Source organism: Lithobates pipiens, unplaced genomic scaffold (assembly GCF_037356315.1).
Source record: "Lithobates pipiens isolate NorthernLeopardFrog02 unplaced genomic scaffold, aLitPip1_a1.2 Scaffold_8, whole genome shotgun sequence".
In the NCBI taxonomy this organism is placed as follows: domain Eukaryota; kingdom Metazoa; phylum Chordata; class Amphibia; order Anura; family Ranidae; genus Lithobates; species Lithobates pipiens.
In genome coordinates, this window is record NW_027507903.1 from 141,474,618 (window position 1) to 141,618,796 (window position 144,179).

Consider the following 144,179-nt stretch of genomic DNA (forward strand, 5'->3'; position numbering starts at 1 on the left):
AAATATACCAAAACAAATCATTATTCAACCAAAAAATGTAATAAAATCCTCATGCATGTGTCCTGCTTCTTAATATAGGGGGGTCAACAATGCCAAGGGTTGGTGAAAGCAGGGGTCTGTCATCCGGAAATAATTCTGAAAATCATCTGTATTATTCTCCTGGAGCTCCCATAGCAAAGGCATATGCCATAATTGGTCACGATTAATAAAGCAACCAATTTTTGGTCCAAGATATCCTCCTCCTTCTGTTCCTTAACTGGACTTGGGTCAAAGCAATAACTCGAAGGTCAATAATAAATAACACCGGACACTGGAAACCGGAAGTGACGTTTGTATCTAAGGAAACCGTCCACCGATCTGTTAAGCTGTGTGTGCCTGTTCATTCGCTCCTGTTTGTGAGTAGTTTTAATCATTACAAATAAATCGCTTGTTTTAAAATACTACACTATGGAGGATACCTTTTACTTGTTATTTTGAGCACTGTTTCGTTGGCCATAACTGCAAGGAAGAACGACACTGTCAGAAGTCCCATTCACAGCCCACTTGACCCCCCGGAATTCCCCCTGCAAATTTGCTGTTCTGCTGCATACCTTGCAGCTGTAAGGTAATTATTTAGGATAACCAGCACTGGCACGGAACACCGTTGGAGGAGAGTTATCCTGGCACATTGCACTTTATTTACGGTTGTGAAATCACATTTCAAAGTTGCACGATTGGACTGTGTATGGGACACTTTATTGAGATCCTTGTTTTTGCTGCTATTACGCTCCCTTTATATCAAGGAATATACTAGTACTTCTCTCTGTTTTTTCGCACGTCTTAGATCACTGTTTTTTAAAGCATTTATAGAATCTTTTTTTAGATTATTCTACCACATAGTACTTTTCTGTATATATAGTATAAATATGCTTGCAGTTTTATCACAGATGTTTTACCTTTTTTTATACACACTGCAATATTAATTTATTACATGCACTTTATGGTTTTAAGCACATTTTTGCCTATTTCCAGACACTGGAGTGACGCACAAGCACGTTATATATTACATGCTCCTTTAAATGCACCTTTATAAGTTGTAAGTGCTACATATTAAGCACTACTGCACCTATTTTATATGATTATTCACACTTTGTTGAGTATCATTAGTTCTTATTTACTTTATGAGTTTTTATTTCTATTTCTTGGTATTTAGGAAGCGCAACACATCCCCCCCTTTTTTCTGTTTTCTATTGAGAGTTCACTCAAAAAGTGTTTGCTGCTCCGATTAGAACATATTCTTTGCTTCTTTCCCAAAGCCCTTCTATATACAATAAATAACACGTTGTCCCCTCCGATTCCGCAACATGGCTGGTTGACGAATGGGCGTTCAGAAACTAAGTGAAGAGCGAAATGAAAAGTGCAAATCAACACTCACCAAACTTCTACTAAACACAAAATTAGCAGAAGGATCCCAAAGAGTGGCGCTAAAGAGCTGAAAAACCACATAGTACGTCACTTTGTTCGTGTTTGTTGGCCGCCATTTGTATGCAAGACAAGTTCCTGGCCAACGCCCTTCGGACAAAAGTCAGAGGTTTTGTCTGTGGAAAATCTAATCTTGTGTACGAGGCTTAAACCTTCATAAGTATGGATTTTGTTTCATTTAGACTTATTTTTATATTATTTATGCTAATGTAGCGTCGACTCCTGAAGACCACGTGCTATGTATTTTGTCATTTAACTTTTCCCTTGAACCGCAGTTTGGTTTTGGGTTTAATTATGTTAAATTTTGACCTCAGTACCAGTCTGGCTGGACTGCATGGTGTTCTGCCTGACCATACGTGGCGCTGTCATCCCTGGCAGGGTCAAGAACACAGTCTAGTTGGGTGCATTAAGTGTTTAATCTCTCTCGGAACAAGCCCAGTGGGAGTGTCACTCTTGCTGTGCCTTCTGGGAGAGGGTATTTAAGGTGCGCATGTCACGGGGGTTCCAGTCCAGAAGTGCTTTCTGACTGTTGGTCTTGGTCCTCCTGACCAGCCCCCAGGGCTCTCATGGCCTGGGGTGCAGATCCACCTGACTACAAGTCTCGGGTTGGCTAGCCTGAGGCAAAGAAACTGAAAGAAGGATTCAGAGGTGGTCTGGTGCCGTCTCGGTTTGTGGAGAGGCCCGGCAGCTGTGAAGGTATCCAGGGGAGGACTCTTCGGGAGAGGGCCATGCAAAAACACTGGTACCATACAAGGGTTCTCCAAGTTGTCTACACCTTTCAGTTTTATTCAAGTGTTCTACGAAAAGCCTGAGGCAGAGACTGTAGTTGACTTAAGCACCCTGTTGGTTGCTAGGACTGGTGAGAGAAGGACTATCCGATAAGGGTGAGGATCCAGCTGTGAATGGCTATTCTCTGGATTTCCTAGTGTGAGAGACTTTTTCTTTTTGACTTAGCACTAAGGCCGCGTACACACGCGGGGACTGTTCGCCCAACTTTGTCCGTCAAACAGTTTCGGCAAACAGTCCGCTCAAAATTAGCATGGACGGACATGGCCACACACGACGAACGAACAGTTTGCTGAAACCGTGCTCGATGACGTGAACGGCACGTACGACGGGACGAAAAATACGACGTCCTATACACTGCATTATAACTTTCGGCGTGTAAATCCTTTCTGAGCATGCGCGGAACTTAGTTTGACGAACAAGCCTACACACGAGGGGACTGTTCGCTGAAACAAAGTTTCAGCGGACAGTTTTTCGGAATTTCCGAAAAACCTTGTTCAGCGGACTGTTCGCTGAAACTGTCCGCTGAAAGCCCACACACGAGCGGACTGTTTGCCGAAACACTGTTCAGCGGACAAAGTTGGGCGAACAGTCCCCGCGTGTGTACGCGGCCTTAGAGTACCTGGACTTTCCTACCTAAACCCTCTAACCCTATGTTGAGAGACTGTGGGGGTTATTTACGAAAGGCAAAACCACTTTGCACTGCCAGTGCCCTTGGAAGCGCAGTCGTTCTAAATCTAAGGGGTAGATCTGAAATAAGTGGAATCTCTGCTGATTTTATCATACAATCATGTGAAAGCTAAAATGCTGTTTTTTATTTTCCTTGCATATCCCCCTCAGATCTACAGTGACTTTATTTCCAAGTGCACTTTTTTAGTGCACTTTCAAGTGGATTTTCCTTTATTAAATAACCCCCTGTGCTCGTTAACTATTTTTGCAAATAAAAATCCCTCTAATGCCCCGTACACACGAGAGGACTTATGTCCGACAGACTTCCAAAGGAGTTCCGCCGGAGTTCCGCCGGAGTTCCGACGGAGTTCTGACAGACTTTTCGGCCGAACGGACTTGGCCACACACGATCACACTAAACTCCGACGGATTCGAACGTGATGACGTACGACCCGACTCGAATAAGGAAGTTCATAGCCAGTAGCCAATAGCTGCCCTAGCGTCGGTTTTAGTCCGTCGGAGTAGCATACACACGAGCGGAGTTTTCGAAGGGGACCGGGTCCGGCGGAGTTCCTTCGGGAAAATTTGAAGCATGCTTCATTTCTAAAGTCCGTCAGACTTTGGCGAATCAAAAGTCCGTTGCAGCCCACACACGATCGGATAGTCTGACGGACTCGGTCCTTCGGACTTTGGATGTTGAAAAGTCCGCTCGTGTGTACGGGGCATAAGTGGATCTGGCGTCAGTCTCTACAGTTCTTAGGCCATCTACCTAGAGAAACCCCTAGACACGCACAAGGTCAAGAAGGTAACGGTAAGCCCAATTAAATCAGCTCCTTCAGGTGTCAGTGCTACACTAAAATAAGTTTTTGTTTTTTTGTGTGTGAAGGGGAGCATCACTATTATATATATTTGTAGATTTGCAGGTCAGAAAGAATATTTATTTCCTAATCTCAGTGTAGGGTTGCCACCTGTCCAGGATTCACCCGGACAGTTTGAGTTTGGAATCATGTGTCTGGGTTTCGGACTATCTTAGACCTGGACACATTATTTAGACTGGGCTATGGCTTCCCAGCCGGGTTTCTGGCTGCAGTTGTCTAAGCTGAGATTGTCTTTTACACTCTTCCACACTGCCCAAAGCAAGCACTAACAACCCCCCCCCAAAAAAAACACACACACAAACGGGAGGAGCGAGGGGTCAATCTGCACCTCTTCCTCCCTCCCCTACCCCTCTGTGTCTGCCCACACTCCGATCCCCAGGGCTGTGCCTCAGAAAAGGAAAGTGCGGGCTAGAACTTTGAAGTCCAGCAGCCTCAGATACATCTGGATGAGAGGTGCAGACTGCCAAAGGGTGAGTGAGCTCACCATCCATCTCTGCCTGTGACTGAAGTCTCCCCCTTCTCTCTCCTGCCTCTGAGTAAGTACACTAAGGCAAATCAGGGTTCTCAGAACACCCCTTACATCTGAGTTCCCCTTTACACTAGATGCCACCGTGTTTCCCCTTATATCAGAGTCTTCTTCGTACATCAGTGTCCCCCCCTTAAATCAGAGTTTCCAGAGCATCCCTTATGTTAGAGTCCCCAGAGTTCTCCCTTACATCTGAGTCTACAGTCTCCCCTTACAGTTAATGGGAACTCTGTGAGCTCAGATGTAAAAGGGAAACTCTGTGGACTCTGATGTAAAGGGGGACTCTTGTGATTAACTTCATATGATTAGAAATGTTATTTAATAGCAAAATATATGTATAGTTTATACTATAAAAAGAAATTGCTGTGCGCTGCTAAAGTGTTCGGGTTTGACTTGAAAAAAGGTGGCAACCCTACCTCAGTGTGTGCTTTTGCAGGAAAAATAGCAGGAAATTATAATGCGGCAGAAGGAAATTACATCATTCAAAGAGGAATATACGCAGATAAAAACATGCAGTTAAAAACAGTGACCACAGGGTGGCAGCTTAAGAATGAACAATGGAAAAACATAGAAAATAAACAATTCAATGCAATTACATTGCCCATATAACTGCTGGAGGCAGCACAGGTCCATAAGTATATATCAATTAAGCTTGAAAGGGTTAGTATTACTGACGTTTATTTAATTGTTACTTTTATTATGTGCATAATTGAACAGGTGTTACAAAATTTGCAACTATCCAAGATATTTTTATTAGATATCAGATTTAGTAAAGACCTAGAGGGTATATATCCAGTGCAGATATAGTAGATGTAATGGCTTGCCTAGGTTGGACTCCATGGTGCAGAGATGTATGCTCACCCTTGCAAATACACACAGCCCACGGTAACAAGGTAATAAGCTACCTGGGCTGTGAATCTGTGCACGAGGGCTTGACAGGAATTTGCCAAAGGATAGTGAAGGTAAAGCCGTAGTCAGGGATTCCAGAAGTCAGAATAAACGATAAGCAGCGCCAGGGTCAGAAGCCGGAGTCAGTCTTGGAACACTGGAACTGAGGTGTGCCTAAGAGGCAAAGTAACAGGAGCACTAAATAGACAGTCATAGGTTCAATACCTCCTTGAGCCACTTGGGGTGTGACCACGCCTGGTCGTCTGCATGGTACAGTAGAGACCGTGACAGTTCCTCCCCTTAGAAACACCTTCTGGGCGTGAACAGGTGGTTCCACATAGGCATAGTCCTCTAGGTCAAAAGCATATATACAGGGCTGATCCTAGGGTCACAGGCACCTGGGTGCAGAAATATTTCTGGGGCACCCACATGGGCGTGGTCATCTTACTAACTCCTCCCCTTTAATAATGTTTCTATGGCAACAACTCCACCTCTCCATCTGTAAGCCCCACCACTTTGATGGCACAGTGGCAGTGTTTGAAGGGCACAGTGTCAGCGTTTGAGGGACACAGTGGCAGCTTTTGATGGTCACAGTGGCTGTGTTTGATGGGCACAGTGGGCATTTTATGGGCACAGTGGCACTGCGTTTAATGGGCACAGTGGCAGCTTTTGATGGGCACAGTGAGTGTTTGCTGGGCACAGTGGCAGAGTATGATGGCACAGTGGCTGCGTTTTATGGCACAGTGGCAGCGTTTGATTGGCACAGTGACTGTGTTTGATGGCACAGTGGATGCGTTTGATGGGCACAGTGGCAGCTTTTGATGGACACAGTGGCTGTGTTTGATGGGCACAGTGGCAGCATTTGATGCGCACAGTGGCTGTGTTTGATGGGCACAGTGGCAGCTTCTGATGGGCAGAATGGCTGTGTTTGATTGGCCCAGTGACTGTGTTTGATGGGCACAGTGGCAGCGTTTGATGGGCACAGTGGCAGTTTTTGATGGACACAGTGGCTGTGTTTGATGGGCACAGTGGCAGAATTTGATGTGCACAGTGGGTGTGTTTGATGGGCACAGCGGCAGCTTTTGATGGGCAGAATGGCTGTGTTTGATGGGCACAGTGACTGTGTTTGATGGGCACAGTGGCTGCATTTGATGGGCACAGTGGCAGCGTTTGATGGGCACAGTGGCTGTGTTTGATGGGCACAGGGGCAGCTTTTGATGAGCACAGTGGGCATTTGATGGGCAGAGTGGCAGCTTTTTATGGGCACAGTGGCACTGCATTTGATGGGCAGCCTTCATGGAAGTTCAGATGAAACACGATCCGAGTCAAGTCCGCTCCGCTCCCTCTGAGCCACGCTGTCTGAAGAACATGGCAGAGGTGGACGGAGCTTGGTCACCAGCCCACGGAGGCGGCGAGCAAATAATGCTGGAGCGGCCATGGCCTCTCTGACTGACGTCACTGGATGCTAGCCGATTCTAGCAAGAGAAGCGAGCAACCAGTGCAGTCAACTTCTCGGTGCCCCTCTTCTGTAGGCAGTTTGCACCCATGTCCCCGCCAAGGATCGGCCCTGAATATGTACCAACAGAAGAGACAGAAAACTTTTCCTTCTTCCCTTTGAACTTTTTTGCTTTAGACGTTCTTGCCGGGGAGACTTTCATCGCTTGCAAAGCTTTTTCAAATGTCTCCAGATCTTGCTTACGGACCATGGTGCCATTCGAGGCATATGTACAGTTAGGTGGTAGAACTTCAAGCAGGGATACAGACACCTGAACTTCGAGCGGGGCACAAGCACCGGAATTTCAATTGGGGACACAGGCACCGGAGCTTCAAGCGGAGACACAGGCACCAGAACTTCAATTGGGGACACAGGCACAGGAACTTCAAGCGGGGACACAGGCACCAGAACTTCAATTAGGGATGCAGGCAAAGGAACTTCATGCAGGACACAAGCACAGGAACTTCAAGCGGGGACACAAGCACAGGAACCTCAAATGGGAACACAGGCACACGAATTTCAACTGGGGACACAGGCACCAGAACTCCAATTGGGGACACAGGGACCAGAACTTCAGCCCTTTGGACTTTTTTGCTTCTATATACGTTCTTGCTGGGGAGACTTTCGTCGCATGCAAAGCTTTTTCAAATATCTCCAGATCTTGCTTACGGACCATGGTGCCATTCAAGGCATATGTACAGTCAGGTGGTAGAACTTCAAGCGGGAATACAGACACCGGAACTTCAAGCGGGGACACAAGCACCGGGACACAGACGCCGGAATTTCAATTGGGGATACAGGCAAAGGAACTTCAAGCGGAGACACAACCAAAGGAACTTCCAGCTGGGACACAAGCACCGGAACTTCAATTGGGACACAGGCACAGGAATTTCAAGCAGGGACATAGGCACCGGAACTTCAATTGGGGATACAGGCAAAGGAACTTCAAGTGGGGACACAAGCAAAGGAACTTTCAGCGAGGACACAAGCACCGGAACTTCAATTGGGAAGCTCTTAAGCCTAGGATCTATACAGGAATACTGGAACCTTTGTCAAAACAGGAAACGATGAACTGACAAAACCCTCAGCGTGAGGCAGTGTTTTATACCCGGCTGATTGGATAAACTGCCTCAGTTGAACCAGGAGAGACAGGTACAAATTGCAACAAGATCCAGAGAATGGCCCCAGTATTTCATACAAAACTAGGCAAAGCTGGAAAGAAGGCTGAAAGGAACTAAGGTGTGGCTCAGAGGCAACGTAACAGGAGCACTAAACAGGCAACTACCTCCTTAAACCGCTTGGGGCATGACCACGCCTGGCCATCTGCATGGCACGATAGGGACCGTAACAGTAGATAAAAAAATAACTGTTTGATTTTTATTCTAAATAAACATCCAGAGACTAAGTTTCATATATTTTTGTGAGTGGTTGAATGACACAGAAACAGGAAAACATAATACAAACTAAATTATTGTTAAATATTCTGCCAAAGACAAAATTTATGTGGCAGACAGCTGGAGATAACAGATTTTGCCCTTTCAATCCTCAAAAAATGAACTGCAAAATGGATTTGTGGAAATAGTAAGGAACGTTTGACAAGATATTTAAAAGTTATGAAATCCGAATGAGGTCTTTTTAATCATTTTCATATCTTACGCCTTGCAAAAGATGAATTGCAAAGTATGCCAGGGTCTCAATTATTTCCTTTTCCCACTGTCCACAGAGAACAGATAATTCAGTTTATGCCACCTGGAAAGAAATGGCCCGGACATTAGAATAAGGGGAGGGCCGACATGACGAGGGTGGGGGCGGTGAGGCTCGGCTGGGCGAAATAGGAAGTGAGGAGGAGGCGGGCCCTCGAGCGGGGGGATGACGAGGAAAGGGGGCGGAGTCGGCGCGCAGAGTTTCAGTGCGCGCCGAGGGAATAGGAAGCAGGAGGAGAGTTTTTTCCCACCCTCCCTCCCTACTTGTGTTTTTAGTGGTCACGGTGTGGTGGTATGCGGTGTGGGTTTTTTCCATGTTTCAGGGTGGCGGTTTGCTTCAGTTTTTGTTATTTGGGTAAGTTAGGGGGAATTTGTTGTCGTAGCAGCGTTAGGTCTATGGGGTCTTTGAAGGTGGTGCTGGAAAAAATAATGGAGGTTAAAGGGGGTTGGGCACAGATGGAGGTATGGGTGTCCTTTTTTCTCCCTTAAAAGGTTAATAATGGAATGGAGGAGGTTGTATCTGGAAGGAAGTTGCTGGTTTGTCCCTGAGCTTGCGTAATTACACGGCGGGGGGCCTGTTTATGGTTTACCGATACAACTGGTGGGTTAAAATTCTAATTTACCTTCAAAGACCTCTAGATCAAAAAATGGGTTAATGCTGGATGTATATATATTTGGTTTATAATGTTTTTTGTTGAAAATGTATTTATATGCATTTAAGTTATGTTTCAGAGTATTTTTGTATTTTTCATGTTTGTAATAAAGAAAATATGGGCTGCTATGGCCATTCGACTCCAAAGAGGACAGTGTGTCGTCTGGTCATTTGTTAGATAAGTAATTTAGAGTATAAGTGGTTATAGAAGAGCCTCACAAATGAGCACATCCCCTAGTCATGCTAACTATGCCATCACTTCTTGCAGGAATGCAAGAAATGCAAGAAGAATGCAATGGCGGGACCACTGCACTTTATTTCTAAAACCTCTTACACACGGTAAAAAAATCAGAAGGGGATTGTCCTTTGACAGGCTGTGGTCCGAAGTTCTTACCGTTAGTACGCTCCTTTCAACAATGTTTTTCAAATGCTTTCAAATGTTGAATGACAGGCTAGTAAATTTTTGTCAAACGACAGCTCCACATCAGATTTTTGGATGGTCAGTACACAAATCCATCACACAAAAGTCGAAAGTACAAACACGTATGCTTGGAATCAATGCTCTCCAAACAAGAAATTAGCAGAAGGGGCCCAAAGGGGGGCGATCAAGAATTGAAACTCCTTGTAGTACATATGTTTGTGTTTGTGGGGCGACAATTTCTGTAACGTTAGTATGCAAGACAAGATCCTGGCCCTTTTGACAAAAATCAGACACTCGGTTGTCCAACAAACGTACCGTGTGTACGAGGCTTTAGGCCTATGCACCTGTCATGGCCCATAACCAGGGTTCCAACTCTCTTTGCTGGAGAAGCACTCAATATGGGAGGAAACACATAAAAGGCCAAGGCAGATGGGACTAGAATCAGGAAACCTTGCTGTCTACAGATATCAACAACCACTTAAAATTAAAATATCCCACTTCAGTGGACTACTATGTATTGTAACTGCTGAGCCAAAACAAAAATCTAAATGTCACGCCATAACTCTAGATCAGGGGTGTCAAACTCAATTTCCTTGCAGGCCACCTCAGCAGTATGGTTGTGCTCAAAGGGCTGGTTGTATCTGGGGTGTGCTAAGTACAGGGTGCAAAGTTCATGAGTGCACTTTGTACAGATTGCAGGGTTCAGAATCACGCTGTGATACCAAAAAAACTTGCCACCACCCTCATCTATAGGTGGCTATTGCAGTAAGCATTTGGAGGGCTAAAACGGGTAACAACAAAAGCATGGGGAATGCCCAGGAAAAAAACAAAGTCTACTTACCACCAGCTCGCAGACAACCAAATAAACCTGTCTAACAGTATACATTAAAAACAGGGGCTTAATCTGCATGCATTTTCAAACGCATGCGTGAGCCACAGAGCCACGTCACGGCACCCTGGTATCTGTGGTCCTAACCCTAAAATATGAGTGTCCCCACAGTGGAGGCACATGCATTCTGATGAATAAATGAGGGCAGGTGGACTGAAGGGTAGCCCACCCCTTCTTAAAGGTACAGCAGCACACCAAACACCTAGAAAATAGCACAATGGCTGCAAAGATGTTGGTGCATTGCTGGACCAATACAAACACCAATGTGATACCAAAAAGCTTGCCAACACCCTCATCTATAGCTGGCTATCGCAGTAAGCGGCATTTGGAGGGCTAAAAGAGGTAACAGATTTCAGGATCATGTTATGTTCAGGGTTCAGGAGTGTGCTACATAAGAGTGCAGGGTTTAAGGGTGTGCTATGCACATTATACAACCTGAGGGTTGCAAACCTGGATGTAAGGTAAAACAGCTTTCCAATATATATTGCATCTGTGTATTTTAATGTCTATAAATGCTGTGCTCAAACACAAACATAACTGTGATATAGGTATATGCAAATTAATCACATAAATAACATTCTTAAAGGGTATTAGTGAATCAGTGTGGTATCACCAACACTAAGCCCTTGTACACACAGTCAGAGAATCCGTCGGAATGTGTCCTATTGGACCGTGTTGACGGATAATACAACTGTGTGATGCATCGGACTGATTCCGTCGGAATATCCGTCGGACCAAGTTTTCCAACATGTTGGAAATATTTTCCGACCAACTGGTCCGATCGGACATACTCCGATCATGTGTAGCCTACTCGGACGGACAAGGTGCCATGCATGCTCACATTCCACTTCCGACACGGAAGCGCTCGTTCAGGTAAAACTACTGCTCGTAAGCGATATAGCACATTCGTCACGCTGCAATTTTAAAAATTCTTTCATCAAGCGCATTCTCTTGTTCTTTACAATGCTGCAAGAACGAACTTCTTTTGATGCTCATAGTCACACACACACACACTTCTCCCGAACGTATTTCATTACTCTTTTTTAACCATTTCAACAATACAATTTTAGTTTGCGTCACATCTACACAAGTTTAGATTTGGTTTATTCTTTTTTGGATGCTTTTTTATTTTTAATTCCTAAAAATCTCCTTTAAAGACAGTTTGCTCATTTCTCCTTTTTTGGGGTGTTTTTTGTGTGTAAACTTACCACAACAACATTATTTTATTTTTTATCTTTGGTTTTTCTTTTTTAATCTACAGGAGTTTGTTTAGTGTTGGTACCCCTTGTTATTCATTTCACTTTGTATTTTTGAAATGTACCTGTCTGCTCACAAATAAACTGGCCTTTTGGAAGGAAAACACATTACACAAGAATTTCATCAAACAAAAAAAACCTTTATTTTGGTCGCTATAAAATAAAAATAGGAACGCAGCACTGGAGAAACTTCTTACTTTGGTGCAGCCTTTGGCCCCCAGGGCAGACATGAACAAATTAGAATAGAAAAAATTGGTGGCCTGAGGAGTAGATATCTCAGGGAGAGAAGTCTGGTCCCTTAGTCCTAGAAAACAGGAAATTCAGATGCCATTTCTGTCCCCAGGATGTGGATCTTCAAGAGGCTGCATCTTCTGGCAGACCAGACTGAACCCAGGCCATCACTCTCTCGTCTTCCTTGGGCACTTCCCACCAGACATCCTTCCAGGCTGTGGTTCGGCTCCTGTAGTTGGGGCAGGAGGAGAAGGAGGGCATTGGTCGACCTCCTGGCTGCCACTTGCCACAGCCTCCCCCCGACTGAGGTCTTCCTGTGTATGAAAAGGGGACATAGTTTTAGTTTTTGATCATCACACCATTTTGTGCTCCTGGCTTTTGCTAATTGAATGTTACCAAATAGAACAGACTATCATTCTGACACCAGCATTTTTCTTTCCCGTCCCAATCATTTTTGGTCACTACTGTCTCTTGAGATGTAAACCACTTTGAGAAATCACAACTTACTGATCAATAAGAACATCTAGTTAACATCATTAAATGTAACACAAGAAATATGTTCAACAATGCAATACCTATCTCAAGCTGGGCCCCACCACATGTTGCTGCCTGGAAGGCCCAGGTTGGACATCAGAAGCCTCAGCTGGGGGTGAAGGATGCCTTGAAGGAAGACTGGAGAGTGGTAGCCTGGGTACCCCTTGGTCTACCAGAAAATGCAGCCTGTCAGAGTGAACCATCCTGGGGGAATAAACGGAATCTTGATCTCCTTCTCTCAAGGATTCCAGGTGCTTCTTTCTCTCCCTGAAATATGTAATCTGCATGGCCCCAATTTTCCTATTCAGATAGTCCATGTCTGCCGTGGGGACCATGATCCGCACCAAAGAAAGCAGTTTCTCCAGTGCTGCGTTCCTCTTTGTTCTGTCGGGATAAAACTTGTTGTAGAACTGCCACAGGCAGGGCATCTCCATGTAGAGTTCTAGGAATAGCCCCATAAAATTTTCATTTTGGAAAGGATCCATATTGTCTGCAAGACACAACACAAAACAAACCCTCAAATACTAATAATGCCATTAAAAACCCTCCTAATATTGTCCCAACATCGGCCTAGATAGAAGCAGTCTAGTCTAGTGAAGCACCAAGTTAAAAATTGTACCTTCGTTTCCACATTTGTCACGTCCGCGCCTCACTCTCTTCCCAGATCGTATGGACGATACACGCGTGTTTCGTTTTATATACAGTGCGCATGCGTGAAACTCCGCCCGCCCCTGACGTTCTTTCCAGACTATTCCCCTCCCCTTCACTTCTGGCGCAGTGGGGAGAGCACATGGCGGAGAGAACACAGGTGCGCACTAATAATAGTTCCACTAACGAGGAGGAGGGTGAGGAAAGCCCGGAGCCTGAAACGTCCCGATCCAGGAAGACAAGATTTAAGATTTAAATCCCCCATCATGGGGGATCAATGTACATGTTTTGTGGAAAGTGTCTGAGATGAAGGAGTTGCAGCCCCAAAGCATGTACATTGATCCCCCATGATGGGAGATAGCACATGTTGACACACTGTGTGCATCTTCCAAATTTGGATTTTTCAGGGGTCACACCCCATGTGATGAAGGCAATATCAGCCCAGTTTGTACATACTCATGTCTGATATTGTCTTCACTTTTCAAAGTTGAACTTTGTAAGTTCCTGTGTTCTGTATTTTATGGTTTAATACATGCCAGTTTACACAAAAACAACAAGGAATCAAAATTCTGATTAAACTGTTTTGGATACACAAAATCTCTTGGTTTGTTGTAAAAACCTTTTTGAACCGCACATGTGAATGTGCTTGTATTAAAAAGTTGAATTCTCAACAATGTGTGGCTTCCTTTTTCATTGCGCATAAAATGTATTTGTAGTAAAATTTTAGTTTGTGTTGAGAAGGAGTGTGATTTACTAAAGGTAACTCCACTTTGCACTCCAAGTGCAGTTTCAGGTGTACTTTTGCAGTGCACTTGTAGTGCATAGTGGATGTGCCTTTAGTAAAAAAACACCCACAGCGAGGTGTAAATTTGGACAATCATGCCATTTTCCTGCCATGGTGCTGAAAATGAGCACGATTTTGGTCAGTAATTCACTAGAAACATTAGTTACAAAAAGAAGGTGTGTGTGTAGCAGACCCACAACATAATAAGATTATCTGAAGAAGAGACTGTCCCCTCATCTCGCTCTGAACTTGGGTTTGCACTGTTGGTGCAAAAGGCACAACTTAAAAAAAACTGGCAAAGTGGGAGGCCACAGTCTGCCATTCCTGTGGCGTTGAAGGACACTGTGTAGTAAAACAAGAACAAAAATTTGTAATTTGACAAATCAACATTGCAAGCAGATTAGACACCCACATTTTTGGTCAAAATTCGTATAACATTTTGGGAACTGAGTATTTAAAGTCTAAAGTTGAAGGTCCCCTTATGAGAGTCATCACCCTCCCACCCCCCCCCCCCCCCCATATGATGGGCCCTTGCTGAAAAATGAGGGGGAATGTTTAGGACAGGTAAACCTCTCCACTTGATTGAGAGCTGAATGCCTAAATAATGTGTGATACTTTGTGAAGCCCCTCCTTACTTACACTATTGGCAGCCCACTGGACAGGTAAGAAGTGTCATCATAACAAGATGGAAGCACATTTTGACATTCTGCTATTACATAGCAAGAAAATTAATGTGTTTAAAAAGTAAAAATAGCATTTGAAAGTATTGAGGCAGGCCCTTACACTACATGCTTTGGTGAATTCGTCCATAAATGTGATCATGAAAAAGGTAGGTATAGTGTGTATTGGGTTTGGCCAAGTCATCAGATAGAAGATTGCTATCAGCTGAGTTAGCAGTTGGGGAGAGGGGGGTTACTAATGAGTTTGGCACAACCCCAAAAATAAAAAAAAGGTCACTTTGCATGAATTGAAGCACACACATCACATTTGTAGACCTTTTAGGGGGTGTTTAGGGGAAAGCAATACTATAGAGCTGACAAAAAACATTGTTAAGTGACTAGACTATAGTTTTAAGGGCCAAGAAGAGCATGGTGGGGAAGTTAGTGAGGCAAATCTGCATGAGGACAAAGGGGCAGAGCATATGAATTAGAGCATATTGCAATGATGGTAATTAGGGAATGAGGAAAGAAATGCAAGACATTAGCAATCATGAAATACATAGAATGTGATGTTTAAGGATAAAACTTAGCTTCATATAGTCCTTCTGTAGGACCTGAATGATGGCAGAACAGGTCTCTGGAATAATGATCCCCAGAGCCTGGGGGGAGATGCCTGTAGAGAACTTGAGGTCCTGAAGACTTCTCCCTGTCGCCAAGTAGCGCAACGTGGCGATGAGCCTCTGCTCCGGAGTGATGGCTTGCCACATGCAGGTATCCTGCCTGGTGATATAAGGGGTCAGCAAAGCCAGCAGACGGTGAAAAACAGGGTCCGACATCCGGAGATAATTCCTGAAATGATCAGGATTATTCTCGCGGATCTCACGGAGCAAAGGCATGTGCGAGAACTGGTGACGCTGGCGCAACCAATTCTTGGTCCACAAACGCCTCCCCTCCCTGTTCATGGACCGGGCTTGTGTCAAAGTAAGAACCCCAACACAAAGCCCCTGCACAACACAAACTCTACGACGAGTACATAGAGGAAACATGGTTTGAAAACGGTCGGCTGGTCAGAACGGACACCAGAAAGCACCGATAAACAGCAAGGCCTGAAAGAACGACCTGAATAGCAGAAGCAAGCAGACACTAAAAAATGCCTTTCAAAGCGTACTATACCTACATATAGTCCACAATGAGAAACAAATACTTAATGACTGCACGCACTGATTATCAGATACGCAAAGACAAGCAGAAACCGAAGAGCAGTAGCGATCTGAATCACTAATGTGAAAAGCGCAAATCCTCTCTCCCCAAACTTCTACTAACACGAGATCAGCAGAAGGAGCCCAAAGGGTGCCGGACGTGGTGCTGAACTTCCCTTTTCTAGTCCCGCTGTACGCGGCTTACGTCACCGCGTTCTTGAAAACCGCTAAATCCGACAACTGGGTCCGACCGTGTGTATGCAACAGTTTCGGACACAATCCGTCGGACAAAATCTGTCGGACAAAATCCGACGGATTTGGTTGGCAGAATGTCCGACCGTGTGTACGGGGGCTAAGAGTGAAAATAATCCAAAATAAAACTGTATAGTAAAGTGTCCTTCCAGTGACATTAGTATCCAACATTACGATTGAAGTGCAAGCTCCACCTCAAAAGATGTACGCATAGCAGCTTAAGTGGACCTCCTATCACGGGAGGTCTCAATCGCTTGTGGCTGAAAAGTGCTTCGGAAATGCCACAACGCAGGCGGCTTTGACCCCTTCTTCGGCCGCTAGTGGGGGGCTACCCCCATAACTGCTTATGCCCTTGTACACACAGTCGGACATTCTGACAACAAAATCCATCGTATTTTGTCCGATGGATTTTGTCCGAAACTGGTGTTGCTTACACACGCGGTTGGACAAAGTTGATGGAAAATCCAATCATTTGTAACGAGATAGCTTTGGTTTTGGAATTTGATCTGAGCATGCGTGACACTTTGTCTGATCGGAATTCTCTACAAACGATCGGACAAAGTCCGATTGGATCATGTTGTGGGCAAATTTTTATATCCAGCTCTCAAACTTTGTTGGTCGGACATTCCAACTGAAAAAGTCTGATGGAGCCCACACACGGTCAGATTATCCGACAACACGGTCCAATCGGGCATTTTCCATCGGAATGTCCGATCGTGTGTACAAGGGCTAAGAGTCGAGCGCTATCTCGTCCCAGTGTTTCTCCCAGCTCATCCAGTGGTTGCCTCTTTGGGGGGTTTCAAGGGCTTGGCTGCTTATTGACTGCTTACACATTGAAGAGTTATCTTAATATTATTAACTTATGTGGGCCTTGGAGATTAAGAGACCACTGATTTCGTTCATTCTGTTTCATTGGTTTTAATACATATCATGAAATACATGTGCAGCACTAAGCCCTTGTACACACGGTCGGACATTTTGCCAACCAAATCCGTTGGATTTTGTCTGACGGATTGTGTCCGAAACTGTTGCATACACACGGTCGGACCAAGTTGTCGAAAAATCAGATCGTTCAGAACGTGATGACGTTATTTCGTTACGACGGGACTACGTTCAGGCTAGTAGCCAATAGCTTTGGTGTAGGAATTTGATCTGAGCATGCGTCCCACTTTGTCCGATCGGAATTCTCTACACATGATCGGAGTATGTCCGATCGTATCAGTTTGTCGGAAAATATTTCCAACAAGTGGAAAAATTGGGTCCGACGGATATTCCGACAGAATCAGTCCGATGCATACCACACACAGTCGGATTATCCGACAACACGGTCCGATAGGACACATTCCGACTGATTTTCCTACCGTTTGTACAAGGGCTTACACTTACTTTGTTGTACGTGCCTTAAAAGTCCACCACCAGGGGGTCCCCTTTTTGTGAAAATAAAATTGATGTCCATTTTTTCCCCACAAATAGAGCTTTCTTCTGGTGGTATTTGATCACCTCTGCAGCAGCAATTTTGAATACAAAACAATACCCCCTACTTTCTGCTATAAAACATTCCCAATAAAAACATTTCATAAATTTAATTTCTTCAACAGTTTAGGTCAATATGTATTCTGCAACATATTTTTGGTATTGATTGGTTTGTGCAAAAGTTATCGTGCCTACAAACTATGGGTTAGATTTATGGTATTTTTATTTATTTACTTTTTTACTAGTAATGGCGGCGATTTATGGTTTTTAGTGGGACTGCAACATTGTGGCAGACAAATCTGACCCTATGTGATACTTTTTGGGGACCAGTGACGCCAATACAGTGATCAGTGCTAAAAAAATGCACTGATCCCTCTATAAAGGACACTGGTAGGGAAGGGCTTAACACTGGGGGGCGATCAAGGGGTTAAGTGTGTCCTAGGGAGGTGTTTCTAACTATGGGGGGAGTGTTACATTGGAGGAAAAGAAAGAGATTATATTTCAGCTTAGCTGAAACAGAAGATCTCTCTTTTCCTCACTGACAGAACAGCGGTGTGCCTTGTTTACATAGGCACACTGCTGCTCCTTGTCTCCTGTGTCATTGCAGCTGCTGGCCCACTGTTTGCCTCTCGCTGTGTCCAATCACAGTGGGAGCGGCGCTGCGCCGGTACGCACCCCCTACACAAAATCAGCTACAGGTATGTGATTTTGCGAATGCGGGCCGCCCTGCCACAGTATGTATGGCAGGGCGGTCAGGATGTGTAAGTTCACCTTTTCACAAAAATCAAAAATGAAAGAGGTAAACTAACACACAACACCCCCCTAGTTCCTGCTCCATTTACTTCCATGGATGAATAGCTTTAACTGGCCATGCAGCTGGTGCAATTGGTCCAGGGATTTAAAAGCTGCAATCTTTTTCACCATCTCTCCTTAGGGATGCACGGATGGATCCGTGTGATTCTGACCAATCAGAATTACTCTGATCCATTCCAGTATCCATACAGAAAGAAGAGGAAGAAAATTGCCACTCCACTGGCTACATGGGCAGTGAAAGATAATCATCTGTGTGTGTGCAAGGTGCAGCATGGTGTTGGGGGCAGTAAACACAGAGTTAGGCAACACAATACAACTAGGCCCGACAGGTAGGAACAGCCATCCAAAGCCACTTACGAACTGTAACAGCTGTCTGTAGACTTGAAAGATTCTGACAACATCTGCCACAAGAAACAGAATGCAGCCTGGCTTGTTCCACACCTAAAGGGGAGGCTTCCTGAAGAGAGGTAGATGTAGTCTCTGCACTGTCCCTACTCCTCTGGAACCTTTGCCTACCTCTAAGTACTGTTCCTGTCAGACGGAGAACCTGTTCCTACACTAGCTACTTGCATAAAGCATGCCACACCCTGGAGCCGGAGTCTTAAGTAGACTCTACCTAAGCCAAGATGGCCACTGAAGTCATATGGGGCCCCAGTGTCAAATTGGACAGCTGCCTCCTTGTAATCACAGGAAGTCAGAGAGGAACCAAGTTCCTTCTCCTTCTGCATTGTGGCTTTGGTTGAGCGCCACCTGCAGTGGCGAGTACAGACTGCACCTGCCTTCATGTGGAGATAAAAACAACAAGGTCTGGGGAAGGGGGTGGGGTGGTACTGAGGGTTTAGTGTGTTAGTTCACCTTTTCTTCTTTTTTGAAAAAAGGTAAATGTATGATTAAACTCCGCCTTTCTCAACCCTTTTACCCCAGAGGAATCCTTAAAATAATTTTCAGGTCCTAGGGAACCCCTGCTAAAAAAATTGATGGTCAGCGGGAAAAATACAGCTTACATTAATAACTAGTGGGAAGAAAATCCCCCCCCCCCCCTTAGAGTCATGTTCAGAATGCCCCTCTTACAGATAGCTTTAAAGATTATTTGTTTCGTGCAGTTAGCTCTGTCAAGTGGTGTTGGCCTTGGGACTATGTAGGCACCATAGAACAGGAGGCCAAAAAGCCACAGCCCATGGAACCCCTAGCAACCTCTGGAGGAACCCTAAGGTTATACAAAAACCATGATTAAGTCAAGTGAATGACGAAACCTGTCGGGCATGGCTACTAGGTGACTGAGAGTGAGAGGAACCATCGGACGGCTCACGTCTATCTTCACTAAGGTGCTGGTGAGGCCAAGGAGCGGTGAGAGATTTAAGGAGTGTGTCTCGCATGCCCTGGGTCCACTGAGATCACCAATGCTTCGGTAATCAGCTCTGTTAAAGTGTGCTGTGGCTTGACTTATTTGGCGTGGTTACAAGTTTTTAAATGTGAGTGTAACTTAAGAGGATCTTCTTGTGTGTGATTAAAAGTTTTTTAACAGAGAGCACTGTTTATGAAATTGTCAATGGAGTCAGCTCTTCTCCCGCTGAAGTGAAGGATCGTATGCCTGCCATCCACATCCCTGTAAAAAGGGTTTGGAAAGTGCTTTTTTGCCAAACATGTTGAGTGTGAGGCTGATTTAGTCGATGAGTTAATTCACATAAGGGGGAGAGGAATCACATTTCACAGCGGTGTGGTGAAGGAAAGGCGTGTTGAGAAAAAAACACTGATCAATATTGTTTGCTAAAGTGAAGCATGTTTTGAAGACTCACAGACTTTTGCAACATTGTATGAACACTGTATATGTTTTGCAATACTCCTTGAGGAGTGTTTGAATGTATAGTGTGAACTATCACTTATTCACTGGGTTATTTATTGTTATTTAATGTTTATTTATCATTATTATTTATTTCACGGAAATGTATTTATTTATGTATTAATTTTTTTTTTATTTATATCTGATGCACTTTGTAGCATAGTATTTAGTGGTGCAATATTCACTTGGTTTTAGCGGCACGTGTTTCAATTATTTACAATAGAAACAAAAACACAAAAATTATATTTTTTAAGTGGCTGCTTAGTGGGGAAGGGTTTTTTGCTGGAGCTCAGTGGTAAATACACAGGTGAAAGGGCATTAGTGAGTGTATTAGTGATTTGCATATACAAAACCCATGCTAAGAATGCCTGCTTTAACTTATTAAACACATTATAAGAGTACAAAATACTGTCAAATATTAAATCATAGTATAAAGCAGCATAAAAAGAAAAAAAAATGGTTTTGGAGACTATATTCACATATTTGAAGAGTTACAAACAATAAATATGAAAGAGATATATTACACAAGTCAAATCACACTAGGTGAACATTTGAGAAGTATTGACTTTTATAAGGGGGTACATAGTTCATTGAAGTTAAGATTCACTGACCTACATTTTACCTTTCACTGCGGGCTGCCCTCCTCTGTATAGAAAGTCAGAAAAGGGCAGAGGCGAAGAAGAAACTGCCTTTATTTCAACTAGTCGGTAGTTCAGTATATTTTCTAACCAATGTACAGGAATAAGTGATATTTAAGCATTTGATAAAAAAAGTCCATTAACACTTAAGTATTTTGAAATGACAGCATTTAACTTCGCCTTTTTTTTCTCTATGCATTTCATGTATGTATATAGTGCAATGTGTACATGGTATTGCAGAGTTAATGACCAATAAGGGTAGACTTGATGAGCATACACAAAATGTGTGCCTAAAATGCAATGTATGTGCGTATTATGTTCCCTAGTGTTCACTTCTATAAGACTTGGGCTTAAGGGAAGAAGGCCTGCAGCACATAGGTTTTATTTTAATGCACAACAACTATAATAATAGGGAATAACATGAACAGTACCAAAAACTATAAATTATAAATGCAATTTAGATGCATTTTGTAGGCACAGTGAAAACATGCCAAAGCAAAACAATTTGAATGCACCACAACGTTAAGATAATTTATGGTGAAATTTTTTTTGCAAATAATTTCTTAAAGCTGAAATTTAGCGATTTAAAACAAAAAACAAGAAAAAAAAAAACCTGCATCGGGGACGGTCAATGAATTTACATTGCCCTGTGTGTTGGTGGCTGATATGCACCTGGATACCATGGCAGCTGTGATTTTCCAATGTTGCAGGAGTTACTATGAGCAGCTGCAGCTGTGACAGACCCCCATCAAAAGTGCAGAGATTGCCCACCCTTTCCAGCCCCCTGCTTCATTTATGGAAGCCATACTATTGGTTCCTACAATGAAAAGCACTCCATGAATGGAGGAGGGGCAAACAATTGCAAAGTCCTCCTCCTCCATTTTATGAGTCATTTTCATTGTGGGAACCAATAGCAAAGCTTTCATGAATGGAGCAGGGGGGTGGAGGGGGGGGCAACCTCAGCACTTTTGATGGGGGTCTTTCACAGCTGCAGCTGCTCATAGTAACTTCTGCAACACCGGAAAATCTCAGCTGCCATGGTATGCAGGGGCAGAGGGCTGAAGACTTCAACCTAACATATCAGCCACCAGCACACAGGGCAATGCTCATTCATTGACCGTCCATGGTGCTATTATTTTCTTTTAAATCACTAAATTTCAGCTTTAAGAAATTATGTGCAAAAACATTTTCACCTTAAATAATTTTAACATTTGTGGTGCATTCTACTTGTTGTGCTTTGGCATGCTTTCACTGCGCCTACAAAATGCATGCTAAATTGCTTTGGTACTGTTCATGATATTTCCTATTATTATAGTTGTGGTGCATTAAAAATAAACCAATGAAAAGCACTCCATGAATGAAGGACAGGCGGATAAATGCAAGGACCTCCTCCTCCATTCTATGAGTGCTTTTCATTGTGGGAACCAATTGCACAACTTTCATGAATGGAGCAGGGAGGTGGAAAAGGCGGGCAGTCTAGGCACTTTTGATGATTGCCTGTCATGGCCTCAGCTGCTCATATCAACCCCTGCAGCACAGAAAAATCACAGGTGTGGGGTATCTGAGGGCAGAAAAATTAAGATTTTAACCTAACACACAGCAGCCATCAGCACATGGGACACTGTTCATGCATTGAAATAATGGTTCCTGATGCTGTTTAAAAAAATAAATTAATCACTAAACTTCAGTTATAAAAACTAGTATCCCTTATATTCACAACAGAGTTTGCTTAATATTTAAAATAGCCTCTACCATCTAATGCTTATTTTTTATAGGAAATTATATAAAACAGGGTATTAGATACCTTAATGCAGGGTCCCGTGGTCTTCCTCCCAGTTGGCTCTGATTGTAATGACCCCACCTTCGAATCTTGTTGCTGCACCCCTTACTGTCATTATGTACAATACAAAACCCAGTACCTCCCCTGTTTCCTGCTTTGTAAGTAGTAAAGTAGGTGTGCTCTCCCCATCTTGGCACCAGGAGTGAAAGAGACAGGTTCATTGGATGCAGTGCCATCTTAATAACATCATGGACCCCCAGGCAAAGTAATGCACTAGGGCCCCTACCAGGGAGATGCAACCTGTGGTGTGTGTAGCAGCAAAAAGTGGATGTGACTAAATTATGCTACCCATTGTGTTTTTTTACCTGAAATTGATCCTAAATTAAATTCACCCCCTGTGATCACTGTCCTGCCCTCTCTACACACTGCCCCCCCCCCCCCTAAAAACTCCCTGTATACACTGAGTCTTTTTCTCTTTTTCTCCCTGAAAAAACTGTTCTCACAAATGTTTTACTCTATGCCTCTCCCAGCCCAAAAGCGGCCTGTATTTACAGTAGAATCTCAGTACACAGCACTGGGTGGGCAGGAGGGCACAGTACAGGGGGGATTAGAGGACACTGAACAGGGGAGGTCTGGAGGGTACAGTATAGGGTGCAGTAATGTATAGTGTCATGTAGGGCAGCATAGAGGTGGTACAGTGGCAGGTTAGGGTAGTAAAGGGTGGTATAGTACAGGTTAGGGTAGTAAAGGGTAGTATAGTGGCAAGTTAGTGTAGTATAGGGCAGCATAGTGTCAGGTTTGGGTAGTATAGTGTGAGGTTTGGGTAGTATAGTGGCAGGTTTGGGTAGTATAGGGTGATATAGTGGCAGGTTAGGGTAGTATAGGGTGGTATCGTGACAAGCAGCCACCCTGACCACCCCAGGGTAGTATAGTGACAGGTTAGGGTAGTATAGGGTAGCATAGGGTACCATAATGGCAGGTTATGGTATGTAGCATCCTGGGATTTAGTCAGGGAGCTCCTCACCAAATTCCTTGTCAGGAGTAGCTACTGTAGATAGTTGTAAGGGATCCATTGATTTCTCACTAAGTTTGGCCTTGTTGCACTTTTCTCTTCTACCACTAGGTGGCCGGGCACTTGGTGGCACTAGATACGAGAAGGGCAACCCAAGGTCAGGTTATGGGTATATGCCAATGGGCAGGAGTTTTCTTGAATCCCTTGACCTGCTGGGAAAGCCAATATATTCGGGTGAGGTCAGGTGATCTATGTTCTGTGTCACCTGGACCGCTGTCTGGGTGGACGTGTGTTGTATGCCCCAAGCTGCTAGGCTGGAGATTGGCCCTATCCCAGGGGCATCTGGCAGCCAGGCTGTCTGAGGGCCTATCCAGAAGTAAGAGGTCAGCGCAGGGCAGGGGCGTACCTAGAGCATTTGACACCCAGGGCCCATCCTATATCTGATAACCCCCCCAACTGTAAAAACACCCACAAAAAAACACCCTCCTCTGCCAAGATCAGTGTTTTTTAATTCTGCTTTCTTTTTTAAAAGGCGTTTTTGGACACCGGAAGTGACACTGTGCTGTCGCTTCCAGTTTTCTACATTGGAGACCTGATCAAAGGCAAATTCGGCTTTGTTCGAGTCTCTGGCCAGCTGGCTGGTGGCTCAGGTCTGTGGGGGGATGGGGACGTCCCCTCCCGCTCCTTGTAATAACAGCCGATGCTGTTCATCCATGGTAGCCAGTGACAATAGACGGGACAGGATAGAGGTGTCAGTCACTCAGGTGTGAGCAGATGCCACATTTTTCGACATATCATGCCACGGTCAGGAAAGTGGAGAGCTGGACTGGAGCTGCTTTGAGGGAGACATCAGAGTGAGACAGGGAGACAGCTGACAATACAAAGTATGGCCCATACTTTGCATTATCTATTGTTCTTAGGGACAGATCTGATCCAGAGATTCCACTGTATGGCGATCTCTGGATTGGATCTGTCCCTGGGGACAGCATTGGCATTGATGATTTGATTCAGATTTGGGAACTGACCTGCTGACAAGGCGTGTTGCTTGCTGGACCGTGGATGGGATCTGATGGCCGCAGGGAAGATGGCAAGATGCTGCTGTGACCTGCTGCTTGCTGGATGGATCTGATGGCTGCAAGATGTGGATGTAATTCTCCCCTTTATCAGATCAGCTCATCTACTCTATACCTGGTTTGTGAACACAGCAACTCCACCCCCCTCCCCTTACCAGGTAAGCTCACAGCTCAGCTACTATAGGTGGGTTGTGGTCACACAGCAATATACAGCACACACCTGCATTCTGCAACCTGTATACAGTATACGCCTGGATTCTGCAACCTGTATACAGCACACGCCTGGATTCTGCAACCTGGACATAGCACACACCTGCATTCTGCAACCTGTACATAGCACACAACTGGATTCTGCAACCTGTACATAGCACACAACTGGATTCTGCAACCTGTACATAGCACACGCCTGGATTCTTCAACTTGTATACAGCACACGCCTGGATTCTGCAACCTGTATACAGCACATGCCTGGATTCTGCAACCTGTACATAGCACACTTCTGCATTCTGCAACCTGTACATAGCACACTCCTGCATTCTGCAACCTGTACATAGCACACATCTGGAGTCTGCAACCTGTACATAGCACATGCCTGCATTCTGCAACCTGTACATAGCACACATCTGGAGTCTGCAACCTGTATATAGCAAAAGTCTGCATTCTGCAACCTGTACATAGCACACGTCTGTATTCTGCAACCTGTATATAGCAAACGCCTGCATTCTGCAACCTGTATATAGAAAACACCTGCATTCTGCAACCTGTACATAGCACACATCGTTAGTCTGCAAACTGTACATAGCACACGCCTGTATTCTGCAACCTGTATATAGAAAACGCCTGCATTCTGCAACCTGTACATAGCACACATCTGGAGTCTGCAACCTGTACATAGCACACGCCTGCCTTCTGCAACCTGTATATAGCAAACGCCTGCATTCTGCAACCTGTACATAACACACATCTGGAGTCTACAACCTGTGCATAGCACATGACTGCATTCTGCAACCTGTACATAGCACACGCCTGCATTCTGCAACCTGTATACAGCACACATCTGGAGTCTGCAACCTGTACATAGCACACGCCTGCATTCTGCAACCTGTACATAGCACACGCCTGCATTCTGCAACCTGTATATAGCAAACGCCTGCATTCTGCAACCTGTACATAGCACACATCTGGAGTCTACAACCTGTACATAGCACATGACTGCATTCTGCAACCTGTACATAGCACACGCCTGCATTCTGCAACCTGTATATAGCAAACGCCTGTATTCTGCAACCTGTACATAGCACACATCTGGAGTCTGCAACCTGTACATAGCACACGCCTGCATTCTGCAACCTGTACATAACACACGCCTGCATTCTGCAACCTGTATATAGCAAACGCCTGCATTCTGCAACCTGTACATAGCACACATCTGGAGTCTACAACCTGTACATAGCACATGCCGGCATTCTGCAACCTGTACATAGCACACACCTGTATTCTGCAACCCACCCCCATCAGGTCCGCTACATTATACCCGGCTGGTGGTGGACACAGAAACCCCACCCACTTCCCCTTCTATGACAGAACAGCACAGTAAGGATGGCAGGACAGACACGCTCCTCCTTCACCCACACACCCACTATCACCAGCTTACCTCGGCTCTCAGCTTCAGCTGGGGAGGTTTAGACTCCAGAAGATGGTGTGGACACAGTGTGTAACAGCAGCCACCCCCGCGCTGAATGATGACACACTCAGCTCGGCTGCTCAGCAGTGGTGGGTGGAGCTAGTAGATGAAAACAGAAACTAGACCATACTATTTCGGTCGCAGTGCTGGGGGTATTCCAGCTCACAAAAAACTCACAAAAAACAGAGCAGCCAGAGCCAGGGATTCCCTTCAGGATTCTGTCAGACAGTGTCTGAGTGCAGAGTGAACCTCCATAGCAATGCCACCCAGCCACTTACACCCCCTTCAATGTGTTGCACCTGGGGCAGAACGCCCCCACCCGCCCCCCGCTTGGTACGCCCCTGGCGTAGGGATGGGACTGCGGCTCGCAGTCCAACCAACTGTGATGGTTCTGCCGGCAGGAGAACCTGTCGTGGTCAGAGGTAGAAGGGAAGCTGTTGCCAGTAAGGGACCAACCCCCTTATTACCAGGGACCACAGTGAGTAACTGAAGCAAGTGCCGGAGTAGTATTTTCACCGAACGAGCACGGTAGATAATCGGGAAACTTCAGGCAGTGATCAAGTCAAGGACCCAACCAGTGGAGGTGACGCATGCAGAGCAGCCTTGTGTGTCAAGCCAGGGACCAAGCCGGTCAGCAAGGGTGAAGCTTGAAAGGTATCTGAAGTGCCAAGATAGGGACCCAGCAGGGAAGCGTGGGTGACGCTTGAGGCAGATACCACCGCAAAAGCCTTGAGGAGCTTACGGGATTCAGATTCAGTGGATCAGAGAGTCCAGTGAGAGACTGCTGTTGCTTCAGTTTGCTTAAGTGTGCATGTGCCGGTGACATTGGCACATGCAAATTATTATTATCATAAAGGATTTATATAACGCCAACAGTTCACCTAGCGCTTTACAACTTGAGGGTAGACAGTACAAATACAATACACTAATACAGTAGGAATCAGAGAGCCCTGCTCCTTAGAGCTTAAAATCTTATGCCCCATACACACTATCAGATTTCCTGCTGATTTTTTCCTTCAGGTTTACCAAAACCATGTAGTGCAAGGGCCTGCCTGATTGCATACAATTTGAAACTCCTAAGGTTTGACCTCATATTATATGGTTTCGGTAAATCTGAAGGAAAAACTCAGCAGAAAAACTGATAGCGTGTATGGGGCTTAAGAGGGAAGGTCAAGAGATACAAGAGGTAGCAAATACAGGGATATCTCCTAAACCGTGCAGGTTTAGGACATATCCAGTGTAGCTACAGGTAAGCCTAATTATAGGCTTGCCTGTAGTATAAAGTGGCTGTAAAGGTTTTACAATCACTTTAACAATTTTTATGAATTTTTAATGGGCATTATGAATACTTATTATGGATCAGCTCATATATCTTCTTTTTGTTGATATTTTATCATGTCTATTAAATTGTCAACATTAGAGGGGGCGTGGCCGGCGCGTGACTAAGATGGCAGCTTGAGGAGAGAGCTCTCCACACCGACGGCATCCGAAGCGACTCTCGACAAACCCATTCCGCCTTTCAAGCCTCTGACATCCCGGGAGAACTCCCGATCCGCCTCACAGCGATGTCGCTGAAGCGCAAAGACGATCGGCTTCCCCGAAAATTAATGGCGTTCATGTATCAGCCGTCCGCGCGGAAGACCCAAAATGGCGCCGGCGCGAACCTACGGAGCATACAGACAGAGGCCGCAACTCTCGTGAACGGAGGGGGTGAAACGTACGTATCGACACATCCTCCGGTAAGCAGGGGAGACCCTTCCCTCTCACCTCCAGGGACACCCACAGCCCAAAGCCCAGCTAAGGCTAAGATGCGCCTGGACAACACAGGCACAGCTCAGTGCAGGGACCTCACTAATGGGACGCCTCAGGCCTTCCCTCAGCAGAGCCAGCAACCTGATGCCATAGCAGCATTCCCTACCATCGGGCAGGCTGTCATAGACACCACCTTAAAGGACATGCTCATGTCTCTAAGGAGCTCGCTGCAGTCAGATATGTTCTCTCTCATGCACAGTTTTGGTAGTAAAATAGGAGCAATGGATGACAGGATAACACAAATGGAGGTTACAGTAGGGGACATCACAGGCACAGTAAATGACATTATTGATACTCAGGAGGCGCAAGCTCAGGATATTACATGGATAAAGGACAAAATGGCGGATTTAGAGGACAGAGCCAGACGTAACAACTTTAAAATCAGAGGAGTCCCGGAATCTGTCCAAAACACTGAATTGCCTGCCTATGCAAAAGGCCTTATTAAAGCTGTGCTCCCTGAGGCAAAAAATATAGAACTTGTCATTGACCGCATTCACAGGCTGCCAAAACCCGCGTTTTTACCTGACGCTGTGCCCAGAGATGTCATCCTTAGAGTGCATTTCTACCACATTAAGGACAGTTCATGCACAGGATGAGGGGATTAGAAAATTTACCAGACCCATACAATCGTCTCCAAATCTATGCTGACCTCTCACAGCATACTCTGAGCAGAAGGAGGCAGCTTAATACGATCACCAAAGCCCTCCGCAACCACCAGCTCCAATACCAGTGGATAGCACCAGCCAAGTTGTCCGTCCTCCGAGACGGGAGGAAATTTGTTGTGACGTCCCTGCAGCAAGGCTTGCATCTCTTACAGAAATGGGGCATCGTCCCTGCCTCCCCTGGCGAGGCACCTATAGATCAAAGTAACACAGGCTCTATAATAGCCCAACCTCTGCCTCCCAGGAGCCAAAACAACGATTCCCTTTAAAACTCAGGAACGGGCTCATACGTTCTCTTTGCCGTTTGGTGATGCCATCTGCTCATGCCAGGTCTTAAGACTCGTTACCCCAGTTTTTGTGTTTCTAGGCGCTGTAGCGCTGAGGTTTATCCTCAACAGAAACACCTTTTACAGTTCACGGTTTTCAGCACCTTAAAGCTTTCTAAGCTACAACTACCCGCAAATCTCTTTGCTTTTTGGTCTACCTAGATACAACTGTGTGCCTTTTTTTTACCTTTTTTTTTTTTTTTGTTTTTGTTTTTTGTTTTTGTTTTTTGTGTCTCTCCCCTTTCCCACTTCTCTTCCTTCCCTGCTTGTCTCTCCACCCTACACAGCACCCCGGAAGCCTCCACCCATTGGACTGGACGTGCCTATTCTTGATCTATTCCGGTTTCCAGCACAGCTAACTGAACTTTCGGACCCCTCTAGCCCACCGCCTTCCAAGGTAACAACCTTATCAGTTCCTTTTTGTTCTTTTTTGGCAATTAAGCACTCCACATGCCAATCACCATTGTCACAATCAATGCGAAGGGGCTTAACCACCCTGCCAAGAGACGGTCTTTGTGGTCGTTAACCAAACACACTAAGTGTGACGTTCTATGCGTACAAGAAACGCACTTCCAAGCAAGCAACCCACCGGTATGCACTAACAGAGAATTCAGCAATATTTTCACCGCTAATGCGGAAAAGAAACGGAAAGGGGTACTTATAGCCTTCAAAAACACTCTAGCATTTCATCTTGTCCAGTGCACAACGGACCCTGATGGTCGCTATATAATATTGTCTTGCACCATCAATGGTGCTCCTTATACTTTTGTCACCGTGTATGCGCCTAATACACACCAATCTCGCATTTTACGTAAGCTACATAAGAAAGTTGAAGCCCAAAAGCAGGGAGCTACAATCTGGTGTGGAGATTTCAACAGTACTCCTGATCCGGAACTAGATTCGACCTTTCAGCCTAAGAGACGCAGACTAGCGCTCAACCCTTTGCTGAGCAATCTACGCCTTCTAGACATCTGGAGATGTCAGCTTGCAGATGAGAGAGACTACACATACTTTTCCCCAGGACATAATTCTTACTCCCGAATCGACCTTTTTTTAACAGACCCCTGGACTCTTCAAAATGTATCCTCTTCTACTATACATCTAACTACATGGTCAGACCACTCCCCTGTGAGTATAACCTTGGAAGACAAAATCAAGCACTCACCAGCATATCTTTGGAGAATGAATTCCAGAATTTTACAAGCGGAACCCTATGCTCAAATATTGAAAAACGAATTGGAGGACTATTTCATTCGTAACAAAGACTCTAATCCGCAAGACATCGCTAATGCCTTCAGCGTTTATTATGGCAAACTATATAATCTAACTGCTGATCCCAACCAAACCCAACCCACTCATACGCAGATACAGGATTTCTTAGACTTAGTGAATCTCCCCCGTCTGACTACACATCAACTGGAGGTACTCAATGCCCCTTTCACACAACTAGAAATTCAATCCACTATCCAAACTCTACCTAATGGCAAAGCGCCCGGTCCAGACGGTTTTGTAGGAGAGTACTACAAACAATTTAGTACAATCCTCACTCCACATATGATACCCCTATTTAATTCTGCTGCCTCCTCTGCTTCCTTTCCGCAAGAGATGTTAAAAGCGTTAATTGTAACAATACCAAAGCCAGGGAAGGAACCTAATCTCACTCAGAATTTTCGTCCCATCTCACTACTGAACCATGATATAAAATTGCACGCTAAAGTTATTGCAAAGAGATTAGATGACATATTGCCACTGTTGATACACCCTGATCAATCGGGCTTTGTCAAAGGTCGTCAGACCTCAGATGCCACCCGGCGCATGATTAATCTTGTCCATCATGCAGTGACCCATCGAGTGCCTTCTTTGCTTCTCTCATTGGATGCGGAGAAGGCATTCGATAGGGTTCACTGGCATTACTTAAAATTAACCTTAGAGAAATTTGGATTTCAAAACCACATCCTCTCATCTATTTTAGCCCTTTACTCCAACCCTTCGGCCCAAGTTTACTGTTCTTCAATGCTATCGACTTCGTTTCATATTACAAACGGCACCCGACAAGGATGCCCCCTCTCACCTTTAATATTTGACCTAATGATCGAACCCCTGGCAGCTAAAATCAGATCCCATCCCAACATTTATGGTATTAACATTGGCAATACAAACCACAAGATCAGCCTTTTTGCTGACGATGTCATCTTTTCCTTGACTCGTCCCACCTCTTCCCTGGCTTCGGTACAACAAGTACTTGATGAATTTAGTCTCGTCTCATATTACAAAGTGAATGTTTCTAAATCTTATGCACTTCCCTTAGTCCTGCCAGAACAACAATGTCTGTCCCTGAAAGACTATTACCATTATGCGTGGGCCGCTGATTCTTTGACCTACCTAGGTATCACCCTCACCTCACGTCCTAACGACTTGTTTAAGGCCAATTTCACCCCCTTTCTCAACCAACTCCCACTGGAACTCGACAAATTATCTAAATTGATGCTCACAAGCTCAGGTAGACTAGCAGCATTCAAAATGATCCACCTTCCACGGTTACTGTACCTGTTTAGGGCAATACCAATCCCCATACCTGCACCCTTCTTCACACAAACCCAAACATTACTCAGGAAATTTGTATGGCAAGGGAAAAAAGCTAGAATAGCATACACTACCCTACTGAAGCACAAAACGGTGGGAGGTATGGGTTATATCAATATTAAGGACTACTACCACGCAGCCATACTGGCACAACTCAAAGAATGGTTTACTCCTGACCTTAACAACCACTGGAGCTCCATAGAAACCTCCCAAATACCTGGTAAAAATTTACAAACATGGCTCCTCTCTGCACCTAAATTGAGGGTGAGGGATACACTCCTCTCTCCCCCCATAAGAGCATCAGTGAAGGCATTCGCCTATCTGGTCAAACACACACACACGAATACCAACAACTGCACTGTTCCTCTCCCGATAGATATCATTGGTCTACTGATCTCTGAAATGCATATGCATTCTTGGAAAGCCACTGGGATCACACACATAGCGGATCTCTATAAAGATGGCCTCCTAAAATCCTTTTCCTCCTTGAAACAGGAATTTAATCTACCTCCCCGCGACTATTTCAAATATTTCCAAATAACTCATTGCCTAATACGGAATCCCCATCTCCACGTACATATTCCACGACCAACCTGGCAATATCTCACAGGTGATAATTCATCAATCAAAGGTATTTCTCTGTTTTACGCCACACTTAATGAAAAGACGTCCTTTGCCAAACTGCCCCCCATGATACAATGGGAACAAGATATGGACAACACATTTTCATCGCATCAATGGTCACTTGCCATAAAAGCTGTTAATTCGGCGACTAAATCTGCTAACCTCTGGGAACTCACATACAAAATTAATCTCAGGTGGTACCTCACCCCAACCCATCTTCACACCTACTATAAAAATACAGATCCAACCTGTTGGAGAAACTGTGGTCTCCCAGGAACCCTTTATCATACCCTCTGGTCCTGCCCCAAAATGTATTCAATCTCATATCAGAAGTCTCACACATTGCTACCCCTCCAAACCCCGCTCTGGCTTTACTCACCATTGGCATTGAACAATACCCTTACAGGCTAAGATGCATAGTAACGCACATTTGCCTAGCCGCTAGATTAACAGTGACCCGAAATTGGAAATCCTCTGCCCCAATTTCCTGTGCTGACGTTATACGAACCACTCATTTGCATGGGATGTATGAACGTATGTATGCCACTGCAGAGGGACATCTACCCAAAATTGCAACACTTTGGGAGGCGTGGACGGAGTGGTTCAACAATTCCCAACCCTTACTTATCTGAAAACTATAACATGTTAAGGCTTCCCTACCCGTTCTTTCTCCCCTTGCTCTACCATCTCCTTGGACCTCTCCCCCCCCCTCGATGGAGGGGGGGGGGGAGAGGAACAGGGAGTGTGGAGGGAAGACAAGTCCCCCCCCCTTTTTCTTTTTTTTTTTCCCTCCACTTCGTGTGTTTTGTTTTACCTTTTTCTTTACTTATCTTGGTATTCTCCTTCTTTACAAAGCCCATAGCTTCCTATGTTTTATGCTTACCTGCATCCGGGCGTACTTATGATAATTGATATGTGATGTTATGTTTGCTTCATTCTGGAAGATTGGATATATTATTTGTTTCTTCTTAAAGTCAGTTTTATGTGATTTGACCGGTTTAGTTACAACCTCAGGGATAACTCTTACTACTATTTTCCTACATACATGTTGATAGGAGATTGTCCTCAACCCTGGACACAGTGAGATCCCATTTGGGGTGTCTGGATTGAGGCTAGTCCCTGAGGCCTGATATTTTCTATATCTATTGTTATATCTTAGTGTTATATTCAATCCTACAATTTGTTGGTTATTGAATGCATCTAATGTGGACTAGAAGGCTACTACATGCAATGTCAGCGCTGTATTTCTCTTTTGCTTTACTTATTTTTGTTTTTTGTTTCCTGTATTACTTCTAACTTCAATAAAAATTATTGAAATATAAATTGTCAACATTAATTCTGCTATTATGCAACAAAAAAATTGTAATCGTGTATGTTTTTCTGTTTGAAAGTGATTTGCCTCAGTCCCGTGACCAATGTTCTTGTTTTTGTAGTTATAAGCCTCTCTTACTCTATCCGAATATAAAAAAAAAGGTTTTGCCTTTAGTTCTAATATAAAGAAAGCCTGGAGTTCAGCTTTAAAGTAAAAAAAGTACAGAAATATAGTTACAAAGCATCCAACGTCATCTGTCTTCCTCAGTGTTACTGTCCATATGCTTAAGGCTGCTTTCACACTGGGGCGGTATTCAGGCGTTACAGCGCTATAAATAGCGCCTGTGTAACGCCTGAAAAAAACCGGCCCCTTTAACTCCAGTGTGAAAGCCGGAGGGCTTTCACACTGGAGCGATGCGCTGGCAGGACGGTGAAAAAAGTCCTGCCAGCCGCATCTTTGCAGCGGTGAAGGAGCGGTGTATTCACCGCTCCTATACCGCTGCTACCCATTGAAATCAATGGGACACCGCGGCAATACCGCCGGCAAAGCGCCGCTGCAGCGGCGCTTTGCGGGCGGGTTTAACCCCTTTTCGGCCGCTAGCGGGGGTTAAAACCACCCCGCTAGCGCCCGCACACCGCCGCTAAAACGACGGTAAAGCGCCGCTAAAAATAGCGGCGCTTTACCGCCGACGCTGCTCTCGCCCCAGTGTGAAAGCAGCCTAACTCTCAGTTGCCTCTGCAGTGTATTATACTGCAGTAATTTAAAATGACTGATAATCTGCTTATGTTTCCTAAATCTGATGCTTCAAATGAATATACAGAAGATCACATCTGGGGGAAAAAAACTTCCCCAACTAAAATCTCCAGAAACTATGGATGAAAAGATGATAAAAAAGGAAAGGTCTGTGCAACTGCATTATGCTGGCATTGAGGTGTTTGCTAAATTACCTCCGGCATTGCCTGCTGAACACACTGATAATTACAGCAATTACCTCTCTGCCTTAGCAGACTGCTTTAGCCCCAAACAAAATATTATGTATAAGAAGCAGCAGTTTAAAATGGCATAAAAATGACTACCTCGTGGATGCATGTGCACAGCACTTATGTTCATGCGAATAGGAATACATTCTTTGTATTTTATTTTATTAAAACCGAACAGTACAGAGGTAAGCAGCTGCACCCTGTAGCATTTTCTTTCACTAGAACACGGGTGCTTTTTTAACCACTTGAGACCTGCGCTATAGCCAAATGACGGCTACAGCGCGGACCTCCTTTGCCGGGACTACGTCTATTGACGTCGTCCAATGCACGAGCGGCCTGCGTGCCCCCTGAGGGGCGCGCGTGGCGCGCTCTGTGATCGGCGAGTCTATGAGACACGCCTGATCACTGATCCGAGCAAGGGGTCGATCCCAACCCCTTATCACATGATCAGCTGTCAGCCAATGACAGCTGATCATGTGATACAACGGAGCCGGTAATCGGCTATTATTCCTCCTCGCGCTGACAGCGCGAGGAGAAAAAAAAAGAGCCGATCACCGGCGGCCATGATCGGGACATCAGTCCCGATCACGGCCAGCCCTGCCAGTGCCCACCTTCCCCCTGCCAGTGCCACCTCAATAAAAAATAAGTACCCCCCGTCAGTGCCACCCAGCAGTGCCCATAGTGCCACCCAGCAGTGCCACGCAGCATTGCCCACAGTGCCACCCAGCAGTGCCACCCAGCAGTGCCCACAGTGCCACCCAGCATGGCCCACAATCTGCCTCAACAAAGGTGCTGCACCCCAGTGCCACATATCCATGCCCATCAGTGTCATCTACCAGTGCCCATCAGTGCCCATCAGTGCCCATCAGTGCCGCCCATCAGTGCCCAGCAGTGCCACCTATCAGACCCACCTATCAGTGCCCATCAGTCCCATCTATCAGTGGTACCTATCAGTGCCCCTTAGTGCCACCCATCTGTGCCACCCATCCGTGCCATCTTATCTGTGCCCATCTTTGCCCATCAGTGCCGCTTTATCTGTGCCCATCGGTGCCGCCTTATCTGTGCCTATTAGTGCCGCCTTAACTATGCCTATCAGTGCCCACCAGTGCAGCCTATCATTGCCCACCAGTGCAGCCTATCAGTGCCCACCAATGCAGCCTATCAGTGCCCACCAGTGCAGCCTATCAGTGCCGCCTCATCAGCGCACTTCAATGAAGGAGAAAAATGACCTGTTTGCAAAATTTTATAACAAACTATTAAACATGATTTATTTTTTTTTGCATCTTTTTTTGTTTGTTTAGCAAAAAATAAAACTCCGAGCTGTAATTAAATACCACCAAAAGAAAGCTCTATTTGTGGGAAAAAAATGATAAAAAATTCATTTGGGTACAGTGTTGTATGCCCGCGCAATTGTCATTCAAAGTGCATCAGTGCTGAAAGCTGAAAATTGGTCTGGGCATGAGGGGGGTTTAAGTGCCCAGTAAGCAAGTGGTTAAAGCTACATGCTGGCTAGTTCTGGGTTTCAGCAATGTAACTACAAAATATTTGCTACAGTTCCTAGTCACCTTTTCACTGTGCATAGAGCTCAAACACCATGCAATCTGCAGAGGAAAGCGGAGGAAGAAGGAAAGGCAAAATACCAAGTGACATCTCTCATAGGACTTTATCTCATCAATTTGGTCTTTTCTGTTCTTCTCTTAGTGAAAGTAAAAGTCGCTGTCACACTTCACACTCATTTAGAGGGAGACAATACATGGGCGCCCGCAGGTAGGGGCAAGGGGGGTCAAGTGCCCCCCCTGGAATTGAGGATCAGATTTTAAATTTAACACAGTTGCGTTACTATCGGGGCTTCCTGCCCGCTCCATTCCTTCCCTATTGGCCATAACTGAGGGCCAATCAAAAGAGACTAGGAGAGGAGAGCATCATGGGACATGTAGTCGCAAAGATTGACAGCCCCATTTTCCACAGGGAGTAGGCTACAGCTCGATCAAGAGAGAGATTGAAAGACTGCAGCCTGGAAAAAAAGCTGAGGGAGAGAGTGCTACAGGACAAAGAATGAGGAATGTGGCAGGCGGAAGCCAGAGTGACCAGGGTACAGACATGCTACACTACTGACCAGAGTCACCCCGGGGGACCCAGAGTGATCGATCATCCAGCCGGAGGGATCACTGCTGTAGTTTCACTGGGTCTGGTAAGAGGGCCGGTTGGTCATTATCCATTACTTAAACTCGGGACTGTACTACGTCTGCAATCTCTGACCATGATAATGTGATAATGACATTGTCGAAAAGGGGCGGCTCATGGGTGACCCTAAAATGATGCCCCCCCCCTGTAAAAAGTTCTGCGGATGCCCATGAGACAATAATAACTTTGGATCAAATCGAGTACTATTAAACTAATATTTAATACTTTTCATATTTCTTCTTTTCAGGAAAACAAGGGCGCACCCATTGCAATGACATCAGAGCATTATACATACAGTATCTCACAAATGAGTACAAATTATTGTAAAAATGTTATTATATCTTTTCATGTGACAACACTGACGAAATTACACTTTTCTACATGTAGTAAAAAAAGTAGTGAGTGTACAGATTGTATAGCAGTGTAAATTTTCTGCCCCCCCAAAATAACTCAAAACACAGCCATTAGGCCCCTTTCACACTAGGGCGCTTTGCAGGCGCTACATTGCTAAAAATATCGCCTGCAAAGCACCCTGAAACAGCCGCCGCTGTCTCTTCAGCGGGAAAGCCTGAGGGCTTTCACATTGGAGCGGTGCGCTTGCAGGATCTTTGGAGCTCCTAAAGGGCCCCTTCGCATAGAAAACAATGGGGCAGCGCTGCAAACCCACTGGCAAAACGCCGCTGCAGAGGCATTTTGCAGGTGGTTTTAACCCTTTTTCCGCTGCTAGCGGGGGTTAAAACTGCCCCACTAGTGGCCGAATAGCGCTGCTAAAATGAAGGTAAAGTGCCGCTAAATATAACGCCGCTTTACCGGCAGCGCCCGCTACGCCCCAGTGTGAAAGTAGCCTTAATGTCTAAACCGCTGGCAACAAAGTGGAAATGTCCAAATGTCCAAAAGCAACTGCACAGAGCAGGTAAGTATAACGTTTTTTATTTAAAGCAAAAAAAAACTTGACTTCACTTTAAGTGACTTTGAATGCGGCACGGTTGTTGGTACCCCGATGGGCTGATCTGAGTATTTCAAAAACTGCTGATCTACTGTGATTTTTTTCATGCACAACCATCTCTAGGGTTCACAGAGAATGGTCCAAAAAAGAGAAGATATTCAGTGAGCGGTAGTTGTGTGGAGGAAAATGCCTCATTGATGTCAGAGGAGAATAGGTAGAATGGCAGAATGGTTGCAGATAGAAAGGCAACATTAACTCAAATAATCACTTGTTACAACCAAGGTATGCAGAAAATACCATCTCTGAACGCACAATGCATCCAACCTTGAAGCAGATGGGCTACAGCAACAGAAGACCATACTGGGTGCCACTCCTGTCAGCTAAAAACAGGCAACTGAGGCTACAATTCCCACAGGCTCACCAAGCTTGGACAAAAGAAGATTGGAAAAACGTTGCTTAGTCTGATGAGGCTCGATTTCAGCTGCGACATTTAGATGGTAGGGTCAGAATTTGGTGTAAATAACTTGAAAGCATGGATCCATCCTGCCATGTATCAACGGTTCAGGATGGTGATGTGGTGTAATGGTGTGGGGGATATTTTTCTTGGCGCATTTCGTGCCCCTTTTACCAACTGAGCATTGTTTAAACATCACAGCCTACCTGAGTATTGTTGCTGACCATGTCCATCCATTTATGACTACAGTTTACCCATCTTCTGATGGCTCCCTCCAGCTGGATAATGCACCATGTCACAAAGCTCAAATCATCTCACCACTGGTTTATTGACTTCTTGGATATTCTGGAACCTTCTAGAAGAATGGGAGGGGAAGTAAGGTGGAGTTGCCTGGAGTATTCTGAGGGCCCTGACCAGTTCCTAACTTGGATTGTCAGTGCGCAGGCCCTCTCAAATACTCAGGGTCAGTCCAGCTGGGGAGGAGACTTCGGGTGGAACCTAGAGATAGAGTGTTAGGCTGTCGTGGCCTTTGAGGGAGCTCCCCAGTCTGATGGGAGGGGGTGAACTTGGGTCTGGGCTCGGGTGCGCATGGGACCTGCCCTGGCCAGGAGACACTGGGAGAAAGCAGGACAGCGGCAGAACACTGCCGGGCAAGGCTCCAGGAGCAACAAGAACAGCCAAAAGGGCTGGTGAGTGACACACAGTCAGAAGGACTGGGAGGCACGCCTAAGAGGACTGGGATGGAGCAGTCTGTGATGGGTGCAGAACCAGTCAGGAGGACTGTGGTGGCACGGGCAGTGGAAGGAGGCAGCTGCAGACACGAGGGCTAGCAGTGCCTGAAGAGATGGTACTGGGATCAGTAGCCACATGACGGACAGCTATCACCAAGGATTACCATATTTTTGTTACACCATAGGGGCCCGCAGTCCCTGCCTGCAAAGGGCATTTGCTTTGGGCCTGACAGAGTCAGTGACAGGTCACCACATCAGTGCTAGCTGGTCCTGGGCGTGATAGTCTGCAAGCAAGTGTATGTGCTGGAGGTGAAAGGGAAGATGGCTGTGCAGGGTGGGAAATGAACCACATTCACCAGTGGCCCCTACGGGTGTATCGCTACATATTTTTCCCCTTTTACCTTTTTGCCAGTGTTATACACAATTATTATTATTATTATACACGATTTATATAGCGCTTTACAATGTATAGGGTGGACAACACAATTACAGTACAATACAAAATGTACAGGAGGGCCCTATCCAGCATTGTCCTGGTTTGATACCACAAGTACTGTGTCACCATCTTTGTTGCTGTTGTGGAGAAGTTTGCTGCCACAAGTACTGTGTCACCATCTTTGTTGCTGTTGTGGAGAAGGAGATGCCCTCTTCCTCCTCTTTGCTACACCTTGACTAAGAAAGAGCGCATCTAGCAGGTGAAGGTCCCCTTTAACCACTTTAACCACAGACCGCCCCATGTAAATATACAGTGGTGGGATGCCCACGCTGTGCTAGATCACATACATGTACATGATCCGGCATTTATGGGTAGGGCATGCGCAGCACCCCATCTGTGCTGTGATTGGGTACAGCACAAGTTGGTTAGCAGGTCCCGGCCAAAGATTCATGGCTGGGGCCTGCTGATCAGCTTACCGACTCACAGTATAGAGCCCTGTGTTTACTAATAACACAGGGCTCTGTAGCGGAAATGTAAAAGTGACTCTGGTCCATAAGAAGTCTGCAGGTATGTGATCTGAAATGGCTAAAGTATAATCCGACAAAAATGACTTTGAGAACTGGCAAAGCTGCTATATTATGTTATACTATTATTATGCTGTTATTTCATTTAATACATTTGCTTTTCAAACTGATAGCTATAATTGCTCAGAATCCTTATGTCATGTTCCTTTAATTAGCTTACTTCTGCTCTTACAATACTTTGCAGAAAGGCAAACTGATTTTTTTACAGCCTTCTGTATGAAAATGATATTCCCAGAATCATCTTTGATGATAACAAAGTAGAAAATTCCAGTGCAGAACAATTCTTTAATGATCAAAGTCTAAGGGTTAACCCTTTTATCTCTAACTTAAGAGGATGAGTTCTTTAGAAGATTGAACCTATTCACTAAGCTTAGTGAACATTCACTTTACTAAGTGATCAATCTCTACTCCTTTAGTAAATCAGGCTTAAGGTGAACATCGCTGACCCCATATTTCCAGGATTTATTACTTCACCATCTTACATTACATTTTCTATCACACATTCTAATTTTATGCAGTTTAGCTCCTGCTTTAATCTTAAATCATTCATTTTGGAAGATAGACAGCTGACTCAGAGTGTTGAATTCAGTAGTGTTGCTCAGTATGATATATATTAATGGATAATATTAAATATATTTCAAATAATATGTAGTTAATTCTATGAAAATTAAGTGTTTATCTTTTTAAATAATTTAAAAAGAGTATTTTATTAAGTAAAGTTTAGGTATTGTAAATGTGTGCTGTGTACATCATTAAAGCTGAACAAACATAAAAAAAAAAGATTAACACGGTTCTGTATTCATTACCACTTGACCTCCGGAAGATTTACTCCCCTTCATGACCAGGCCATTTTTTGAGATACGACACTGCGCTACTTTAACTCGCATAATCCTTTTTTTCCCCACAAATAGAGCTTTCTTTTGGTGGTATGTGATCACCATGGCAGTGTATTTTTTGTGCTATAAATAAAAATGACCGACAATTTTGAAAAAATATATATTTTTTTTACTTTCTACAAAAAAATCCAATAAAAAAAAAAAAAAATCAAATTTCTTAAAAAGTATAGTTCAATATGTTGTTTTGTGCTAATGATAGACCATCTACAAGCTATGGGATATTTTTATTTATTTATTATATCATTTTTACTTTTTTTTTTTTTTTTAAATAATGATGGCGATTAGTGGCTTATAACTGGACTGTGACATTGCAGCAGAGATTTTGACAATAACTGACCACTTTTCAGTGCTAAAAATATGCACTGTCATTGTACTAATGACTAATGCTTTTACTAGGGGAAGAGATGGAATTTATTCCCTTTGCAGGGACACAAACTCCATCCTTTCCCCCTGTCAGAACAATGATCTGCCTTTTATTACATAGGCATATCGCAGTTCTGTCTCTCTGCCTGATGATCAGCGGGTGCCGGCGGACATCAAATACCCTATACCCTCAGATAGGCTTCCACTACTCCTACCCAAATGTATAAATACATGATCTGGCATGCATCTGCCACCCTGTAGCAGTAAAACTGCTATAGGGCAGACTTAAAGTGGTTAGTACATTCTTAGGGCTTGTTCACACTCCCAATACTCTCTGAACGGAGATTGATCTTCAGAGAGAATTTTACAAGCAGTGAGGAGATGTTGTATCACCTCCTTTCTGCCTGCTTTAATCCATTGAAACCTGCATTAGCACACCGGAAACCTTGAGCATTGCACGTAATTGTGGGGCGGGTGCAGTGTGGCTCCATTCACTTAAATGGGTCGTGTTCAGAGGGTCGTAGCACACGCCAAGAATGACAAGTACAGTAGTACACATCCTGCTGTGGCTCTGAAGCATAACATTGTGGCCACAGCATATGCACACCCCTGGCTCCTGTCTCTGCAGCTAAATGGGAAGTGGACGAGGACAGTAAAAATGAGGTTCAACTATTGGGTTTTACCACCTCCAACTGCTAATGTGAATGAACCCTAAAAGTATTTGTTTAAATGCAGTCAGTGTACCTAAATTTGACCTGGCATCAGCCTCTTGCAGTCTGTATACAGCAGAGCTCAGATTGGGGAAGGGAGAAACAGCACAAGGCGAAATGAATTGTATTACTATGCAAGGATCATGCTGCTTGGGGAGGAGACTGGAGTAAAAAAAAAGCATGAGCTCATTGTTCTGCTTCTACTTTTTTTTTACTGTCCAGTCACAGGCTGAGAGTGGGGAGGAGACCTGTATTACCAAGCTACTGTAGTAAAAAATCTATCTACTGTAATCTCCTTCCATGGCAAACAGGGCTGTGTGGTGTCTTCAAACTGAATGGACAGAAAGCAGAACTGTAAAACCCTTGTATGTATTCAGTTAACAGGGTACAAGGCTTTTTGTGAATGGACACTGGGAAAGCAAGAGGAGAGTAAAGAATATGATCCCCGCACTGTACTCCAAAATTAATATTTTAGTTGTACAGTACAAGATACAGGCCTTGTATTCATAGATCATGGGTTATATGCAGGCTGCCTTCAGGTGATTGGGCACTGGCAAAAATCATTGCTAGGGCTTGTGCTACTGTGTTTTCATATACCCCCATCCACATAATAAGACTCCAGTTTTTTGCTATTGTACTTAGGTCATGGATAGTATTCCTTTTAACCATCCTTTTTTTTCTACTGAAACTTCTGTCAAGATCTAACTACTTATTGCCCTGGGCCATCTAGTAGTTTTCAGAACAGCACCCCTTGATGTTGTACCTTGGGGACTGTACTGTGTGGGCCTGGGCTATAATGCTTGCTTTAGGCACTACAGTAGATCATGCATTAGATGCTCACCTTGGCACTAAGTACAATATGAGTATTTAGCTACTGAGTGCTATACATGTCTAAGGCCCTGGTCCATCTCCATAGTTCTAAGGCCCTGAAGAACCCTTCAAGTGTATGCCCACAGTCATGGTCAAAGTTTGGACTCCTAACAGGCTTCAATGATGTTGAAAAGGTAAGACAGGTTTCCCTATACATGCGGTCCCCTAGTTACAAACATATGACTTACAAACAAGTCCTACTTACAAACGGATGGAGACAACAGGAAGTGAGAGGAAATCTACCCCTGGGAAGGGTAATTCTCTCCTGTAAGGCCGCGTACACACGGGCGGACTGTCCGCCCAACTAGGTTCGTCAAACAGTTTGACAAACAGTCCGTTCAAAATTAGCATGAACGGACTTGACCACACACGACGAACGAACAGTCCGCTGAAAACTTGCGCGATGACGTGAACGGCACTTACGACGGGACGAGAAATTCGGCGTCCGATACACTGCAATGCAACCTTCGCCGTGTAAATTCTTTCTGAGCATGCGCGAGACTTAGTTTGCCGAACAAGCCTACACACGAGCGGACTGTCCGCTCAAACCAAGTTTCAGCGGACAGTCTTACGGAAATTCCGAAAAACTTTGTTCGTCAGACTGTCCGCTGAAACTGTCCGCTGAAGCCCACACACGAGCGGACTGTCCGCTGAAACACTGTTCAGCGGACAAAGTTGGACGAACAGTCCGCCCGTGTGTACGCGGCCTAAGAGTTATTATGGGAAAAAGGTACCTCCACTGATGCTTTATCACCAAAGCTTGTTTCCACAACAACCCAACATTTTCAAAATCCAATTGTGATAGGGACAGAAAGTGAGGTGAAATCTTCTGAACTGGCCACAGGCAGCAAAAAAAAATGTTACAGGGGTGTTAACCTTTCCCTGTGCTATCCAAAAAGCTTAAAAATAGTTTTTTTTGGTTGGAGCTACATTTAAAAAAATGTACCTGTTCCGACTTATGAACAGATTCAACGTAAAAACAAACCGAAAACAAACAAAACAATCTGAGACTGGTTCCTGGCTATAAATGGACAACCTGCAGTGTTTAGCACACAATGCATATGCATAGCAGTGAACTCAGGAGTAGTTCACTTAAAGTGGAAGTAAACTCCCCTATCGTTTTCAGCCAAGGAAGCTGCCATCTTTGCCTCTGTTTAATCTTCAACTGCTATGGTGCTGCACATGTGATTCGTTATGACACCAGCCATTGGATGGTTTGATAGTTTGGCTGAGAGCACAGCCAATGTGCAGTTAGCATTCCCAGCATGCCTTTTTTTTTTAACTGTTTAAATCCATGGGTTTACTTCCACTTTAATTGTGTTATTTCCTGTTATAGTTATCTCTAATGTTTTGCCACCATAAGTAATTATCACTTTGGTATTTTTTTTACCATCCAGGTTAAAATTATGACATAGTCGCTATATGCTAAATGCCTTAGTTCCCAACTGTCCCTGATTTGGACCAATGTCCCTCCATCCCACTTCACCCTCATTTGGTCCTCATTTTGGTCTGATCTATATAGTTGTATATAAAATTCACTTTTTTTTCTTTTAAAAAGTGTTCCCCAGTGCTAAATCTTTCATCCAATTTCTAAATTGCTGCATTTGTACATTTCAAAAGCTAATGTAAAGGAATAGTGGTATTAAAAAAAAAGCCTTGTGGATTTAATCAACCACTTTTTTGGATAACTCCCCTTTAAGGGGCAGGAGGCGTATCCTATGCCTACATACATTTGCTAGTAGATGCCCTTCATTACGATCTCAAAATGTTGGTAGGTATGTAAATGCTATACATGCTGTCTGTGTTGAGCAAGCAACTTCCTGTATTCACTATGCAACAGGGCAGTCAGTAAGCACAGGGCCCAGGAGACAGCGGTAATCACTGTAGTAGCGGTGACAGTGATTATCCCCTTTCACATGGTTCCTAAAGGTATGGACCAATGTAACAATGCAAAAAAAGCCATGCCTGGAATTCAGTTTTTATTTTTGCCTTGACAATTCGTAAGAATTTCTGTAAATTCGTACGTTTGGGAGGATCCGAAATACGAATTGCTATGCTTCCGAATTTTGTATGAAATATGAAATTTTGTTTACAAATTTCGGATCCAAATTCCATTACAACGGAAACATGACTGGTGTTTTGTTAACCAATCAGGGGTTTTCTTCTGCTGCTGAGTGAAGGTTGGAAAAATGACTTTTTTTTATATGGGAGTGGGAGACTGGTACTGGTAGTCGATGGGAGATTCAGAATTGGACAAAATAAGAATTTTTGTTAATTCTGATTATTCATTATGATGAAGATAAAAACACAGGAAGTCAGCAATTGATGGTGGGAGCCTCTCATAATGAGCACAGCACATGGATGGTGGGAGCCCCTCATAATGATAAATTCTTCATAACAAACATTCATAATTGTTACAAAAAGTTAACGAACCTAAGGAAAATTCGTATTTCATACAAATCCAAATGGAATTTCGGACACTAATTACTAAATACGAATTAACGGCTAATATGAAAGGGAACGGAACAAAACGAAACTAATTTATTGACGGTGCACATGTCTATGGAATATTAGACCCGGTTCACACTGCTGCAGCTTCAAAGTCATGCGACTTTGAAGAGGACATCCCAGCGCAACTTCAGCGGCACTTGCATGTGGCTTCTTTAACAGAAGTCAATCCAAGTCATGCCAAAGTCACACCAAAAGTAGTGCATGAACCTTTTTCTAAGTCGCTCATATTGGAATGGTTCCATTGCACTTAATGGGGCGCAATTTGTCATGTGATTTCTGCTCTCAAAGTCAGAGCGCATGTCGCATCATTGTGATCTGGGCCTTAGGAATTGCCTGTACATAATCTTGCAATTATTACCTTTTACCTAAAGTCTGCATAAAGACTTCCCTTGAAAGGAAATTATGCTGTCTCAATTAAATGATGCCGGTATTGTGTTGGATATCATGGGTAGACCATGTCGAGATCCCACTGTACACCGAGTAGCACAAAATAAAGAGCTTGATTTTCCATAGCCAATGCAACCTCCTTTATATACAATAATAAGTTACTGGTGGCCTTGCTATTATGTAAACTGGCCAACAAATTGGGCTTATTGCATTTCTCCTTAGTTACAGTATTTGCATTTATACATTTGCTTCTTTAACCACTTCAGCCCCGGACCAATTGTCAGCCTGACCGGGCCACCGCCTGTAAAAGAGCTATAAGAAGGCGCGGTGGCCCGGCAGAAGAACTGAAGAGGGGGACAAGACCCCCGAAGTCGGAAGAAGAGGCCGGCGGCGAGGAAGAAAGCCGGACTCCTCCGCTAGCAAAAGAGCTACAAGAAGATAGCGGAGGAGTCCGGCGAGAAGACCCCCGAAGACGGAAGACCCCCGGAGCTGTGCAATAAAGTATTTTATCTCGTGTGTTGTGTTTTTTTTGTACTTTTATTTTACAGGTGAATGGGTAGGGGTACATTGTACCCCATACTCATTCACATAGGGTGGGGGGGCGGTATCCGGGGGCCCACTTATTAAAGGGGGCTCCCGGATTCCGATAAGCCCCCCGCCCGCAGACCCCGACAACCAACGGCCAGGGTTGTCGGGAAGAGGCCCTTGTCCTCATCAACATGGGGACAAGGTGCTTTGGGGTGGGGGGGCCACGCGGCCCCCCTTCCCCAAGGAACCCCCCATGTTGAGGGCCTGGTACGGCTCAGGAGGGGGCGCTCACTTGCCCCCCCTTTCCTGGCCGGCCGGGTAGCGTGCTCGGACAAGGGTCTGTTGTGGACTTGGGGGGGACCCCCACGCCAATTTTTTTCGGCGTTGGGGTTCCCCTTTAAGTCCATACCAGGTGGCGGGGCCGGCGGCATCTCCTTCGCGGGCCCCGCCTACCTGGAGACCCGCTCGAAATGAGCGGACTTTTCTCCGGGCGGGAAAAGTCCGCTCATTTCAAAAGTACGGCGGACTGGCATACACACGGCCGGATTGTCTGCCGAAATGCGAGTCTGGCGGGAAGATTGGAGCGCAACACGGCATTCTAAGTCCGCCGTACTTTTTTAATTTTTATTAGGTAGTATATGGGGGTCCCTGGCGCTATATAAAAACCTGACGGGGAACCTAAATAACTAACTGGCTAACCAGCATCACCAGTGACACTTATACGGGGATCGCTGGTGAAAGGGTTAACTAGGGGCAATCAGGGGTTTAAAACCATTATTGGGTAGTATATGGGGGTACCTAGCGCTATAAAAACCTGGCGGTGAACCTAAAAAAATAACTAGCTAGCTAGCGACACTAGTGACACTAATGCAGCAATCAGAAAAATGATTGCTTAGTGACACTGGCAAAAGGTGGTGAAAGGGTTAACTAGGGCAATCAGGGGGTTAAAACCATTATTGGGTAGTATATCGGGGTACCTAGCGCTATAAAAACCTGGCGGTGAACCTAAAAAAATAACTAGCTACTTAGCGGCACCAGTGACACTAATGCAGCGATCAGAAAAATGGTCGCTAAAGCCCCATACACACTATCAGATTGTCTGCTGATTTTTTCCTTCAGATTTACCAAAACCATGTAGTACAAGGGCCTGCCTGATTGCATACACATTGAAACCCCTAAGGTTTGACCTCATATTATATGGTTTTGGTAAATCTGATGGAAAAATCAGCAGACAATCTGATAGTGTGTATGGGGCTTTAGTGACACTGGCAAAAGGGGGTGAAAGGGTTAACTAGGGGCAATCAGGGGGTTAAAACCATTATTGGGTAGTATATCGGGGTACCTAGCGCTATAAAAACCTGGCGGTGAACCTAAAAAAATAACTAGCTACTTAGCGGAACCAGTGACACTAATGCAGCGATCAGAAAAACGATCGCTTAGTGACACTGGCAAAAGGGGGTGAAAGGGTTAACTAGGGGCAATCAGGGGGTTAAAACCATTATTGGGTAGTATATCGGGGTACCTAGCGCTATAAAAACCTGGCGGTGAACCTAAAAAAATAACTAGCTACTTAGTGGCACCAGTGACACTAACGCAGCGATCAGAAAAACGATCGCTTAGTGACACTGGCAAAAGGGGGTGAAAGGGTTAACTCTAGGGGCAATCAGGGGGTTAAACCTTTATTGGGGGGGTAGGGGGCTACCCTGGACCTAACACTAACTGCCCTGACAGTTTTTACTGTCACAACTGACACTAAATGCAGTGATCAGAAAATAAATGATTACTGCAATCAGTGACACTGTGACTGGGAGGGGGAGGGGGGGCGATGGGGGGGGGGGGGGGGGTGATCGGGGGGTTTGCGTGCCTATGTGTGCCTACATGTCAGTGTAGTGTTTGGTGCACTTACTTTCAGTGTTCTCCTCGTAGTCCGGTCAAAAAGACCGCCCAGAGGAGAATGACATCACTTCCTCCCTGCCTGTGTTTACTATACGCAGCAGGGGGAAGCTTCTCATTTGCCAGGAGCGATCGAGAGGGGATGGCCAGAAACCAACGGCCATCCCCTCATCCCGAATCGCTCCTGCAGCGAAACGGACCACCGCATCCAGCGGGAGGGGGTCCGATCGGACCCCCCACCCGCTGGAAGGCGAGCACGTACATGTACGTGCTTGTGCCTGTCGGTGCCATTGCACCGACGTACATTGCCATGCGGCGGTCCTTAAGTGGTTAAAGCAAGTTCCAAATACACATCTTCCAACAATATCTTATTTAAGGGTGGATGTTCAGTAATTTTTGGAAAAACTAAATGATTTTGTAGCTGCTGACTTTTAAGAAAAACACTCACTGGTAGACATCCCGTCAGACAAAACGTGAGTAGTGCAGAGTGTAGCTGTAACGTTATCACAGCCATCCGTAGAGTTGGCGGTAATGTGCGATATGCTTGTCATACTTTCTATTTTATGAGTATCCACTTGGTCTATTAATAAAGTTTTTTTAAACGGTACTTCACTATGTTGGGATCACTTTATGAGAACAGATACAGTAAGGCCGCGTACACACGCGCGGACTGTTCGCCCAACTTTGTCCGTCAAACAGTTTCGGCAAACAGTCCGCTCAAACTTAGCATGGACGGACATGGCCACACACGACGGACGAACAGTTTGCTGAAACCGTGCGCGAAGACGTGAACGGCACGTACGACGGGACGAAAAATACGACGTCCTATACACTGCATTATAGCTTTCGGCGTGAAAATCCTTTCTGAGCATGCGCGCAACTTTGTTTGACGAACAAGCCTACACACGAGCGGGCTGTTCGCTGAAACAAGGTTTCAGCGGACAGTTTTTCGGAAATTCCGAAAAACCTTGTCCGTCCAACTGTCCGCTGAAACTGTCCGCTGAAAGCCCACACACGAGCGGACTGTCCGCCCAAACACTGTTCAGCGGACAAAGTTGGGCGAACAGTCCGCCCGTGTGTACGCGGCCTAACCAGTTTTGGACATGCCATTCATGAGGGAGTGAGGCTTGAGGCTTGCTAAAGTTTGAGAATAAGAGAGGTGGAGCCATTCATCCATCAATGTGGGATCTCTCATCTTTTAAATGCTGATTTGGATCCCTTGTGTTGTAGGGTCTAAGGATTTGGTAAGCAGCATTATAATAATTTGGTGGTTGGTGCACAGCAGTTGCATGAAAAGTTTAAACACTTTTGGTGGACTTTGATATTTCATTTATAGGACTTTTTTTTTCATTTGTTTGTTATACACTATATTGAATTAGAAGTTTTTCTGATAGCACAATACCATTTTTTTGAGTTGTCATGCAATATTCCTGTGTGACTATCAGTACTGCAGTCAGCTTTTTTACTTTCTCACCTTCATTTAATTTGATTGGTTAATTTGCCAAGCATGGGTTTTGCACAAAATTGAACAACAGGACACTCACATGTCCCAGGATCCAGTGATGTCCCCGGTGCAGGCATATTAACTATGGGATTCACAGCCAGCTGCTCACTGCATTTTCGTGAGCCACACTGTGCTATCTGAATGGTCCCGCAGCTTTCTGGGACCTGTGACCTGTCTGCTGCGGAGGAAGGAGGGGTGCCACCACAGCAATCCGACTAAAACTAGGGGAGTGGGTACCTGTCAAAACCAGGTACTCTCCCCCCCAAAAAAAGCAGGAGGGGGAGTAGGAGAAAGAATTGAACTTCCCCTTTTGGGTGCAGTTCCCCTTTAAGATGTATTAGCAAGCAGCTTCCTGAGCACATCAATCAACAAAATGTGTAGAGGCAGGACTTTGTATCTCATAGCTGATTACATTGGGTACCGATTCTCGCACAGATAGCTTATACTTAGACTACCTTATGCTTTTAAGTTAATGTGACTTATACATTAACCGGTTCCCGACCAGCGCACTCCGATGTACGTCGACAGAATGGCACGGGCAGGCATATTGGCGTACAGGTAGTCCAATCTCCAATGCGCTGGTCGGGACCCCCGTGAGTCCGGTCGCGGGACCCGTGGACTCAATCGCCGCGGGCATACCCGCGATCGTCTCACGGGACGGCTGAATGGAGGAAATGCCGTGTAAACAGCATTTCTCCATTCTGCCTTGCAACTAGTGACGCTGATCTCTGCTCCATGTGATTGGAGCAGAGATCAGTGTTCCCTAAATGAAAGCCCAACCCCCCCACAGTTAGTAACACACCCCTAGGAACACTTAACCCCTACACTGCCACCCCTGGTTAACCCCTTCACTGCCAGTGTCATTTACACAGGAATCACTGCATTTATATAGCAGTGATTACTGTATAAATGACAATGGTCCCAAAAATGTGTCAAAAATGTCCGATGGGTCCCCCACAATGTCGCAGTCACAATAAAAATCGCTGATCGCCGCCATTACTAGTAAAAAAAAAAATAATAAAAAATTATTAATAAAAATGCTATAAAATTATCCCTATTTTGTAAATGCTATAACTTTTGCGCAAACCAATCAATAATCGCTTATTGTGATTTTTTTTACCAAAAATATGTAGAAGATTACATATCGGCCTAAACTGAGGGAAAAAAAGGTTTTTTTATATATTTTGGGGGATATTTATTATAACAAAAAGTAAAAAATAATGCGTTTTTTTCAAAATTGTCGCTCTATTTTTGTTTATAGCGCAAAAAATAAAAACCGCAGGGGTGATCAAATACCACCAAAAGAAAGCTCTATTTGTGGGAAAAAAAGGACGCCAATTTTGTTTGGAAGCCACGTCACACGACCGCGCAATTGTCAGTTAAAGTAAAATAGTGCCGAATCGCAAAAATATACCCGCGATCGTCTCACGGGACGGCTGAATGGAGGAAATGCCGTGTAAACAGCATTTCTCCATTCTGCCTTGCAACTAGTGACGCTGATCTCTGCTCCATGTGATTGGAGCAGAGATCAGTGTTCCCTAAATGAAAGCCCAACCCCCCCACAGTTAGTAACACACCCCTAGGAACACTTAACCCCTAAACTGCCACCCCTGGTTAACCCCTTCACTGCCAGTGTCATTTACACAGGAATCACTGCATTTATATAGCAGTGATTACTGTATAAATGACAATGGTCCCAAAAATGTGTCAAAAATGTCCGATGGGTCCCCCACAATGTCGCAGTCACAATAAAAATCGCTGATCGCCGCCATTACTAGTAAAAAAAAAAATAATAAAAAATTATTAATAAAAATGCTATAAAATTATCCCTATTTTGTAAATGCTATAACTTTTGCGCAAACCAATCAATAATCGCTTATTGTGATTTTTTTTACCAAAAATATGTAGAAGATTACGTATCGGCCTAAACTGAGGGAAAAAAAGGTTTTTTTTATATATTTTGGGGGATATTTATTATAACAAAAAGTAAAAAATAATGCGTTTTTTTCAAAATTGTCGCTCTATTTTTGTTTATAGCGCAAAAAATAAAAACCGCAGGGGTGATCAAATACCACCAAAAGAAAGCTCTATTTGTGGGAAAAAAAGGACGCCAATTTTGTTTGGAAGCCACGTCACACGACCGCGCAATTGTCAGTTAAAGTAAAATAGTGCCGAATCGCAAAAAGTGGTCTGGTCTTTGACCAGCAAAATGGTCCGGTCTGTAAGTGGTTAATAAAGCTCTGTGCAATGAAGTTTTCTCCACTGGTCTCTGCTGTTTAAATGGAGTACTGGTGAGGAGAACAGAACTATGCCAGATATTATGGAAGGAGGCTGAGTAGGAGGGGAGTTTTTTCCTAATATAGAAAGCATACTGTGACCTTCTTATTTACAATTAGGGGTCATGGTCATCTGGTCAGTAAACACCTGTCATAAGTACCATGGGTGATACCACTAAGGGATTGATTATTAAAAGTGTAACTTTGGTGAAATGATAAGAAAAATGAAATGACAAGAGCCCTTTATAAGAATTGTGGACACCTGATTTTGGCACAATATTTGGGACATTTATTATTACATGAACAAATGGTTAATGTGTTATATTTGTTTGAATTTAGATTTTTTTTAAGATTTACATAACACCACCTTTTTTTTAATATCTTATTTTGCTATAATATGCATTGCTGTATGTTGTGTTGGCTATGTCCCCTCAGCTGTGCCGGATTTGGAGACTAAAAGGACCCTAATCCGGGAGTACTTGCAGCGAGCTAATTTACCCAGACTGGACTCAGAGGTCCTCGATACCTTAGATGGGGAGTTCTCTGTCCAGGAATTTAGTGTGCCACTGAGGGCTATGGCGAGTGGCAAGGCCCCCGGACCGGATGGCTTTACGGCCTTGTATTATAAAACCTTTGCGGGGACATTGCTGCCACGCCTCGCCTCCTATGCTAATACGATTTCGCGGGGAGGAACTTTTCGCCCAGAAACCTTGCATGCACATATCTCAGTGATCCCTATGCCGGAGAAAGACCCTAGCCTCTGCGGGAGTTATCGTCCAATATCCCTCCTGAACTTGGATGCCAAACTATACGCCAAAGTTATCGCAAATAGGTTACTCCCTCTTCTTCCGCGCTGGGTTTCTAATGATCAGACTGGGTTTATTCCGGGCAGGGAGGCACGCGACAATGCCCTTCGCACTCTTTCCTTGATGGACTACGTGCGGAAGACCTCCCAGTCCACCCTGTTACTTTCCACGGATGCTGAAAAAGCGTTTGACAGGGTGGACTGGGAGTATCTGATGGCCACCCTATCCCATTTGGGAATTGGCCGCACTCTCTTATCTCACATCTCAGCATTATACCAATCCCCAACGGCCCAAATCCGTGTCAATGGTTCCCTAAGTGACTCTTTTACGCTCCATAATGGCACGCGTCAGGGATGCCCCCTCTCTCCGATTCTTTTCGCCCTCTCCCTAGAACCCTTCCTCTCCACAATTAGAAACAACCCGAACATCCATGGTGTCCCCGTTGCTACCACCGAACATAAATACGCGGCATATGCAGATGACATTCTGTTTTACATCCAACAACCCCTGATTATCCTCCCTAATTTGATGTCTGCCTTCTCACAATTCGGCCTTATATCTAATTTTAAAATTAACATGTCCAAATCGGAAATTTTAAATGTCACCGTCCCCGTGGAAATTGTTCATCTTCTCAAAGCCTCCTTCCCATTTAACTGGCAAGCCCACAAAATGAAGTATTTAGGCATATATCTCACATCCAAGCCCCAGGCCCTTTTTAGTGCTAATTACCTTCCCCTTATTAACGCCATTAGATCAGATCTACGACGCTGGTCCCAGGTTGCTCATTCGTGGCTAGGTAAGATCGGGGTGATTAAGATGAATGTCCTGCCCAGGGTGTTGTTCCTCCTCCAGATGGTCCCAGTGGGTATCCCGGCGAGTTTTTTCGCGCTTATGGAGTCCCTGATTGGCAAATACGTTTGGAACAGAAAGCGTCCGAGATTGTCCAGAGCCCTCTTATTTAGGCCCAAACGGCTGGGGGGTTTGGCTCTACCGAACATTAAACTGTATTTTTTGGCAGCTGTCCTATGCAGGATATCGGATTGGAAATACCACAAACACTCAAAACTTTGGGTTGCCCTTGACCAGGCGCTCAGCGGCACAGATCTATACACCCAAATTTGGATCCCTCGGAAATATAGGTCGCTGGCACCCAACACCTCCCTCCTCACCCACTCTACCCTACAGAACTGGGACTTGATATGTAAAAAACACAAGTGGCTTTCCAACTCCCCCATCATGCCTTTGACCGGCCATAATTACTTCCCTCCGGGAAACATTGACCCTAGAATATATTCTTGGAAACTGGACAATTCACCCCTGTTACACCATGTCGCCAATCAAGCTGGCATTTCACCCTTGTCTCACCTTATACCCCCTTCGCAGGTGACTCCCATGGATCACTGGACTTACCGGCAACTGGTGGACTTTGTACACTCCCTCCCGAAGCCTCTTCGCTCCCTAGCTGACCTAACACCAATTGAATCTGCTTTCCTAGAAGACCAACCGATGGAGCGGCCCTTGTCCTTTTTTTATAACACCCTACAGCTTCTTTTGATTAAAGGCAACCCCACCTTTTTGTCCAATTGGGAGCAAGATCTGCACAGCACGGTTTCGGAGGCACAAAAATCTACTATATTGTCCATGGCTCACTTATCTTCTACGGCTTTTAGGACGGCAGAAGTGAACTATAAGTTGTTGACGAGATGGCATTATACCCCGGTTATCCTACATAAACTCTTCCCGCAAACATCACCTCTCTGTTGGAGAGGATGTGGGGAATGTGCCTCACACGCCCATATTTGGTGGTACTGCCCCTTTATCAGGCCTTACTGGTTAACAATTTTATATTGGTTGAAAATTATTCTGGGTTATGAGATTCCAAATGATCCATGGGTCATACTGTTTAACTGCACAGGCTCCCCAGCAGGACCCTATAAAAAGTCTGTGACCCCACACTTGCTTAACGCTGCAAAAGCGCTTATTCCACGTCATTGGAAGCAACCCACGATCCCATCTCTACGTCAATGGCTTGTGGAGGTTGACCGCACATATCAACTGGAGGACCTTACGTACTCCCTCTGGAGAAAGGCAGACTTGAGGAAACGGATTTGGTCCTGCTGGGTAGCCTTTAAATATACCTCAGATTATGCGGAAATTATGGCACAAACTGGTTTAAGTTCATGTGATTTTCTGTGTGTTATTTATTTTTTGGTCGGAGACAGGACCGGGCAGATCCCTATCTTTTCTCCTCCTTCCTCCCTCCCCTTCTCCCTTTTCTCTCTTTGACTTCCCCCTCTCTACCCTCTTTTACTGTAGTCTTTTTCTTTTTCCTTTTCCTTCTCTCTTCTTTTTCTTAGTGACTTGGTTTACTGCGCTTTGGATGGTACATCAGGGGTTGCATGGTTATGCATTTGCTATCCCAATCTTTGGTTGGGGAATATTTCTGCCGTACAGCATGGGCGGGCTTCACTTATCCTCAGAAGTTTCCTCTTAGTATTGCGTTGTTAGTGACTTACTGTTACAAGTCCCGTCCTATGTCTTCTGTAACTCTGGTGTCACTATGTATGGTATATTGTATGCAATACGCTGTCTGTCACTATCTCCTTATACTTCATTCTTTAATAAACACAAATTAAACAATGTTGTGTTGGCTAGTGTGCAATAGATCTTGGTCCGATTTTTTATAGAATGCAGTATTTAATGCCACCAAAACATACTTTTAATACCGGATTTTTTTTTTAGCAATAAATATAATTTTGGAGGGACTGACATTTCCATTTTGTTTCTCAATGTGCTGCCAAAATGAGTGGGAGACAAAAATGATAAATCCTTTTGTATTTCTGTTGAATAATATTCACATTATTGCTTTCATTTTGTTCACTATATTGTTTCATAACACCTGCTGAAATCTAATGGGCTAACTTAGTCAAGAGTGCATATGTTTTACTTACAGCCATAACATTCTAGGCCTTTATGATCATCACTTATTTTAACATTACAAATATCGCCATTGCTCTAACATCTGTTGGCTTGGCAAATAATGAAAGTGGACTCTAGAGGGATAGCACAAAATCCTGTAATATTCACTGAGACAGGGATAGTAAGGAAGTGATGAGTCTTCACTAAACATAAAAAAGATATTACATATTTAAGGATCAGATACAACTGGATAAAAATGCTAACAATGATGTGCCATACACATGTTACATTGGATGCCTGGTTATAATTTCTTAAAGTCATGGCTCATAATGCTAAACCTCATTTTTTATTCAGCATATATTGTAGAGTCACAAACAGCGTGTAACACAGGAGTTGATTGACTAAAGCCAGATAATGCAAAATTTAGTGCAGTTTTCCATAGAAACCCATCAGCTTCCAGGTCTTTTTGTCAAAGCTTAATTAAACAAGCTGAGGTTAGAAGCTTTTTTGGTTACCATGCACAGCTGCACAAGCTTTTGCACTCTCCAGTTTTAGTAAATCAACCCAACAATATGATAAAACTCACACATTCTTTTTATGCTACCTAGTTCATAAAGAAAAATAACATTCTTTAAAATATATTTTTGCAGCTCGTAAACTTAAACTTGCAAAGGGTGAACCTATATTCAGTCAAAATAGAAATAGGTAGTCTTAGTCAACCCAGTGGTCTTAAAGGTAATCTCAGCTAGAAATTAAGATTTGAACCATATGAAGGTAGCCTTGTCTACCCGGCACTTAATTTTCTTATGCAAACATAGTTGTAGTGCACCAAAGCACCTCTACTACTTTTAACAAACCCTTTGCTTTATCACAGCAGTGTAAAGTAGTAACTATAAAAAATGAAAATGCAGGTATTCCTTGAACCCAGGGAAACACTGGGGACTTTCACTGTAGGGACATTTTCTTGTGGGCTAAAATGCACCATGGAAAGTAAGCTATGGTACCACACTGATTGATGGGTATGGTGAAAAGGCTGGGGTGTTTTCTTGAAGGACATGGTTTCTTGTGATACATCTTTTTTCCGTATGGATGCTGCATATGCTTTAAAAATAAATTGTAAATGGTGAATTGTAAATTAAGTACTTTGGCATATACTAATCTAAATAAAACATCATGCCATAATCACAAGAAATCCCTATCATTCAGCTAATTTTAATAGTTTTCTCAGTTGTTCAATGAAAAAAAAAATACTACTGATATTTTCTTTTATGTAAGTGAACACTTATACACTTATACTGAACAATAAAAAGACATACGCACCTTAAAATAAAATTCTTAAAAGAATGAGTATAACTTATTCTTTCAATATACTATATCAGGGTCAGGGATTTTTTTTTCTTTTTTTATACCACTTCAGTGAAATTTTTCCGAGAGACTGTTTTCAACTTTGCAGTTCAATTTTGTCCCATCTCGTTCTCACATCATAGTGGCCTTTCCTTCTCTTTTTTCTTTTTAACAATCTCTATTAATTATTTAAATATTTTAAATTGCTTTTACAAAACTAAAGCTGCTCCAATTACTTTACCTATTCCTATATTCTCTCTTTCCCTTTTTCTACTATTCCCCCATCCCCATCCCCACCCCCTTTAATATCTGGCTCACTGCCCTTCTCCTTCTTTCATTTTCTCCATATATTGATCCGAGGCTTTAAAGTTTTTCCAACCTTCCCAGGTACTGCCAGTGCCAGATTAAGAGCATCATGGGCCTGGTGCTAAGGATTTTGGTGGACCTTTTTATGAAAATAAATAATATGAAAATGCAAACAATTTTTTTGTTAAATTAAATTAAAGAGGGGGGGGGTGATACAGAGATAGGGGGCTGAAAGAGAGGGGATGAGAGGGAGGGGAAAAGAGAGAGAAAGGGGTTGAAAGAGAGAGAGGGGTTGAAAGAGAGAGGATAAGAGAGAAGGGGTGATAAAAAGGGGAATAGAGAGAGGGTGAAAGAGAGAAAGGTGGAAAAGAGGGTTTGAAGGGGGCGAGAGAGAGAGAATGGGGGGTGAAGGTGGTGAGAGAGAGAGAACATGGTGAAAGAGAGGGGATGAGAGGTAGAGGGGGTGAGGGGGTAAAAGAGTGAAAGAGAGGGGGGTGAGAGTGAGGGGTGGGTCTGTGGGGGGGGCAGCACAGCATAGTACATTACACGGGGGGGGGGGGTAGCACAGTACATTACATGGTTGTCACAACACATTACATGGTGGATACATGGATACAGCACATTTAATGGTGGGCAAAGCACTAGCAAATGACATAGTGGGCACAGCACATTACATGCTTGGCACTGCCCAATACAGCACATTACAAGGTAGGCACAGCACATGACATGGTTGGCACAACACTTGACATGGTTGGTACTGCACAACACAGAAAATGCACAAAGTGGGCATAGGACCTAATATGACATGACATGGCGGGCACAGCTAAGCACATTACATGGTGGGCACTGCACATTAAAAGTGAGCACTGCACAGCGCATTATATGGTGGGCTCAGCATATTATATGTTGGGTACTGCACATGGCATAGTGGGCACTGCACAGCACATGACAAGGTGGGCACTGCATGACACCACATGACATGGTGAGCCCTGCACAACACAGCACATTGCATGGTGGTCACAACACAGCACATGCACAAGGTGGGCACAGGACCTTATATGGTGGGCACAGCACATGGCATGGCGGGCACAGCTGAGCACATTACATAGTGAGCACTGCACATTTCAAGTGGGCACTGCACAGCAATTTACATGGTGGGCACTGTACATAACATGTTGGGCACTGCATGACACATCACATTACATTGTGGGCACTGCACGGCACAGCACATTACATGGTGGGCACAACACATTACATGGTGGGCACTGCATGGCATAGCACATTTCATGGTGGGCAATGCAACTGCACATTACATGTTAGGAATGGCATATTACATGGTGGGCACTGCTGAACAGCACAGCACATTACACAATGGGCACAACACACTACATTCTGAGCACAACACATGGCAGGGTGGGCACAGAACAGCACATGACATGGTGGGAACTGCACATGATGTGGTGGGCACTGCATGGAACAGCACATTACATGGTGGGATCACTGCATGGCACAGCACATGACATGGTGGACACGGCAAATTATATATCGGGCAGTGCAAGGCACAGCATATGACATGGTGGGCACTGCATATTACATGGCAGGCACTGCATGGCACAGTACATGACATGGCGGGCACTGCATGGTACATCTCATGACATGGTGGGCACAGCACAATACATGGTGGGAACAGCACATGACATGGTGGGCACTTCAAGGCACAGCATGACATAGTGGGTACTGCAAGGCACAGCACGACATAGTGGGCACTGCACATCACATGAAGAGCAATGCAATGCACAGCACATTACATGGAGGGCACTGCAATGTACAGCACATGACATGGTGGGCACTGCACATTACATTATGAGCACTGCAATGCACAGCAAATTACATACTGGGCACAGCACATTACATGGGGGCACTGCAATGCACATGACATGACATGGTTGGCACAGCATGACATGGTGGGCACTGCACATGACATGGTGGGCACTGCACTGCACAGCACATGACATGGTGGGCATAGCACATTGCATGGTGGGCACTGCAATGCACAGCACATGACATGGTGGGCATTGCAGTACCCACCATGGGCACAAGAGAGCACATTACATGGGGGGCACTGGGCACAAGAGAGCACATGACATGGTGGGAACTGGGTACAAGAGAGCACATGACATGGGGGGGAATCAGCAGTGTGTCCCCTAGCACAATAATTACACAACACCTCCCTAACAAATTTACTAACCTTATGTCAATAGCATGGGAGATGTCCTTCCTCCCGGGCTCCTGCTGGTTAGGACAACATTAGCGCCCCTCCCCCAGACAGCTACCAGACACTGAGGATCTGTGTGAGGGGAACAAATCCTGTGATAGCAGTCAGACATCTGCAGAGACAAGCCTTGGCTGCAGTGACTAACACTTGTCTCCTCCATGTGTGCAGGGCACAGAGGGCTCCTCTTCCTTCGAGAAGGCACACAGATATTGATTAGCCACTGGCATGGGCCTACATTGAGGGAGGGGCCTGGAGCTGCAGCTCCACAAGCCCCTATGTTAATCCGGCCCTGGGTACTGCTGTATTTCCTCTCATGTCCTATATCCCTACTGCTTAATAGGTCCATTTTACTATAATGGTCTATTTGTTCAAACCACTCGTTTATGCCTGGTTTTTCACTGTTTAACCATTTTTTTGGGATCAAACCCTTTGCAGCATTCAAAAGTTTGGGGATCATTGTTTTTATATATTGTTTCTTTGGGATTTTTGAATCGTGGAATAGGCAAGTCCATATATTTTTTTCTATTATCTCACCAGTTATCTCTATATTATCCACTATTTCTTGCCAATATCTTTTTATTTCTGGACACTCCCACCTTATGTGGATCATCGTTGCCCTTTGTTTGCAGTTTCTCGAGCACAATGGTGATCTCTCTGGGGGATATCTGTGAATTCTCTCTGGTGTTAAATACCATCTTGTTAAGGATTTATAATTCATTTCAATGGTTTTCATATCCCATGCATTATTATATCCCATTCCTATCATTTTTTTCACTTGATGATCTAACTTTATATCCAATTCTTTTTCCCATTGTTTTATATAGGCAGGTCTTCCTGGTCCTTCTAAGTCTGATATTCCATATATTTTTGATATTCCATTTTTCAGTGACATTTGGGTGAAAAAAAGTTTTTCCAGAGGGCTTAATTCCCCTTCATCTTTGATTGGACGTGGGTGGAAGTGTATTTACCAAGTGTCGTAATTGATTGAGTTTCAATTCACTTATCTTCCACTTATTGCATTCTTCTAGTTCTATTCGTGTTTTCATCCTTCCTTTAATCGTTATATCTTTCAATTATGGGTTTCTTATCTTGTGATCTACAAATATCTCATTCCCCGGTGTAAAAAAATGTGTTCCAGTGAGAGCCATTAATGGGGAATTGTTTTTCCAATATACTGTGTCCCAGATTTTAAAAACATTTTTAGTCAGGTCGTGAGTTTCTAAATCCATTACTTTATACTTTCGGGGTATCCATATATTTTTGTGCAATGTGGTCCTACTTATTGTGTATTCCATATCTACCCATTTTTTTTCACTATTTCCATTCTCATACTCTTTCTATTCATTCTCAACTTTTTGTTTTGCCAGATATATTTTATCAACATTGTTTTTATTATCTTGAAAAAACTCTGCGGGAGCCCAATTGGTAACATCTGAAATTTGTATATCAACTTTGGTAAAATCATCATTTTAAGCATGTTTATTCTTCCAATCCATGATATTGGTTGTGTATGTAGCGCTGGTGTCCTTGTCTTCTGATTTGTATTAGCAATTATAATGGAAGTCTATGGACGGTTCTATAGCTTAGTGTTTGGCGCCATCTATCTGTCAAATACTGAAAGTGAAATTAAATGATTTTTGACTTTCAAGCATTGAACTATTTACAGGAAGTGACTGTTATTCACATTGGAGAGTTGACCTCTTTACCCAGGATGCTGAGTGACCTACCCATGGACACCCTCTCTTGCATTGTATGCTGGGTAGGATCCTGAGCGGCCATTTTAGCTCTCTTGGGGAACGAATGGCCGGACTGTGAGGACTTGTGCGGAGGCCTCCTGGAGGAAACGACCTATTGCCTGGGCGGAGCGCAACTCTGCTAGGTTGTGTGAGTGACCTGAAGTGCCAGCGACTCAGAGATTGGATTGAGAGGATCCAGAGACACTTGTTTGAGCATCAGAAGACCAGGTCCACCTGTCAGAATGGGACGGAGTGACGGAGCCAGCTGACGTAGAAGCAAGCTGCAACTATCGGACCAAAGTTACCATACCAAGGTTCCGATCCAGTTGATGAGCGGGTTGAAACCCACAGTATTCTAAACTATTACACCTAGCCAGACTTATATACAGGCCTCGCCCAGATACTTAGTCCCATGGAGGGGGAGCATAGCAACTGACGCTAAGCAGGCATGAGGCCTACTTGCTATCACACTTCAAGTACTGTATTATATTTGTGGAAGCAACACTAGGATCATCCTTAATTCAACTTTAACTGTTTTAGGCTTGGATTACAAATTTATATGGAGTTATCATTGCTAGCGAATGACAGTCTACCCTGTCAAATGTTTTCTCTGCATCTATTGACAGGAGTAGATCTGGGGATCCACCTTGTCTCCTCTTACGTAACATCAGAATTGTTTTTATACTATTGTCCCGTCCTTCTCTGCCAGGGACAAATTCCTGATGGGGTTTCCTTTATAGCCAGTTTGATCTCCTCTTGTGTTATCTTTTTTTCCAGTTCTTTTAATTGCTCAGTTTGTGCTGAGGGAGAGGGGCACAGGAGGGTCAAACAAGGATGCTGCAGACGCAACAGACATCCTCCTTATTATCTGATGAGGTCATTGGCTGGTAGGATGCCAGTGTCTTGAAAGTCATAATGGTGCATAAATGAATGGCTTTGTGAATCTAAGCCCTTGTACACACGGTCGGAGATTCTGATGGAATGTTTCCTATCGGAGCGTTTTGTCGGATATTCCGACTGTGTGTGGTCTGCATCGGACTGTTTCCGTCGGAATATCCGACGGACCAACTTTTCCAACTTGCCGGTAAAATTTTCCGACCAAATGCTCCGATCGGACATACTCCGATCATGTGTAGCCTACTCTGACGGACAAAGTGCCACGCATGCTCACAATCAAATTCCGTCAAGGAAGCGTTCGCTCAGGTAAAACTACTGCTCGTAATCGATATAGCACATTCGTCACGCTGCAATGTTAAAAATTCTTTCATGAAACGCATTCTCTTGTTCTTTACAATGCTGCAAGAAGGAACTTCTTTTAATGCTCATAGTCACACACACTTCTCCCGAATGTATTTCCTGACTCTTTTTTACTCATTTCAGCAATACAATTTTTGAATTTGTCACATCTACACAATTTTATTTTGCTTTTATTGTTTTTTGCGTGAATTTTGTGTTTGTGTTTTTTCATAAACATCTCCTTTTTTGACAGTTTGCTCATCTTTCCATTTTTTGGGGTGTGTTTTGTGTGTAAACTTACCACAACAACATTCTTATCTTTTTTATATTTTGTTTTTATTTTTTTAGTCTACAGGAGGTTGTTTAGTGTTGGTACCCCTTGTTATTCATTTTACTTTGTTTTTTTTAAATGTACCTGCCTGCTCACAAATAAACTGTCCCTTTTGAAGTCAAACACATACATAAGTATTTCTTCAAAACAAAAAAAACTTTATTTAGGTCTCAAACAACTAAAAAGAGGAAGACAGCGCTGGATAAACTTGTCAATTTGGCAAAGCCTTTGGCCCCCAGGGCAGACATGAACTAATTAGAACAAGAAAAATTGGTGGCCTGAGGAGTACATATCTCAGGGAGAGAAGTCTGGTCCAGAAGTCCTAGAGATCAGGAAAAGCAGATGCCATCTATGTCCCCAGGATGTGGTTCTTCAAGAGGCTGCATATTCTGTCAGACCAGACTGAATCCAGGCCATCACTCACTCCCTTGTCTTCCTTAGGCACTTCTCACCAGGCGTCCTTCCAGGCTGTGGCTGGGCTCCTGTAGTTGTGGCAGGAGGAGGAGGAGAAGGAAGGCGTTGGTCGACCTCCTGGCTGCAACTTGCCACAGCCTCCCCCCGGCTGAGGTCTTCCTGTGTATGAAAATGGGACGTAGTTTTAGTTTTTTGCTCATCAATCGCACCATTTTTAGCTCATGACTGTTGCAAATTGAATGTTACCAAATAGACCAGACTATCATTCTGAGCCCAGCATTTTTCATTTTCGTCCCAATCATTTTTGGTCACTACTGTCTATTGATATGTAAACCACTTTGTTAAATCACAACTTACTGATCAATAAGAACATCTAGTTAACATCATTAAATGTACGACAAGAAATATGTTCAACAATGCAATACCTGTCTCAAGCTGGGCCCCACCACATGTTGCTGCCTAGAAGGCCCAGGTTGGACATTGCAAGCCTCAGCTGGGGGTGAAGGAAGCCTTGAAGGAAGACTGGAGAGTGGTGGCCTGGGTTCCCCCTGGTCTACCAGAAAATGCAGCCTCTCAAAGTAAACCATCTAAACCCAAAGTAATAAATGGCATCTGGATCTCCTGATCTCAGGGACTCCAGGTGCTTCTTTCTCTCCCTGAGATACGTAATCTTCATGACACCAATTTTCCTTTTCACATAGGCCATGTCTGCCGTGCGGACCATGATCCGCACCAAAGAAAGACGTTTCTCCAGCGCTGCGTTCCTCTTTCTTCTGTCGTGATAAAACGGGTTGTTGATCTGCCACAGGCAGGGCAGCTCCCTGTACACTTCCAGGAATAGACCCATAAAATTGGGGTTTTGGAATGGATCCATCTTGTCTGCAAGACACAACACAAGACAAACCCTAAAATACTAATAATGCCATGATAAACCCTCCTAGTCTTGTCCCAACATCGGCCTAGATAGAAGCAGTCTAGTTTAGTGATGTACCAAGTTCAAAATGTTACCTTCGTTTGCACGATCTTTGCGTCAGCTCCTCACTCTGTTCACAGATTGTACGGACGACACACGCGTGTTGCGTTTTATATACAGTGCACATTCGTGAAAATCCGCCCGCCCCTTTCTAGACTATTCCCGCCCCTTTCGGCGCAGTGGGGAGAGCACATGGCGGAGACAATGCAGGTGTGCAATCAGAGTTCCACTAACGAGGAGGAGGGTGAGGAAAGCCCGGAGCCTGAAACGTCCCGATCCAGGAAGAGAAGATTTAAGGCATCAAATATGTCTTTTGTAGAGATGTTGGAGATGGTGGACATATTGAACAGGACCGACTATGATGGGAAGTATGAACCCTACCCAAACCCAAATATCAGAAAGGCCAAGATCATGACTAAAGTTGTGAAGAGTCTTCAGAAGAATTTTGGGGTACGCCGATCCAAGGATCAACTGAGAAAACGCTGGTCAGACCTGAAACTGAGGGAGCATGATCAGTACAGAAGGATCAAGCGTGTTCTTCAAAAAAGTAAGTAGTTGTCGTGTGTTCATATGATTATTATTCTTGCTTGTATACTGCTCCATGTGCTTTGATTTCATGTTGTGCAGTTTAAAATGGCCACTTTCAAGTTCATGGTTTCATTCGTTTGTAAGAAACAATGTTCTCACCGTTGAACTCGGCAAAAAAAAACACAATTGTACAACACTTCCAAGCAATGTTTCATATTCCTATTTCTGCCCTCTGTGTGCTAATTATTCCTTTTTTACATTGTCATAGGGGAGAGAAGACTCAGGAAGTCTGAGGACACCAGGGACCACACCCCTCCCAAAGAAGGCAAAATACCAAAACCAGGAGCAGGAGGAGGAGGAAGGAGAGATCGTTGAAGTTGGACAAATTGTCACCACAACAGGTGAGTGTCGGAGAACACAGCTTCCGGTAAGCTCATCAATGTATATCACCCTATTTATAATACATGGTGTGTTTTTTTGCTTTGTTTTGTAGGTGATGTGGAAAAAGAATCCCATTTTACCAGTGAAAGTGCCCAGATCCTGATTGGGGAGATAATGGGGTGCAATCGGGATTTAGAAAATATACAGCAAAACATCAATGATGTTAAAAATAAAATGAAGAACATCATTGATGTTTTGGGGAGAGTGTGAAACAACCCAAACTAGCTAGGGTTTTATTTTTTTGCTTTTAAAACACAACTTTTGTATTTTAGAAAAATCAAAATTTGGAAGATGCACAGAGTGTGTCAACATGTGCTATCTCCCATCATGGGGGATCAATGTACGTGTTTTGTGGAAAGTGGCTGAGATGAAGGGGTTGCAGCCCCAAAACATGTACATTGATCCCCCATGATGGGAGATAGCACATGTTGACACACTGTGTGCATCTTCCAAATTTGGCTTTTCCAGGGGTGACACCCCATGTGATGAAGGCAATAGCAGCCCAGTTTGTACATACTCATGTCTGGTATTGTCTTCTTCACTTTTCAAAGTTGAACTTTGTAAGTTCCTGTGTTCTGCATGTTACGCTTTGATACATACCTGTTTACACAAAAACACCAATTAAAAAAAAAAATACCTGAAATAATGTTTTTGATACACCCAATTTGTTGATTTGTTGTAAAACCCTTTTCTAAATGCACATGTGAATGTGCTTTGATTAAAAAGTTAAATTATCAACAATGTGTTGCTTCCTTTTTCATTGCGCAAAAGATGTATTTGGAGTAAAATTGTTGTTTTCAGTGACAATGGGTGATATTTACTAAAGGCAACTCCACTTTGCACTCCAAGTGCAGTTTCAGGTGTACTTTTGCAGTGCACTTGTAGTGCATAGTGGATGTGCCTTTAGTAAATAACACCCACAGTGATGTGTTAATTTTCACAATCATGCCATTTTCCTGCCATGGTGCTGAAAATTAGCATGATTTTGGTCAGTAATGCACTACATACATTAGTTAACAAAAACAAGGTGTGTGTGTAGCAGACCAACAACATAATAAGATTATCTGAAGAAGAGACTGTCCCCTCATCTCGCTCATAACTTGGGTTTGTACTGTTGTGGAAAAAGGCACAACAAGAAAAAACATAAATTTACCTAGGAGACACCTAAAACTAAGCCAAGCAGTAAATGAAAACAAATATTGGAGTTTCAAAGAAAAATGTATTCCTAAAATGTCGCTCAGACATTGTCTGCCATATCAATGGCCCCCCTACCCACAAAGTATTCCATGTATTGGGTTCTAACCTCATGGGCGCTTTGGGGGGGGCAAGCCAGGACGAGCAGCTTCAAGGCCCGTGAGGTTATCATTTTCCAGCAAGTCTGCTTCTTGGACAACTGAGACCGCATAGTTTGCAGAATGTCTTTTTAGGAAATTGTGAAGAACACAGCAGGCCAGCACAATGTGATTTATTTTGTATTCCGCCATGTGGATAGGTGTCAAAAAAAGGCAAAACCGGCTGGCTATTATACCAAAAGTGTTCTCCACCACTCTTCGGGTTCTGGACAGGCGGAAATTAAAAATCCTCTGGTCCGGGGTGAGGGTACTCATCGGGAAAGGCCGCATCAGGTGGTTTGCCAGGGCAAACGCCTCATCCACGATGAAGACGAACGGGAGTCCTTCCTGATTCTCTTCTGGGGGTGGCAAGCCCAGACTGCCACTCTGGAGACACCAGTAGAACTCCGTCCGTGCGAACACTCCACCATCCGACATCCGTCCATTTTGCCCCACGTCTACATACAAGAAGTCATAGGTCGCAGACACCACCGCCAACATCACAATACTATGAAACCCCTTGTAGTTAAAATAGTACGGCCCCGAGTTGGGTGGTGGGACGATGCGGACGTGTTTCCCATCAATTGCACCTCCACAATTGGGAAAGTCCCAACGACTGGCAAAGGGGGAGGCCACATTCCTGTGGCGTTGAAGGACACTGTGGAGTGAAACAAGACCAAAAATTTGTAATTTTGCAAACCAACATTGCAAGCAGATTAGACACCAACATTTTGGGCCAAGATCAGTATAACATTTTGGGAAATGAGTATTTAAAGCCTAAAGTATAAGGTCCCCTTATCAGAGTCATCACCCCCCCCCATCCCTCCCGCACCTCCCACCCCCCCCATCTGATGGGCCCTTGCTAAAAAATGAGGGGGGGATGTTTTGGACAGGTAACCCTCTCCACTTGATTGAGAGCTGAATGCCTAAATAATGTGTGATACTTTGGGAAGCCCCTCCTTACTTACACTATTGGCAGCCCACCGGACAGGTAATAAGTGTCATAATAACACAAAGAAAACAAAATGGAAGCACATTTTGACATTCTGCTATTACATATCAAGATAATAATAGGGGGAAAAAATAAAAAATATAGCATTTGAAAGTATTGAGGCAGGCCCTTGCACTACATGCTTTGGTGAACTCGTCCATAAATGTGACCATCAAAAAGGTAGATATAGTGTGTATTGGGTTTGGTAAAGTCAGCAGATAGAGGATTGCTATCAGATGAGCTAGCAGTTGGGGGGAGGGGGGTTCCTAATGAGTTTGGCACAACCAAAAAAAAAAATGTCACTCTGCATGAATTGAAGCACACACATAACATTTGTAGACATTTTAGGGGGTGTTTAGGGGAAAGCAATACTATGGAGCTGACAAAAGACATTGGTAAGTGACTAGACTATAGTTTTATGGGCCAAGAAGAGCATGGTGGGGAAGTTAGTGAGGCAAATATGCATGAGGACAAAGGGGCAGAGCATATGAATTAGAGCATATTGCAATGATGGTAATTAGGGAATGAGGAAAGAAATGCAATACATTAGCAAGCATTAAATACATAGAATGTGATGTTAAAGGATCAAAACTTACCTTCATATAGTCCTTCTGCAGGACCTGAATGATGGCAGAACAGGTCTCTGGAATAATGATCCCCAGAGCCTGGGGGGAGATGCCTGTAGAGAACTTGAGGTCCTTAAGGCTTCTCCCTGTTGCCAAGTAGCGCAACGTGGCGATGAGCCTCTGCTCCGGAGTGATGGCTTGCAGGTATCCTGCCTGCTGATATAAGGGGTCAGCAAAGCCAGCAGACGGTGAAAAATGGGGTCTGTCATCCAGAGATAATTCCTGAAATCATCAGGATTATTCTCGCGGATCTCACAGAGCAAAGACATGTGCGAGAACTGGTCACGCTGTCGCAACCAATTCTTGGCCCACAAACGCCTCCCCTCCCTGTTCATGGACCGGGCTTGTGTCAAAGTAAGAACCCCAACACGAAGCCCCTGCACAGCACAAACCCTATGACGAGTACGTAGACGAAACATGGTTTTAAAACGGTCGGCTGGTCAGAACGGACAACAGAAAGCACCGATTAACAGCAATGCCTGAAAGAACGACCTGAATAGCAGAAGCAAGCAGACAATAAGCAATGCAAATCAAAGCGTACTATACCAAGATATAGTCCACAATGAGAAACAAATACTTACTGACTACACGCACTGATTATCAGATACGCAAAGACAAGCAGAAACTGAAGAGCAGTAGCGAACTGAATCACAAATCTGAAAAGTGCAAATTGTCTCTCACCAAACTTCTACTAACACGTGATACACACGAGATCAGCAGAAGGAGCCCAAAGGGTGCCGGACATGGTGCTGAACTTCCCTTTTCTAGTCCCGCCGTAAGCGGCTTACGACACCGCGTTCCGACAACTTGGTCCGACCGTGTGTATGCAACAATTAATCCGTCGGAATAACTCAGACGGATTTGGTTGTTGGAATCTCCGACCGTGTGTACCAGGGCTAAAAGGCAGACTTGATCCACCCTGCTGACTTGTATAAAATTGTTGATACATTTTTAGGCATTTTACCAAGGCATGTGTAAAATGGACCCTCGCGCCACTATGTGCTAGACGTGAAATAAATCTACGTGCATAACAAAGTATAATGTAACAATCTGTGGAATAACAAAAGTGCAAGTGCTACTAAATGAAACAGAAAATGCAGCGGGACAAAATAGTAAACACAAACTATCACTTGAATAATTAAAAAAGAGTCCTGCGCAAATAATGCCACAAAAAATAAATAATGTATAAAAATGTGAAGAAAAACAAAAGTCAATGTAAATATTTCAAAAATAAACACACCAATAGTGTAAGTGTGTAGTGAAAAAGTACTGGAGAAAGAACAGGACCAAAAGTTCCAAAAAGTCAGGCTCCCAGAACTCTCACCTCAGAGATGGAATAATAAGGCAAAAGAAAGTAATTCCAGTGGACTTCTCCTTCACTTCTCTGTGCACAATCATCAAATGGTATAAACTTCTACCACTAGAGGGCCGATTCAATCTCTTATGAGTAATGCTGCAGCATATGTATCCTCGTGGTATGAAACTTAAAGAAAACACAGAGGGGAAGGGGGAAGGGAGAGAGAAAGGGGACTCCAATAGTGTAGTGGTTTCCAAAACTGAATAAATTTATTTAAGAGAAAGCAAATGGACTCTCACATTTAAAAAGAAAATATCAAACAGAAAGAGATCTGGCGTGTACAGCCAGTCTTACGCTCGTTCCGGTATTCCTACGGCCACTCCCTACGCGTTACGTCACCACGTGACTTCTTCATGGGGATCATGGGGAACTCCTTCATTGATCCCCATGAAGAAGTCACGTGGTGACGTAACGCGTAGGGAGTGGCCGTAGGAATACCGGAACGAGCGTAAGACTGGCTGTACACGCCAGATCTCTTTCTGTTTGATATTTTCTTTTTAAATGTGAGAGTCCATTTGCTTTCTCTTAAATAAATTTATTCAGTTTTGGAAACCACTACACTATTGGAGTCCCCTTTCTCTCTCCCTTCCCCCTTCCCCTCTGTGTTTTCTTTAAGTTTCATACCACGAGGATACATATGCTGCAGCATTACTCATAAGAGATTGAATCGGCCCTCTAGTGGTAGAAGTTTATACCATTTGATGATTGTGCACAGAGAAGTGAAGGAGAAGTCCACTGGAATTACTTTCTTTTGCCTTATTATTCCATCTCTGAGGTGAGAGTTCTGGGAGCCTGACTTTTTGGAACTTTTGGTCCTGTTCTTTCTCCAGTACTTTTTCACTACACACTTACACTATTGGTGTGTTTATTTTTGAAATATTTACATTGACTTTTGTTTTTCTTCACATTTTTATACATTATTTATTTTTTGTGGCATTATTTGCGCAGGACTCTTTTTTAATTATTTTACCAAGGCACCCCTGAAGAAACCTCAAGGCACCCCAGGGTGCCTGGGCACCCTGATGGAAAAAGGCTGGTTTAGATCATTCCCTTTGCTTCTGGAGAACCCCTTAGATTCAAGGCGCAGTCTGTGCACAAGGCTTTGACTTCTTCTCCAAGTCAGAATGAAGCTCTGCCCCTATCAGTGCTAACCAGGGGCAGAATCAGGGGGAGTAACGGAGCAATTGCTCCCCCGAGGACTCCTGAGTGTCCATCAGCAGCAGGCCAGCAGTGGCGCCAAGAGAGACCCTCTTCTTGTTGCACCGCTGTGTTGCTGGCCTTGCACTGATTGCTGTCCGGAGAAAGAAAAAGAAGTGCCAGGGAAATCCTAGTGCAGCATTATAAGATTTTATTAAAAATCAAAGTGGTTACAACGTAATAAGCACTCACATATGCATGGTGGGTGGGGGCTGAACCAGTAGCCGAATCCCTGGGGTGTTGAAGCCACAAGCACCTTGTGTCAGCAAGGAGCTGAAGCCTTGAAGGACCTCGGGAGGGCGCTGGCTGGGTAACTTGGCGTGGAAGTGATCTGGAGCTGTCACACTGGGGAGCCGCCTACCCCTGTGATTGTCAAATTTGAACATGTTTTGGAAGCTAAGCCACGCCTCCTTCGTCCTTCCTATTTCTCACAGTCTCAGGGTCCCCAGCCCGCTTCTGAAGCAGCCTTGCAACTACCTGCAGCATTCAGACCAGAGACATACCTAAGGGGGTTCACCCCCTAGAATCTCATATTGAATGTATTGCATTTTTATTTCACTTATTTTTCCTTTTTGATGTCCTCTTTTTATCACTAACAAGACTCAAGTGTGTGTTGAATTTTCAACACTGTTTCAACCATTAGGTTTTTTTTAGCGCTGAGCTTCACGCTAGCTTTTTTGTGTGTGTGCTTTATATTGTTGTGTTACTGGTCGCTATCGCCTGCCGTCTAGCAACCAGTGATGTCACGTCCACAGTCCGAGCCGAGGAGGAGGAGAGCGAGGCTCCAGCATTCAGAGCGGAGGAGGATTTAACTTCTTCCTTCTCCGCGTGTGCCTAGTGTGTCAGTGTTGGCTCCACCCATCTCCTCCCTCCATCTTTTCGTCTCCAGTGTGGCATGAGTGAGGGAAGGGAACTTCCATCATGGCTATGTAGTAAAAACATTTTTATGCATGCCACTTTTCCTGAAGATCTGTATTAGTTGTCAATTTAGGCTGGAGTTCATCTAACAGGGAAATATGTCCTTCCCTCCATTATATCACTTTGATTTTTGACCAGCAGATCTTTAGTAAAATACATAAATACTGTGCAGAGGAGTTACCTCACATTTACTATATTGTCTTCATTTCTGTTCAGTAGTCAGGTCACTGGTAGGGCCATCTTTAATATTGATTGAACCCTGGGCAAACATTTTTCTTGGGCCCCTCTGCAATTTTGCTCTCCACCTGCTCTGAGATACACAAAAAATAGCAATTTACTGAATCAGGCAGGGATTGCAATTGGTTGCCAGAGATTACAGTGTATCATTAACGCTCACTGACTGGCTGCTAGAGGTTACAGCACACATTATGGCTCACTGATTATTTGCTAGAGGTTACAGCACATGACTTCTGCTTGTTGATTGGTTGCTAGAGATTACTGCTCTGCTGGGGTTTTTTCGCCTTCCTTTGGATCAACTGTGGGTATAGAATTGGGTATATGGGATTGTATGATATTAATAATTTTTGAACTGGATGGTCTTTTTTCAACCTGACTAACTATGTAACTACTGTACACCATTACTCTTCACTGATTGGTTGCTAAAGGTTGCTGGACATCCTTACCAATCACGCATTGGTTGCTGGAGGTTACTTCACATTATTACTGCTCATTGATTGGTTGCTAAAGGTTACAGCACATTATCTCCTCACTGCCTGCACACCATGGACTGGGGAGGTTAGGGGACCCATCAATAGACAGAAAACTCCTAGGTATCTAAGGACTCCTGGGATCAGTGGTAATGCTGGGAGGTTGATGGGATCAGTGCCAGTGGTGGGGGGGGGGGGGGGGGGGAATAGTTAGGTATCAGTACACTGTAGCAAATTTTGAATCATGTAGAGCAAAGCTGAAAATCTTTAGCATGTATATAGTGGGGGATTCTACACTGACCCCCAATGTAATCTCCCCTTCTGGCAAATGGCAGAACTTCATGCTAGGCACTCAAAGCCTGGTGTGATGTGACTATAGGCACACAACAACTTGCTAATTGCTACCTAGTATTACTATATGTCGTTTATTTTACCCATAAAAAGTTAATCTAATTTTTACAAAATATTTTACTGACTTTTATAAATTCTTAGATTGTTTAATCTGCACCTCTTTATCAGCCAATTCCTGACCAGCTCACGCAGATATACTGCGGCAGAATGGCTCCCCTGGGCAAAATCCCATACGGGTATGTCCTTCCCTTTTTCGGCCACCAGAGGGCAGGGGAACCAATGTGCGTGGCCAGCGAGCATGATCGCCCCAGGCACAAGCAATCATATGCACGAGCGCCAGCTTGAGGATTTGGGTATGTAAACACACAAATCCCTGTGCTGTCAGAGGAGAGGAACCATATCGTTTGTTCCTACTAAGTAGGAAAAAGGATATGGCTCCTCTCCTAGTCTCCTCTCCTAGTCAATCCTATCCCCATACAGTTAGAACACACTGAAGGAACATACAATTAACCCCTTGATCGCCCCTAGTGTTAACCCCTTCCCTGTCAGTGACATTTACACAGTAATCAGTGCATTTTTATAGCACTGATCGCTGTATAAATGCCAATGGTCTCAAAAAAAGTCTCCAATCTGTCCATCGCAATGTCGCAGTACCGCTAAAAATTGAAGATCACTGCCATTGCTAAAAATAATAATAATAAAAATGCCATAAATCTTTCCCATAGTTTGCAGATGCTATAACTTTTGCGAAAAACCAATCAATATATGCTTTTTGCGATTTTCTTTACCAAAAATACGTAGAAGAATATATATTGGCCTAAACTGATGAAGAAATTTTTTTTATAAAAAAAAAAACGGGGGGATATTTATTAAAACAAAAATTAAAAAATATATATTTTTTTCAAAATTGTCGCTTTTTTTGTTTATAGCGCAAAAAATAAAAAAAACGCAGAAGTGATCAAATACCACCAATAGAAAGCTTTATTTGTGGGGAAAAAAGGACATTTCGTTTGGGTACAACGTCAAACAACCGCGCAACTGCCATTTAAAGTGACGCAGTGCCAAAAAGTGCTCTGGTCAGGAAGGGGGTAAAATCTTCTGGGGCTAAAGTGGTTAAACAAAAATGTATTATAAATGTATATTCTACTCATTCCTGTCCAGTATTTATACCATAATGTAATGTGCAAGCTGTGAAAGAGGAACAGAAGTTTTCTGCCAGTAGAGTCCTAATACTGCAGTCTGTAATGGCATGCACCACTTTATGATACAGAAAGGTGTCAACAGATTACCGTACTTTGAATTCTAATACATTGCATCTGCTGCAATGCCAATACCTGCTTCATTTTGATTCTTCACTGAAGGTAATCAGATTCATCTAACATGACTGTTTGTTCATAAAGCCATGCTGATTATTGATCATTTTGTGTTTGGTCTTTGTACTTTTCCCTGTTTCAGCTCACTGTTGTGAATTAAAATGATATAAAACAAAGCAAAATAGTGTGACCTGAAGCTTGCTGCATTTTGTGTAATCTTTTTATACAGAATCAGATTAGGGATATGAATTTATACATGTTTAGTGAGGTTATCTTTAAAGCAGCCTGATTCTTCTCACTTATAAAACAAACAGTACGTGGACATGCGGAAATTGTAATGCGGAAGCTATCAGACATTGCTATTGTGCCGACAAAATGAGTAGGAGCCAGAAATGATAAATCCTTTTGTATTTCAGTGGTGTGTGCCTGTTGTTCGTACAAAAACACATTTGTAATATCCCTTTCTGCTTCTTTGTGTGAAAAGGCAGAAAAAGCTGATACACTGAATATGAAGCACCCTAGGAAATAATACACTGCAGGCTTTGCTGAACAGGCAGTAATTAAATTGCTCACTTCTGCTTCTAAAACACAAATTGAATTTACTTTTCTGGTATTTTGCCTCATAACATCTGCATTTGTGTGTTTTTTTTTAGGGCTTTTACCAATAGAAACACCATATAAATATAAATAACAAATACAGAATTCTAGCAAAGATTCATTTAAAGCTGGTTTAAAGATCGTTAAATTTCAATATCTGTTGGCATCATAACATATACCAAGTTCTATATAAACTGTATGAATGGAGCTACAAATACCTTTTTAAGCCTTGTGCAATAGGCTGTTTTTAAAAATAATTTTCTTATAATTTCACACAGAACTTTGCAAGAGCCTTTGTCATTTAGCCCAATATTACAATTTATGCCGTGTACACACAACCGGACTTTCCAGCAGACTAGGTCTGACGGTCTTTCCGACGGACTTTCGGCAGAATTCCGACTGACTTTCCGAATGAACGGACTTGGCCACACACAATCACACCAAAGTCCAGCGGATTCAAACGTGATGACGTACGACCAGACTAGAATAAGGAAGTTCATAGCCAGTAGCCAATAGCTGCCCTACCGTCGTTTTTTGTCCATCGGACTAACATACACACAAACGGATTTCTCAATAGGAACTGGTTCCGACGGAAACATTTGAAACATGTTCTATTTCTAAAGTCTGTCTGATTTTTAGACAGCAAAGGTCCGATGAAGCCCCCACACAATCGAATTGTCTGGTGGATTTGTTCCATCAGACCATTGCTGTTGAAAACTCCAGTCGTGTGTACACAACATTAGTCACATCAAATAACCTTGGTGACCTAAATGTCTTTATGCTGTCAATAGTTAGTGTAGGTACATGTATTAATCAGTGTACAAATGGATTAGAGCAGTGGTCATCAACCTCTGTCCTCAGGGCCCACTAACAGGCCAGGTTTTATGTATTACCTTGGAGACTAGAATACTGCAATCACTGAGCAGCAAATTATATCACCTGTGATGTATTTCAGTTATCTTGCAAACTTGGCCTGTTAGTGAACCCTGAGGACAGGGTTGATGACCACTGGATTAGAGGATCCCAAGGCATATCCAAATCCATATAGGATGTCCTGACACCAAATTAGAGTATTAGTAATTATCAGTGTGTTATCAGTAATTATTATCACTGATATTTATTATCAATGATATTTTATAATTATTATCACCGTAATGATTATCAGTAATTATCAGTGAACTTGGTGATTAGAGGATCCCAGGGCATATTCAAATCCATGTAGGATGTCCTGACTCCAAATCCTTGTAGGATCCATGCTTGGATTAGAGGATCCCAGGGCATATCCAAGTCCATGTAACCACAAATGTGATTCAGGCCTATTTGGATAGTATCTGCTTGATAGACACCTTTTGTCTGGAGTTTAAGACCTCCTAGACAACTCGAGTGGCTATTAATTACTCTCTATTTTAGTTCTGGAAATGGCTCACCAACAAGGTTTTGTTTTTGAACTGTCAAGGCATATAATAGCATTTAGTACACCCCTGGGCCTACATGAATAGGTGAGGATTCCTTTTGGCTTGAATGACTGCACCTGTATTTTAAAGATCCATGACACTGGAAGGCTGGCTATAAGAGGATCCGTTATTTTGATCAACCAGCGGTGGATCACAAGTGAGGTGGATGGATGAATTCTCATGCTGTGTTATGCCCTGTACACACGGTCGGACTTTCCGATGGAAAATGTGCGATCGGACTGTGTTTTTTGGAAATTCCTATCGTGTGTGAGCTCCATCTGACTTTTCCTTCAGAATTTCCAACACACAAAGTTTGAGATCTGGATCTAAAATTTTCCGACAACAAGATCCGATCGTTTAAATTCTGATAGTGTGTATACAATTCCGACGAACAAAGTGATACGCATGCTCAGAATAAATTACAAGACGAAAGCTATTGGCTACTGGCCTCTTTATAGTCCCGTCGTACATGGGTTACGTCACCTCATTCTGAACAATCGGATTTTCCAACAACTTTGTGCGACCGTGTGTATGCAAGACAAGTTTGGGCCAAAATCTGTCGGCAAAAATCCGATGGATTTTGTCGTCGGAATGTCCGACCGTGTGTACAGGCAATAGAGAGAAAATTTCACAAAAAGCTAGTTCGAGAGAAATCAGTCATTAGATGGGTATGGTCATAGATGGATTGAAATCTGGCCTGTCTCTGCTGATCCATCTATGGCCAGCTTAAGAGAAGAATATTTACCCTATTTGTATAATGTTCTCTGTTATTCTAAAATATATTCAGGAAACCTTAAAGAAATGAAAAAGGTTTTTCACAAGTTGTATGCACATGAGATCAAGCTGAAAGAAAACAAATATGAACTTACTAAAAGATAAGCGAGATTTCTTGGTAGACTTGAAAAAAAAGGGGGAATAGATTTGGCACTATACCCTTCAGTTAAAAAATATATAAGTTGTGAAAAAATGTGACAAAAGTGTGGAAAAAATAATAATGAATTATCAGCACGCTGGTAAATAATGAGCCCAAAAAGGTTAAATCTTTCTAAGTGCCCTGTGTCAGCAAATTAGGTTAGATCATTCTAAGTTCCCTATATCAGGTACTTAGTGTGCTAGTGTCACTAAAAACATTCCATAGAAATCACATAAACATATTTGTAAATGCAATGATAAACGTGCAGATTTCTATTGTAAAGAATAATGGTGATAACATAAAAATACAAGTGAAACCGATAAAAGTAAAATTAAACATGAAAAGCAAAACTATTTTAAGATTCCAGTCAGTGAAAGTCCCACGTTTATAAAAAAGTCAATGTGATAAGTGCCAAAAGATAAGTAACCGGTGACTGATGATAAATAATGGTGAAAAATCTTCCGTGATTATCTTTAGAAAAAAAAAAAAAAATATATATATATATATATATATATATATATATATATATATATATGCCACTGCTACTCCCAGTGCACAGTGCACAGTGAATAATAATGTGATTGCTCTCACCAGAGCTCTTACCCCAGTAGGGGTGAAACAGCCTTCACAGTATGAGCCACTGTGCTGCTCTCTGGCAATGCTTTCGCTGTTGTCCTGGGAGACGCCTGCTCTTCCGCGAGAGGTTTCCCAAAATGGTGTGTGGAATGAGGGAGAATTATAGCTTGCAGAAAAAAAGAGATAATTTGAGAGGCTCCCTTCATGTCTTCTGACTAAGCACTCTTCTGACTCTTCTGACTAAGCGCTGACACTTTTGTCACATTTTTTCACAACTTATATATTTTTTAACTGAAGGGTATAGCGCCAAATCTATTCCCCCTTTTTTTTCATACAATTTTTTCCACCCACACAAGGTGGTAAATTAAATAGAGGCTGCTCATACCATTGACACAGTAATTGGTTCCGTAGCGCAATCTTCCCCAATTTTGCTTCTTGGTAGACTTATTTCATGCAATTGGATTCAGATGAATCCAAAGGAAAAAGAAGCATTGGATACACTTTGAAAAGAACACCAAAGACAGTGGGTGAAATTGTAAAATGACTTGGGTTTTTAAGCTATTGCCACCGTTCACACTGGCGCGACTATTGTTGGCAATGGAACTGTTCAAATAGGTGCGACACGGACTTTCCAGTGCCATACCAATATGAAAAAGTAGTTCCTGCACTACTTTCTGTGATTTCAGGTGTGACTTGCATAGACATCTGTGCATGGAGTCACGCAGATGTCAGCCAAGTCGCACCTGAATGTGCACTGACATGCAGCTTTGAAATCACATGTTTTCAAAGCCGCATTCATTGTGAACCTAGACTTATTGTTGTTTCATGCAAAACCCATCCATGAAATAAAAAAGGGATACAAAGGGTATATAGAAAGGGTATATATTAGTGTAAAACACTGCTCCAGGTTGGTCCACAGCCATCTCGCCCCCAGGTAAACCAGATGCCACTCCAGCTCATCACTGCTGGATTAAGGGTTAAAACCTTTCCCACCTTTTGAGTTATTTGTTGATGATCTTAAGAAATAGCGGACTAATTCTTTGTCAGCTTGTTCCTTTAGGGTTTAGACCCATTACATGGTAGACCTATTATAGCTGGTATAGGTTCCCTCAATGAAAAGGTCAGGTAGTGGGTGGAATGTCAGCTTCAGCCATTAGCGACCCATCTGCCAAGCTGATACCAAACAGGTGCTGAATATTATTAATGGTTTAGAATGTCAAGACAATTATGTTTGGCTCCCATGTGATGTTATGAGTTTATCATCATCTATACCACATATTTTGGCCTTGGAAGCAGTTAATTTTCATTTAGTGATATGCGCATCACTCTTTTCAACATAGAATGTTTTTCAGAAAGGTTTTGGAATATCTTCTTACTCATGTAGTACTGACCCCCGAAGGTGGGGCTGGCTTTGTTGGGCTTACCGTTACCTTCTCCACCTTGTGCTCGTCTAGGGGTTTCCCAAGGTTCCGAGGTTGATGGCCCAATAAACTGTAGAGACCGACACTTAAATCCATTTAGGAATTTTTTTATTTTCAAAAACTCTGAACAGAACACAGTCTCTCAGTAGGGAATAGAGGGTATGGGTAGTAAAGATCTCTCTCTAGGTTATCTAGGGAAAAGCCATTCGCAACTGGATATTTCAACGATCAGATAAATCCCTTTTTGGTGAATTTAGCAACCGACAGGTGATTTAGGTATAGCAAAGTCTCTGCCACAGACTTGATTGTAGAACTTTAGAACAGAACAGAAAGTCTCTCACAGAAACTTAGTTGTAACTGAAGAATAAAATTAGGAATTCTCTTACGGTACCAGTATCTTGAAGCCGGTCCGGCGATACCGTAAGAATGCAGATTCACTTGGTGTCCTTTTAGTTTAGCTTCCAGGCTCTTACCGAGCAGCCAGCCTCGTGCATGGCCCCCTTCCGAAGAGTCCTCCCCTGGTTGCGTTTTCAGTTGCTGGGCCTCTCCAAACCCGAGACTGCACTGTACCACCTAAGAACCCTCCTTCCAGTTACTGTGCCTCGGGCTATCCAGCCCTGGGACTCGGAAACTGATGGATCCGCACCCCAGGCCATGAGGGCCTCTGTGGGCTGGTCAGGAGGACCAGGACCAGGGAGTCAGAGCATACTTCTGGACTGGAACCTCGAATCACGTGACCTCAGCACCTTAAGTACCCTCTCCCGGAATAGACAGCGAGACAACCCACCCACTGATTGGCTCTGAGAGTGAGATTGGTACCCAATGCGGCCAACCAGACTGCGCTCCAATGCCTGCCAAAGGTGACACCTACACCTATGACCAGGCAGAACATAATACAGTCCAGCCAAACTGATGCAGAGACCATAATGTTCTGAAATTAACCCTAAAACCCATCTATGGTCCCAACTAAATTAACAAAAACATAGCGCGTGGTCTTCAGGAGCCCAGCACTACACTCATAACACTCTTTATGGTCTGGTAAATGAGGTCCCACTTATATAGTGGTGGTAACCCATTTAGTGTTGTATTAAAATGTATTTACGCTATATTGATAATCTCATCTTAGCAAGGAAGGTATCCAACTCCATGATCTCACTTATACAGAACAAGTGAGATTGTGTAGTTGGATACCTTCCTTGCTTTGCTTAATGACAATCACTTAAATCTCAAGTTCCCTGGTTATATGAACATTAGAGTTGTTCTGTTCTTGGATGTTAGACTGATTGGTAAGCAAAGTAGGGTCACTATGGAACAGGGATATGCACCAACCAAGGCTGTGGCGGACATTTTCGAAAGTACAAACCTTAGTGAAGGACACCAAAGTACATTTCAATTTAAAACCATCAAAAAACACTCTGTATACTCTCTTGCCCAGTTCTACATAGATCCTCCTTTAGAGCAGAGTCCCCATAGATCCCCCTTTAGAGCAGGCCAGGCTCCCCATAGATTCCCCTTTAGATCAGGGTTCCCATAGATCACCCTTTAGAGCAGACCAGGGTCCCCTTGGTTTCCCTTTAGTAAACCCTGGCCTACTTTAAAAGTGGATCTATGGGGACCCTGCTCTGCTCTAAAGGGTGATCTATGGGCACCCTGGCCTGCTGTATAGGGGGTCAATAGGAACCCTGGCCTGCTCTACAGGGGAATCAATGGGGACCCCGGCCTGCTCTAAAGGGGGATCTTTGGGGATCCTGCTCTAAAGGGGGAATCTATGGGGACCCTGCTCTAAAGGGGATCTATGGGGACCCTGGCCTGCTCTAATGGGGGATCTATGGAGACCCTGCTCTAAAGAGGGAATCTATGGGGACCCTGTTCTAAAGCGGATCTATAGGGACCCTGACCTAGGGTCCCCATATATCCCCTTTGGAGCAGGCCAGGGTCCCCACAGATCCCCTTTAGTAAACCCTGGCCTGCTCTAAAGGGGGATCTATGGGGGCCCTGGCCTGCTTTAAAGGGGGATATATGAGGACCCTGCTCTAAAGGGCCAGGGTCACCATAGATTCCCCCTCAAAGCAGGCTCCCCATAAAAAAAAAAAGAAGTCCATCCATATACCCAAAAGCAGCAGCTGCAGTCACTGCAAGGACAGCTCGTGGACACCTCGCCAATCCCTGCTATGGAATTATATGCCCCTTTCAGGTAAAAGTTTAAGTGAGGTTGAGACACCACAGACATACGATTAAGGGTACTCCCATAGGCCAGTTTGTGTGTTTAAGGCACAAATGCAGTGATGAGAAGAATTTTGAAGCAGAGGCATCCCAGATCTATAGGCAGTTTTTAGATTGGGGTTATAGAAAGCCTATATGGCAGCTAGATATAGTGACAGGTCAGAACTACTTAAAGAGAAAGTGAAAGAGGTGGTTATGTCTAGTAAGCCAGTATTTTCCAATGCTTTTAGTCTTGAAAAATATTGTTGAGAGACAGTATCTGTTTTGTTTAATGATCATATATATGCAGACATACTGGTTAAGGTTATAAATATTGTATCAACAAGGGTTCCCACTATCAGTAATGTTCTCTCACCTAGTTATTTTGAGTCACGCGGGAACAAGGACATGTGGCTCGCTTTAAATGTCCCATCTGCGCATTCTACTAATGTAGCTAGACATTTTAATGAGTGTTAAGGAAATGATATTGCTGGGGTCTCTGTTCAGGAAATTGAGAGTTATTTCCCCTAAGCAGGGTGGTGAGTGAGACACCTTATGTTTGCTGTGTAGAACAGAGGTGTACTTAGCATTTTGTTTAGAAACCAGGATACTTAGGGGTTACATTTTGAATGGGATGTTACCCACTTTTTAACCCTCTTAAGCTGGCGCTTCCTGGCCCTTTAAGGGGTGTAGGATGCAGGGAGACGGGGCTGGGTTTATGGTCATGTGACCATCACAATTGGCTGTCACAGCGGTCACATGGTTGGAAAGCACCTGATCACAAGCAGCGATCGTGAGCTTTCCGTTAGCCACTGGTAACTGAGCCAGGAGCAGGCACCAATGGCACGCGCTCTTGGCACCAATTCATGCAAATATGTGGCTGCTTGGTGCCAAGGTCCACGCGCAGAGAGGCCTCATATTTGCGTGCAGCCGTCAGGTTAATAAATTGTGGTCAGCTGCTGTAATGAACGTGGTAGTTATGATGTGCAACATTATGATTGCATGCTATAAGTAAAGCTCTATTGGCATGAAATGCATTAGCAGTTCTTCCTCCCTTCTTGTTGCATGGTAAATGTGTTTTTACTTTTTATATTGATGGAATAAAGAAGTTGGCATTTACCACTATATGGTCATCCATTAAATTGCCCCACATACAGGAAAGGGTACTGTAAATATAAAGTGGATGCTGGCTAAACCTTAAATCCTTCCTTATTCTGACTTTAATTGACTTGACTTGTAACTAGTTAAAACATTTGTTTTACGCAATGATGCATCACAGGATGGTCTGGGCTTAGTGCTTTATTAGGTTATAGTCTATAGTTTATGAACGCTAACACCCAATGAGAAAACCACTATTTGCATTTGGGGGAATTAGAGTTCCTAGTTTTAAAATGGGTCAGTTGTGATAAGATAGGAACTACCTATATTATGCTCTCTGTCTTAGTGTATACAAACAACAATTCATTAAAGGGGTTGTAAAGGCAGAAGGATTTTTTTCTTAAAGCGATGTCCCCCCCCCCCCCCCCCCCCCCCCCCCCAAAAAAAAATAAAAAAATGAAAAGCCAACAGCTACACATACTGCAGCTGCTGGCTTTTAATAATAGGACACTTACCTGTCTTTTTAATTTTAGGGTCATTGGTAGCATGTATGGTTTTGTCCTGCAACTGGGCAGCCTCTTATGGTAATTTTCGAATCTGAACTTCAACATTCTGAAAAATATTTGCATCTCCAGTTTCTGGTTGTAGAGCTAGTGACAGATTCCAAAGACCTTCTTTTTCTACAACTGCCCTGCTGCTTTCCATATAACAGAAATGGCATGTGGTCTAATTCGATTTTTAAACTTTTCTTCATCCCAAAGACTGCATAATGGATTTCTAGACAAGGTATGAGCATCTGCATTCATTTAACTTGGGGGATAATTGATGTTAAAGCAGAAATCAGTAAACTCCTATACCCAGCGGGGTCCAATGTTGTGTAGCCTTGTTGAACTGAGAACAAATTTTAAAGTGATTGTAAAGGTTCGTTAAAAAATAACAAATATGTTATACTTACCTGCTCTATGCAGTTGGTTTTGCACAGAGCAGCCTGGATCCTCCTCTTCTCAATTCCATCTTCCCTAGCCCCTCCTGCGACTGTCAATCAAATTCAGTCAGCCAATTAGGGGAGAGAGGGGGTGGGCCAGTTCTGGGCACGGAGCTCTGACTCAGCTTAGATGCCCCCTGTAGCAAGCTGCTGGCTGAGGGGCACTCAAAGGAGGGAAGGGCTAGGGAAGATGGAATCGAGAAGAGGAGGATCCAGGCTGCTCTGTGCAAAACCAACTGCATAGAGCAGGTAAGTATAACATGTTTGTTATTTTTTAACGAACCTTTACAATCGCTTTTAAATTTGTTTATGAGATATTCAGGGTGCATGCAGCCGATGACATCACCGGCACATGCGCTCTGAAGGTCCAGGTAACAGTGGCGGACTTCAGAGCCCGTACTGTAAACGGCAGCTCCCATGCGCATGCCCGTCATGAAGAACACTCATGTAGGTGGAGGCCGTGAACCTAGAAGGACAAGGAGAAGGAGGGCCTCGTTCTAAGGTAAGTCTATCCTATTGTGCTAGTATGTGATGCACATTATGACATTGCCTTGCAGGATTATTTTTTTTTAACCACCTCAATACAGGGCACTTACACCCCCTTGTTGTCCAAACCAATTTTCAGCTTTCAACACTCTCACAATTTGAATAATTACTCAGTCATGCAACACTGTACCCATATGAAACGTACGTCCTTTTTTCCACACAAATAGAGCTTTCTTTTAGTGGTATTTAATCACTAGGGTTTATTTTTATTTTTTGTGCTATAAATTAAAAATATTTAAATTTTGTGAAAAAAATGCCTTTTTCTTTGTTACTGTCATAAACTTTTGCTAATTAGTAATTTTTCTTCATATACTTTGGCCAAAATTTATACTGCTACATATCTTTGGTAAAAATAACCCAAATTAGTGTATATTATTTGGTCTTTGTGAAAGTTATAGAGTCTACAAACTACGGTACCAATCACTGAAAATTGATCTTATCTGATCAGGCCTTCAGTACATCATGTGTATCTCATTTCTTGAGACACTAACAAGTCAGGAAAGTACATACCCCCCTAAATGACCCCTTTTTAGAAAGTAGACATTCCAAGGTATTAAGTAAGTAGCATGATGAGTTTTTTTTTAAGTTGTCATTTTTTCCCACAATTCTTTGCAATATGAAGTTTTTTTATATTTTTTTACAAAATTGTCATATTATCAGGTTATTTCTCACACACAGCATATACATACAACAAATTACACCCCAAAATACATTCTGCTACTCCTCCCGAGTATGGTGATACCACATGTGTGAGACTTTTACACAGCCTGGCCACATACAGAGGACCAAAATTGAAGTAGCACCTTCAGGCGTTCTATGGGCAAAAATGACACATCTCATTTCACAACAACCTATTACACTTTTGAAGGCCCTGGAGTACCAGGACAATAGAATTGCCCACAAAATTACCCCATTTGGAAAGAAAACACCCCAATGTATAATCTATGAGGCACAATGAGTCTTTTGAACAGTTAATTTTTTTCCAAACATTTTTGAAAATGTGGGGAAAAATGAAAATGCATTTTTTTTACACAAAGTTGTCAATTTATAAGATATTTCTAAAACATAGCATGTATATTGCAAAAATGATACCCCAAAACACATTCTGCTACTCTTCCCGAGTATGGTGATACCACATGTGTAGGACTTTTACACAGCCTGGCCACATACAGAGGCCGAACATTGAAGTAGAACCTTCAGGCGAGCTAGGAGCATAAAATTACACATCTCATTTCATTCCTACCTATCACACTTTTGAAGGTCCTTGAGCACCAGTGGAACTACCCACAAAATGACCCCATTTTGGAAAGCAAACACCCCAATGTGTATTCTATGAGGCATGGGCTGCAAATAGATACTTGGGTACTCTGATGGGCTGCAGATAGGTACTTGGGTACTCTGATGGGCTGGTGACAGGTACTTGAGTACTCTTATGGGCTGGTGACAGGTACTCAAATACTCTGATGGCCTGGTGACGGGTACTTGGGTACTCTGATTGCCTGGTGACAGGTACTCGAGTACTCTGATGGCCTGGTGACAGGTACTCGGGTACTCTGATGGCCTGGTGACAGGTATTCTGATGGCCTGGTGACTGATATTTGGGATGAACTGTGACAGGTATTCAGGTGCAGCCATACCCAATGGCTGATCACCCCCCTCGGTGGCGAGCAGTGTCTCCGTGACACGCCGCCACCGAAGGAACAGGGATGCGCACGCACGATCTCGCGCATACCCTGTTTAAATGGGAGGATGTCATATGACGGCCTCCCGCCACAAGAGCTGCGCCGCCTGGCTGTCATTTGACAGCTGGCGGTCGACAAGCAGTTAACCAACTGCGGTTTACTACAGCTTTAAGTCTAGTGCTCCTTTTTAACTTGTCTCAGTGTTTTTTTTTTTTCAGCTAGAGAAGAGCAGAGGGGGTTACAAATACACACTGATTATCATTGCTCACTTCACTCGCACAGGCCCCATACACAAAAAATCTATAAAAATGGCAGCAGGTGTTTTCAATTACTTAATTTCCAGATTTAGGTATTCTAAAAAATGACACCATTATAATGGCAGAGAATGTGAAAACCAACTTTCCAGAGGATTGAGACAATTGTCTAGAATGACGCATTGGGGCTTATTTATGAAAACCTGCAAAATCTGGTGCAATTGTGCATGGTAGACAATTAGCTTCTAACTTCAGCTTGTTAAATTAAGCTTTAGCAAACAAACTTGGAAGCTGATTCGTTTCAATGCAGAGCTGCATCAGATTTTGCACTCTCCAGTTTTAGTAAATCAACCCCATTACAGGACTATGGCATAGCATCCGCAAACCAACCAAGCTGAGAGATGAATAGAACATTATTGCAAATGCTTTGTATGTTACAGGAGGAAAAGAAAGCTCAGTGGAAAGAATATTTACTTCAGACATCCCATGCTATATGTACATTAGGCTTGATGTAACCATATATGTGTCCTACCATTGTAGGCTAATGCTATATAATTTACAAACCTACCCCATTGAGAAATTGAATTGAATATTATTGCAAATGCTTCATATGTTAGATATCATGCTATAATTACATTAGTAATGATGCTTCCCTCTCTCACGGTGGCCTTCTCTGGACTCACTCCCCCAGACCAAGTGGATGGAAGGGAGATTTAGTGGGAATCCTTCTAGCCCCATGCAGCACCTATCAGGTACTTCACCCACCTCCCACTCTGACACTCTCTTCCTTTGAGGCACATTGCAGTCGTCTATTCTCTCCTATTTCTCAAAGAATTTCAGTCATCTACTGGCCCCCTGGACCAGTATCAACCTTCCTTGATGACTTCTCTGCCTGGCTCTGTCTCTCTTCTGAAATCCCCACAATTATTCTAGGTGACATCAACATCCCCTTTAACACTAACACTACTGTTACTTCTAAACTTCTCAGTCTAACCTCATCTCTTGACCTGAAGCAACGGATACAGGCTCCTACTCACTCCAACGGCAATACTCTTGTCTTCTTCTATCTGTGCACTCCGTGCAACCTCTCCAACTATCCTCTCCCACTCTCTGATCACCACCTTATTAGTTTTGCTCTGTCCCTGTCTTCTACCACTTCTCCCTACAACCGCTTAACAGTGAACCATACAAACGTTTGCCACCTTAACCCTTCTCTTCTCTACTCTGCTACTGATCACCGCTATGACAAAATCTCAGCTTGGTCCTGCTCCTAGCCACTTTCTTCTACAACAGCTCACTGTCTGCCCCCCTCACTACACGCAGAATCAGGCCCCACGACTGCTACAACCCTGGCAAACAGATGACACCAGAAGTCTCAGAAAATGTAGCCATGCTCTTAAACGTCTCTGGCATAAGACTGGGTTCCAGGAAGACTTCAAACTATTTAAATCTGCCCTCCTAAAATACTATTCCTACCTCCACACTGCCAAACAGACCTATTTTATCATTAACACCTTCTCATCCAGTCCACGTCAACTCTTCTCTACCTTTAACACTCTACTCTGTTCTCTATTCCCTCCACCCTCTAATTCACTCACTGCCCAGGAGATTGCCAATCAATCCTACATATCGCAACATTTCTTCTGTGTCACTTACAACTCTACTTCCTCCTCTCCTCTTGCTTTCTCCTGCAGGGTCCCCCAAGGTTCTGTTCTTGGACCTCTGCTTTTCTCAATCTACACCACCTCCCTGGGTCAGTCGACTTCCTCCCATGGCTTTCAATATCATCTCTACGCTGATGACACACAAATCTATCTCTCCACCCCTCAGCTCTCTCCAACTGTGTCCTCATGCATCACCAACTTACTAGCAGACATATCAGCCTGGATGTCACATCACTTCCTCAAACTCAACCTATCCAAAACTGAGCTCATGATATTTCCTCCCCCAAGTGCCACTTCCCCTTATTTCTCTGTCAATATCAACAGTTCAACTATCATCTTGTCTCCTATACCAAGGTCCTAGGTGTAATTCTGGACTCCGAAATAAACTTTCAGCTCCACATCCTATCGTTATCCAAATTTTCCTGCATCAACCTATGCAACATCTCCAAGATACGCCCCTTCCTAACCAATGTCACCACAAAGCTTCTAATCCACTCCCTGGTCATCTCTTGCCTAAAATATTGCAACTCCCCCCTTATTGGCTTACCTTCAAATTGGCTATCTCCACTTCAGTCCATCATGAACGCTGCTGCCAGGCTCATCCACCTCACAAACTGCTCAGCAGCTGCTATACCCCTCTACCAATCCCTCCATTGACTGCCACTCAACCAACAAATTAAAATCAAGATACTAACAATAACATACAAAGCCATCCACAACCTGGCCCCCAGCTGCATCACTAACCTAGTCTCAAACTACCTACCTAGCCATTCTCTTTGGTCCTCCAAAGACCTCCTGGTCTCTAACTACCTTGTCACCTCTTCCCATGCTCGCCTTTAGGACTTCTCCAGAGCCTCTCCCATCCTCTGGAGTACTCTACCACAAACTGTCCGACTTTCTCCTACTATGTCCACTTTCAGACGATCCCTGAAAACTCATCTCTTCAGAGAAGCATATCTGGCCCCCAGCTAACAACTGTATATTTATTTTCTCCATCAGCACATCCTCCACAGTTTTTTACCTCTTGTATCTCTTGACCTTCCCTCTTAGATTGTAAGCTCTAAGGAGCAAGGCCCTCTGATTCCTACTGTATTAAAGTGTATTGTATTTGTACTGTCTACCCTCAAGTTGTAAAGCACTACGTGAACTGTTGGTGCTATATAAATCCTGTATAATAATATAATAATAATAATAATAATAATAATAATAATAAAAAAAATATATGCCTTTTTTTCTTTTATATGGTAGAACACCTCCTATACCAGTGGATCAATTGTTCGACATGGCTAATGAAAGGGAGGAAGAAGTATACTGTAAAATTGGCTATAAAAATGAAATAATCTTACAAAAGTGCTTCTGATAATAGCCAACGTTCCCTCAGAAAGGTTAAAGGTAATACATCCAAGGTATTAAGGGAGAGGCATTCTAGCCTGGAGACCAGGTTTTTGTAAGGAACTTGTCAGAAATAGTACCTGGGTTAGGTTTGAAGGGGGTTTGCCAAACCAATTCCCATTAGAGCCAATGGGAGCCAATTGTTCAAACCAGTGGTGCTCAAAATTTTTGGAGGGGCGCAAACAAAATTAAAAAAAAAAACATCAATTGCAGCCTCACTGTGCCCATCAAATGCAGCCACTGTGCCATCAAATGCTGCCACTGTGCCCATCAAATGCTGCCACTGTGCCCATCAATTGCCGCCATTGTTACCATCAAATGCTGCCACTGTGCCGATCGAATGCTGCCACTGTGCCCATCTAATGCTCCTACTGTGCCCATCGAATGCTGCCACTGTGCCCATAAAATGCTCCCACTGTTCCCATTGAATGCCACCACTGTGACCCCCCTCGCTCGCTTACCCTGTCCTGGTGGGGCAGTAGGTGACGGCGGCGAGCGGTGTCCTCCATAAGTCTTCTCCTGTCCTCTCCCATAGGTGATTGGACGCCTGATAGGCATCCAATCACAGCGCCTGTCGTTTCAGTCAGTCAGATGATAGGTAACAGACCCGAGCACCTGATTGGCGGAGAAGCAGTTTCATTCATATTTGCTGTTCTTACACACCTGGGTGAACTGCAAGCGCCAAGGATCGCAGTGCACCTTTTTTGACACCTATTAAAGCCTATGGCTGTAATCAGGTGCTTCAAAAACACCCCCTGCCACTGTAATTCAGGCACCTGGAAAGGGCCCGGGCGCCTGAATAGAGGGTGGCAGCGGCGGCCATGGATAGATTCATACTAAGCATTTTTTAAATACTGTTTTGTGGGGAGCAGCAATTTTAATAATGCTGAAAGGGCAACATAAAAATGCACAATACCTTTAAATACCATGCCTGGACCATGCCCTTAACTTTCTTGTTGGGCATCTGTTCAATGTACACAACCTACTACAGAAAAACTGATATTTACAAGAAAAAACAATGCAGTTTAAACTGTTTATATAAAGTACATAGCAGCTAGGAATTTCCTTCATTGCTACCATATCCTTATTCTAGATGAGGGGCTGGTATGGATGTTATGGGTGGGACACTATACCAAAAATTTGGTGTGGAGTTCCACCTAAAAATACAAACCAGACCCTTATACTTGATATGTTATGAACCCCATACAAAAATACAATAGATAAATAGGGTGGCTTCCCCTTAAATTGTGTACCAGATCCTTCAAGACAGGTATTAATTTTAAGGGGGGGGGGGCACCCTATATAACATGTTCAGACCCTTATTCAAGTATGCAGCTGGCAGGCCAGGAAACAGAGGAATAAATGTGCCCACACCCCCAAAACCATACTAGGCCACATGCACACAATTTGGGGGTTAACCTACTAGGTGGGGAACAAAGATTTCTTCCTCACAACCTGACCCTCTGCTTGTGGGCATGTGCATGTTTTGGTGGGGAATCCCAGACAGCAAATTAATTAGGCGGTTGACATCATTGGTTGCTAGGGACCCAGCAAGTGTTGGCACTTGCTGCTTCCTTAACAACCATTGACAGCAGAAGAAGCAAGCTGTCATATATAGGGATGGCCGAACGGTTCGCCCGGCGGTAGTTTTGCGGCGAATTTCGGCTGTTCGCGCTCCGCCCGATCGGCGGACTATTGCCGCTGTTCGCCCGGCGGACTTCCGTGTTTACTGTGTAAAAGAACTTTGAGCTATGATGACACATCCATCATGTAGTACAGGACAGCCAATTGAGACATTACAGCACATGGACACTTGGACATTCCCCCTAACTTATAAATAGACCCGATCCGGCGGCCATTTTACATTCTTTCGTATGTCACTATAGGGAGAGGTTGCTGTGTGGAGCAGGGAGACACTGCAGTGACCCAAATCGCTAGCTATTAGGTCCACAAAAGTTATTTTAAGGACTGGTATTGTATAGGTCAGTGATGGCGAACCTATGGCACGCGTGCCACAGCTGGCACCCAGAGCCATCTCTGTGGGCACGCGAGAGGGTCCTGGTTCACGGTGGGGAGAACATGGCAGCAAACAGCAGCGAGGTACAGTAAATTAACTGCACGAGTGAGTGGGTGGGTGGCTCCGCAGCCTCCGCGCGGAAGGCTACAGACCTGAGAGCACGTGAGGGAGAGAAGCAGGCAGCGGCGAGGTGTGGGAAACTGTCTGCACGAGTGAGTGGGCGGCCCCACATTCTCCGCATGGTAGGCTACAGGCCTGACAGCACGCACGGGAGGGAGAGAAGAGCTTCACTGCTTCATTGTATGGCTGAAGAGGGGCGCAGCATCCCTGGCGCCTTCCAGAGCTTGAACTCCTCAAACCTCCTTCAACAGTGAGGCCCGGAGAACAGACTGACTGTGGGCCCAGTAGACAAGGACAGACGAGAGGCACAGGCTGTGAGGGAGCCGCTGGATGGAACAGGGATGGAGACAGGTACCGGGCACAATTATACACTGAATACCTGCAGACGAAGACTGGGGCAGGGGGGCAGAGCAGGGATTGCAGATAAGGACATAGCTAGAGGTCTCCCTTTCTCTCAGCTCTCCACTTTTTCAGCCCCCGTGTCCCCCCCTCTCTCTCTGTGTCCTCTCTCTGTCCCCTCTCTCTCTCTCTGTCCCCCCTCTCTCTCTCTCTATGTGTCCCCTCTCTCTCTCTCTCTGTCCCCCCTCTCTCTCTCTCTCTCTCTCTCTCTTTGTGTCCCCCCTCTCTCTCTGCCCCCCCTCTCTGTCCCCTCTTTCTCTGTGCCCTCCCCTTTATCTCTGTCCCATATCTTTCTCTCTGTCCCATATCTCTCTCTCCGCCCCCCCTCTCTCTCAGCATCTCTCACACTCCTCCCCCTCTGTGTGCCCCCATCTTTCTGCCCCCCTCTCTCTCTGCCCCCGTGTGTCGCCTATCTCTATCTATCTGTCCCCCCTCACTCTCTGTCACCTTTCTCTCTCTGTGTCCTCTCTCTCTCTCTGCCCCCCCTCTCTCTCAGCATCTCTCACACCCCTCCCCCTCTGTCTCCCTTCTCCCTCTCCGTCCCCCCTCTCTCTCTGCCCCCCATGTGTCCCCCCTCTCTGTGTGTGCCCCCTATCTCTATCTATCTGTCCCCCCCTCACTCTCTGTCACCTTTCTCTCTCTATGTGTGCTCTCTCTCTCTGTCCCCTCTCTCTCTTTCACTGTGCCCTCCCCTTTATCTCTGTCCCATCTCTCTCTCTGCCCCCTCTCTCTCTCAGCATCTCTCACACCCCTCCCCCTCGCCCTCTCTGTCCCCCCTCTCTCTCTGCCCCCCGTGTGTCCCCCCTCTCTGTGTGTGCCCCCATCTCTATCTATCTGTCCCCCCTCACTCTCTGTCACCTTTCTCTCTCTATGTGTCCTCTCTCTCTCTCTCTCACAGCCCCCTTTCTCGCTCTCTCACAAACCCCTATCTCACACACACAACCCCCTCTCTTTCTTACACACACCCCCATATCTCTCACACACCCACTCTCTTTTTCTCAGCACCCCTCTCTCGTGAATTGCCGTGTTGGCACTTTACAACACAAAACCAACTTATTTATTTCAGTTTGGGCACTCAGACTCAAAAAGGTTCGCCATCACTGGTATAGGTGTTAGGTGTAGTTCAGGATATAGGTTTGAGGCACTGCTATTCAAGTCATTGTTGCAGCAGCCTGTCTTTTGTCAGTGTAGAGAGAGGGACAGGACGCTGTGTGCAGCAGGGACAGTCAGTTTAATCATTAGCTGTTACTATTAGGTCCACAAAAGTCCTTTTCAGGACTGGTATGGTAAAGTAGTACAGGATATAGTTTTGAGTGCTATTCAAGTTATTGTTGCAGCACCCTGTGTTTTGTCAGTTTAAATAGGGACAGGCAGGAAGCTGTGTGTGGCAGTGAGGGACAGTCAGTTTAATCAGTAGCTGTTACTATTAGGTCCACAAAGGTTCTTTTCAGGACTGGTATGGTTTTAGGCTTGTACACGTATAATATTCTTTCTTCCAAATATAGAAAGAATATTATACTTGACTGCTGCCCTTCTGCTGCAGTAGTCCTTTATGAGTATAGGGACTGAGGTACAGTCTGCTAATCACAACCTACTAGTTCCACAAAGGTCCTTATAAGGACTGGTAAGGTATAGCGTACTACAGTACATAGGGTTGAGTGAGGTACAGTCTGCTATTCCTTAAGGACTGGTATAGGTCCACAATATATAGGGTTGAGGTGCACTACTGCTGACTGCTGCCCTATTCTGCAGCAGTCCTTTATCAGTATAGGGACTGAGGTACAGTCTGCTAATCACAACCTACTAGTTGCACAAAGGTCCTTATAAGGACTGGTAAGGTATAGTGTACTACAGTACATAGGGTTGGGTGAGGTACAGTCTGCTATTCCTTAAGGACTGGTATAGGTCCACAATATATAGGGTTGAGGTGCACTACTGCTGACTGCTGCCCTATTCTGCAGCAGTCCTTTATCAGTATAGGGACTGAGGTACAGTCTGCTAATCACAACCTACTAGTTCCACAAAGGTCCTTATAAGGACTGGTAAGGTATAGCGTACTACAGTACATAGGGTTGAGTGAGGTACAGTCTGCTATTCCTTAAGGACTGGTATAGGTCCACAATATATAGGGTTGAGGTGCACTACTGCTGACTGCTGCCCTATTCTGCAGCAGTCCTTTATCAGTATAGGGACTGAGGTACAGTCTGCTAATCACAACCTACTAGTTGCACAAAGGTCCTTATAAGGACTGGTAAGGTATAGTGTACTACAGTACATAGGGTTGAGTGAGGTACAGTATGCTATTCCTTAAGGACTGGTATAGGTCCACAATATATAGGGTTGAGGTGCACTACTGCTGACTGCTGCCCTATTCTGCAGCAGTCCTTTATCAGTATAGGGACTGAGGTACAGTCTGCTAATCACAACCTACTAGTTGCACAAAGGTCCTTATAAGGACTGGTAAGGTATAGTGTACTACAGTACATAGGGTTGAGTGAGGTACAGTCTGCTATTCCTTAAAGTGGAGGGCCACCCTGAAAACAAAAAAATATTAAAAATTACAAAAAAATCTAAAAAAAAAATGAATTTTTTTTTTTTTTTTACTTACCAGAAATGCCTGTTGCTAGGCACATAATCCTAATCTTTCTCTTCCTCCTCCGCGGAGATCTTCTGTCTTCTCTCCTCGTCGCGGCGTCTTCTGGGTAATGGGTCGCGCTGTGTTCTGGGAACTGTGTGTTCCAGAACACAGCGCGTCCCATTCAGAAAGTGCTGCGGGACTCGCGCATGCGCAGTAGGAAACGGGCAGTGAAGCCATAAGGCTCCATTGCCTGTTTCCCTTAGAGGGAATGGCGGCGCCGGGACCCGAGAGCCGAGGGACGGGTCGGCCTTGGGCGGCCGACATCGCGGGCGCCCTGGACAGGTAAGTGTGTTTATTAACCACTTGCCGACCGCCGCACGACGATGTACGTCCATTTTTTGAAGAGGGATATCTCGGTAACGGCAGCAGCTGCTGCCACAACCGAGATATCCATCTCTTCAGGCGGCGGTCGGCTGTACGATAACGGTGGTCTCCGCGGCGGATTCGCCGCGAGATCACCGCTATCGGCGGCGGGAGAGGTGCCACCCCGGAGGCGATCAGGTCCTTCCGTCTGCTGGGCATAGAGACAAGTGAGGCTAAGATGGCCCCCACTCGTCTCTATACCATAGGAGGGCGGAAGCGACGTCAAAACGTCACTTCCGCCCATACCTCTTAAAGGTATTTTTTTTTTTAAATGTCAGATTTTCATTTTTTTTTGTTTTGTTGCATTTTAGCCCAAATATGAGATCTGAGGACCTTTTGACCCCAGATCTCATATTTAAGAGGACCTGTCATGCTTTTTTCTATTACAAGGGATGCTTACATTCCTTGTAATAGGAATAAAAGTGATCCATTTTTTTTTTAAAGTGTAAAAATAAATAAAATAAATTAAAATAAATAAGAAAAAAAAAAAAAATTTTTAAAAACACCCCGTTACGACGAGCTTGCGCACAGAAGCGAGCGCATACGTGAGTAGCGCCCGCATATGAAAACGGTGGTCAAACCACATATGTGAGGTATCGCCGCGATCGGTAGAGCGAGAGCAATAATTCTAGCCCTAGACCTCCTCTGTAACGCAAAAAATGCAACCTGTAGAATTTTTTAAATGTCGCTTATGGAGATTTTTGAGGCTAAAAGTTTGACGCCATTCCACGAGCGGGCGCAATTTTGAAGCGTGACATGTTGGGTATCAATTTACTCGGCATACCATTATCTTTCACAGTATAAAAAAAAATTGGGCTAATTTTACTGTTGTCTTATTTTTTTATTCAAAAAAGTGAATTTTTTCCCAAAAAAGTGCGCTTCTAAGACCGCTGCGCAAATACGGTGTGAAAAAAAGTATTTCAATGACCGCCATTTTATTCTCTAGGGTGTTAGAAAAAAAAACAATATAAAATGTTTGGGGTTCTAAGTAATTTTCTAGCAAAAAAAACTGTTTTAAACATGGAAACACCAAGTCCGAAAAAGAGGCCTGGTCCTTAAGTGGTTAAGTCAGCAGCTGCAGTGTTTGCAGCTGCTGACTTTTTTTTTTTTTTTTTTTAAACGGCCCTCCTCTTTAAGGACTGGTATAGGTCCACAATATATAGGGTTGAGGTGCACTACTGCTGACTGCTGCCCTATTCTGCAGCAGTCCTTTATCAGTATAGGGACTGAGAGTTTTGTCACAGGGTCATTTAAAAAATGACAGGCAGAGGAAGAGGCAGGCCCTTCCGCAGGGGTGGTAGAGGAAGGGCAGAAGCAACAGGCTTGAGCCAAAGTGGGAAGTTGCAGAAGGTGCGTTCAATTACTTTAAAGGACACACCAGACTCGGTTGAGTGGCTCACTCAGCCTTACTCTTCTGCACCCTCCTCATCCTCTCGATCTGCACCCTCTTCTTCGCTCTCTGCTATGTGCACCCCCAAAGACACTACCACCAACACCACCACCACCACCACATACCTTCCGCTTGAGTCACAGGAATTATTTTCCGATCCATATCAAGACATTTCTGATGCGCAGCCACTCTTGGTATTGGATCAAGAAGAGGGGGTAGCAACAACCGCCACTCAGCAGTCTGACGACAGTACCCAGATCAGCCCAAGGAGGAGGTTGGTCCTCGGTGTTGCTGCCTACTCCGAGATCTCTACTTATAGCGGTGGGGAAGGTGACGTCGATGATGACGTATCTAGTGATGTCACGTGCGTGCCCACAAGAGAGGAAGAGGAGGGGAGTTCAGAGGGAGATATGGACCAGCAGATAGGGAGGAGAAGCAGGAATAACTTACATTGCACAGGAGGGACAAAGCAGACTGCTAATGTATCAGGAGCAAGTCATCGACCATGTACGGTCACATCTGGCGCTCCCAGGACGCTGGCACATGGCTCCGCAGTGTGGGCTTTTTTCAATGTGTCCGCTGCTGACAATAGTGTTGCCATCTGCAATATTTGCAGTCAACGCATTAGTCACGGTAAGCCCAACACTCACCTAGGGACGACCGCCTTAAGAAGGCACATGAGCAGCCATCACCGAGCCCAGTGGGAGCAACGGAACACAGGCTCTCACCATCCAGCCTCGTCTTCTACTTCTCCTTCTCCTCTCTCCTCACAATTGCCCTCCACTCCACCTTCCATCACGCCAAGCTCACGTTTTTCTGCAAAAAGGCAGGCTTCCGTGGGCCTAATGTTCGAGCGTAAAAAAATGATGACGCCGGATAACAATCTTGCCCCCAACGGTTGACGGCTGGCTTATCAGAACTGATAGCCCGCCAACTACTGCCATATAAACTGGTGGACTCGGAGGCCTTTCGAAAATTTGTGGCCATTGGCACACCACAATGGAAGGTCCCAGGAAGGAAGTATTTTTCAGAGAAGGGCATCCCAGAGCTATATGGCCATGTTCAGCGGCAAGTGAATGTATCTCTGGCACACAGTGTCGGTGCCAAGATACATCTGACCACAGACACATGGTCTAGGAAACATGGGCAGGGAAGGTATATCACTTTTACTGCCCACTAGGTGAACCTTCTGACGGCCTTCAAGCATGTAACCCGTGGCACCCGTGTAGATTTGGTTTTACCGCCATGGATTGCATGCAGGCCTGGCTCTTCTTCTCCTCCTCTTCCTACTCCATCCTCCTCCCTCTCCTCCTCGGCTGACTCCTCCTTTTCCCCTGCTAGCGTCTCTTCCGCTGCGCCGCCCAAGCCCAGAACCTATTCGACATGCCAGGTGAGACGTTGCCATGCCGTGCTGCGTCTGTTGTGCCTGGAAGCCAAGAGCCACACTGGCCCGGCACTCCTTTCAGCTTTGCGTTCACAGGCAGATCAGTGGCTAACACCGCTCAATTTGACAGTTGGTAAAGTGGTGTGTGACAACGTTGCCAATCTGCTTAGCGCATTGAAACAGGGCAAAATTACGCACGTGCCATGCATGGCACACGTCTTAAACTTGGTCGTGCAGCGATTTGTTGTCAAATACCCTGGGGTCCAGGACATCTTGCGGCAGGCAAGGAAAATCTCGGCCCATTTCAGAAGATCTTACACGGCCATGGCTCGCCTTGCTGACATTCAGCGGCGACACAATCTGCCGGTCAGACGTCTTATTTGCGATTGCCCGACGCGATGGAACTCAACCTTCTATATGCTTGATAGGCTGCTCTAGCAGAAACTTGCAGTTAACGTCTACCTGTATGAACTCTGTGGCAGAACAGGTTTTGGGGAGCTGGGTTTTATTTTCACCGCGCCAGTGGCTGCTCATGCGCGACGCATGCAGACTTCTGCGCCCATTTGAGGAGATCACCAAACTGGTCAGTCGCAGCCATGGCGCCGTCAGTGACATGGTACCTTATGCCTTCTTTATGGAGCGTGCATTGCGTCGTGTCATTGATCAAGCTGTGGAGGAGCAGGAGCGGGAAGATGAAGAAGTCGCAATGCTGGATGAATTCCCAGGGGGGCTACTCTATCTGAGACAAGTCAACAACAGGAGTCTGAAGAGGAGTCAGAGGAGGATGGTGCCGGGGCAGATGAGGAGGAGCAAGAAGAGCATGCTTTAAACCTTTCTGGGATCCCTGTTGTGCATAGATGGGGAGAGGAGAATGAAGAGGACGACATTATCCTGGATGATGAGCAGGAGCCAGGCCACCACACCGCTTCCACTTTAGTGCAAATGGGGGCCTTCATGCTCCAGTGTTTTAATAGGGACCCCCATATAAAAAGCATAAGGGTCAAGGACCAGTACTGGGTGGTAACATACTTAGACCCCCGGTACAAACACAAAATGGCGGAAATGTTACCGCCGTCACAGAGGGCTGGCAGAATGGAGCACTTCCAGGCCTTGCTTCGAGAAATGCTGCATTCTGCCTTTGCGTGTGCTGGCAGAAGAGCAATTCCCACTCCCAGAGAAGGAGTTGCGGGTACCAATCCAACAGCGCCTGCAAGAAGAGGCCGGTTTGAAGATGTGTTGGTGACTTCGGATATGAGGTCATTCTTTCAGCCGACCCATCGACAGGTGTCATCCGGATCCAGCATCAGGGAATGCCTAGACCGTCAGGTGTCCGACTACATCAGGTTAACGGCCGATGTGGACGCTCTGAGGAGCGATGAACCCCTGGACTACTGGGTGGGCAGGCTTGACCTCTGGCCAGAGCTTGCTCAATTTGCAATCGAACTGTTGGCTTGCCCCTCGTCCAGTGTCCTGTTCCGAAAGGACGTTCAGTGCAGCAGGGGGATCATGACTGATAAGTGTACTCGCCTAGCTCACGACAGTGTTAACTACCTCACATTTCTAAAAATGAATGAGGCATGGATCTCAGAGGAATTCAACACATGTGACCAGTAGACCATGTATATGTCTATAAATGATTTTTTTAATCGAGCACACAGACCTTCTTTCTTCATTTGGCTCACTTCCTTGTCCAAAAAAAGCACACCGTACTATATGCCCATACCCTCCTGTTTGAATAGGTTGAGCGGTGTCATATTTCTACTGGGGCTGCTTATTATGAGGGGCTCCCACCATCCCTGTGCTATGTTGACATCCTCCTGGGGCTGCTTATTATGAGGGGCTCCCACCATCCCTGTGCTGTGCTGACTTCCTCCTGGGGCTGCTTATTATGAGGGGCTCCCACCATCCCTGTGCTGTGCTGACTTTCTCCTGGGGCTGTACCTCTGCTGTGCATATTATGAGGGGCTCCCACCATCCCTTTGCTGTGCTGACTTCCTCCTGGGGCTGCTTATTATGAGGGGCTCCCACCATCCCTGTGCTATGCTGACATCCTCCTGTGGCTGCTTATTATGAGGGGCTCCCACCATCCCTGTGCTGTGCTGACTTCCTCCTGGGGCTGTACCTCTGTTGTGCATATTATGAGGGGCTTCCACCATCCCTGTGCTATGCTCATTATGAGGGGCTCCCACCATCCCTGTGCTGTGCTGACTTTCTCCTGGGGCTGTACCTCTGCTGTGCATATTATGAGGGGCTCCCACCATCCCTGTGCTATGCTCATTATGAGGGGCTCCCACCATCCCTGTGCTATGCTGACTTCCTCCTGGGGCTGCTTACGGTGCAGGTGTCAGTGCTGTATATCATGGTGCTGGTGTCAGTGCTGTATATCACGGTGCTGGTGTCAGTGCTGTATGTCACGCTGCTGATGTCAGTGCTCTCTGTCACGGTGCTGGTGTCAGTGCTGTATATCACGGTGCTGGTGTCAGTGCTTTATGTCACGCTACTGATGTCAGTGCTCTCTATCATGGTGCTGGTGTCAGATCACTCTATCATGGTGCAGGTGTCATTGCTGTATGTCATGCTGCAGGTGTCAGTGCTGTATATCACGGTGCTGGTGTCAGTGCTGTATATCACGGTGCTGGTGTCAGTGCTTTATGTCACGCTGCTTATGTCAGTGCTCTCTATCATGGTGCTGGTGTCAGATCACTCTATCACGGTGCAGGTGTCATTGCTGTATGTCACGCTGCAGGTGTCAGTGCTGTATATCACGGTGCTGGTGTCAGTGCTGTATATCACAGTGCTGGTGTCAGTGCTTTATGTCATGCTGCTGATGTCAGTGCTCTCTATCACGGTGCTGGTGTCAAATCACTCTATCACGGTGCAGGTGTCATTGCTGTATGTCACGCTGCTAGTGATCATCTCCTGCACCCTCTTCTTTGCCTACCCTGACCTTCCCTCTCCTCCATTGCCTTCCTGCGCTTCACAGTCCTGAATTGTCACAATTTCACATATAAAAAAAGAATGCTTGTAGTTGTCGATCCCAGATTCATCTCATACATGTGTTATGTGATTGGCCATGTGGTGGGACTATGTTTGCACAGCTAGTAATTATTTTGTGGCTGCAAATTTGACCTGTAGGTTTGCAAAGTTCGCCTCCCATTGAAGTCAATGGGGCCCGCAGCGAACGTTACGGTTCGCAAACTATCGGGCGCATTCGCGGTCCGCGTTCGTGAAACGTCCCGTCGGAAGTTTGTCCATCACTAGTCATATATAGTAGCGGTGGAAAAAATACTACTGTATATGATGTTCACATCCCTCCAAACAAGCTTAAAGTCCAGCGTTTAGAGAAACGCTCAAACATGCAAAGTTTATTCAGAGAATATCTTTTGACTGAGCTGAGAGCTAATTCCTAGTCAGAAAGGGGAGGCCCAGGAAATCTTTAAACATACTGGCAAAGGTAGTGTACATAGAACTGGAACAACTAAGCAAAAAATAGCATATGTACAAAGTTAAAACAGAGAAGAATGTCAACAAACCAGCATTAGTGATTCATCACAACTTACTACATGTCAATGGTTTGCCTTTAGAATTTTCCACTAGACAGGGCAAGGAAAATACCTTTTGGACAATGACAAGAGTGAAAGAAAGCAACAACCCAGAAATCACATATTTAGACATCGTATTTATCGGCGTATAACATGCACAGGCGTATAACACGCACATTAATTTTAAAAGGGAAGTTTCAGGAAAAAAACTTTGGGTCAGTGCCCATCTGCAGCCTCATCATTACCACCAATGCAGCCTGATAAATGCCCATCTGCAGCCTCACAAGTGCCATCAATGCAGCCTGGTCGATGCCCATCTGCAGCCTAGAGGGGACAGGGAGGGGGGCGGGACGAGTGCCAACAGATTACATACAGTGAGACTCTCCTATTATAGACAGAACAGCGGTCCAAAGGCCGCCCAGGAGATGGGAATTCCTATTTCAGAGGCCGCCAAGTAAACGGGAGATTGTCACTGTAAGTAATCTAATGGTGCTCCGTTAGATTACATACCCCTCCGAGGCAGCTAAAATTGAAGTATTGGCGTATAACATGCACACGCTATTTGCAACCGATTTTCATGGTGAAAAAGTGAGTGTTATACGCCAATAAATACAGTATCTCTGAAGATGAATACTATGTGAATTGTCCCAAACTCATCCAAGACAGTGTACAATGTAATAGCTCCCTAGTGATGACCTGAGTCTGAGGTAATCTGTCTTGAACATCCTAATCTTTCACCAGAACAGTTAGAAAGCAATGAGCTAATGAACTACCAGAAGAAGCAGTCTTAAAGTCCTCCACAGAAGTTGAGGAAAAAAGTATAACAGAATCAACTCAATGGGAGCCAGAATTACAATCAGAGGATGAGACAACTGTATCAACCCTAATGCACCAATGAGAGAAGAAATCCTGTCCTCTGAATGAACTCATATAATATCCTCCAGACCCTTTATTAGCTTAGTTGCCCTTCTTTGTAGTCACTCCATTTCCAGTACATCCTCCCCGAGGACTGGTGCCCAGAACTGGACAGCATTACTCTACGTGTGGCCAGACCAGAGTGTTGTAGAGCGGGGGAATTATCTTTTTATCTCTGTAGTTGATCCCCTGTTCTGTTTGCATTGTTAGCATTGCATGCCATTGCTGAGCCTATCATCTACTAGGACTCCCAGGTCCTTTTCCATCCTAGATTACCCCAGAGGTTCTGCCCCCAGTGCATAGATTGCATTCATATTTTTACCATCCAAATGCATTATTTTACATTTTTCTACATTAACCGCTTCAGCCCCGGAAGATTTTACCCCCTTACTGACCAGAGCACTTTTTGCGATTCAGCACTGCGTCTCATTGACAATTGGGCGGTCCCAAACAAAATTGATGTATTTGATCACCTCTGTGATTTTTATTTTTTGCATTATAAACAAAAAAGAGCGACAATTTTGAAAAACAAAACAAAAAAACAAAAAACGCAATATTTTTTACTTTTTTTTTTTTTACTTTTTGCTACAATAATTATCCCCCACCCCCAAAAAAAAAAAAAAAAAAAATATATATATATATATATATATATATATATATATATATATATATATATATATATATATATATATATATATATATATATATATATATATATGTATATATATATATATTTTTTTCCCTCAGTTTAGGCCAATATGTATTCTACATATTTTTGGTATATATAAAAAAAATATATATATATATATATACATATACCGTATTTATCGGGGTATAACACGCACCAGCGTATAACACGCACCCCAAGTTTAGGAGGGCATTTTAAGGAAATACGTTTTAGGAGGGAAGTTTAAGGAAAACAAAAACTTACATTTAAATGCCCGTCAATGCAGCCTTATCAGTGTGCATCTGAAGCCTTGTCCATCATTGCAGAATGATCAGTGTCATTTGCAGCTTGCCCAGCATAATTTGCAGCTTGCCCAGCGCTGTTTGCAGCCATGCAGAGTGTCATTTGCAGCTTGCCAGTGTAATTTCCAGCTTGCCCAGCGCCGTTTGCAGCCTTGCCCATGTTTAAATATCCCGCCGCCGAGACAGGCCGAGCGAGCGCCGCCGAAAAAGACCGAGCGCCACCAAAAAAGACAGAGCAGTCTGCTCGGCTCCGCTCTTAGTCCCGCCTCCCTGCTGTTTCTGGAGCGAGTGCTGACGAAAAAGACCGAGCCAACTGTACTGTGTACTCAGCTTGGCTCGGCTTGCAGTACCGCCCAGTATGGGAGGGACTGCAAGCAGCAGAAACAGCAGGGAGGCGGGACTACGAGCGGAGCCGAGCAGACGGCTCGGTCTTTTTCGGCGACGCTCAGTCTTTTAGACTCACAGACAGTGGGGATCGGCGTATAACACGCACCCACGACTTTCCCCCGATTTTAAGGGGGAAAAAGTGCGTGTTATACGCCAATAAATACGGTGTGTATATATATATATATATATATATATATATCGCAATAATTGTATATCGATTGGTTTGTGCAAACGTTATAGTGTCTACAAAATAGGGGATAATTTTAGGGCATTTTTATATTTAATTATTTTTATTAGTAATGGCGGCGATCTGCAATTTTTATTGTGACTGTGACATTATGGCAGACACATCGGACACTTTTGACACTATTTTGGGACCATTGTCATTTATACAGCAATCAGTGATATAAAAATGCACTAATTGCTGTATAAATGACACTAGCAGGGAAGAGGTTAACCGCTAGGGGTGATGAAGTGTGCCCTAGGGAGTGATTCTAACTGTGGGGGGGTGGGCTACAATTCACATGACATCGATCACTGCTCCTGATGACATAGAGCAGTAATCTCTGTCATGACACAAGGCAGAATGGGGAAATACCTTGTTTACATAGGCACTTCCCCAATCCGAAATAGCCAGAAGGGGCTGGGTGTGGGCTTGACTGATGAGCAGGAGATGTTCAACAGGTGAAACGATGAGTACTGGCAATTAACCAACAGCTGAGCAATGTGGGCACAAAGAAGAAAGGGCTGAAAGCCCAGCCCTGAAAGCACCTCCTCCTCAACAACCCCTCCACCTCGGAGGACCACCAAGTTTGAGGGGAAAACGTCTATGGGAAGCATGAAGGAGGACAGGAGCATGTACGTCCGAGGATGAGACCCAAGAGTGTTCCTCTGGAACGTACCCTTTCCAATGAACCAGGTACTGTATGTGCCCACAGAACCTATGGTAGTCAATAGTCGATTGTGTCTCATACTCCTCATGGTTCTAGACCTGCACCAGGTGAGGATGTGGTACGGAGGTGGTGAAGCAGTTGCACACTAAAGGTTTTAATAACGAGACATGAAAAATATTTGAAATACGCATGTTAGAAGGCACTAAGTTGATCCTAAGGAGAATACGGAAAGGTCCAATAAATTATGATGCCAGTTTCAGTGAGGGAACACAGAGTTGGTGGTTACAAGATGACAGCCAGACCCTCTCCCCAACCTGGTAGAAAGGCGCAGGTAGGCGTTGGCGGTCAGCATGGAGTCTGTACCTCTCACTGGCACGTTGCAAGGACTCTTGGACCTGCACCCAAGTAGAACGAAGATCAGGGAGATGCTCCTCTAACACAGGAATTTATTTATGAAACAAATGATTCAGTCAACATGGATGGTTGGAAACCATAATTCACCATAAATGGAGAAAATGAGGAAGCAGTATTGACGGCAAACATCTGGCAGTGACTGCCCCCCCCCAGCCCCCCGTTTTCCTTACCTGGGCCCCGTATTTCCCTTGGCGAGGACATGCTTCCCCTCTCTCCACGGGGGCCCGGCTCTTGATTGGATATATTAATAGCAGCTCAGCCATTGGCTACCGCTGTTGTCAATCAAATCCAATGACGTGGGCGCCCGGGGGGGGGGGGGGGGGGCGAGGCTGAGTCCAGCATTTGTGTCTATGGACGCAAATGCTGGACTTGGGAGCGCACTCGCAAGGTAACACACCGGTAGAGCGCCTCTCCTAGGGGGTTATCTGATGCAGGGAGGAGCCATGAGAGCCACCAAGGGACTCCAGAAATGGAAGATCGGGGCCACAATGTGCAAAACGAGCTTCACAGTGGAGGTAAGTATGATATGTTTGTTATTTTAAAAAAAACAAGCCTTTACAATCACTTTGACCACCTTTTGCAATCTGATGGGTATGTTTCAGTGTAAAAAAAAAAACAGATGTAAAATGTGCCAGTTCATCGCCAGAAGAGTTTTAAAGCTATCATATCAAGCAATTCTACAGTTTCTCAATAGAATGTGTTATATATTGTTTGACTTGCCCATGTGGCCTCCTATATGTAGGCCGCTCTATTTGGAAAACAAGGGCCTGATTCGGGCAACATCGGAGACTTATTGAAAAGGGATCAAATGAACATAGCGCCCCTAGGCACTTCCTTTATGTCCATAAACAATCCACCGAAGGGTTAAAAGCCTGGGTGTTGGAATCTATCCATCCTTGTGACTCCCAGGCTGAAAGGTTCCAGAAGTTATGTCATAGGGAAACTCACTGGATCTTTACATTGAATTCTCGGGTGCTTGGGGGTTAGAATGAGGAGATAGAAGTCAACACAATTCTATGTTACCTGTACCTACTACCTATACTCGCAACTAACAGTATATCTCCTTTTCCCGCTTCCCATTTTTTACCACCCCCCTTCTATCCATTACCGCCCCCTCCCTTTTTATTTATTTACCACCCTCTCCTCATAGTCTGTGTGTATATATCCATTGCCCTTTAGATATGTTGATAGGAATTATTACCTGGTGTATCTTGATAAATGTATCATTTGTATTTTTTTATGTAATTAATTGTGTAGTGATCATAATAGGTTATTTTATTTGAAGTCACCTTTTATATAGTTATTATTTGATTTTTTTATCATGTATTATAAAATACTATCATAGACGTGTTACTATGCAGCTGTTCATTCAGGTCAGATGACATTTTTTATCATTTTTAAGGATTTTTTATAATCATGCCCATTTTCCTTTATTCTATTTAATAAACTTATTAGCTCATTGACCGCTGTGCTATAGGTACACTAGTGCCATGTTGTGAATACAGCTAAAAAAGTTGGCCAGTATAGCCTTGTTGATTGGACGACTGGTCACGCCCAGTCTCTCTACTGATTGGGTGTTTTTTGTTTTATTCTGTCCTGACAGAATACATTTTCCCCTCTAGAGGGGGCGGGTTTGCCTGAAGGAGGCGGTGCCTCGGAAATGTGTTGCGGACTGCCCCATCCTGATTTGGTCTCTTGTTAGTTAGCTCTATGAGAGTAGGTGTGAGAGCTGGAGACACTGCTGGTTATCCATATGGCAAGGCTGAGCGTATACCCACAGTGGTCTTCTCATCCCTTGTGACCGCTGACTGCTTGATTGGTGATCCACATCCACCCTGTGTGAGGCTTGCAAGATACTTTTATTCAAGCATATCTGAATAAAGTGTTACTTGATTTTACTATCACACTGACTCAAGTGCCCTCTTTCTGCTGTTTTTAATCAGTTGTTTTGGTGGTCAGAAATATAGCAGCGTAGAAACTGCTCCAAGGCTTCATTGGCTCATTCTACAGCCCCATTGGACTGCAGGTGATACACAGAGGAGAAGAAAAGCTGAATTCATAACTGCACAAAAGGCTCACAAAAACCTGGAGACAAACTGGCTACCCCTGTCAGAGATGATAACCTTGGGTAGCCCATGTAACCAAAAGATCTCCCGAGCAAAAATGGATGCCAGTTCTTTGGATGTGGGCAGCTTCTTTAGTGGAATACAATGTGACATTTCTGAGAACCAGTCAACCACCATAAGAATAACTGTGTTGGCCTGGGAGTTGGGTAACTCCATAATAACATCCATGGACAAGTGGGTCCAAGGTCTCTCTCCATTGGGTATGGGTTGTAGGAGGCCCACTGGAAGATGATGTAGTGTCTTACTCTGTGCACACAGAACAAGCAGCTACAAAGGCGGTTACATCAGCACGGAGACCAGGTGACCAGAATTGTAGAGAAATAGCCCAAATGAGCTGAATCTTGCCTGGGTGGCCAGCCGTCTTGGAAGAATGGTAAGTCTGGAGAAAAGCAGTGCAGAGATTCTCAAGGACAAAGCATCGGTCACCAGGTTTCTCAGGAGGAGACTGGATCTGAGCAGCACAAATTCTGTCACTCAAAGGTGAGGTGAGACTGGTGCATACAGTAGACAGAATGCAATCGGGAGGTATTACAGGAACAGGCACCGACTCAATCTTGGAAGTGGAGGAAAACTGTTACAATGTGTCAGCCCTTACATTCTTAGTACCAGGTAAGAATGAGACTATGTAATATAAGCTTGACAGAAAAAGAGCCCACGCGCTCTTCTGGGAGATAAGCGTTTAGCCTCAGACAAGAATGCGAGATTCTTAAGATCAGTCTAATTGAGGACGGGCACAGCGGTACCTTCAAGGATATGCTTCCATTCTTTAAGAGCTAAAATGATAGCTAACAATTCCCTGTCCCCAATCTCGTAATTGCATTCTGCAGGAGACAATTTCTTAGAAAAGTAGCCACAAGAATGCATAGCACTCTCAGAGGTAGAACGTTGAGACAGAAGGGCACCCACTCCAATCTTTGATGCATCAACCTCAAGAATAAAGGGTAATGTAGGATCAGGATGTGCCAACACAGGAACTGAAACAAAGGCAGCCTTGAGAGGCTCAAAGGCTTTAATGGAATCCAGAGACCAATTCTGTGGGTTTGACCAGAGAAGAGAAGTTCCGAATACATTTCCGATAATAATTGGCAAAGCCAAGAAAACGTTCTAACAGATGTAGACCTATGGGTCGACACTACTGTAGAACTGCAGATAATTTCTCTGTGTCCATTGAAAAACCATTGGTAGAAATGTCATAACCCAGAAATTGAATCTGTTCACAATGGAACTCACACTTCTCCAACTTACAATACAGGTTTTTAATCTCTCAGCCTCTGTAGCACACAGGAGACATCTGTGTGGTGGCTCTCTAGGGATTTAGAAAATATGAGAATATCATTAGGATAAACCACCATGCATTGCTGCAAAATATCTTGGAGGATATAGTTGAAGAACTCCTGAAAAACTGCAGGAGCGTTGCAAAGACAAGGTATTTGTAATGTTCTGTCCTGTTGTTAAATTCAGTTTTCCATTTGTTGCCCTCCTTGATCCTCAAAAGATTGTATGCCCATTGCAGATCAAGCTTTGTGAAAACCGTTGCTCCCTGGAGGCGGTCAAATAACTCCGTAATTAATGGAATCAGTTAGGCATTCTTAATCGTGATGAGATTGAGACCCTATAATCGATACAAGGTCTTAGTTCACCACTCTTCTTTTTCACAAAGAAGTCAGCCCAGAACCAGCAGAAGATGAGAATTTGCGGATGAACCCTTGAGAAAGCGCGTCAACAACATAGTCCTACATAGCTTTATCCTCCGAGACAGACAAAGGGTAAATCCAGCCATGGGGAGGCATAGCACCAGGTTGAAGGTCAATTGCACAATCATAGGATTGGTGTGGAGGCAAAATACCAACTTGACCCATATCAAAGGCATTGTGGCGACCAGGAAAAACCCTCAGCACGAAGCCAATCAAAAGAGGGGTTGTGCCTCTGTAACCATGGATAACCAATACCAACTGGATAAGGAGGAGAGTAAATGACTTGAAATTGGATTACTTATGGTGAAGAACCCCTACGGCTATGGCCAACGGAGCAGTCTCATGAGTCTCATGGACAGGCTGTAGAGGTTTCCCATCAATAGCCTCAATGGCAAGTGGAGTGGCATGAAGCTGCCACAGGATCAAGTGCTTAGACACAAAGGCATTGTCTATGAACAGGCCTGCAGCCCCAAAGTCTATTAGAGCCTGTGTATCGATGGACGACTGAGACCACAAAAGGGTAACCAAAACTAGGGGCTTATCCTTCAAGGTAACTGGGGATGTAATAATGTCATCTAAGGTCTGTCCTCTACAGAACCTCAGGTGCAAGCGTTTCACGGACAGGTAGGACAAGACTTAAAGAAGTGACCTGCCTGGCCACAATAAAGGTACAAATCTCCCTCCTCCTAAAGACCCTCTCATCCGCAGAGAGACGTGTGAAGCCTAACTGCATGGGTTCTACTTCACTGGCAGACTTAGTACCAGAAGGCATGGGAGGTGAGGGAGGCAAGGGTGGGATTGCAAAGCTTGGAGCAAAACGTACAGGAGGCTTCCACAAGCGCTCCTTACTTTCAAATATTTTATTGAGAAATTGAAAAATACACAACATAGAGAGCAGAACATTTTGCATTGGTTACAGAGATATACAACAACAAATTAAACATCAGTTTAACATCGTGGATAAAGTAATGTATAAAGTTCCAGGTTGGATCTGAAAACCATGTAGGTATGGTGCATACCCATTACAAAGGACCCAACAGGGGTGCTGGGTAGGGTCAAACATAAGGTCCCGAAAAATGAAGGGGCATTTATTTAGTATCATCAGGGTAGTATCTATCATGAGGACATCTGGTAAAGATCTAGTTCCGCATATCTAGAATTACATTCGTGAGAAGAGAGAAAGAAGAAGAGATGGTTGGAGAAGAGAGTTAGAGACATGTAAGGGGGGGGGAGGTACAAGAGAGAGGAGTGGGGCGGGAGGAGGGGAGGATGGTTGGGAGGCCCAGGGCAGCACTTGCTATACTCAGACGGTGTCTGGGATGGGCTAAGGAACTATGAGGTGAGGGTCAAAGTTACTTGGTAAGAAGTGCTCTAACCAGGGTTGCCATACCTTACTATGTTGGGGTACTTTGTCAAGGATTACTGCCTCTATCCTGTTATGGATCATAGCCTGTGTGACTATGTTTTTCACTTCAGTAACATTTAAAGATGGGGTCCTCCAGGCTTTCGCAATAGTTTTTTTGGCTGCGATAGTTACTTGGAGAAAGAGACGATTTTGGGCTCTAGTGAGTTCGTGGGGCAACAGATTTAATATAGCCATTGCTGGATCAGGTTCTATGGGGCTTTGCATCAATAAGGATAGCATTTGGAATATTGTCGCCCAAAAACACTTCACTACAGGGCACGTCCACCATATATGGACATAGTTACCATGGTCCTTGCAGCCCCTAAAGCAGTTTGGTGGGTAACTGGGTACAAATTTGGCAATCCTGGAGGGAGCCAGGTACCAGTGCATTATGACCTTATAGTTGGCTTCAGAGGCGACAACATTATGCGTGGAATTTGTGTTGATCCAAATATCAGTCCAGGACTCTGCATCGAGATCGATCGATAGGTCTGCAGACCATTGCGCAGCGTAACGTGGGGGATCTTCCGGTGTGGAGGATAAATGGGTATAAAGGTATGAAATGGTACCTGGGGCATGTGGGTCGGAGGTGCATATGGATTCAAATTGGGTCAAATTATCGAAGTTAGTACAGGGTTTGATCATTGTCTGGAGAAAGTGGGTTATCTGGAGGTAACGAAAACACTCCTTATGAGGTAATTGCGCCTGGGCCTGTAAATCCAGGAATGTAATAAAGGAAAAAAGAAAAAGAACTGCGCAATCCCTAATATTTCATATTAGGATATAAATATCTCAACCAAAAAACAGTGAAGCGTAAAGGTGCTCAGTGTTGCGTGAGAATACCATAAACACAAAAACCCAATACTTAACTGCATATAATAGTAAATATATAAACAGTGTCACCCATTAGTATAAACACATCCCTATTATCATAAACGATAAATCTCAGTAATGCTAGTGCCCAAAAAAAAAGGGGCATACAGAGAAAGACATGCAAAGAAACATAAATCACATGAATAGTTAATATATCAACATTATGGAGTCCTTGTGAGTGAAGATGAATGAGAAACACCACGTGTCCAAAGCGACTGTCCAATCTCTAAATCATATGTTGACGTGAAGCAAATTAAGGTGCACCACCACCATACGGATAATAATGGCTCCTTACCAGATGCTCCAGTGAGGAGCGCTTTTCTTAAAAATCAGGTCAGGGTGTACGTCAATCTTGGATCATCCAAAACAGGATCCCCTTAGAGCGAGACTCGAATGTATTCCAACAGAAAGGCAAATGGTCCACCATAGGAAGAAAAAACACTCCGAATAGTGTAAAACCATTTATTAAAAGTAAAAGTAAAAGAAATACACTTACAGGAGTAATTTGACACAAGGCATATCGTCAATGGAAAAGCGTCGGCCGATCGCAAACTCCAAATGATATCCTGTTCTGCTGTGGTTCTATTGAAGCAAAAACATAGCGTGTCACACCACCCTACGCGTTTCCTGAAAAGATCACGTCGTCCTGGGGTGTGGGTGACACGCCATAATGCCTCGATTTTATAATAAGTTGTGGTCCAAGTCACCTCCTCCATTGGACAACTCCGCTCCACTTCCGGGTATATACCGGAAGTGACGCATATAGGTCATTAGTTGCTATCATTGAAATATATCTTAAACCATCCCAAAATGGGGAACGAAAAGAGGGGAACCCCTATTTAAAATTAAACCGTTGTGCAAAGACCCAAAAGTATAAGGTTACGTTAACGTAACACCCACACCCCAGGACGACGTGATCTTTTCAAGAAACGCGTAGGGTGGTGTGACACGCTATGTTTTTGCCTCAATAGATGCTCCAGTGAGGAGAGCTTTTCTTAAAAATCAGGTCAGGGTGTACATCAATCTTGGATCATCCAAAACAGGATCCCCTTAGAGCGAGACTCGAATGTATTCCAACAGAAGGGCAAATGGTCCACCATTGGAAGAAAAAACACTCCGAATAGTGTAAAACCATTTATTAAAAGTAAAAGTAAAAGAAATACACTTACAGGAGTAATTTGACACAAGGCATATTGTCAATGGAAAAGCTTCGGCCGATCGCAAACTCCAAATGATATCCTGTTCTGCTGTGGTTCTATTGAGGCAAAAACATAGCGTGTCACACCACCCTACGCGTTTCGTGAAAAGATCACGTCGTCCTGGGGTGTGGGTGTTACGTTAACGTAACCTTATACTTTTGGGTCTTTGCACAACGGTTTAATTTTAAATAGGGGTTCCCCTCTTTTCGTTCCCCATTTTGGGATGGTTTAAGATATATTTCAATGATAGCAACTAATGACCTATATGCGTCACTTCCGGTATATACCCGGAAGTGGAGAGGAGTTGTCCAATGGAGGAGGTGACTTGGACCACAACTTATTATAAAATCGAGGCATTATGGCGTGTCACCCACACCCCAGGACGACGTGATCTTTTCAGGAAACGCGTAGGGTGGTGTGACACGCTATGTTTTTGCTTCAATAGAACCACAGCAGAACAGGATATCATTTGGAGTTTGCGATCGGCCGACGCTTTTCCATTGACGATATGCCTTGTGTCAATTTACTCCTGTAAGTGTATTTCTTTTACTTTTAATAAATGGTTTTACACTATTCGGAGTGTTTTTTCTTCCTATGGTGGACCATTTGCCTTTCTGTTGGAATACATTCGAGTCTCGCTCTAAGGGGATCCTGTTTTGGATGATCCAAGATTGACGTACACCCTGACCTGATTTTTAAGAAAAGCGCTCCTCACTGGAGCATCTGGTAAGGAGCCATTATTATCCGTATGGTGGTGGTGCACCTTAATTTGCTTCACGTCAACATATGATTTAGAGATTGGACAGTCGCTTTGGACACGTGGTGTTTCTCATTCATCTTCACTCACAAGGACTCCATAATGTTGATATATTAACTATTCATGTGATTTATGTTTCTTTGCATGTCTTTCTCTGTATGCCCCTTTTTTTTTGGGCACTAGCATTACTGAGATTTATCGTTTATGATAATAGGGATGTGTTTATACTAATGGGTGACACTGTTTATATATTTACTATTATATGCAGTTAAGTATTTGGTTTTTGTGTTTATGGTATTCTCACGCAACACTGAGCACCTTTACGCTTCACTGTTTTTTGGTTGAGATATTTATATCCTAATATGAAATATTAGGGATTGCGCAGTTCTTTTTCTTTTTTCCATTTATACACATATATAACATTTTTTGGTATATATTTGAATTGCTGCATCATATACAATTTAGGTATTTTTACTGTAGCGCAGATTTTTTCCATGTAATAAAGGAGTTGCCCGAAGACAAGTCACATACACGAGTCAGGCCCGCGCGGGACCACGCCAAAAAGGCATTTGGTTCCACATAGGCTGGATAGAAGCTAGGGTGGCCTAAAAATGAGAGTAAGGGCAAGTGCGGTGGATGCAATTTATAAGAGGTGCATACCGTATTCCAAATTTTGAGGGAATGACAAGTAACGGAATTGGTGAGTGATTTACGCACCTGGGGTGGGAGCTAAAGTAAATTCGAAACCGATATAGGATGGGCCTCAACAGCCTCCAGGCTGACCCACAAGGGGATTTCCTATTTTACATGATATAGGGCCATTTGGGATAATTGGGCAGCGTAAAAAGAATTTCTAAAGTTTGGTATTCCCAACCCCCCTCTTAATTTGTGGCGAAAAAGGACTAGCCTAGAAATCCTAGGCCTCGTTTTCCCCAGATGTATTTAAAAGTTTGACTCTGTACGACCCTATGAAAATATGGCGGGATCGCTACTGGGAGCACTCTGTACAGGTACAACAATTTGGGTAATAGGGACATTTTCACAGCCACAATCCGTCCCAGCCAGGAAACGCATAGGGGCTGCCAGGCAGTACCATAAGTGCTCCTTAAAGGAAGGTCTCTCTCAGAGTTTGGCGTGAGAATGGCAAATGTGAACAACTTCACCAGACCTGTAAGTATGTCTTAAGCTGCTATCTCATCTTTGATGTGATCTGAGAGACCATGAGGGCCTCATTGTTCCCTGCTGCCCCTGCTGACAGAGTACAGAATTCAATGGCATAATTGGCAACAGTTCTCGTACTCTGTTTGATGGACATGAGACTCTTGGCAGCAGAAGTGGAGCATGCGGGAACGTCAAATTGCCCTTTAAAGGAAGCCACAAACTCTGGGTAACTGTTAATTGCTTTTTGTGTTTCCCATAGAGGGTTTGCCCAGGCCAAGGCTTTTTTTAGAAAGCAAAGAAATTATGAAGCCTACTTTGCTTCTGTCTGTGGGGAATGCCTGGGGCAACATCTCAAAGTATACCTCAAGCTGGTTTAGAAACCCTCTGCATTGAACTGGATCACTCCCAAATCACTGGGGAAGTGGAACAGAACCATACATACCTCTTACAGAGATAATATTTGAGGTGAGTGCCTGCACAGTCTGGAGCAGCAGCAGGGAAGGCCTACAACACAGGTTGTACTGGAACAGCCACAGTGGGAGGATCCAGGTGAGCAGCGCGAATAAGGAGCATCTGTAATGCTATGGCAGACTGATCAATGCGGTGATCCTGCTCATTCAAAATTGAAAAAATATTACCACTAGGTGGATTGCCTGCATCTTCTGCATTCATGGCCTTTGCCTACTGTCAGGAACCATGAAACAGACGGAGACAGAAAATGCAGTAAAAATCCCACCTTTAAAATAGTAAAAATGGTACAACTGGTAAACGTAGTTGAAAATAGCCAGGGTTCCATAGCCAAATCGGGTAGTCAGAACAAGCCAGGTAAGTCTTCAATAGGAACACATCAGAGAGTCTCTAGATATGTTGGCCAAAAGCAAAGGCATAGAGAAAATGAAACAGGCAAATTAAATAGCTAGGGTCTGGATGTGGGACTGACTGACAAGCAGGAGATTATCAAAAGTTGAGCCACTGTGGAACGATGAGTACTGGCAATTACCAACAGCTGAGCAACCTGAGCACAGAGAAGGAAGGGCTGAGAGCCAAGCCCTGACACTTTCATACTTTGTACAGAAAAGTTTAAGAGGCTCACACTCATCCAGTTTAATCTCATTACTGTACTCTACCATGATTACCAAAATTGTCCCACACCTTCGCACTTAAACTCTCAAGTAGTTAGCTGATCTCAATATAACCCTGGAAAAAGATGGCTGAGAACAAATTTTGGAATCAATAAAATTTCCCTCTTTAACCACTTTCAGACCGGACCATTTTGCTGGTAAATGACCAGAGGTCTTTTTACACTTTGGCACTGCGCTGCTTTAACTGGTAATTGCGCGGTCATGCAATGTTGTACCCAAACAAAATTTGCGTCCTTTTCTTCCCACAAATGGAGCTTTCTTTTGATGGTATTTGATTGCCTCTGCGATTTTTATTTTTTGCGATATAAACGTAAAAAGACCGCAAATTTTGAAAAAAAATGATATTTTCTACTTTTTGTTATTAGAAAAATCCAATAAACTCAATTTTAGTCATACATTTAGGCCAAAATGTATTCAGCCACATGTCTTTGGTAAAAAAAAAGTCAATAATTGTATATTTATTGGTTTGCGCAAAAGTTGTCACATCTACAAACTAAGGTACGTTTTCTGGAATTTACGCAGCTTTTAGTTTACGACTGCCTATCTCATTTCTTGAGGTGCTAAAATGGCAGGGCAGTACAAAACCCCCCCAAATGACCCCATTTTGGAAAGTAGACCCCCTAAGGAAATTGATAAGAGGCATGTTGAGCCCATTGAATATTTTATTTTTTTGCCTCAAGCGATTGAATAATGACAAAAAAAAAATTTTTTTTTTTTTTTTACACAAAGTTGTCACTAAATGATATATTGCTCACACATGCTATGGGCGTATGTGAAATGACACCCCAAAATAAATTCTGCTGCTTCTCCTGAGTACGGGGATACCACATATGTGGGACTTTTTGGGAGCCTAGCCGCGTACGGGGCCCCGAAAACCAAGCACCGCCTTCAGGCTTTCTAAGGGCGTAAATTTTTGAGTTCACTTCTCACTACCTATTACAGTTTTGAAGGCCATAAAATGCCAAGATGGCACAAAACCCCCACAAATGACCCCATTTTAGAAAGTAGACACCCCAAGCTATTTGCTGAGAGGCATGTTGAGTTCATGGAATATTTTATATTTTGCCACAAGTTGCGGGAAAATTACAAACTTTTTTTTTTTTTTTTTTTTTTCACAAAGTTGTCACTAAATGATATATTGCTCACACATGCCATGGGCATATGTGAAATGACACCCCAAAATAAATTCTGCTGCTTCTCCTGAGTACGGGGATACCACATATGTGGGACTTTTTGGGAGCCTAGCCGCGTACGGGGCCCCGAAAACCAAGCACCGCCTTCAGGCTTTCTAAGGGCGTAAATATTTGACTTCACTCCTCACTACCTATTACAGTTTTGAAGGCCATAAAATGCCAAGATGGCACAAAACCCCCACAAATGACCCCATTTTAGAAAGTAGACACCCCAAGCTATTTGCTGAGAGGCATGTTGAGTCCATGGAATATTTTATATTTTGCCACAAGTTGCGGGAAAATTACAAACTTTTTTTTTTTTTTTTTTTTTTCACAAAGTTGTCACTAAATGATATATTGCTCACGCATGCCATGGGCATATGTGAAATGACACCCCAAAATAAATTCTGCTGCTTCTCCTGAGTACGGGGATACCACATATGTGGGACTTTTTGGGAGCCTAGCCGCGTACGGGGCCCCGAAAACCAAGCACCGCCTTCAGGCTTTCTAAGGGCGTTACAGTTTTGAAGGCCATAAAATGCCAAGATGGCACAAACCCACCCCAAATTACCCCATTTTGGAAAGTAGACACCCCTAAATTTAGGGGTACACTAGTGAGACTAGGTAATAAATGGCGGGTGCCCTGAAACTATAAAAAAATAACTAACCAACCAGCGTCACCTGTAACAGTTATATGGTGATCACTGGTGAAAGGGTTAACTAGGGGGCAATCAGGGGGCTTTATGCGGTAGTATATGGGGGTCCCTGGCGCTATAAAAAGCTGCGGCGAACCTAAATACCTACCTGCCTAACTAGCGTCACCTGTGACACTAATACAGCGATCAGAAAAACGATCGCTTATTAGGCTGGGTTCACACTGGAGCGATGCGGGAACGCCACGAATGCGCGGCGGGTTCCCGCATCGCATGCCTCCCGGCGGCAGTTCACACTGCCCTATGCGAACTGCTGGGAGTGTCAGTGAAATGTTACTGACACCCCCAGATCAGTTCGCATATCGCAGTGCGATCTGCAAACTCGGATCGCATGGTGTGAACACCCATGCGATCCGATTCTGCTGCGGGCCAAAAAAAGGGTCCCGTGCGAATTTGCGGCGGGTGCGGCGGGTGTGGCGGGTGCGGCGAATGGCTGAACTCGAATCGCACAGAGATCGGATGTGATTTGCACTGCAGTGCGGTGCGAATCACATCCGTTCTCAAACCGCTGCAATCTGAACCCAGCCTTAGTGACACTGGCGACGGGGGGTGATCACGGGGTTAAACCTTTATTGGGGGGGTTAGGGGGGTACCTTAGAACTAAAGGGGGCTAACCCTAACTGCCCTAACAGTTATTAGTCACAAATGACACCCGCCGGGTGATCAGGGGGTTAAACCTTTATTAGGTAATAAATGGCGGGTGCCCTGAAACTATAAAAAAATAACTAACCAACCAGCGTCACCTGTAACAGTTATATGGTGATCACTGGTGAAAGGGTTAACTAGGGGGCAATCAGGGGGCTTTATGCGGTAGTATATGGGGGTCCCTGGCGCTATAAAAAGCTGCGGCGAACCTAAATACCTACCTGCCTAACTAGCGTCACCTGTGACACTAATACGGCGATCAGAAAAATGATCGCTTATTAGGCTGGGTTCACACTGGAGCGATGCGGAAACGCCGCGAATCCGCGGCGGGTTCCCGCATCGCATGCCTCCCGGCGGCAGTTCACACTGCCCTATGCGAACTGCTGGGAGTGTCAGTGAAATGTTACTGACACCCCCAGATCAGTTCGCATATCGCAGTGCGATCTGCAAACTCGGATCGCATGGTGTGAACACCCATGCGATCCGATTCTGCTGCGGGCCAAAAAAAGGGTCCCGTGCGAATTTGCGGCGGGTGCGGCGGGTGCGGCGGGTGCGGCGAATGGCTGAACTCGAATCGCACAGAGATCGGATGTGATTTGCACTGCAGTGCGGTGCGAATCACATTCGTTCTCATAAACCGCTGCAATGTGAACCCAGCCTTAGTGACACTGGCGACGGGGGGTGATCACGGGGTTAAACCTTTATTGGGGGGGTTAGGGGGGTACATTAGAACTAAAGGGGGCTAACTCTAACTGCCCTAACAGTTATTACAGTCACAAATGACACCAATGCAAAAAAAAAAAAAAAAAAAAAAAAAATGACATTGGTGTCACTGTGACTGGGGGGCAGGGGTAATTGGGGGGTGATCGGGGGGTAAAGGGGGGGTGTGAGTGTGCCTGGCATGTTCTACTGTGTGTGTAGAGTGTTGGTGCAACTCACCGATCCGCTCTCCTCCGTGTCGGAACGGAAAATACCGACACGGAGGAGAGAATACATCACTTCCTCTCCTGTGTTTACATTACAGGAGAGGAAGTGATGTCACGGGGGATTTCCATTCGTCGAGAGCGATCGCGAGGGGGTGGCCATGAATGAATGGCCGCCCCCTCATCCCGGATCGCTCTCGAAGAAATGCCGACCGCCGCAGGCACCGGGGGGGGGCCCGATCGGGCCCCCCACCCGCGGGCAGGCAGGGACTTATATATACGCCCATATGCCTGCCCGTGCCATTCTGCCGACGTATATCGTCGTGCGGCGGTCGGCAAGTGGTTAAGCATAGCCACACCAGGCTGAATTAAGTACTAATAAATTTACTCCTGGCTACCTACCCCCTTGCTTCCTAGACTGTGCATAATTTGACTCCCATGTACAAAATTGGTGGCCCTGTCCAGTAGAGCAGATATTTTGAACCAAAATCTTTTATATCTAAATATTTAGGCAAACCTATTTCTATAGTCTTTGCCCTGGCACTCCTTAAAAATAGCCGCCAGATAGAATTTCAGCCCTGCTTATTCATAGTGGCCAAAGAAACCAAGGCCTGAAAAAAAAATTCAAGCTTGTGTCTAGCTGAAACCTAAAGGTTGAAATACAAGCTATTGTTGCATATTTTACTTTTCTCAACTTCAATGTGGATGCAAGCATAACTACAATGTTTCTTATTCTGCTACATTCATAACTGCCACCTTACTAAAACCTTTAACAGATGTTAAAGCACCAGTCTGTTAATGTATGCTCTTATTAAAAACCTAATAAAAAATGTAAACCTACTTTTACACAGGGGCGGGCGGGCATAGGCAGTAAAGCGGTGCTATTTTTAGCACCGCTTTACCATTGTTTTTTAGCGGGGCTATTCGGCTGCTAGCAGCGGCGTTTCGCCAGCGGTTTGGTGGCACTGCTCCATTAATTTCGATGGGCAGGGGCACGTTAGGAGTTGTGTATAGTGCTGCAAAGATGCTGCTTGCGGGACTTTTTTACCGTCCTGCAAGCGCACTGCTCCAGTGTGAAAGCACCTGGGCTTTCACACTGGAAAGACAGGAAAGGCTCTTTACAGGCACTTTGCAGGCGCTATTTTTAGCGCTGTAGCGCCTGTAAAGTGCCTCAGTTTGAAAGTAGCCTTAAAGAAAATATTTTTATTCAAATTTTCATTCACAATAAAATGTCTTCTATGAATAGATTTATACTTGTTCTGCCATACACGTTATTTTCTTATCCTCATGTTAAAGCTGCATGCTTTTCTTATAATTCTATTTTAGTTGCAGAAAGCATACTTCAATACAATTTTTTAAACTGAACACTTTGATTAAGGACAATTATTTACATACGTATTGCAAAGAACCAATGCATTTGTCTTTGTTTTCATCATAAGACCCCATCTGTGTACCAAGTCATTTCACAGGAATGAAGTTGTAAGCAATTACTGAGCCAAGCATTTGCCATTCCAGCAATATTATACATTGTTTATACTGTGATTAGAGCCATATTCCATTATCACACACATATATAACTGTATTAGTCATTTCTCCGTATATATTTAGATTTATTCTCTAAGGCATAAGTAAATAATCACGCTCTGCTGTATTGTATTACACAACTGAATGGCTTGTGGTGTATTAACTCCTGTGATCAATTACACAATAATGGATAGCCTCAACGCTGAGCCTCTGATCATTTCTTCTTTCATGATATTTGTTTTGAAGATTATTACAGAAAAGATTAAGATCTTACTAGCTAAAGAATGTGAAATGCTGCCTTAGACCCTAATGTCAGTTCTCTGCTGCAGAAGAGGCAACTTATAAGGGTTATCTTGAATTCCTTTTAAATGTCTGAGATGGTGCTTTATTCATGATAAGACAGCACTAATTGTGTGTTACAAAGGTATGATTTGCCCAATTTACTGTACATTTGTGTTGTAGAACAGTTTGCTTTAAAATGGTTTCGTAAGATTTCTTTGGCTTTGCAAAATCCTCTGTTAACAATGATTATAAACATGGTATAAAATACTGCAACAATTTATAGACATTATATATAATAAAAAAATGTGTGCTATTGCCAAATATGACAGTGTCACAGGACAATAATATTTCTAAGGACGGCATTGTTACAAAACGTCAGTGTTAGGTTGGACATAGATGGTTCGAATCTCAGCCAGTTCAGCAGGAACCACCCGAAATTCGAATCATATATGGACAGGCTGAATGTACTAAGTTAATCGATCAATCAAATTGGGCAAAACCAGCCTGCCAGATTTTACATGCTATTTTCACTAGTGGCTGGTATAGAATACAATGGCTCAGTGGGAGGGATTCCTCTGTCAACAACCCATAGTTGCAGGAAAGACATTTTTTTTAAGGCCTGCCTTAATACAGATCTGATTATCATAAGGGTGGAGGTAATCACCTCTGTCAACAACACTTTAGTTGGGAGGTGGAGATAGGGGCATTGGGTGTGCTAGCTGGGGGTGTGAGTTGCAGGTTGAGAAGTTCAGCATGAGAAGAGCAAATACTAGACTTCCGATTTAAGATACCAGTCCACCCTATGTGTGTGTGTGTGTGTATGTCACTACCGTTTTCCATATCCCTGTACATTAGGTTCTCTGAGAAAAACATCTAAAAATTGTTTTCCAAATTCATTTACACACCTGCTGACACCACCAACTGTGGAAGGAAGTTTCACATCCTTACCGCCCCTTATGCAGTTTAAGATTGAACTACCTCTCATCCAACTTCATTGTATTGCTGTGTGTCACCTTTAGAGATCTTAGGTTACATCGTTTCAACACAATGCTAGAGTTACTATTTTAAGAATTCTATTTTACAAACAAATCCCCTCTTAAACGCCTCTCCTCCAGGGAGAAAAGGTTAAAGTTTTGTAGTCATTCCTCATAACTAAGGTCCTCCAGTCCCCTTATTAGCTTTGTTGCCCTTCTCCAGACCGTTCCAGTTCAAGGATATCCTTCCTGGGGATTGGTGACTGTGACAGACCCAACCAGAACAAGGGTTTTGGAGGGGACTAGGGGCTAGCCTTCTGCACTGGAAACTAGAGATGCATGAAACCATTTTTTTACAACGAATATGAGTATCGATACTTTTTTTTAGTACTCGCCAATACCAATTACCGATACCTACCGCAACTGTTTTGTTTTCACTTCAGCTGTCAGCAATGGTACAAAGCATTGAAAAGTTGTTTACAGATTAAATATTTTTACATTTTTTTTATTTTGCACTGTTTCAATGTGAAATGTGTAAATATATGCTACTATATATGTGTAAAAATATACACTAACAAAGCAAACAAAAAAAGTTTTAATTGTTTATCGTTTATAAAATAGACAAAAAAAAAAAAAAAAACAGGAAACTAATAACTAAATGGAGGAGAATAGGGCATTAATTAAGGCTGATTAGAGTAAATTAAGGGTTAATAACGAGTTAAACAGAGGAACACGTGTTCATCCATTTGATTTGCAAATTAAGAAACAGAAAGATACAAAAAGAAACAATGTTTCTTTTTATTTTGTGTTGTTAATAAACAGTGCTGGCTGCTTTTTTTTTTTGACAGCTCCAATTACTGAACTTCTTTAACACTTTAGCTGTTAACAGGGGAGAACTCACTGACAGCTCAAAGAACCGAGCCTGAAAGTATCGGTTTCAGGTATCGGTGAATTTGCACGCATACCGATTCTTGTGCAAATACTCGATACTGGCACACATATCGATACTAGTATTGGTGCAACCCTACAGGAAACCAATGCGTTTTGTCTGCTTCTCCTGGTCAGAGCATTGAAAAGAGCTCAGTTCAGCCTCTGATCCCATGAAGAGAGCAGATCATTCTCTAATGATGGACAACAATGTGAGGAACTAGTGTTTAACAAGAAGGGAACAGTACCAACACCCTAATCTAATTAAATAGTCAGAAACCAGTGCTGCTCCTAGAATTAGTGTGGTACTAATAACATAAGAAAAAATGAAAAAGGGGTGCTAACTGATCAATCCAGTGATAAATGTATGAATTTCATAAGGTTTCGTAACATCAGTGTATAATCGAAATAAATGTCCATAAATGTGAAATTACAAAATATTATATATAGAAAATACCAAAAATGAAAAAATTTAAAAAGTCAAATAAACATATCAATAAAAATGTGAATAATGACAGTCCAATTTATAAACTCCAACACTTTGATTCAGTGAAATAAAGTGCTCCACCCAAACGGAGATATTTAAATGCGCTCACCAGATAAATTCGGCCAGCAAGTGACCATCAAGCGTGGATAAGATACATTTGAATTCCCTTCAATCGATAGGTGTAATCACCACAATATAAGCTTCTGTCTCCTTTTCCCGTCAAAGGCTCTGCAAGGATGGCTCCACCAAATGAGCCACAAAGAGGCAGGTGATAGTGTAATACTGCTTTTTTTCCAAAAATATATGTGCTGCACCTGCATCCAATGCAGTCCTAGTAAGTAATCAGCATCTTTGTAGCTCTGGGGTGGGTCTGTGAAATCAAATCCATCTGCTCTATGACATGTGAAGAACGCTGAGAGCGAGGCTTGGATTATCTCTCTGTATAAAGACAATAATGCTTCCCTTTTGGAATGGATGGAAAGGTATAATATTAATCTTGTACAGGTTAATGGTCAGAGGAAATATGGCAGCCCTCCTGCAGACTGGGTTGGAGAAGCTCCTCCATGTGAGACAGAAATATTTATTAACTATCTCCCTCAAGAAATCTATGAAGATAAATTAATTCCACTTTTTTCTTATAATGACTTTCTGGTGGACAGATTACACAAGTACCTGAAAGACAGCATGTGTAATGTACTTTGTGTATTCAGGGGTGGGCTTGTTGCTAAACATTGGACTCCCTGTATTATCAAAGCATTGTCTGGGTGCTTGGCTGTTGATTAGCTTACTGTTAATTAGATCACTGTTAGATGTTAGTTGCTAGCAGTTGATTAGCTTACTGTTTATATTAGCTGTTCATTAGATGTACTAAGATAAGATTTATTGTCATTGTAGAAACAAATTCACAATGAAATTACATTTCTACTCCACACATTATTCATACATCACAAATATCAACCATGCATTTACCACACAGGATTTAAATATACCTAAAAATATATATATAAAAGTGTCCCCATATTATAAAAGTATAAAAAGTGTCCTCATATTAAAAACGAAACAAGACAATAACATAAGACTATGTGACCTCTTTCATTTCATTCCTGCATTAATAACCCTGGGAAAGAAGCTCTCTTTAAATCTATTTGTTCTTGTTTTAATCACACAAAAACCTCTCCGAGATGGCAATAATTAAAACAAATGACAACCAGGATGAGTCTGGTATCTCACTACTTTTCCTGCTCTACAAAAGCAACAAGTCTTGTATATTTCTTTTAGAGAAACAAGTTCACACCCTACACCCTCTGTGCTGTTTGAACCACTCTCTTTGTTTTCTGCCTGCGTACAACTAGGATACCAAACTAGAATACAATACGTTAATGTATTCTCAATGGCAGAGCGATAGAAAGTCTCTAGTAGCTTCCTTCCCAAGCCATTCTTCCTAAGGAGTCGCAAAAAATATAAACGCTGTTGCAATTCCTTAATGATGGCTTTAACATTGATACATACTGTTAGATGTACAGGTGATATTACTATTTAAAGTTTGCAATGTGATCAAACTCTTATCAGATTTTTTGTGGTATTCATTCTAGGTCAATTTACAATAAAGTTAGTGCCAGTTTGCTCCAAAGCTACGTCTTGTTCTTGGGTGCAATTCTCAGCTATAATACCCGATTCCTGGTTCCAGAGTAGAGGAAGCTGTATCTTGGCAAAGACACCCAGGCTGGATGCCAGGCAGTCCAACACAGTGACCAAAGCATACATAAGATGTGACCAAACCAGAGTTTTGTGAAGTGGTGTTTAGAGTTAATCTCTTGAGCAAATGACCTTTTTAATGCATGCTAATAGTCTGCTAACCTTGCTTGCTGCTGCTTATTATTGCGTGCTATTGCTGAGTCTGTGATCAGACTCAGTGGGACCCCCAGATCTTTTTCATTCTTCATTCTCCCAGAAGTTCTCCCTCTAATGTGTAACTTGCATTCATGTTTTTAGCTCGCAAATGCATTACTTTACATTTTTAAATATTAAACCTCATTTGCCACATATGTCTCAGACTTTTATATGGTTGTATGTATAAACTACAATTGATTTGGGTTAACTTTTTTAAGTTTCAATACTGTACATTTTGAAACAAATGTTTTATACATGCTGTATTGTTTTGTGAATAAACATTCAGTAACGGGTACAGAGCAGGGATTTTTCTTTGGCTTTTTCACTTTGTGTTTATTTCAGCTTAAGCCATTCAGCCCTGTAAACAAAAGTTTTTTTTTTGTTTTTTTTCATGAAGCTAAGGGGCTAAGGAAAAACTGGAAACTGCTGTATTAAAACAATGAAAACACCATGAGATATGGTCCCATTTGAACCTCATTTTCTAACTTTAACTGGCATAACTTCAGGTATAATGTACAGTACACATATATATGTAAACATGTTTATGTTAAGCATGCAAATATTAAATTATGCACAATTATACATAACAACTGATGATATAAACAGCTATGTGCACTATTTAAAGCAGAACTTTAGCTATTTTGCAAGGTCCTGTCCCTCATACACATTAGCAAAAAAAGTGTTAAAAAGTAAAAACCTATTTTTCTTTACTTGCTAAATCCTGACTTAGACCACTATGATGTCATGACCCTCCACACCTGAAGACATGCTGAGGATCTCTGAAAGTTCTCTGGCTTTGGCAAACTCATGGTAAACCCATGGAAATTGCAATAAACACATGGAAAATGTATATTAATTAATATACAGGCATACCCCACTTTTAAGTACACAATGGAGTTTATTTACTAAAGCTGAAGTGTGCAAAAGCAGGCTCACTTCTGCATAGAAACCAATGAGCTTCCAGGTTTTATTACCAAACCTTAATTGAACAAGCTGGGGTTAGAAGCTCATTGGTTTCTATTCAGAAGTGAGCCTGATTTTGCACTTTTCAACTTTAGTAAATAAACCCCATTGTGTACTTAAAAGTGGGGTATGTCTGTATGCATATAAATTAATTTAGAGGACCAAGCAGCATAATTGTACATGAGAAAACCATTAAACATTGTTAACCACTTGACCACTGGGCACTTAAACACCCTTAATAACCAGACCAATTTTCAGCTTTCTGTGCTCTCACATTTTGAATGACAATTACTCAGTCATGCAACACTGGACCTATATGAAATTTTTGTCCTTTTTTTTCCACACAAATAGAGCTTTCTTTTGGTGGTATTTAATCACCGCTCGTTTTTTTTTTTTTTTTGTGCTATAAAAGAAAAAATACAGAAAATTCTGTAAAACAATGAATTTTTCTTTATTTCTGTTATAAAATTTTGCAGATTAGTAATTTTTTCTTCATAAATTTTGGCCAAAATGTATACTACTACATATCTTTGGTAAAAATAAGTACAAATTGGTGGATATTATTTGGTCTTTGTGAAAGTTATAGAGTCCACAAGCTATGGTGCCAATATCTGAAAATTGATCACACCTGAAATACTGATGGCCTATTTCAATTCTTGAGACCCTAACATGCCAGAAAAGTACAAATACCCCCCAAATGACCCCTTTTTGGAAAGAAGACATTCCAATGTATTTAGTAAGAGGCATGATGAGTTTTTTGAAGTTGTCATTTTTTCCCACAAATCTTTGCAAAATCAAGATTTTTTTTACTTTTTTTTTTTATCACAAAAGTGTCATATTATCAGTTTATTTCTCACACACAGCATATGCATACCACAAATTACACCCCAAAACACATTCTGCTATTACTCCGGAGTACGGCGATACCACATGTGTGAGACTTTTACACAGTGTGGCCACATACAGAGGCCTAACATGCACAGAGCGCCATCAGGTGTTCTGGAGCACTCAGGACAGTTCTGACATTTCTCTCCTACATGTAAAAATCATAATTTATTTGCTAGAAAATTACATAGAATCCCAAAACATTATATATGTTTTTTTAGCAAACACCCTGGAGAATACAGTGGTGGTCGTAGCAACTTTTTTTTATCTCGCACAGTATTTGTGCAGCAATTTTTCGAATGCTTTTTTTGGGAAAAAAAACAGTTTTGTGCTTAAAAAAAAAAAACACATTAAAGTTAGCCCGATTTTGGCATAATGTGAAACATGAAGTTACGCTGAGTAAATAGATACCTAACATGTCACTCTTCAAAATTGCACACACTCGTGGAATGGCGCAAAATGTCGCTAATTAAAAATCCCCATAGGCAACGCTTTAAATTTTTTTTTTTACTGATTATATGTTTTGAGTTACAGAGGAGGTCTAGGGCTAGAATTATTGCTCTCGCTCTAACGTTCGCAGCAATACCTCACATGTGTGGTTTGAACACCGTTTTCATATGTGGGCGGGACTTACGTATGCGTTCGCTTCTGCATGCGAGCACATGGGGACAGGCTTTAAAAAAAAATGTTATTGTTCATTTTACTTTATTTATTTTAGTTTGACATTTTTTTCCCCAAAAATAAATTTTTTGATCACTTTTATTCCTATTACAAGGAATTTAAACATCCCTTGTAATAGGAATATGACATGACAGGTCCTCTTTACAGTGAGATATGGGGTCAATAAGACCCCACATCTTACCTCTAGGCTGAAAAACCTGAACAAAAAAAAAAAGATTCTGGCTTTGATCGTATTGGCGAGTCGGTAGAAGCACCGGAGGGTGGCGGGAGGGGGGGATGTCTATGGCTGGGTATTGCAGGGTATCTCCGAGTATGGCTGGGTATCTCCGAGTATGGCAATTTATGGCAGGGTAATGCAGAGTATTGGCAGGATATTGCAGAGTATTGGCTGGAATTTTACTGCAGAGTATTGGCAGGTACTGCAGAGTATTGGCGGGTGTTGCAGAGTATTGGCGGGTGTTGCAGAGTATTTGCGGGTGTTGCAGAGTATTTGCGGGTATTGCAGAGTATTTGTGGGTATTGCAGAGTATTTCAGGGTATTTGTGAGTATTGCAGAGTATTTGTGGGTATTGCAGAGTATTTCAGAGTATTTTCTGGTGCTGCAGAGTATTTGTGGGTATTTGTGGGTAATGCAGAGTATTTGTGGGTATTGCAGAGTATTTCAGGGTATTTGTGGGTATTGCAGAGTATTTGTGGGTATTGCAGAATATTTCAGGGTATTTGCTGGTACTGCAGAGTATTTGTGGGTATTGCAGAGTATTTCAGAGTATTTGCTGGTACTGCAGAGTATTGCAGGGTATTGCAGAGTATTTCAGAGTATTTGCTGGTACTGCAGAGTATTGCAGAGTAATGGCAGGGAATTGAGGGGTTACATTTCGGTGAGCAGCGATGTGGGCACTGCAGATGCAGCCCACAGCGCTGCTGACACCAATCTCTTCCCCCTCCGCTGTACTGATCGGGACAGAGAGGGGGAGGGAGGAACCGGCGTCATAACATGACGCCGGTTTGTTTACAAGTGATCACTCCGTCATTTGACGGAGCGATCACGTGGTAAACGGCCGCGATGAGCGGCTGTTTACCGTGATCCATGGATGCTCTAGAGTTAAACAACTGCCCTATAGCCGTCATTCGGCTATGGGCCGGTTGTTAAGAGGTTAAAAATACACCCTAAGCTCTTAACCCAATCTTGCCTCCTCCTATTCTTCATGCTGGTTCTCTTCTTCCCTCCTCTTTATTTTCAACATCAAAGGTCCGACGGAACAATTCCGGCAGACTATTCGATCGTGTGTGGGCTGCAGCGGACTTTTGATTTGCAAAAGTCTGGCAGACTTTAGAAATGGAACATGTTTCAAATTTTTCCGCCAGAACTCCACCGGACCCAGTTCCTACCGAGAAATCCGCTCGTGTGTATGCAAGTCCGACGGACAAAAACTGACGCTAGGGCAGCTATTGGCTACTGGCTATGAACTTCCTTATTCTAGTCCGGTCGTACATCATCACGTTCAAATCTGTCGGACTTTGGTGTGATTGTGTGTGGCCAAGTCCGTTCATTCGGAAAGTCCGTCAGAACTCTGTCAGAACTCCGTCAGAACTCCGTCGAATGTCTGTCGGACCTAAGTCCGGTCATGTGTACGCGGCATTATTCTTGCAAGAATATCAGAATAGATTACCTATATATCCATATTTTGTCACAGGAAAATTAGAAGCCCTGAATCATTTATCCTTACTTTCAACTACATTGAGCATCTTTTTTTCCAGGCATCTGATTATATGATACCTTACAATATTGTACTAAGCTTCAATATTTCTCCATTTTCTCCATTTCTTTTACTTGTCAACATTTGATTGGACAAATCATCATTGTAATCTACCTTTCTTATTATGCAGTGGGGGAGATTTACTGTACTAAAACCGATACACACAGAATCTGGTGCAGTTGTGCATAGTAACCAATCAGCTTCTAAATCCAGCATGTTCAATTAAGCTTTGACAACATAACCTAGAAGCTGATTGGTTAGTGTGATTTTCAGTTTGTGTGGTGTGCCATTAGGATTAATGGCACTCACACACATCTCTTGCTTTTTCTGTGTGGGTAGTTGCGGCTGCGGGAACAAGTGTGAACGCGCAGTGACAATCAGATGTGAACCAGGCCTTAAGCTAAAAATAACTCCTGGGCTCCCACACATACAACAAAACTAAAATTGTTAATGGTGCTATGCTATCACAATTTACATGTGACTAATACTGTGTCATTGTTAATATAACAACCCATGTATTTGTGCCAACATCAAAAAAAAAAAAAAAAACTAAATACAAGGGTGTAAATAATAAAGTCCTCATTATACACGTTTCATCTCTGTGTTATCTCACATTAACCCATTAGTATTAGTATTTGTGCAAAGCATTCATGTTAATATAGCACATGCACATACTTTAAGTCCTTTATATCTTGCACTAAAAATACCAAAAAACGGTGAGACTTCAATACTGTCACAAACAGCATTCACACTTGTCACCTTTAGTGCTCACATTGCTCTCACCTCACTTATATGACCCACATAAAATGCATAAAAGGTAATATAATGTATGTTGTATATCCTCCAGGACCTCCTATTTGCTTGGATATCCACCTGTGCACTTGTGTTGTATTTACCAGGACCTCCTATTCACTTGGATGCCAGCTTGTGCACTTGTGCTGTTAGCCGGAGAAATTCAGTATTGGTCCCTTAAGGTTGCTAAACACTCATGTGGCTCTGCTTTATTACTCATGTGGCCATGCTATATCACTTCATCAGTACCATGTTGTGAGATAGAAACAGCCTCCCATAGTGTAGTAATGAAAAAAAAAGGTTTATTGTTTAAAAAAACACAGTCACAGAGCTTAACAACCTCATTGCTTATCATAAAATACATAGAAATACTGCCAGTGCTTCAAAAAATTTAATTTCCGGTCCAAGTCACCCAGGTTCTACCCTGGGCGAACCTAAATGTTATGTCATAAGTCGCGTGACTTTATCATTTTATTGTATCTTTATTGGGTGATGTTTTGTTCAAATTTTGTACAAATCTGTTTATCATTTCTTAAAACTCAATTAATTACTTCTAAATAATAAAAAGTATATACATACACTAAAAAGAAGATTTTTAATTGCAACTGTCATTTAAATCTTAAAATGCTCAAACAATATAATGGTATGGCTCATTGCATTTTGCATGCTCAGCTTTAGACTTAAACTGATACCAAACAGAGAAGTGTTAGTTACCATAATTCAATTGCCTTTTCCGGCAGCGCTGTTGTTTGGTCACATGATCTTTCTGTGTTCTTTGACATCTGCATAGGAAAGATCTTTGGATAAGGCTTCTTTTACTCTGCTGAGTTATGCTCTCTATAGTGTGAGTCCGTGTCTGGTCAGCCCTGATTGGTGCTGTGCCGGTCATATAATTAAAAAAAGACAGTTTCAAAAGAGGAATTAAAATTAGATTATAAATATCAAATACATCTTTACAGCTCCCAATAAATCTTTATTCAACATTAAATGTGTATTAGGCAGAGTGAGCTCTTTTTGCTTTACAGATATTAGCAATTACATTAGATATATTTAATACTCATTTATATTAAAACTAAACTTTTTGGTGAGTTTCAACCAATCATCATACCATATTCCATCCCCATAGTGTTCAGCAATAGGAGGGCATGGAGGAGGGAGGGGAGGGTATGCGCCCACATGTGTGACTCTATTGTCATATGGGCTGCACATATAACAAAAAGGAGGAAATTAAGAGTTTAGAAAGGAACTGCAATGGAGCATGCTCTATAGAGGACACAACTGGTCTACAAAATCTCAGGCTGCAGTGGGGACACAAAGAAAATGGGAAGAACAGTTGAAGGCAGGATCAGCCAGGTATATTTCACTCTGTACAAAACAAATGCTATAGTGGCTTTGTAAGAATGCACACTCTGTTTTATAGAATTGTTTTATGCAATTAGAGTTGTTCATAATTTGGGTTTAATGACAGTTAAATGTTTCAAGTACAGGATTGCCTACTTAGAAGGAATAACAAATTATAACTCCTTTTATTTTATCATTTTGATCAACATGCTACAAACAATGAAATACCATACCAAAAACAGAAAGGAAAGAAAGCTTATATAATCAGCATTTTATGCCCAACTTTGTTGCTGAGACTTTGTTCAGCTTGTATACTTCCTCACATCTTTATGATGGATTTAAATGGGGAAAAACATGACCAGAGGTGCTTTCTTTATTTGTCTGTAAAAGGAATGAAGACCAACCATCAATCCAACAATATGACAAATTGCCATTTGCCAACATTGTATATTCCATTTCCCTCCCAACAAAAACATGATGATTGATGCAATGATTTACATTTCCTGACAAGGCATTTTGTGAAAGAAAAAAAAAAAAACTTTCAGAGGGCATTACATAAATGATAACACTTACTGTCAGGAGTAATAGATGTGAAAGGAGTTTATGGATTTGAAGATTTGTTAGCTAAATAGAAAACTGAAAGCCCATTTTTTAAAATTAAGGCCTGTTCTTAATGTAAATCACTACCCTGCTCTTAGAAGCCCTGTCTTAAGCAAATGTCTCAAGAGTATTCTGCTGATGCCACTCTGGTTTCAATCCTTGTTTTAAACCCTCGCAAGCAGAGAGTTTCAGTCTGGAATAGCAGTAAATGTGATGAATGCAATACTTTATGAGGGTTTCTTGTATAAATTTAAATGAGAATTAATTTGTAAAAGTCAAGGGAATGATATCTGCGGGCATAAAAAAGAAATCAGCAATCACTGTAGGCTCATAAGATGATTCTCAATCTTATTTCACCACCCTATTTTTCAAAATGTAGTTAATAATTTATATGAACTGTACGTCTGCTTAATCTTTTTATCAGATGCATCGAGGGGAAGGCATATAGGCTGTGCAGTCTGCAAGGGAATTTTCCTTTAGCTTAGTGAATGCAGTGAAGCTTCAGATAATGTACAATCAACAATAATTTTTTCATGTGATTGGGTATTCTTTGCAAAATGAATTGGGAATTCTTTGCAAAATGAATTTCTCCACCAAAATCCCATGTAAAGTAAACTTACTATTTTCCTCTAGTAAATAAACACCACTATCTACTTAAACTTTCTTAACCTCCACAATTTTCCTTTAGATATCTTATTTAATTCAACTGAGTTCCCCTCTTCAATGTATGACTAATAATTGCAGCAAATCTATTGAACTGAGTTGATTGAAAAACTTTATTAGGATGAAAACGATTATGATGTGAAATCTGTTTATGATCAATAGGTCTGACATACAGGGGACTAGATCAAACTATTTTCAGAGTTTCATGAAACATCGACAGAGTGGTCAGGTCTCCTTCACAAATTGTAAAAAAAATAAAATAAAGTTATTACAAAATGCTCATGTATATAACCAGATTGGTAGTAGGAGTAGGTGTCGAAATACTGCATGTGATTCTGAAACTGTCAATTTGCTATACTGTTCTGCACTATTTACTGCAAAACACTGAAAATGTTAAATAAATACCGTAGGAACAGTCATACTCAATTCACAGAAGGAAACAAATAATTAACTGCATGTGGTAATTAAGTAATTGTCAAGGCAGGTGGACGCCTCCTTGTTATGTCACAAGGTGATGGGGCAAATCCATACCAGGCAAAGGGCCTGGTATGGATTTGGGGGAGGGGGGCACACCTTGATTTTTTAATACTGTTAATTCTTTACAATACATTCAGTGGGAAACCCTGCTGACGGCTGATCAGTTGTTAAAGACATGGTGACCGCCTACTCCTTAACAACCATGACAGTTACTGGTTGGTAGGGACACTGGCAGCCACCCGCTCTTTAACAATGTGGCATTTACTACTGTTAGTAAATATGCCGGCTATCGCCAAGCATTAAATTGCCACATGTTTTCACTACTAAAGTACCGCATGACTTAAAAAAAGAACTCATGCGATATTTTATGTAGTGAATGCCAAAAAACCTTTTGAAAAACGCTGATTCGGCACTGCGTCGCTTTAACTGACAATTGCGCGGTCATGCAACGTGGCTCCCAAACAAAATTTTTTTTCCCACAAATAGAGCTTTCTTTTGGTGGTATTTGATCACCCCTGCGGTTTTTATTTTTTGCGCTATAAACAAAAAATACCGACAATTTTGAAAAAACACATAATTTTTTACTTTTTGCTATAATAAATATCCCCCAAAAATGTATAAAAACATTTTTTTTTCTCAGTTTAGGCCACATGGAGCAGAGATCAGCGTCACTTGTTGCTAGGCAGAACGGGCAGATGCTGTTTACAATGGCATCTCCCAGTTCAGTCACCCCGTGAGACGATCGCGGGTATGCCCACGGCGATCGAGTCTGTGAGACCCACGACCGGACTCACGGGGGTCCCGACCGGCATGCGAGCACGCCGCTGGCGGCACACTCGCAATGGCAGAGCGACATTTAAGATTGGACATACCTGTACGCCAATATGCCTGCCCGTGCCATTCTGCCAACATACATCGGCGTGCGCCGGTCTGGAAGTGGTTAAATCAGGGACTTTGATCAATTCTGATGGTTATTGCATGCTTCTACTTGATCAATAAGGATTCCTTCTTGTTCAAGGAACACAGGCAGGGCTGTTCACCCTTCCTTCCAATCTGAAGATCTGTATGTTCTTCCTAAATGTATGTTCTTCCCAAATGCGGTGTGATCTTACTTTCCATCTCTGTCTGTTTCCTGCAAACATCACTTCCCATTTAACCAGCACTTTAGAAATAGCTAATCAAGATTATTAGAGGAGCCCTCTTTTGGAGGGTTACGAGAAATGGCCATCCCCAAACAGGATATTGTGCTAAACCTGTAGTTAAATAGAAGAACCATAAAGTGGGGGCAGAGGAACTACTGCAACCAGCATATACCATTAACAATATGTATAAAGATGCAAACTGTTGTAAAATTTTAAAAACTTTTTATAAGAAAAGATTAATAATACATTTTGTCAGGAAATTTACACAATTAATCCAGTCAGCAATACTGATTATTTAATTAATCAGTCTATGACAGTGCCTTCAGCCTACCGGCATGCTCTTTGTGTACTATTTTATGAGATATAATATTTTATGAGATATATAAGATATAACACACACTAACTTGATTCATTTCCTGAATCAGTTTAACCAGGGCTGGACTGGGACAAAAATTTGGCCCTGGACTTCATCCAGACCAGCCCACTTTAATTTTGCAAACAAGCACAAAAACAGTATATAAAACTATACGCAATTGTGCAAAAAAAAAACATAAGTAGCATAACATAAGGAGCCCTCACTAACCTCTTTTATTATTTCACTTATTCTCCTCTGTATTTTTCTCATCTTTCTCACATCACTGCGTGAAGTTGAGGGCGAGCCGCGCAGCCATTACTTTGTCACTGAAACTGGCCCACTGAGCCATCGGCCCACCGGGAAACTCCCTGTAAACCCAATGGCCAGTACATGTCTGAGTTTAACGCTGTGTACCGTTTTTTAGCACAAAAACATTTTCAATGAAATCATGGACTCTGTAACAATGAAATAAATAACAATTTATTTACTGTCAAGTCACTAATAATCACATACAGTATATATAAGTCTGATCTTATCGCAAGACATAGAGTTAAATTAATATCATGGAACTATTATAATTAGTATGACTAAAGATTAAGACCAAGGAATTTAGGATCAATTATATATATATATATATATATATATATATATATATATATATATATATATATATATATATATTGACTGGAAGGTACTTCTATAGATTAACCTAATGTTTGTTTAGGTACTGACTGTATTTGTCCAACAGATCTAGGAATTCCTATTTTAGGTTTTCTGGAAATAAAATTGGATTTAATCAATTCAACCTTATATGAAACATAATATTTTTATCCCTAGATTAAATCTAATTATGTTATGCTCATCATAATGTGGATATGTACATTACCCAGTATGAATTTTATTTGCAATATTAATCTTTAATGTACCTTCATATTAATATTGTGATATGTGTTAAAGATGTGTGATTTTTCCCAGAAATCAATTTTTTTTAGGTATTATTAATCCTCAGAGAATGTCTTGATAAATATCACATCTTCAATTTCCATTAATTTCTTAATCCAGATATAGAAACACACATATTCAATAGTTTAACCTCCCTGGAGGTATGACCATGTCAGATTTATGAATCTCAAAGCGGTACATTGTTTTGCATAGAAATTTGGCATTTTATATTGTAGGCCTGTAATTCTGTAATAACTCACTTAAATCTGTCCAAACAAGAGTCTAATAGACATCACTGGTATGATAAAGTTTGAAACACGAAATCATAAATTATAATATAATAAATAACTATCAATATGGAGCGATATGGACTATTAGAAGAAAGCTTCATACCGTTCAGTGTTCTAAACTTTGTTTGTACCCGTTATTATTTGTGCAGCCAGTGACCTCATATCTATGTGCCAACAGAGTGAGTTATGGGGTGTATAGTCCTCTTTCAATCTGCTGCTATGATTCCATGTACCCTAAGACTGCAAATCCCAGGGACCCTTTCAGTGGCCTGAAGATGATAAAAGGAGCTGAGAAGCCCGCACACGCTCTCTTCCTCCTGGCCCTAATGCAAGATGGACCCCTTTGTATGACAGAGCGAGAAAGAGGTCACAGCCTACCACGTGGAATGTTATTCCCACAACGAGGCCTAAGAGGCCTACTTCTGTTACCCGCTGTCAGACATCCTGTTACTAACATCACTTACAATTCCTACCCATCAGTGTGGACGCGTGGGGAAAGTCACTACAGAATAGGGATGAGCTTTGAGTTCGAGTCAAACTGAGTTCGACTCGAACATTGCCTGTTCACCTGTTCGCTGAACAGCGAACAATTTGGGTTGTTCGCGGCAAATTCGAAAAGCCGCGGAACACCCTGCAAAAGTCCATGGGAGAAATCTAAAGTGCTAATTTTAAAGGCTTATATGCAAATTATTGTCATAAAAAGTGTTTGGGGACCTGGGTCCTGCCCCAGTTTTAAAAACTTCTGTTTTTTCGGGAGCAGTGATTTTATTAATGCTTAAAGTGAAACAATAAAAGTGTAATATTTCTTTAAATTTCGTACCTGGGGGGTGTCTATAGTATGCCTATAAAGGGGCCCATGTTTCCTGTGCTTAGAACTGTCTCTGCACAAAGTGTTATTTCTGCAGGAAATTTTTTTTAAATTTATTTATTTTTATTTAAAATTTAATTTATAAGCACTCGCGGCTATAATGAATCGTCGGCTCCCCGTAATACAGAGAACAGTCATTGAAAAACATTGATAAAAAAAAAATGCGTGAGGTTCCCCCCAAATTCCTTCACCAGGCCCTTCAGGTCTGGTATGGATATTAAGGGGAACCCCGCGTCAAATAAAAAAAAATGACGTGGGGTTCCCCCCAAATAACCATACCAGACCGGATTTTAAGGGGAACTCCACGCCAATTAAAAAAAAAATGGCGTGGAGTTCCCCCCAAAAATCCATACCAGACCCTTTATCCGAGCATGCAACCTGGCAGGCCGCAGGAAAAGAGGAGGGCGAGAGAGCGCCCCCCCTCCTGAACCGTAGCAGGCCACATGCCCTCAACATTGGGAGGATGCTTTGGGGGTCTGTGACATCCTTATCAGAATCTGGAAGCCCCCTTTAACAAGGGGACCCCCAGATCCCGCCCCCCTGTTTGAATTGGTAAGGGGGGTACAAAATTACCCCTACCATTTCACAAAGAAAGTATAACAAATTGTTAAAAAACACACAGACAACGTTGGGAAAATAAAAACTTTTTTTACACTTTCTTTGGGAAATGGCAGGGGTACTTTTGTACCCCCTTACCAATTAAAAAAGATCTGGGGGTCCCCTTATTAAAAGGGGCTTCCAGATTCTGATAAGCCCCCACCTGCAGACCCCCATCAACATGGGAACATAGTGCTTTGAGGTGTCACAGACCCCCAAAGCATCCTCCCAATGTTGAGGGCATGTGGCCTGGTATGGTTCGGGGGGCACTCTCTTGCCCCCCCCCCTTTTTCTGCAGCCTGCCAGGTTGCGTGTTCGGATAAAGGGTCTGGTATGGATATTTGGGGGGAACCCCACTCATATTTTTTTAAATTTGATGCAGGGTTCTCCTTAATATCCATACCAGACCTGAAGGGCCTGGTAATTGAATTTGGGGGGAACCCCGCACATTTTTTTTATCAATGACTTTCAATGACTGTTCTCTGTATTATGGGGATCTGACAATTCATTATAGCCACGAGTGCTTTTGAATTACTTTTTTTCCTGCAGAAATTACACTTTGTGCAGGGACAGTTCTAAGCATGGGAAAAATATGCCCCTTTACAGGCATACTATACACACCCCCCAAGTACGAAATTTAAAGGAATATTTCACTTTTATTGTTTTACTTTAAACATTATTAAAATCTCTGCTCCTGAAAAAATTTAAATTTTTAAAACTTATTTTTGCATTGGTACATGTCCCCTGGGGCAGGACCCAGGTCCTCAAACACTTTTTATGACAATACCATGCATATAAACCTTTAAAATTAGCACTTTTGATTTCTCCCATAGACAATTCATTATAGCCACGAGTAGTTTTAAATTACTTTTTTTCCTCTAGAAATTTTATTTTGTGCAGGGACTGTTCTAAACACAGAAAAAATGTGCCACTTTACAAGCATACCATAGACACCCCACCCCCCCCCCCCCCCCCCAGGTAGGAAATTTAAAGGAATATTTCACTTTTATTGTTTCACTTTAAGCATTATTAAAATCACTGCTGTTCTTAAAACTTTTTTTTGCATTGATACATGTCCCCTGGGGCAGGACCCCGGTCCCCAAACACGTTTTATGAAAATAACTTGCATATTAACCCTTAAAATTAGCACTTCTGATTTTTCACGTTCATATCCCATAGACTTTAACGGTGTTCGGCTCATATATATATATATATATATATATATATATATATATATATATATATATGTTTGCTGAGTTGGTGCTGTTATCCCAGCCCATAGGATCTATGCCTTCCTTTTTGTGAAATAACTTTTCCAAATTGGGTTCAAGTAAAATATTTCAGAACCTTATACTACTGTACTATTGAGTTGTTTGATTCTTGCTTCATAGTGTTAACAGGATGTCTGAACCCAGAGTGTCAGGTGGGTTGGAAGGTTCACTTGGTCACGGCTGTGCAAATGAGCAGGTAATTCTCAGCAGTCCCAAGGGGGCTGTGCTACAAATAATTATAAAAAAATAATACTAATAATAAAATACATTTCTTCACAAATCACTATAGCTGAATTCTGCAAGTGTTCTAATTTACTATTGTTGTTTTCTAGCTAAAATCGCTTTTTGGATGCCATGGACATTCTCAAGTTTTCAGGCAGAAAAAAATGTATATATAATATAAAAGTGTATGCAGGCACAGGGCACTGGAGAAAGCACTAGGGACAAAAGGGAGGTGAAATGATTTGATACAGTAATGTAATCTGTAAGATTATAGTGTACTGTATGTGTTATGTTTTTTGTACTTTTTGAATTTGCCACTGGGCTCCTCCCTCGTGACGCTCGCAGGGAAAGGAGCCTGGAAGACAGATCAATGGGTGGAGGCAAAACCATTTTTGTAACAGATTTTGAAAAATGTAAATGTATATGTAGTTTAGGAAGCTCTATGTTATGGATTTCAAAGCAATTGGTATACTGTGTTAGTGGAGGAATTGCATCCTGAGAAAGGAGGAGTTCTGGGATCCCAATACACATAGTTACAGCCTGGCCAGTGAATTAAAGTGGTTCTGCACCTAAAAAAAAATATTAAAAGCCAGCAGCTACTAATATTGCAGCTGCTGACTTTTAATAAATTGACACTTACCTGTCCCATGGTCCAGCGATGTCGGCGGCAGATGACGAGCGATCGCTCATCTCTCTGCTGCCCCCGCTGCCATCCTCTGTCAGGGAATCGGGAAGTGAAGCGTTGCCTACTGCGCATGCGTGAGTCGCGCTGCGTGTCTCTTCTGGTCCCCGCTGTGTCCTGGGAACTGTGTGTTTCCCAGAACACAACGGGGGGGGCATCTGTGGGGGTCTGTGACGGTCTGTCCCGGAAGTGGGTGCAGATACCTGGATTATCCAGGTAACTGCACCCCCCTGAAAGCCTTCAAGCCCCAGTTACTGTTCAAGTACACAGACAATGGGTTTGCTAAACCCAAGCTTATAAAGCCAGTTAGAGCCACTGGCAAAAAATGCTAACTTGCTTATACATCCATAAGCATGTATATGTACAGGTAAACATAGATATGTTAAGTGGAAGATCTCTGGGTTTGCAGTTAATTAGAGGTGATCAGTTAACTAAAAAATTTAAATGAAATAGAGCATAATTAATTTTAAATAATTTCAAGAACAGAGATTTTGTTAAAAACATAATTATTAGAATATGTCAAAGGAATTTGTATATAACACTAAATCAAAATGGTGAAGATTACATATTTTAATATATTCAAAATATATTCCTCCATTTAGCATACATTATTAAAATAACTCGCTAAATGAAAAAGTTCTATTTTGCATGCAAAACATTCTTCTGTATACAGGCAGTTCCCGAGTTACAAACATCTCACTTACATGCAACTCATACTTAAAAAAGGAGGCAGTGTGATGTCACGCAAGTCCTGGAAGCCACCGAGTGGCCATCTTGCTGCTTGCCTAATGCTGCCACCTACTGTCCAGCGAACCTGTCAGCAATTCCACATCATTGCATGGCCACTTAACCCTTCCTTATGCTATCCAAAACTTACATCTTTTTTTGACTGGTGTTACACTTAAAAAAATTATATATTCCAACATACATATAAATTCAACTTAAGAACAAACCTACATAACCTTCTTTACATCTTGTTTGTAACTCTAATCTGGACTGTGTGTACACATGTTTGCAAGCTCAATGGTAGATAACTTGGAAGGAAGTGTCCCTGGAGGGATAAGACCATCAAAAGTAGCAATAGTAAGCAGGAGTACATCAAAATGTAAAGTACAATAACATTTGGTACGCCAATAACCTTCATTTAGGGACATTAATCTTATGTTTACATTAATGTTTGCACATAACCAAGTATGGTCAATCCATTGCTCAAAGCAAAGTACTGGTATGTAGTCAGCACACATACACATTGTTGCTTAAGAATGCTATCTATTTAATTCATATAAGCTAAACCAAAACATTTTTTTAAAGAAATCACATTATTCCAGTATGTTCCTTAGACAAGCACAACCATAGAATAATTATATTGTGTCCCTCTTCTTGAAACTTAAAACTGGCCATGCAGCCAATATGTTAAATGGAAGGTCCTGGAAGAGAGTAGGACACATTTTGCTACAAAATGTGGTATGAAAGCAATTCCTTTTGCTGAAAACTGTAGCCCCCATTTTTCAGTAATTTTGCAACAGGCAGCACTTTTTTTAATTTAGAGAGAGTAGGAAAGGCTTAGAAATACTACTGTGTGTGTTTTTTATTGGTCTCACAGGTGGGAAGATTTCCCCTCACTTCCAGTGCTGAGGACAAGAAGTGAAAAAAATCTCTAAAGCGAGAACACTGACAATAATCTCTAAGTATTTCCAAATACCCACTATGTGCTAAAATTTCGGAAAATTAAGCGAAGACAAGTATAACAACATATATACTCTAAAGTATACTTATCCTAAAATAAATTAAATCAAGCTGCCTAAACCATAACCTCATTCTATCTGTATGGATAATCATGGTTCACAGTCACATAACAATATTAGAATTTATTACTCTAGGGTACAACTAAAATGCAACCTATTTGTCCCTTACTACTACCTCCTTTATTAGCTCTCCCTTAAGATATCTCTGCATAGTATGTATTTATAAGTTGAAGTAGGTTAAATGATATGTAAATATTCACAGGATCTACAGCTTTGCTAGTGATATCATTTCATGTCTGATGGTTTTTGTCAATTTAAATGAGAAAAACGCTAATTTATTTAAGGTTATAGGAACGTGTCATTTGCATAATTCATTTTTATATTATTTCAGCTCTTTAAGGGCTAGATTTAGAAACCTAACATCTCATTCTGATGCCAGTCCCTGTCTCCACATAGATTCTGATGGGCCCATCTGTGTTCACATTCCTATTAATCTACAGTATTGCAAAGACTCATGTCTTTTGCGGTGTCTGTGTCAAAATTGTATAGTGGCAACTCAGTCAGAATGGTATTTCTACACTGTAGAACTTTAACTGTAAAATGCCTGAAAAGGTGTTAATCACAAGACTCAGTCGACAGCTTTTAATTTTGGCTCACTGATAAAATGCAGACACTAAACTAAATACAGCCAAAGACCATGCACAAGCCAAGTAAGACCTGATTGTTCAGTCCTAAGCTTCTGTATATAACACTTCTGTAGTTAAACTCATAGTCAAACATTTGTCAGATTGCATTCTCAAGTGTTACTGATCATTATTTTTTTGCTTTCAGTGGCACAAGACTAGCCATTACTTTGTTCATCCTGCTCTGGTAATTATCTGTCAGTGGGACAGGAATTTAGGCAAATCTAATTTCTAATTAGTCTTGAAGGGCAACTTTCTTTTGTGACTAATTGTCAGCAGCATCAGTTCTGTCACATATAACATTTCCAAGTATTTAGCTATTATCCTATCCCCCTTAGTTGGCAAAACAGTACGCTATATTCAGAACGCTGAAAAAATGTAAATAAGGTATGTGGATTGAAGTTAGAGCCAGAAAAGACAATAGTGTCCTATAATGTCACATTCTTTTTTCACTTGAATACCAGCAACTATTGAGATTGTAAGGAAATTAGATAATATGCATGACAGACAAATAGATCCCAAGCATGTTCTTTGCTGGACGTTTGTCTCAACACCATCTACAGAAAATATCACCTTAGCACCTGTGGTAAGCAATGTCTAAACACACCAATATTTTAGATAATTTTACCATAAAATCAACCCACACATTTAAGTCAAAATCCCTTAATTAGAAAATCATGGCACTACATTAAAAATATAATATTACCTTCCTTGCTTTCACTGATAAAAATTGGTTTACGGTGTGATCAAAGTCAGTTTTTTCCATTTCCTCTTTTATGCTTAATGGTGCAGTGCCTCCTTCAAATGTCACCTAGGGCATGTGCCATATGTGCCACACCCTGGATACAACACTGACACCACCTATTTCAAGTACAAGGACTTTTACTGACAAAAACATGGCTCTTCTATTGAATAAGTAGTATCTTCCACTGTATCTAATCTGTACACGAAAGAGTTGGCAAAGAGATCATTGAACTCTTTCAGGGGGTGACCCCAAGCCTTTTGTTCAGGTATGTACATAATACATAGTTCAAGCTTAGAACACTGGAAATACAGTCTTTTAGTGAACACATACACTCACTGGACAATAACATAACCTTTACACAAGACAAAAGCAATGCCATTTCAGAAAAACTCAGAAGGGTGACCCAACACTCAAATACAAGCAAAGTAACTTAGAGTGTAGTGTAGTGTGGAATGAAAAGATTTGTAAATTGAAGTGACAAAACAACCTCTTAACAAATTATTGGACCAACATAGGGCACATTCTACAAGTCAAGACTGTCAATTTTCTACACATTAAAGAAGAGAGATTGTATTTCAAGGACAGAGAGGTGCACATTTTGTGAATAAAGGACAACACTTTCCTGTTCATGAGGCGTGGAAAAATCTATTTGGGTTAAACTGGAATCCCTAAACAGCCCCATCCTTCTTCCACATATAATATTGTTTTAAAATATATATGAAAGGGTTTTGACAATTTACACCTTCAGCGACCTGGTGGCATTCTGGTATGTAGGCACTGTTATTTAATTCTAAAGTTATCTTAACATTTAAACCCTCTATACTTTAATACTTCTCCTATGACTAAAAGGGGCTTTATAACACTTAACCCCTACTGAAATCTTAACAACTAACCCTAACCCAACCCTTAACACACTAAAGCTTAATACATACCCCACTCTCTAATCCTAAGGGTCATGTCACATGTGCAGTTTTGCCACTGGCAACACACCTCTCCATGTTTCTTAAGAAGTCAATGGACAAAACATGACAAGCATACTAGAGCTGGCAATTGTATTTTTTTTTACAGTTTTTTTTAAATAAATTGGAATGTTACATGCTGGGGTTTTTTCAACTCATGACTGTGTATCAAGTTCCTGCCTGATATACTAGAGAAGAGGAGGTAAATCCCAGGCAATTTGAAGCTGTAGTCTTGCTTACCTATGCTGCTGTGGAGTTGGAGAGCGACCAACGAGCTATGAGGAGGAGAACAGCATGAGGTAATTGCTGTTGCTATGAGCAATTACCTGGAGAATTAATGATCAGGAGGCTGTAACAGAATGATTTATAGACCTTAAGAAATGAGGGTCTGGTATTTACAGTGACTGATGAATATGGTATTTGTATGTAATTGATAGCTTGCTATTGGAGTACTATTATTGTTATTTGGTATCCCAGGAGTGGGTGGATGAGCTGAGGCTGCATATCAGCATATACAAATAGTGTTGGGCAGCACAGTGGTGTAGTGGTTAGCACTTTTACCTAGCAGCAATAGGGTCAGTGATTCAAATCCCGACCATTACACCATCTGCCTGGAGTTTGCATGTTCTCCCTGTGCCTGCATGGGTTTCCTCTGGGTACTCCAGTTTCCTCCCACACCCCAAAGACATGCTGGTACGTTAATTAGATCCTGTCTAAAAAATTGGCCTGTGTATGTGTCTGTAAGCATGTCGGCACCCTACCGGGTAAAAGGACTGTGCTACACCCAGACAGACACGGGCAGCAAGCACCCTGAGGCGATTTGGTTCTCATGGGCAGCGCTATTCAAGTCACTCATTCATTCACCAATAGTGTTGATATTTGTGAACAACACCTCTCTAGCAACCTAGTTACTAAAGTTCAATTAACATTATCCAATGGAGTTGCTCCTTTCCCATCACAATGATATGCTGTTCCCTTGTAACAGCAGTATCTCAGGCATTAGTAGATTGACTACTGATAGCAATACAGGAAGTTGAATTTCAATGACTTTACTATTGGTGTTGTGTTGTTTGTGATAGATGCACTCCATGGACGTTAACATTTAACCTAGCCTAAAACTATACGTTTTTAAGGAATGTTGTATTTGGAGTATCACCTTACCTGTCTTTACTCCTACAATACGGTTAGAATATAGTAGACTGTATGCATTTCATTTTCCTCATAATAGTGTTTAACAGAAAAAAATACTTTTTTTAATATTGTAAATACACAATGCACATTGTTTTCTTTCCCCTTTTTTTCTTTTCATTGAAAAGTCACGATGTACAAGGTGACTTATTTTAAATCCTGTAAATGGCTGTGTTGACTGACTGTGTATTTCTGCAAAGTGTTTGTAAGTATTTAAAGGGTTTAGCTGTAATCTTCTGAATACTCTGAGGCAGGGGAGAGATATATTGCATGTTCAATGTTAAGCAAAGCTTGCTTAAGACATGC